Genomic DNA, 144,179 nt, shown 5'->3' with positions numbered 1-144,179 from the left:
ATAGAGGCCTTTGAAATATGGTACTACAGAAGAATGATGAAAATCAAATGGATCGACCGAGTTAGTAACGAGGAAGTCCTGAGAAGGGTGGGAGAGAAGAGAAGCCTCATGAAAACCTTAATAAGAAGACGGAACAACCTTATAGGCCACATCTTGAGACATGGTGGCCTGATGAAGACAATCGTCGAAGGACAGGTGGAAGGCAAGAATTGAAAAGGAAGACCTCGAACAAAATATATGGAACAAGTAAAGAGAGATGTGAAAGAGAAGAAATACATGGGAGTGAAAAGATTAGCTGATAGGAGAACTGAGTGGAGAGCTGCGTCAAACCAATCCTAGGATTGTTGACCAGTGATGATGATGATGATGAGAACGCATTTAGCACGAAACTCTAGTGAAGTAATATGTGAGAATAATGAAGGCTATTACGCTATTTTACTCAAATAAGACATCACATAATGACGCACAAAAAGGTAGGTTAACCAATAGCGATGATCGCTAAATGCGCACATTCCATTAAGGTGAAAATAAGTTTTCAAATCTGATAGCACAATCGAGACAACCGAAGATTGTGCGAAGTAAATGAATTACGAGAAATAATCAAGATCAATATTATCAAAATATATATATTTCTACTAATGAAACAAAATGTGTGACTCCTCGCGCCAATCTTTGAACTGTTCAAAAACGCTTACGCCGGGTTTTAATCCGCTCTTTACCACCGGCTGAGACTCTTTTTCGAATACCTTCCTTTTAAATGTAGCCAATCTCAAAAAGGATAAGGCCACACTAGCCCATAGCTTAATTTGTGTATGGCGCCTTACGCTAAAGAAAAGTATGTGATGCTGTTACAGGAAATTTAAAATGGCTTTTAATATATAAAAAAACACAAAACAAGTGGAGGACCTGAAAAAAATGACCATTAAATTCTACATTGGGGATTTAATCCGGCACACATCACAATCTCAGCCTCTCATTTACTCCACTAGGCCACCGTAAGTCTTTGCATAGAAGGCATTATAATGCGTAAAAAAGAAACCAACTGAAAACCGGGTCAAGTACGTAGTACATGCACACGAAATTATCATTAAATCCGGCATTAAACGAAACAGAATGATCAATTTTCATGTAAATATCGCTCTGAGAGCATGTTTCTCCACGCGCAAATGAAATATTTCCGTTGAGTTATCACAAAAAACAAAAAGAGTAAGGGAAACTAAAATTTCTCGAGAAGCAGAATTGTCACCACAACCTTTGTCCTAATACTTTTGAAAGTGATTGCATAATTTTCAGAACAAGTCTTTAAAGGAATCGGTAATTGTAGCCTTCTGTTCAAAATAAAGTTAAAAAAAGAGGTATTTTACGTTTAAAAATCAGATTATTTATTTTACATACTGAGATGACAGTGCCTTCACTGGATTTAATGGGCCATGCTTAGAACACCATATGTAATGTTGACTTCGAAATATTACTCGAGGTACTTTTCCAATGGTAGAAAAAGTATAAGAACATTGCATTGTAATCCAATTTTGAGCAATCCCGAAGATTTTAGCTCTTTAGATAATCAAGAATTGGTCTAAATTTGAGTTGCAAGGTTTTTCTCGGAAGGAAAAACATGTATGAGGGTATAATAAATTGTGGTAAAATTGGGAGCTCATTCAGAAAATAATAAGTAAAACATAATGTAAAATATTTAAAGGCAGTGCTTACCCACAATTAAGAAGTGAGCCAGAAAGTCAAAGGCTCTGTGTAACAGCTTGAAGTTCTTCACGAGTCCATCGTAGTGATCTACGTAGTGCCACAGATGGAGGGTCCAAGAAAAAGATGCCAGTGATGTCAGGATTCCTATGTAGGTCAAGAACCCTGGAAATGACACAAACGTCACACATTAACATCTTTGTATAACAGCGAAAAAGTCATTTTCACACAAGGCCTCCTCCTAAATTTAAAAATGATACTTAAATGATCGAATCACCCACACTAATGTTGCAAGTCACGTACCCTGCCAATAGGGGAAGCACATATGCTGGGCAATCGCACCTATATGGCAATAAATTAATCACGTTGAGAATCAGGGTACGGCAACGTAACTCCCATTCTTCAAAACTTAATTAAACCCATTATGTGACCCAGAATTTTAAAAAATAATGTACGCACATATTTAAATTTCTTTTGTTTACAGTTTTGAAGATAAAATCAAGTTGAAGACATCCCTCCTTCCCCGTAGATTGAGGAAACTGATACATGTCGTTTGCGACGACTCTTGTTAGCTTAGCATAGGTATTTCTGTCGATATCTACAAGGATTTCGGTCTTCAAAGCTCATCACGTCCTTGAATTGTTCTCATTAACATGGGATTCAAGATCGCCTGAGAGAGAAAGCACAAGGGGCCCAATCGGGAGAGCAGGCTTGTCCCTCCAAATTTTCTCTTATTTGGGTGAATGAGATGGTCTATGAAGTGTTTCCTCAAATCAGCAATCGATGCTCATTAGAGTGAGTCATAAAACCGTCTAGTAGCAACTGAATGTCCTCAAGTCCAATTCATATAGTCGTTGTAAAAAAACTCCTGCATCACTTTTACGTACCAATCTAATTATAAAATTTCAAACTGATAGCATATGGGAATATACACTTAGGTAACAGATTCATAGTTACAGAAAATTTGTAACCAAATATTACTGACATGTTGACGCCATGTTTCATATTTATAATTTCTGTTTTCCACTTATGTGTCGTGTTATCTCACGGTGAAGCATCCAGTTGGGTAAGTCTGTGACTTTAGACGAGGCGTTTTGGAGAAAGAGTTCTATTTCAAAGGTTCCTCCTGACACGAGTCTGTACCTGGGTAGCGCAAGCTGTTTCTCCTGACCGGATGAGAAAAACGTCATAGTATGAAAATTTTGAAGGGCGACTCTGATCTTTGGACGGCGGCCCTTGCCTTAATATTGAGAGCAAATAAAAACACTTGTAGAAACGATATTTCACTAAATATCTATCATTTAACCTGGTCAAAGATTTTGTATTTAGAGTACTTAATAATTTGTCTTGTTATATATACGTGGAGCTGGCAATTTCTTTCTTTTAAGGTTACATGGGCGCCTCTCAAATTTACCCTTTATTCAATTACGACGTATATTTTGTTTTATTGGTAACTCGTTTGCCTGATATGGAACCAGAATTGATTTGAAAAATGAAACAAAAGTGTTTGGAAACAATATTAAAATCTCTGGTCTCGAGGTTACTCTTCCAATGCTTTATAAAATTGTTGAATCCGGAATTCAATCGATCGTCGTAAGATGCGATTATTTTTATGCGATTGATATTATGCGAATTAGGTGACAGAAAATTTCACTCATAAGGAAAAGTATAAGATATCAAGGGTCTCAGTTTCATTTCCAAGCGATATTTTAAAAAAATGATTGCAAAATAAATTGAAAGCGTCATCAGAAACCACTCGAGAATATCAACCATTGAAACTTATTTCGCAAGCTCCATCTAATTCGTTTCTATTTATATCGAACACCCCAAACATAATTACAAACAAATTCCGAGGCGTGGAGATTGGACTGATGAACTAACTGTAATTATAAAACTATAGGTTGGACATTCTGCAGCGTGGAATTAGAAGGGATAGTACTACTACCGAATCCAAGTCATGCAATTACGTGAGCGGTGTGTCCCACAGCTATCAACCTAACTAGTGCTAATTCTTTATTTAAAAGGATAGAGAAAAAAGGCTAAAGTATGTGTATCCTATTAACCCAGATATTAAGAAAATTAGGCTGGGAGCTGCTGGAGACTCGGAGGCTACGCGCTAGGCTTAGATTGCTTGAACAATTGAAAATAGATATATTTAAGAACGACACGGAGAAAATAATATAAGAGCCCCACTATATTTCCAGGTTCGATAGAAGCGATAAATAAAAAGAGATATCTAGTCGAACAGATAAATATGGGAACTCGTTTTTTCCCCAAACCATAAAGGAATTTAATAAAAGCTTATTCGCGTTTCCTTTTATCTTTAAACGGCTGTTGTTCTAACACCCCCTGTTACACGCCTTTAAAGCGGCTTGTGGGGTATTATGTGGATGTAGATATACATAACTCCAGCAGTTAAGCTTCCATTGCTCATATTTTAGGGTACAGAACTACAGTTTAAATATGTTTTTCATATACTGCCAGTGAGTAGTCTTTCAGCCTGTGATGCTTATGATATTCTGTAGAAAGTGATCATTGGTCGGGAAAAAGTCGGTAAAATGTGGTTTGTGAAGGAAAATGAAAATTTTGTTTGGGTTATAAGTGAACAATTCCATTAACAGAAAAACATTATCCCTCTTTAACAATCCATCAAGGCTGAGTATAGTTTATCCACATCCTTCTGATCATTCTCGACCATTATTCTATATCATTGACCCTCTCCATGTCTTTAAATATATTTTTAACATCTAAATTATTTAAAAAAGATAATTTTTCCAAATAAATTCATTTATGCCACATTTATGTGTTCTCAGGTAGGAAATGGTATTTTTCCATTCAAATCAATCTCTATGTCAATTGACAGCAGCACAAACGACCTCACTATGTCCTATCAGTGGTAGCAATTTTTCCAACTGAATGCTATATTTATGTGTTATGAGGTAGCATATGGTATTCGTGCATTCAAAATAATGTTTCTAGGCACTTAGAAGAAGCAAATCCTATTTCACCATTTTTAAGACGTTGCTATTCGCCCTGCTGAATGAATAATTTGCCATGAAATTTTTGTTTGCAGATGAATGTGTTCAAAACAACCTTTATGGCACTTCACAGAAGCACATTCTAGTTTTAACCTAATTTTGCGTATGTATAAGAACATTACTTTTGTATTATGTAATCGTCTAATTCAGCGATGCTGAAAAAGTAGAACTTCGTGAAGGGTATAAAAAATCCAATGATTTTTATGCTCTATCTACCACTAATGCGTAAAATTATTTTACTGAATACAAGGCTTTTGATGAAATTTTCGAGGATTCAAATACATTTGGGAGCAAGTTGCCTCTGTGTAAAGTAGATTTTCCGGTGAAGGCGTTTATCCATTCTAAATAAATATTATTCTTCTCTGAGGTAAGGATATACTGTTGACATCATTTAAATATAAGTATATATGTTGTTATATGAGGGATATCGTCGCCGGATAAATGTCTGTTTACGTATCGTTTGGTTTTCGTACGCATTCCTCGCAAACTGGCGCTCAAAACAGCAGTCTTCGCATCTCCCTCCGTCCACCTACGATTCGTGACGTCACAACGGAGCGCTCAGGCTTTCTCTCTCGGTGGTCGTGGAAGGGGAGGGGTTTTCACGGCAACAATGTTGAGTGAGAAGAGCGTGGGGGAATAGCATATCTTTCATTTGGAAGGGGTGGTAATTGAACGACAGGAAAAAATTGAAATGGAATCTATGTGAATGGTTACTTGAAAATGCTTTCTTTCTTCATACTCATTTCAAAGCGTGCTTTAGGTTATATATCTTTCTTCATCCAACACAAAACGTCTCCATTGCAAATGTATTACGGTAGAATTTTTGGAATATTGATCTACGCTTATTTGCTTGGCGCAAAGAGGATCCCTTATTACTGCCGCGCAGGACGCGAAAAGGAGAGGGACCAGGGGGGGTGTGCTTGAATCGCTCGGGATTAATTCCGGCACGGAATAATCCCGATCTCTCATTCCGTGTCGGAATCTTTTTGCTCGGGATTTGGTGTGCTTGAAATTTTCTAGCCGATTGTCGGCTTCGAGTGTTGCTATCTAGATTCAACCCGAGCGATAGACGTGGCAACGTCGGGTTTAAGAAATACGGCCGTTCGCGTAAATACGGCCGTTGTTAACGCCGAGCCTACAAATCAAGAACCCTACATAAGGACGGTAATGTCCTATCTGAAAGATGTTATCAATGGCTGCGCAAGTAATTCAAGTTCCTACTTTGGCCGCTGTGGCGTCGCCAACCGCATTCGAGGCATGTAGCAGACGCTACAATAGGGAAACAATGTTATTTTTCAATTTTGTTTAACCAAATTACGGCGAACAATGATGAGTTTTACCAATTTTTCTGATAGGATGAGTTAGATAATACTCATATCTCTATTGGATGGGATGGAATAAACCCAGATGTCTGTGATAGTACAGCGAAGTGAAATTATATTCGCACCGGTGCCATCCGTAAGAAACTGTTTTAACTGTCTGAAAAGGTCGAAAATCCGCCAATGAATCTCAGGTGCACGATATAATCAAGGAAGGAAATCGATAAATGAATGAATATACAAGAAATTTGCAGCATGCAAGTCTGTTAGCCATCTATCTTGACAGTCTATTTCGAGAAAAGCTCAGGTGATAGTGCAGCCTACCGACACATTTGAAACATGGCGGATCTTTGTTTACAATTTTTCGGTACTAGCTGATGACTTTAAACCATTATCTCGGACGCTATACAGACATGGAAGCGCTCACATTTTAGGTTTGTACAGTAAATGATTGATTTAACCCTCGAAATATAATATTTACGCTGTGGGAGCAGTGATTAACTTTACTAATTGCTAATTTTACACTCACATTACACTACGTCATATGAATGCATTACGAATTTATATTTATTCCTTCATTTCACGATTGAAACAAATTGCTTCGATATCACTCATTAAAAAAGAGGTAAACACGGTCCATAGGTATCCACGATTGAATAAGTAAATGGTTCTGAAATCAAAGTATACTTAAACAACTGCTCCGCTATGCAAGATCGATGCATTAATGCCATTGTTGTTGACAAATTTTCATGCATTCAGTTCACTTTCTACGTAACTTCAATAATTGCTGTGACCGGCAGAACATAGAATTAAAACGACAAAACCTTAAACTTTCTTACCGTCATTGCACTAAAAATACCTTAGCGGGCATTCTTTCACGTACACAGACAGCATCGCCCATTGAAAATACAACACTCTCGCCCTCACTGATGCCGATATCGTGCGCACGGATTTTGTATCAAGCAATACTATTTCTTTCACCACAGGTACTAACCGAACACCTAAAACGACTTTAAAAGATTTTCTTCATTTTAAGATCACCGAATACGTACCTTGCATTCCAACGGAATAAACGGGCAATAAACAGAATGATTGCTCGAGACAAAAAGAAATTTAATGAATTACTCATCTTGAAACAGCATACATTGCAGTAGAACAAGGCAAAGTCTTCATACTTGCAGCGATATATCACAATTTTACCCTGATCCAGTCTATTCAGTAATTCATAGTCTTATCCTTGCAAAGGCAGTTGAAGTAACATACGAATAATATCAAAAGGCAAACATTTACACTTCAACAATCGTTTCTTACAACACTGAAATTATAATCAGCAGAGAATTGTATCACACGAACTCACAATCACAACACTCGATCATTTTTTCTCTACGAATTACCTTTTAATCGTCCCACATGTGATTTCAAGCAACAGAAATGTTATCTTACAACATAAAAACTTCTGCGGAAGTCGTAGATTCGTAGCGAACACTAAAGCAATCGATGTAAACAAGTCACGCTAAAAGATACACACCAACACAATAAAATCAATGCTGTCACTACTAACCACAAAATAAAATAATTATACGCCTAAATAATTAATTATGTGATGTCTTCAGGGCGAAAGTGTAGGTCACACATTTAAAAACACATTTGCAAACACGGTAAGTGCTAAAGCGCAATCCTTCCTTGGAATAGCCTTCATCCATTTCTCAAGCTCGGACTCCATCTGCAAAAGTATCGTAATACCCTTTTAAATTTCGGTATTTATTAAAATAATGAGAATAATGAGACTTAACGCACAAAATTAGGAGCAAAATGACTTCAAATTTTCATGCAACCGCAATGGCGGACGACAATGACTCACGCGTACTTACTTTGTCTTTAAACAACCTCCTGATCTTCACACTCTGAAGTTTATTATTCACATTCGCAGATGAATTTCCGCAAAAGAATCCTGGCTACCAAAAATTACGTAAACCCATTTCTTCCTGTGTAATCTTCGATTTTAGAAGAGACGCTCACTTATCTCCCATAAGAGGTAATGGCAAAATGGCTGTGACGCTGCCTCTAATTGTTGGTCGTCGCTGCCATCGGCGGGATTAGGAACCATATTAACTTGCGACACGAATTTTGGACAAATGACGATCGAAGCGCACGAAGACAATCGTCCTTATACAGGGTTCTTGCTACAAATATTTACAAAACAATCGACAGCAGAAATTCAGATACCGCTGATATAAATTAATACAACTAAACAGCATAAGGAAATACTTCTTCAATTTGTGAAGGTAAGTAACCTCATAAGTAAATGGAACCAATTTTGATTCTATTGTTTGTAATATATAATGTTTTTTATCGGTGTTTACTTTTCAGAAAGTGAAAGCATAAACAACGGAAAACTAAAAAAGTAATTTTACTGCCAAAGAAGGAGCAATGCATTGGCAGCAGGTGACGCTGAAACCAGCTGAAACTTAAAGAATGTATGAGGTTATGGAGGTGGTGGAGAAAGGAAATAATGAAAATTGAATGAATTTATATATCGCGAAGTAAATACTTATCATTTTCAACCACGAATCATCGACACGGCTTCTCACAATTTTGTAAGTGCTATGACTTTTTCGCCGCATAAATAATAAAATAGATTCGGTTAATGAAGCGTTACGCATATTTTTGTATGGCGATAATTTTAATAGCTATGAGTGGAACAATGTATCGGTATCATGAGTGATATATCTCTTTACAGTCTTCGCAAGATAAATATGCTCCCAAGGGCAAAGCAGCCGCCCTATCAAAAGATGTAATCCACACTGCGAGTGGGGCTCCAGTAGCTCAATATTACCAGAGGCGGGTGGCTGATATAATAAGTGGAAATGCAATTCTTGGCTATTTCAGTATTAATGATAGTCGGTGATTTTTTTTGATGAGGAGAGGTTTTTTTAAAGTTGTCCTTTGAATAATAATTCACTATACACAATGTTATTACTTTAATACTATTCTAAAATTGCTATTAATAGTGTAAAATCATATTATACTATGTAATTTATTAATTTAAATACTGTAAATATTAACTTTGTGAACTTAAAAACCCTAATTGCCCTTTTTAAAAATATTATATTATTTACAAAATATTTATTTCAGATACCAACACCAGTGTAGAGTAATTGAAAGAATTCCAGAGAAGCCACTGTTACTACAGGCAAAAGTATTCTACCCGAAGTGAAGCAATTAGAGGAAACAAAAAAAGTAAATGCAAAATTGCTTAGATTGGAAAGGGAGGAACTAAAACTAGTAAACATTGAGGCCAAGATCGACAAAATTAATTTTTAGTTGTCAAACTTTGTATTTGATTATTTGTGTTCAATATAATAATTGAATTCTACCATTGAAATATTACATATGAATACCTCTCCTATAACCAATAACTAAATTGATGAATTCTTCTCGGATTCTCAGCCAAGTTAATTCTTATGTATAAGCCGACGTTTTGAGAGACGACTTGTCTCCCATCTTCAAGGTCGTGTCTTTGAAAGTCCAATTTCACAAAATTTCACCTGGCTGAGATCCCGAGATGAATTCTTCAAAGAATCATCAATATCAAAAAATTCATCAATAGTATTCACCCGGAGAAATTAAAATCGTTTAATAACTAATTTGTTTGCCTCCATCCAAATTGCATTCTCATGATAATCATAAATATTAACCTTAGTATATAATGGAAGAGAAAGTTCTAACAAGGATGCTCCAATGTTTTGTCAGTATTAATAATTATTGTAAATAGGCAGTTAATGACGACTTAATTCTTTCTAATCTAACAACTGTGTGGCAAGTTGCCTACCTTCTGGCTAATCCTAACTGTGGCGGGGATGCCCAACGAACCAAAATCTGCACATACCTTAATTTTAATCAGTTTGAGAAAAAGTTATTAAAATGATAGGGTATGAACTCCCTTGATTGAGATTTCAAAGGAAAATATATTTTGTTCAGGTAAAAAGAAGTGTCTTCCAGAAAAGGTTAATAGTTTTAACCAGCTAACACCCCATATTTGAAAAGGAGAAACGTTTGGTACTGGAATTACTAACGTTAAATTTCCTGATAATTGGCCTTTAATGTGACGAGAAAAGTACTGAATGATCGATGCCGACTTGAAGTTTACAAATATTGTCTGGCATACTTTATTTATGTACCTCAGAATGGGTACACCAGTAATACACTGATCGTGTTCCAATTTTGTGAATGAACAATGTCTGCGATAGTCATTGTGACCTCAGTGCTTAGTCGACTGCCATGTTTTACCCAGGGTGACCAAATCGACCCTACTAACTTCCATCTCTTATTTTTCATTTGAAGGCAAATATTGTAAACAAGAACTTCCATGGGTAACTACTTTTCTCCCTTTCTTGCTAATGTTTTCATGACTCATTTTGAAAAAAACATTTAAAAGTAAATTCAATTTTTTCCCATCCATTTATTTAAGACACGTAGATGACATTTTTGCCATCTTCGACACCAATAAGTATGACCTACATCAATTTGTGTGTGATTTAAATAGCTTATTCCCCACCATTAAATTTACTCATGAGATTGAAAACAACAATCAACTTCCTTTTCTTGACTAGCTACTCACCAGAAAAGATGACAGACTTACTTTTGATATATACCGTAAACCTACTCACACTGACAATTATATTCATCGGGACTCTTTTGTTCTCTTTAGCACTAAATATTCATCTTTTAATGCCCTCGTCCACAGACTCATAAATATTCCTCTTGGGAGAACTAATTATTTAAAAGAACTAAACAACATAAAACGCATTGCAAAATTAAATGGACTTAAAGAATCCTTTATAGAAAATTTAGTTAAAAAACAATAATTAAAAAACTCCTAAATAATTCCACTACATTGGCAAGTGGCCAAACACCACGCTACATAAAACCTCCTTTCCACCCACAACTATCAAAAGGCCTAGAGAAGATTTTTAAAACGGTAAACACAAAAATCGCATTTAGTAACAATAACAACAAACTGAAACATTTACTGGGGAATACCAAGGACAAAATTGACACACAAAACAAATCTGGAATTTGTCAAATTTCTTGTTCTTCTTGTGAAAGCCTTTACATTGGTCAGACACGTAGAAATATTTAAGACCAGATTCAAAGAACACATGGCCCACTTCAGATACAACAGGCCAGAAAAATCTAGCATGGCTCAACATGTAATTGGTACTGGACATGTAACATCAGAAAACCATCTTAAATTACTCAAACAAACACCCAACCACTTACTAGACGCCTATGAAAGTCTATTTATATACAAAAACAAGAATAAAATCGTTAACAGCGACCATGGACCTATCCCTCACAGTTCCCTTTTTTTCATCTCTGAACATGACATTTTCAACAGTTAAAATTTAAAACTTTTTTCAAATTTGAATAATTGCCAATTCTCAACGACCGTTAAAAATTTCTCTCAAGTTCCTCACTCCCCCCCCCCTTCCCACAATTCAACACCCCCCCTCTCCCCACCCTCTCCTACGCCTCAACCCCTCCCCCCTCCTCCTTTACCACAGTACGCCACTAGCCAATCACTTCACTCCCCTCCCCCGTTCCCCTCTTACCCTTATTGCTATAGGTACCCATCTTCCGTTTAACACCCAATACTGTTTTCATCCTCCCCACTGGCCCCTCCATCTTCAACCCTCCCCCTTTCTTATTCTTAGTTATATTTTTTGGTTGTCCTCCCGTCCCCTTCACTTTCAGCGTAGTGTTGTTTGTGCATTTGGTTCTTCCTTCAGCACGCTGAAGAGGGCTACTTTGTAGCTGAAATACGTATACGTGTGTTTTCCTCGTCCCCTTGCCGAACCCCCCCGACGACGCTCTTTTGGATCAAAACCTTTTTTTCTTCCGGAATATCGAAGCCATCCACAGGTGAGTGAATGCTTATTGAGTGCAAGTGTTTCTACGGATCACTGGCTGTCTTTAACAGGTCCATCCTGTGAAGATTCCCGGTTTTTTGTGGAGCAAGAATCCTTAGCGGAGGTCCCTACAGCCCCAACAAAGGATCTTGTTGTGTATGTTTGTGTGAGTGAATGTGTGTGAGTGTGTGTTTGGGCTTTACGGTTGAGAGGCTGGTGTTTGGTCCCTGCGAGGAATTTCTCCCCCTTCATCTACATCTACATCTACAAATTACCCTGCGAGCCACCTCTAGGGTGTTTGGCAGGGGGTGATCAATCACCAGCATGCAGCATGCATTTGGACTCCCACATGCACACTACACCGTCCAAATAACGTCCCGTATAATAACAAACTATACTACTATATGCTGTTAGAAATAGAATAGAAATTCAGAAACATGCATTAAGTTTTATATAGGTTAGTAAGCTACACTACAAGTCATGCCATCTATTTACGAGTTCTATTGCTGCCGTTATAATCTCTTCCCGCGCACCAACGCAGTAACTTTTCTGATTTGCAAGGTGGACGAGCAATAAGAATTATACGTCCAATGGAGAAATTCCTTTCTTTTCTTTAATCCATCTCTTTGCCCATACCTCCGTCAGAAGCGTGTAATGAGCAATGACTCAATTGCAGCCGACCAATTATGCCCGCATACTCATACAGTTTTGCATCTCTCATTTACAGTTGGCAGATGTAGAAGAAGCAGAAAAAATAAGTCTTACGTAACCATTCCATTTCTAACTTTCCATTCTCCGTTTTCTGGGTGATTAGACTTTCTTTCAGAGAGTTTCTTTCTATTCCATCGACCAGAGCGAACCCTGATCATACATGCACATACACTCACCGACTGTCTCGCCGTTGCCAAGTTGCATAATCGCGATCACAAGTTGGAGGAGGAGCTGAGGGGCAGACTCATTTAGCGCCTCATTTAACTTCCAATTGAGCTGCCACCGTTCGTTTTCCACCATCGCAGCGAAGAAATGCGCTCTTATCAAGGATATTTCACCCCGTCTGTGAAAGAGGAACGAGAAAAAAAACTGTTATTCTGTTAAACATACACATTGAGGCCTCATGCCCACCTTCAGCAATTTATTTGACTCAAAGTCAAGTTCCTTACTACACGTCGAAAAATAATACCTTTTATCGGCTTTTTTTATCCAATCTTCTAACAAAAGCAATCCCTTAAACTAAATACAAGGTTGCTTGTTATAATGACAACACCTTGGGAATATTGTTTAATAATACAAAAGATGTTATTGAACCCACATTAAAATTTGGTATCTATGAATTAAAGGGTAATAATTGTGATTCATGTTATATCGGCGAAATGGGACCAAACTTCAAGACGAGGATGAAGAGACACAGACAAAAACAGAAAAAAATGGCAAGTCAGCTTTCGCCGGGCACCTCTTGGAAATGGGGCGCCATAGCAGTTCAGATACAAAAAAATCCATTTTACTGGTAAAGGAAGGATGGTGGTTGCGTTAGAAATTCGAAAGATAGCAACCGAAGAACACCTAGTTAATGACGTAATCCAATCCATTCCCCTTTCAATCCAATCTTTTCCCAATCCATTCCACTTATTACTCATCACCCTCCTAAATACTTCTTGACAGTAGTACCATATGGACACTCTGGCACATGACGTCACAGCATCGTATACCTTAAATTTCTTCCTCATTTAAATAGATAAATGTATGCTTTAAACGGTATAGCTGTTACATTTTATTATCGCTCAGATGAAAGGATTAAATTTCCTCAGACCCTTGAGGGTCCATTGCCAGGGTGCAAGGGTATCCCTATTTTACGGCATATCGTTTTGACTTCTATTACAGAAAATTTTCAACCTCCAAGCTAATAATAGAAACCATAATTTGTGTTGAAAATGTTGTGTTGTGCTGAAAATTCAATGATTAAGTCAATGTTTCGCCGTTATTTGTCGTCATCTACTAATAATGCCTAATGAAAAAAGAAAAGAAAGACGCTACAAAATGCTATAATTGTAATTGAAAGTGTTATAAAATTGAGATAAAAGTGCTATTTACACATATCTTTCGTTAATAGCAATGCTTCTAGTTCATCTTGAGGTTTGGTAAATATATTTTAACACCTTTTTCAACTTTTCGATGCGTGTTAGTCATCATCATTTACTTATAACGTCATAATTATAAGCACCCGAGTTTGAAGCAATTATGTTGTGTAATGGCTCGTCTAATTTTATTTTTTTTTCAATTATAATCCTCATCTAATATAAAAGAGACTTATATTTCCACAATTTAAGGCACAATAGGATGTATAGTTACGGATTCATGACCCCTGTGATACCCCATCCCCCTACATATATCACTGGGAAAAGTTGCAGAACTACGAAAGGACAGGAAAAAAAATGTCAGCTAGAATACCTAAAATAAAGAAGAAATGTGCTCTACCGTTTCGATATTTCGTGGAAGTGGTTGGAACATCATGTTATTTATGAGTGCCGCAAACGTTGAGATTGAACTTCTCGTTGATTATGAGTGAAATATACGGAATTTACGGGTTGAAAGGAAGAGCACTAAAATTTATTGCTATAATAATTAAAGAGATCACTTAATGCTTCTTCAAAAAAATAGTACAGGTAATTGAAGAAAGAATAGGAATTCTTAAATCTTATTGTTCATTATGATATTAATTTATTCTCATTCTTTGGTTTTGGAAGGATGGAAATTACACCCACTACAAAGACCGGCACCGCTTACACGATCACTACTTCATACCCTCACCTACACTGCAAGCTCCTACTACTCATTTGCAAGGGTTTATTTTCTTTTTCGTTATGAAATATATGATGATGCATCTAATTTATCAAACATCTAATATTTTATGTGTCCATTAATTCTGGCAGCGATTACTAAGGAGAAGATTCCAAGTTGTACTGGAGAAGTTCATCTTCCTCAAGAAGTAAGAGTTGAAGGAAGGGATGAAGTATCTGATGGAGAGGATTGGTACCCGATAGGGGGAGGGGTTGTTGACCCTAATTAATATTAATGGGGGAGAGAAAAATTTACTATCCTCGGATGCTCATGATGACTGACGAAGGAGCTTGTTTTTACAAATTAAATGGGGATGAAAAGTTTTATGCACGTAAATTTATAAAAAAAACATAAAACAGAATAGAAATCTATTGTTTCTTTGTTAATTATTTTACCTAGATCAATGACGATGAATTAGAAATTGAATTAGGAGGATGGAGATGACCTTTCGATTTTGAAAGGCAGCAAAAATGAAACACTAATTTGGAATATTAGAATATGGTATTAATGTTAGAGAACAAAAATGTTAACACAAAGCATGGTTTGTTTTATTAGCTTGAAGGATGAACATTTTCTGTTATAGAAGTTAACACGATATATCTTCAAACCCTTGCACCCTGGCAATGGACCCTCAAAGGTTTGAGGAAATTTAATTGTTTCATCCGAGAGATAGTAAAATGCTAACATCCATACCGTTTTAAGCATAAATATATCTATCGAAATGTGGAAGATATTTAAGGTGGTACAAAGTTGGTACACGACGTTTTGACGTCATGTACCAGCTTTAGCATGCACTTTTGGAGACTTACGTGTTGATTTCATAAAAAAATAATCAGCAATTCGTTTATAACGTTGAGGGATGAACACGTTTTGTAGAAAACTGTTAAAACGCTAACTTTACAAATAAGATACCCTTGTACCCTTACCATGGACGCTGAATAGGTATTAGAATATTTGATGGTTGTATTCGAAGGATAATAATATGCTGACATGTATGCCATCTATAGAAAAAAATGTATCAATTCAAATGTGTAACATATTTAAGGTAGATGATGCTGTGACGTCATGCGCCAGAGTCGCCATCAGCGACTTACGTGTTGAATTCATAAAAAGGAATCAGTGATTCTTGTCTAACGTTGAAGGATACACATCTTTTCTAAGAACTGTCAAAACGCTAGCTCTACAAATAAGATACCCTTGTACCTTTGCTATAGACGCTGAATGACTGTTAGAAAATTTGATGGTTGTATTCGAAGGATAATAAAATGCTAACATCTATGCCGTTTATTTGAAAAATGTATCTACTGAAACGTGGAAGATATTTAAGGTACATGATGCTGTGACGTCATGTGCCAGAGTCGCCATTCACTATCGGAGACATACGTGTTGAATTCATTAAAAATAATCAGTGATTCTTGTCTAACGTTGAAGGATGAACATTTTTTGCAATAACTGTCAAAACGCTAAATCTACAAATAAGAAACCCTTGTACCATTGCTATAGACGCTAAATGAGTATTAGAAAATGTTATGGATATATTCAAAGGATAATAAAATGCTAACATCTATGTCGTTTACTTGAAAAATGTATCTATTCAAACGAGGAAGATATTTAAGGTACGTGATGCTGTGACGTCATGTGCCAATAGTCGCCGTTAAGGTACTACTCCTTACAAACTTTGTTTCTCCCCTTCCCCTCCAAGATTTACCAATCCCAGCTCGGTACCAACCCCACGCTATCAACAAACATAGTGTATATTAAACTGTCCCCAACATATGTTTTATATTCTCTGTATTTGATAATTGCGTAATAGCTGAGAACGGTCATTAAATAGAAATAATATATTTTTTGTTAGTAGCGAAGTGTCTATTATTGATAGTATGGAGCCCTTGCACCACGTATGACCATCTAGTTTCGATTTAATTCGGCATAAAGTAGAACTAATTTACTTTCGAGTCAAAAGCTAAGCAAACGTTTCTATCGACCAGTACTCCTTTTGTCACTGATGGACAATAGTATCCTGTCAGCAATTCTTCAACACCTTCATCCTACAAGCCAGCCTTAAAGCCAGTTTTTAGAACATGATAGCAATAAGTTCTGGTTAGGGAACTTTTTCCCGGAGATAGTAGCAGCTCTTCGTCAATGGTGGTGCTCAAAGAAAGCATCAGTACTGGTGGAACATTGTGAAACAAATAGGAAACTTTCCGTGAAGGGGTTTTATCGATTTTGAACAAACTAGAAATTTAAGGCGAAACATAGTGACACGCAAGCAATCCAATTATTAGGTAAGATCGTTTTTCGAACACATTGTTAAGTAAGTATCTACGGAATTTTGAAATAGCAAAGGTATGAGACAGAATTAATGTGAAATTTTTTGTCAATCCACTGTATACAGAGACTCGCTGCGCTGCTCGCGCTCGTTAAGGGGCTAAGCCCCTTAAAAACCCCGGTTCCGGCTTCGCCGTCTACATTTGTGGTCGTTCGAAGAACTTTAGTTCGAATAATGTCACCTCAGCTTGGGGCCGGCTTCGCCGGCCAGGGGGTAGGGAAGGACCCTACTCATTCCTCGTAACGGCTTCGCCGTTCCTCGTTTAGAGGCGGCTTCGCCGCCAAGGGGATGAGTGTGCCCCCCCGGGCCTACCCCGCTTAACACTCGGAACGGCTTGGCCGTTCCTCGTCTGGGGTCGGCATAGCCGCCCAGAGGGTGAGGGCATTTCGGAACTTTTTCACCGTTATTCCTTTAAGGGGCGGCTTCGCCGCCTAGGGGTTGATGGAGCCCACAGCGGCTGCACCGCTTGAACATCGGGGCGGCTTCGCCGCCCGAGGGTTATTGAAGCCCCCCTCGCCTACGCCAGTTACTCCTCGGAACGGCTTCGCCGCCTTGGGGATGAAGTGCCCCCCCGCGGCTGCTCCGCTTAGTCCTCATAAATGGTCTTCTCCACTGAGAGGGGTGCCCAGGGGGATTCGGGGTTTTAATGTGTTATACATGCGGTCACCAATCTTCGGCAGTGATTATGGAGCGATGATTTTAAAGGGTAGTGCAAAGCGGCGTAATAGTGGCGGCAAGTACCCATAAAAAAAGGCTTAATGGCAAGTTTTTCATTTTTTGCGGGGGGTTCCAACGGAATACCGGGGGTTTTATACTTGTGTTAAACCAGTGGTCACAAATCGTTCTCATACATTCCGTGCTGTTAAGTCCTAGGGGTCCGAAATAGAGGCGGAATTCTGACGATTCTTTTACCCGGAGAGGCGATTTATTAGACATTTTTGGGAATTTTCATGGGGTAATCGGGGTTTTAATATGTAGTAGTGGCACCTGTTAAATTGTGACGAAAACTATTCGGAAAGGTAACTTTAAAAATTTAATTTTTTTCGGCGAGGTTCCAGGAGGAGATCGGGGGTTTTCTGGTATTTTTCCCGTATTTCCCGGTTTACGGTGGTCCGCCTTCACCAACCATTCTGGATATAGAGTTCAGAGGGGACGGGTTGTGCGGCGTAATGTTTGCGAGAAGTTCCCAAATAGGAGAGTTAATGGCACATTTTACATTTGGGGGGATATCAGGGGATACGGGGGGTTTATATTTGTGTACTCCTGGCGGTCACCATTTGTTCACATAAAGTCCGTGGGGATGAGTCGTTGGGGTAAGAACCAGCGGTGGAATAGTCACGAAAAGTACACAGAAAGTAGACTTATTTTTTGTGGGGTATATGTGGGTTTACCGGGGGTTTATAGGTTTGTACAGCCAGGGGTTATCAATCGTCCACACCAATTCCGTAGCGATGAGTGGTAAGGCTTGGGAATGCGGCGGAATTGTGACGAAAAGTACCCGAAAAGGCTACTTATATGCAAATTTTAATTTTTTAGGGGTTTTCAGGGGGTTTAAAGATGACGATGTTACATGGTCCCATCCATTTACTATCATATCCAAGAGAAAATGCCCCTATGACATCCATATTTCGAGAGTAATACAATAAAAAGTAAATCTCTCCCCGGAAAAAATTAGTAGTGCCATTTTTATTTTTTTGCGGTTATATCGATTAAATCATTTATTAAACATTTATGTTTTCTGAAAGGTAATGTATAGCTGTATGTAACTAAAAAGTTTGAAAGAAATGGAAAAGAAATCGGTGAGGTAAAAATTGACAAAATTCTATGTTAATCTTTTGGGAATCGTAATTTTCGGTGATTTTCGGAATATTTTAATTTTATTCTGAGTAACCAAGGACGACGAAAGAAAATTGTTACCTACATCTCGTAGACAATGTTATGAACATATATAATAATCATTTTCGTTGTCCGACTCACAAAATTAGGCCGACGGCAGTGGAAAATATTAAATTTTTTTCCGAAAAATTGAGTTTTGGAAGCCATTTTGAAAGCGTTTAACTTTAAAATTAAATTTCAAATATTACATAATTGAATGGCGACATTTATTGGCTTCCGTAATATAAAACAACGGTCCGTGTGACGGAAATGTATCGCCTGTATAACGATAAACAGTAAACGAACTCCCAGGAAAAAATGGGAAGTGTCCGTCATTTTTAATTTTTTCTGGTTTATCGATAGCACTATTGTAAAAATGTTTAAATTTTCTGAAACAAAATGCATATGTTTATGTAAATACTAAGTCTTAACGAAATCGGTCATGTAAAACTATACGTAATCTTGTGTTTATCTTTTGGAAATTGTACTTTTTGGTGATTTTTGGCATATTTTAATTTTTTTCTTGGCAACCAATGATGACAAAAAAAGTGTTGCCTAGATTAAATGAAGAATGATGAAAGCATATATAGGAATCATTTTTGTTTGTGCAACACTCAAAATTAGGTCGATGGAAGCGGAAAGTATGAAAATGTTTCCGAAAAATTATTTTTGGACGCCATTTTTGCGACGTAAAACTTAATAATTAACTTTAAAAAATACGTAAGTACGTGGAAACATTTATTAGCTTTCTAAATGTAGTACAACAATTCGTGTAGCATGCACCGTTCGCGCTCAGTAAAATAAAAACCGAAAGACCGTCCCCGAAAAAAACGCGATTTCGGCCATTTTGTCGTCATAGCGACGACACGTGGCGGAAACTTCCGGTTTTCGGATTTTTGTTCCAAATTATTTTGGGTTCCCCGCACGCGTGCCAAATTTCAGCTCTGCAGCATGTCTATAAGTGGTCTAGAATTTGTATCCATGAGTGAGGCACACATCCGGCTGTTCCGCCTCTATTTCGGACCCCTAGGACTTAACAGAACGGAATTTATGAGAACGATTTGTGACCACTGGTTTAACACAAGTATAAAACCCCCGGTATTCCGTTGGAACCCCCCGCAAAAAAATGAAAAACTTGCCATTTAGCCTTCTTTTATCGGTACTTGCCGCCACTATTACGCCGCTTTGCACTACCCTTTACAATCATCGCTGCAACATTTGTATAGGCTCATCTTGATGTGACATAAATTATGAAGCACTATCTTCAAATACTAATTTTAAAATTTTGTATTTTATCAATGCGTCGGACATTCTCTGCCAATAAGTTCCAATGTGGACTTACTCATGAGAACGGAGAATTTTAATAGTTATTATTTTAACAGTCGAACCCCTGGATCTCCATTCTCTTCCTTCAACCATAGGCTACGAAGTTCAAATTTACTCATTACCTGATTAAATTTTGCAATACCATAAAGTTACGAAACATAAAGCTTTCCTAGATAAATTAGTTGTAATAATTATTTAATAGCCTATTGAATAACCACATTAAATAGCGAAATATATTTCCATCATTAAAATTAACATGAATTATTCCTACGACTACGGTATTTACCTTGGGTTCTCCGACGATTCCACGGAAAGACCTCCACGTGCTCTATTCAGCTCTTCATAGAGCACGCAAAGGTCTTCTTGAAATTTTCCCCTCGAATTGATGGCGAATTTCACGCTCCTAAATGCTCTGAATGCAAAAGAAAGATATATAAGTACACTCACAACCAATTTATCATAACATCAGTTAGTCTAAGTGCATGTCACTAGCTTTTATTCAAATCAAATTTATTGTAAACAGGACGAAAATATCTTCTATAAATAGGCAAAAAATGATGCTACACTATTAAAAATATACAATTAAATGGTTAGAGGTGACCGGCGCATTCAATCTTCCATTCCTCTCCCATTAAACCGCGGGGCTTATAACTTTTACTCTCTCAACCCCCTTTGTTTCCTCTCTCCACCCTCCTCTTTCCCCTAATCTGTCTTTTCCTCTACTCGCTTCCACAACAGCGTTTTGTGCAATAGAAATTTTTCCAGAGAAAAATATCTGACGACGACACAAATTGTATTAAGCAGATGAAAAATTACCCATTATATTATTTACATATCAATATAACGGTTAAAAATCGTATTTTGAAATCCTACGCCAAAATGACCGGCAACCATCTCATTTACCTTGTTTCTTATAGTCATCGCTTACAGTTACTGATACTCAATAAAAATTGTTATAGACCCTCATCTGAGCCGATAAACTGAATCATATTTTTTTTTAAAACTATTTTCTAAGGGGTTGTGATTTGTATGGAAGTCAAAATGGTAATTATTGCATTATTTTGTTCATGGATATAGCATTTATCTTCTGTGGAGAATGTATGTATTGGGAAACTGAATTAATGTAAGGACTTTTCCTCTGTTTTCAAGCAAGTATACAATAACACAAATACTCGTGTTATATTTTAGTTAATTATGGTTTGTAGAAAGTAGGGAATTATTTGAGCAAAAGAATTTCGACTCAAAGTTTGTATATTTATGTACAGTCCACTTGAAGCTCAAATATGTGGTATTTTTAGTTTTCATTTATAGTCACAATTTTTTTTGCGAGAAACTGTGTCAGTGAGTAAACAAAGATTAGAAAAACTCATGAATAGACTTGAAAGGCTACCTTTAGGCTGCTTTCGTCGAACGTAAAATATATCAATAAAATAGTAATAGGTAGTAAATATTAGGGATGTGTGAGTAGCACTTTTTGATCTCGAGTCGAGTTGAAAACTACTCGCGGGTATCGAGTCGAGTATGGTACTTTCTGGACCAGGCAATACAACCATGCATGCTCTAATTTATTCTTATTTTTCTGATCCCATAAAGAGTTTTTTATTCTAAATGCTTAACTTTATGTAAAACGGAAATGATAATGAGGAACTTTGAGGGTAATTGTGCCAGAATTAGGAGATAAATGAACATTAATTTGTCTTAGAGTTCCATAGGCACAATTGAAATGAATTTACCTTTAAAAATGAAACATGTAATGTTTGAGCCTTTCAATTCTAACGCTGGAAAAACAAATTTTCTACTTGATCAGGCAGCAGATTTTGACGTCTCCATATTACTGCCTGCTGAAAATTGCTTTTCATGGCCAATTTCTGCCAGTAAAGGCAAGTAGAATTCAAGGCAAGGCCATTTCTGCACAAGTACATACTTATTATCCATAATTGTAAGATTCGGGAACATTGGAAATACCTTTGAAAAAATATATCAATGATTGTTATGGGTCTTGAATCTTCATGGAGTTTAAGTGGACGAGGTGAACGAACTGCAGAACTTAATTTTAAATTTGTAAGGCAAAAATATATGCATCTCTCACGTCGTAAAATCAACCTGAGTGACTCTTGTTTTTTAATTTCTTAGAAAAAAACTCGCAGCAAATGAATGAAAAGAAAATTAGTACTGGGCGTACGCAGTAATCAAAAAGGCTAAAAGCTTGTGACTTAAAACACCGGAAAAAACTGGCATTGTCCGATAAAATATTAAAGTTACATATTTCTTTCAGAAATCGTAATAACATTTTAAGCATTCTCTCGGCGTTTGAGTGAATGAAAATGGGTAGCGTACTGAGATATCGCAAAGGAAAGTATGAGCATATTGTTGGCGTAGGGACAGATGAGAGCCGGTAGCCAATATTCGTGTTACGCGTACAAATATGTTTGCAGAGCGCAACAATACAGCAATGCATTTTAAGTAAGATACAGCTGCAGCTAACTGTCGAATGGCTTTTCTCAGAAACGGAAAGTCTAAGGGAAAAAAGTATGATAATAATTTTGTAGATTATATTTTTATCTACAATTATTACGGGGCAATTGTTTTCATAAAACAAACGTTTTGGCCAAAAAATGCAATAAACCCATGTTGTGACCATTGACCTTGAATAAAATGTTTAGCACAAACGGGATCGATGTAGACTTTTCAGTATTTCATTAAAGTAGTATCCTTAAGGTTCATGCAAAATTTCAGCTTGAAGGGAACTTATGTAAGAGTACCCCTATGTTTTGGGCAAATTTGACCGGGCTATTTCTTTCAGAGATCTCAACAATTTATTACGAATTCTCTCTGCGTTTGATTGAAGAAAAATGGGTAGGTTACAAGGTATCGCAAAAGAAAGAATGAGCGATGCAGTGGTCCACTTCGATTACTCCGATCACGCCACCGGGTAGGAAGACGATCGGCCGCCGCGGATGACGAAAAGGAAATTTGAGCCCACGGCGACTACTGAAGTGTACATAGCAAGATTAAACTCCTGGGCCAAGGCATTAGGAATCATTATCGACTTTAAAAATTATAGTATTATTTAAGATTAATGATAGCGCTTCCTGTCGGCAGAGTTCCGGCCGTACTGGCATCGAAAGCTCTGTAACCGAAACTACTGGACTCGACATTCGCAATGCTACTGAAAACACTTGAGTTGAATACCAACTCCTCGGCTCGACTCGGATTTTCGAGTACTCGCGCATCCCTAGCCTATATGAATGAATGGCGGAAACTTTTTGCTAATCGTATGCATTATTTGCATTTCTTATTATTATTGTTAAGTTCTGTCGAAGAGTTTAAAGTTTTATCTCTGCATATTAAAGCTGGAATAATAAATGCTACACAATTTGTTTAACTAGTCAAAAATCAGCACATTTGCAATTATTAGTTCACTATGATTAGTCGTTACAATATAATTTTTAACAATGACTTCATAGGTAGCAGTTATTTAATTTTCAAGTGCATTATGTGGTTAATATAACCTTTTAAAAAATTTACCGTCGCAATGTGCTTGTTGCTGCGGGTCATGATACGGATATTGCTGTCTTGGAAACCGTGGAATTCCGACGCTGCCAGGTGCAATTCTCTGCCCAGAATACTGAAATGCACCCGTGCTATAGATCATTTGAGAATTACGACTTCCGGAGGAATTTCCATCACTTAATACACCGTTCAAAATACTGTATTGTAACTTGGTTGGAATACTCATGAATCTTAAGCCAGTGTCCCACGCTCAAAGGTGTATATAGATTTTTGTATCTAATTTTGATACAACACACGCGCACCGTCTCCCACATGTGTCATTAGAACCTGCCTCTTATATTGCTTACGCATTGCACACTTCCAAACTCGCCCAAATCCATGGCATTTATTCAAATGATGTTAATGACTAAATTGACAAACAGCAAAAGAATCATTATATAAAAAAGGCTTGTATTCTTACCGAGGTAGTAGTTTCAAAGATTCGAGATTAGAGAATACTGCCTTCCAGGTTTTCCAGACACCACGCCACTTCCTAAAAGAAGAAGGAGGTTTTGTGAGCCAAATTTAAGACTAATTGATTAAATACCATTGCAATAAGAGTAGAAATCATCTAGAAAAAGGTTAACTTAAGAAAACACAAAGATCGAATGAATAAAATGGTAAAAAAAACCCAAAAAAAAAGGATATTGAGTTGTTTTCATGGATTGTTATTCGTGGAAGTAGAAAAAATACGTCCCCAAATATGTTAAAGTCAATTTAATTGCCCACTCACACTCACTCATACGATGTTTTAATTCCAATTCTTGTATGAAGGCGCCACAGGCGCATAAAGACTAAAAATCATGGTAGGATTTAAAGGGCATGGTAGGGGGGCCATTATTAATAAAATTTCCCCAATTATTTATTATTTACAGAAGTTTAATGCTATATCCACGAACAACATCATGCCACTTTCATCATTTTAAATATTCATAGGTTTCAAAATTTGTCAAACTGAAATATTTTCATAAAAGGAATTCTCTGAGGTTTGGGGGAGGGTTTCATCTCCAATGTCATCTATAAAGTATCCCCCCTCGCTGCGCCACTGGTAGGCCCAGTATTACAAAACCTAGAATGAATGGCACCAAACTCGCGGGTCGACTGGTAGTGAGTATTACACGCAATCCAACTTGTAAGTGGTGCATATCAGTTGCGCTACCAGGACGCATAGGTTTACTATGTTTTTGGCAGGGAATTATGCTCAGAAAACTCCCTTTGCTTTGGCTCACAAGAGTAACTAAATGATGGCACTGGGACACCTCTCCACTTACCAAAATAAGTAATGGCAAAGGTTAGAAGAAAGAGAAAAATGTTTTTGCGACACGGACTTCACATAATTGAAACTAGGATTCTGTGTGAAAAAATGGAAAAGCATCTGACGCTGCTGTATCGCAGAAAAAGATTTCCACGCAGACAAAATTTAATTTTCTGTGAACATCATGGAAATAATTGTGAATAGTAGGCTTTTTTAAAAATGAAAAGTAGAACTCATTATTTATGCCATTCCTTCATGGTTGAGATCACTCCATTCTATCAGATGTTGGACGACTCTGCGAAAGAATGAGCCGACGCCATTTTCCCTTTTCCAGGGGATATAGAGGAGTTGTAAAGGTTATTCTACGATCGGTATGGAGTAAAGAACATCAAGTCAATTACCAATTAAGTCTTTCCTGCAGGCGCCTGCGATTGGAAGACGTTTTCCGTGGTACGAGTAGTATGAGAATATTTTAAACCTCTCTGTACGAAGGTGTTTCTTGGGGTAGAGTTACACTGGTATTTTCATCTCTAAGATTTGGGACGCAAGTAAATGGGACACTTGTACCTTACCCCGGCCACCAGACTACACCCTCTTACCCTCTTATAGCACCAATCGACGGTCAACTTAGTCCTTTAACAGTGTTTTTTCAAAGAAATATCGTTTAATTCATGTTCAGTAATTTACAGCTATCATAGAATTATTAACATGTTTTAAGCATTGTGGAATTTTAAACGTTTTTCAAGGGTTAATAACAACAAAGTTAATAATTACATGGTAAAAAGGCTTTAAGTGCGGAAGTTCGTTGATGTTAGCGCTAAAATTTCGTTTTAAAAATGCTTACGCACAGAACAAAATGAGGAAATCATATAAAAAGTATAAAAAATGTGATATGCAGCAATACATGACGTTAAAAAAAACTATTGACAATATAACCACTTCCCAATGGATTCCGGCGGTGAGGATGTCATAAATGCGTGCGAGGGTCAAGCTTAATTGCCGAGGAGTGGCCATAAGGACTCGCTAAGCTGGTTGTCAGGCCAACCCTAAATGCATCCGACAGTTGCTACCTCAGCAGCCACTTCCCATCCCTCCCACCGGCCTGAGCCGATGTCCGTTCGTTTGCGTTGAAAAATCCGCGACGGCCAAGCCCGACGTCAAGTCTTCTGCGTATGAAAATGCCCGTCGGTTCCATCCGACGTCCGCTCCGAAAGGGCTAAGGGTGATTACGGGGTAATAAAGACGTGCGCCCGATAATGGTATGCAAGACAATGCGAGTAGGAAAATAGCGGCCATCAGGCTCAGGCATCGGCCTCTGTGAACCAACCGTGGACGAGGAAGAAACGGTGGCTCTCTTATTTCGCCAACTTCCTCCTCATGCCCAAGACTTGTTGCGTGGGGCCGATATCTCATCGTTCGAAAGACTAATGTTATGTTTTTATGTTAGGGAAATTAGATCAGTCCCAGGGCCACAAAGGGAAACCAGACGAGAGAACCCCAAATGTGAACGCTGTTCTAACAGGGGCACGCAGTAGGTTCTGTCCGGTGGGACGCATGGAGAACGAGACTCGAGAGTGGCATAGTATCAGAGAGGTCCCTTTTAATGAAAGAAACAATGCCATGAACGGGGTAAATACCGTGAATGGGTGACAAGCTACACCTCCTTCCTTACTACCACCTCTACCTCCGTCGGGAAACGCGTGGAGTTTGGGCCAACCGATCTCCCCTGCCCAAACCTATTAAGCATAATAATGGAGGTCCCATTTTTTCTATCCGTCAAGTGGACGAGCCCTTAGCGACAGAACCTTCCCGGGATGGAGATCTTGAGTGTATGGTATTTCCCGAGGTTTGCATATCGACCGCTCCTAGCCATACAATAGTATCTCGAAAAATCGTTCCATATAGTCGTATCATAAATTTTCACTCCAGAAAATCGTATCTTTAAAATTTGAGCCATATAATCGTATCTGAAATTTCGTCCATAAAATCGTATCTTAGAATACCAGTCCACATAATCGTATCTCGGGAAATAATTCCATTTTAGATTCAAGGTCTACATTTTCACAATTTTGTTGGGAATTGTTAGGATCTTCTGAAAATATTTATAATTAATGTAATTTTCCAAATCTGTTTATTAGTTCATTTCATCAACAATAACAATAACAACCAAAATAAATATAACAATAGCAAGAACGAAAGAATTATCAAAACAACAGTATAATTACAACATTAAAATTAAATTTTAGTAAAATTCAAATCGAGGGGTCACAAATTTTCTCGTGTGTCATTTTCTTCGTCAGTCTCGTTCACAACTTTTTCTTTTAGAGATTCGTAATATTCATGGTACTTTTGGGGAATAGCTTTTTTGCGGCATAGTTCTAGTAGATCCAATTTTTTTGCACGTGAAATTCCAACGTCTGACGAATAGCATTTCTTCAAGTCATAGGCACTAATTCCCCTCTTTTTTCCAATGACAATGGTTTCTTGCTTTTCCTGACTGAGACAGACCCTATAGCGAATTGAAGTGCTACATCTTTTATCAAAAATAATTTCTTTTACTTCCGAAATAAGGAACTTCTTTCTCTCAATATTCTTGGTCCAGTTATAAGTTTGTGCTAGATTCTTGAAATCTTTAATCATGTTTGATGTTACCCTAGTTAGCATATAAGGTTTGCCGTGCTGTTTTGCCGTCTGAATTATTTCCTCCCAGTAGCATGGAGCAAAAATATTTTTATTTCGAGCAATTGTCTCAATCAAGGCATGCATTGAGTCACCCTCGTTTTGGGTATGTCCCTTCTCGAGAAAACGGTGGGTGATTTTTATGCGGAATTTTTCTGCAGCATACACGTACATACTGAATATGGTTTTGTTCCGATTTTGACCGGAGCAATTATCTGAGTAAAACCGGAAATCCCGAATACCTTGAGTCACCTTCTTTGAGATATAGTCAAAGACAAATGTAGCGATTTCATTTGAACCCCTTAAAGCCTCATTCTCTGTCCATAAATAACAACAGCCTTCAAGCTTCGATATATCGAAGATTGAAAAGTTATACACGTTAAGCTTTCTTTTATAATAGAAAGCATTTGTATCCCCTTTTGGTGTCTGGAGAACTTTCTGTAAATCATAGCAACAAACCGCGATTTTACCCGACTTTAGCCCTTCCTCTCTATCTTTTTCTTTCAATTGACGGAGGTATTTTTTGTTCAGCTGATGTGTCGTATACTTATCCTTCAGGTTCTCTTTTTCAGCATCGGTCGAGGAGGCGAATTCGTTGCAAAAATCACATTGATCTTTCTTGGCCCTGAAAAAGCCGATATTGAAGCACGTGTTGAAAATATCCCGATATTGTCTCAAACTTGCGGTCTCTTTCTCGGTTTTTCGGCGCTCTTTCATCCAATCCAGGTATAATTTGTGTAACTGAGTCACACTGGTGATTCCTTCTGCCAAAAAAAAACTCTTTCTTGGATGTAGCTCTAGTATAGTGAGCCGGTTGTCTTGGAAGTGCATTTATATGGTCTTTAGCAGTCTGAATTTTTTCTTTGCTCACAGGTTTTTTAAAACTGTGGTGCCCTCGTTGATCCATTATAGATTCTCTTGTGCGGTATTTAGTGAGGACAGTATTTACGGAAGTTTCACTGATGTCTAGTGTCGAGAGGAACATTTTCTTGCAGATTTTCAGAGCACAGCCATCGACTTCAAATGTGTATTCGCGATGAAATTTCTTGCGGGCATTGGGAGGGCACTGTAACGAGGTTTCTTGAACACGTTTGGATAAATATTTTAATTGTTCGGTATGATCTGCTAGACCCCAATACTTGTCAAAAATTGTCTGTCTCTGATCGTCCGTCACTTTTGTATCACATTTGAAACGGCACGTCGGTCCGCAAGACGGCTGAACTTGCCTTGCAGCAACTTTTTGGTTTGTTGTCCGGGATATGTACTCTTGACCGGAATTGCAGAGTTTTTTGACCTTATTTTTCTCCCAGTTGGAAGGTGTGCATAGCCTCTTTCTCGTCAATTTAGTCGGTGGATTATATGATCTCTTTCCATTTGTCTTCACTCTATGCTCCGCGACGAGCTCTTGCTCTTCACTTTTTTCGGAACATGTACTTGAACCAGAATAATCTGAACACTCTGAATCACTCACCTCAGTTTCTGTAAATTCATAGATTCTACTGTTTCTTGGAAGACTACTTTCCGGGGTGTCTGGATTCCTGGAACCGCTTATAACAGGACCTGTGTATGAACAAATTCCACTGACGTCGTTCTCCAAGCTCCTGGATCCGTCAAAATTGGTCCAAATTTTACATCGGTCAACACCAACAAGTTCAGGATCGAGGGTTTCCATCGAGGATTGAAGGAGTTCACTAAATATTCCAAATTCACTTTCTTGTGTGGCCTCGTAAGCTTTAAAGAATAAGAGGTCGAAAGGTTGAAAAATCGCTAAATATTAGAAAATTCTTGGGGTTCAGTTGTAATTTACTTACTGCTTGATAAATTCTCTCTAAAATTATCCATATTTAATCGGGTATTGAAAAAGATCAATTTTCACTGAACGTTGGACGGCAAAGACTGAGCTAATCTTACGAATTCTGGCTTACCCTTGGCTTACCAAATAATAGAAAATATTTGTTTATATTCAATATTTTTTTATAGGGACGATATTATTTACAATTCAGAGAAGTATTGTTGTCGTTTCTATGATGGACATAATAAGTCCAGGAAATGAAGCATTTTGGCTTGCAATTTTTTCAAACGGAATCGATTTTCTTGAAATTTTCACAATAAGTAGGGAATATACCAAGAATCAAAATCTATATTATGCCGTCAGGCGCTTTTTCCCTGGGGCTGGTTTCCACCCCATCTCGGGGGTGGAAAATGTTAATTATATTTTGACCACTGGAATCGATACAAAAATGAATTCTAAGAGTAAAATGTTCCTTTCATTTTTTTGCGTAAAATAAATACTTATTGAGTTATTTGCGATTGAAAGTAACAGTTTTTTGACGAAAAACTCAACGATTTTAATCGATTATAGGCAAATAACTTGAAAAGTATAAATTTTATTAGGAAATAGTTTGTTACAAAATTGTAGCTTGTAAAAAATTAAATAAAAATCTTATTTTATATTTCCTTTATGACCAATTCTGACCGAGCTACAACTTGTTGATGGTTATCTATTGTTTTTCATACGCTAAATTTGAGATTCAATACCAAATAGCGGGAAAAATGTATTTTTCGAGGAAAACTTATGCAATCTGTTTAAAAGTGTTTTTAAAAAACTTTCTCAAAATGAGAAAAAAAAATATTTTACCATGAAATTGAGCGAGTTATGATTAAAAATAAGATCAGTCCCTACTTTTTTCTACGAAAAAATCAGTGAAAACAACTCCTTATTACCACATTAGTCAAAATTGATCAATGCCCTTCAGAATTTCTCTTTATTTAAGTATTGTTTATTGATCCTAGAAGTTTGTTTAATTTATAATCCTAAATTTTGAAAACATTGGAGGAAAAAGTGAAAAGCCATTTTCTACAATTTCGTTAAAAATGCTCTTTTTTCAAAATAACTCCAAAAAAACTGGAGATAAGAAACAAATGCTAGAGTAATACATTGAAGCTACTTTATTTTTAAATATTTTGGTGTGTTTTAATTTTCTATACATTATTTGGTGAGATATTGATAATTAAAACCTCTATTTCCAAGGGAGCTCCACCTTATTTAAACCCTTAAATCCCTCCCCTTTCAAAATTAAGGACTCGAAAAAAATTTAATTCAAATGACCTTGTATTTAGTAAAAACCCTACAAAGTACAATTTAAATGAACTTTCTATCATCAAAAATAAAGGAGCTATGTTTGAAGTACCAATCAAATTTATTTTCGAAAAATTCGAAATCCACAATTCAGAGCATAACATTCATCATAATCAGTATATACTTTGTGTAATTTACGTTCGAAGCTAACGATACACTCAAATTTGCTATAAAATAAACACACATACCCATAAGATGTATATATACATACACATATGTATAGTGAGTATGTGTGCTCTCGCTCACAGTGACCTGTGTGCATGCATGTGGTGGGAAGACTGGAAGCCATACAGTCTCCGTTTGATAGTGTTTCATGTAATGTCTACATAAATGTACATTTATGTTTTTATGTTACCATGATGAAGTTTGTTCTGTTTATCCTATTGCTATATCTTTTCTGTGCTGTGATTAAAATCATGAGAGAAAAAAGTGAATACATAATAAAAGGAGTAAGAAAGTGAATAAGAAGATACAATGTGATAAATAATTTATATTTTTATGGTAAATAATATTTTTACATTAACCACCAATAAGGGTTGATTATTATGGGTTGATAAGCCTTAAAATTATTTCCCAAACAAAAAAATAATTATACAAATAATTTAAACTAAATTTTACCCGTATTTAGCTTTAAAATATAATTTTTTAAGTTTTAGCTTTTAGGGGTAGTTTCACCCCTATGGACTATATGATAATAATTGCCACGGGCGTTCAAAGCTAGAATCACGGACACCTGTTTACAGAAGCAAACACCAGGCTGGGCTCTCTAAAAGCTGACAATTATACATTTTAGAAATTCGCTTATTTTTTAAGTAAGGGAAATATCCAATTCTCGAAAAGAAAAAATAATTATTGCCGATATACTGCTATATGGAATGATTTCCCGAGATACGATTATGTGGACTGGTATTCTAAGATACGATTTTATGGACGAAATTTCAGATACGATTATATGGCTCAAATTTTAAAGATACGATTTTCTGGAGTGAAAATTTATGATACGACTATATGGAACGATTTTTCGAGATACCACAGTATGGCTAGGAGTGGTCGATATCATGCGCTGGGCAAACGACGACCTCTTTGATCGACTCAGGGAGCCTAATATCCATGATTTCCGAGGAAAAACTGAAGTCTATTCAGAGTCAAGGAATGAAGATACCCCCGCTTCCCATTAATCGAACCCGTATTACAGGATACGAGCAGCATAGGAGGTCGCCCGTAACGAAATTGTTAAACATTACTGTGGACTATATAATGTGCATGTAGAAATCCTTTTGCATGTCGTATGCTGGTGATTGATCACTCCTGCCAAACACCCTAGAGGAGGTTCGTAGGCTCGCATTGTGCAGATGTGGATGTGATCTGGGTGCCCGAGAATGTGACGTAGTGTGTTTGGCGATAAAGAAGTTGATATGCCTCATAATATTAGGAATTGATTTTTTGAAATCATTTAAAGCCATTATTTATGTACCACTAAATTCCATGCAATTATGATAGCATAGTAGTACAGGAAATTGAAGAGGGGGCGAAAAATGTATACGTGGGCTTACTAAGAACGAACAGTATTCCCTTGGATATGAGGATTAAGGAGTGTGTTTCACTTACGGGTTTCCGGGAAGAGGAACAAACGAGTTTGGAGAATCGTTTTGGTCTCGTTTCGCACTTTGTGTATACCATCATTAACCGATCCAAAAATATTTACATTCCGCATAAAGTTGAATTATGGATGCAACGATAACTTTTTCTATCCCTGTAGAGTATGAATAGGCCGCAACAGCAGAGATTGACAGGATGGTGCATCTAAGCATTATTCAGAAGGCCACAAGACCTTTCGTAAACCCCTTAGTAATCATTGTAAAAATTAGAAAACTGGTCAGGTGAGAATATGCCTAGATACAAGATAGCTCAACTCGAACGCAATTACGGAGAACGACCGTCCGCCAGGAGTTGAGGAATTTTTGAGTCCTTTTAACCGAGCTCTTTGGTTCCTTAATATGGACTTCACATCATCACTATTGGCAACTTAAATTTCACAGTATGACCAAAAGTACACTGCCTTCCTGCATAAATCCCAGGACCTACGTGTTTCGCAGAGTTCCATTTGGATTATAAAATAATTGGGCGACCTTGACACGGTGTGTAGACGAAAACCTTGGAAGCCACATGTAAAATTATGCCACAACTTATGCACATGATGTTTTGGTATACTCGTGATCCTTCAATTATCATTTTTCCCATTTAATAAAAGCCTTTGAACGTTTGCAAAATGCTAATTTAAGATAAAATTTATCAAAATGGCGTTTCTTTGAAAAACGAATCAATTTTATGGCTTATGTCACTATTGTCTATGGTACTTTTGCCAGCCCAGGTAAGATTGCAGCGATTGCACAATGCCAACAGCCATAAATCGTGAGGGATGTCTGTGGGGTTTCGAAAGTCTGTAATTATTATTCTAGTTTTTGTCGAGGCTATTCCGAGAGAATAGGCCCTATGCTTAACCTTCTAAAGAAAGTAAATAAACGGCAGCGGATGGAGGAACATGAAAAATCCTTCGGAGGCGAAAAATTATTTTTGAGGACAATTGATGATGCACAAATGATTTTATTCCATTTTCACGTAAGGAAATCTCTCTTTTCCCAGATGGAGGAAGGTACAGTTCTGGTCTTTATAATAAACTGCTTTACCGATCATAGAAATATAAATCGCTCGGTTGGCTTACAGATGTGCGCTTCGGTGGTTTAATTTTTATGTTGTGATTTGTTTCTCCTTCCTAGTCAATAAATAGTTCATTATAAATAACACTATTTGTTTGTCCCCCTATGAATCGACAAGCAATAATTTATATTTCTTAACGTATGGTTTTTAAAAACTTGATATACGACCCAGCCGTAAGTTTTCCAAATTTAAAACACACAACAGAAACATTTAAATCTTCAGCCCCCAGTTTCTTAAGTTTCATGCACACGCGGACCAAAATCATCTCCAGGTTCTTGCATGCCCAAAAAATGTAGGAAGCAGCTTTCCTGAATCAATAATAGCATACTTCGTTGTGTATGAATGTGTTACATTGCTCACGTTCCCAAGAGCCAATTAAAAAAATTCTCTCCCTTCTTAGAGAGCGTTCTCTGTGTATCACCCCTGTACGCACACCGATTCTGATATTTCGTATATATTACGAAATCCCTATTATATTTGGTGATTGAGCTTTTTGTTTGCTTCTGAAACGTCATTGTTGATTGCAGTATTTCTGCGATAGAAGTTCGTTATATTGTTTTGCGATATTGTTCACTTGTTGACACTTATATTGTTTTTTTTTTGCTTTTCACTATTTCATGTCTCTTCTTGAAAGATAGAACCCATGAAGCACTCGCGGTAGAATTCAAATCCTGGCGATATTTACGAAACGACGCTGATATTGCCCATTTTTGTAAATCCCAGGCCATCACCGGCTCATTCCTACTCCTGAATATTACGAATCGATCGCATACCCATCTGTAGATCATTTCAAGCCAGTCGAGTTTCGTTCCCCCTGATTTTAAATCTCTCTCTCATATTGCCAGCATTCCCTTATGTTTTAAATGTATTGAACCTAGGTTTCGGAGCGTGGCAATTCTTGGTAGTGATATGGGTAGACAGTTAAAAATCTACTTGCCTTAGGCACCTGGGAAGCTCTTCGAAGACTGTCTAAAATCGTTTTCTTTGGAAATGAGTTCCATATCACCACTATGGGGGAACAGGAGTGGGAGGGAGGTGAGATATCGCGCTGTGGAATCCTCTGTGGAGGATTTGGAGAAACTGGAGAAGGAGGGGGAGCAGAGAGATTGAGAAGAAGTGCAAGGTCAGTTTTATTGATTTGTAGAGGAGGACTGGCAGACGGAGGATTCGCGGTATATAGCGGTAAGGGTATTTCGTTTTTGGAAAAGAAATTGAAAAGGGAGATCAGTTTCTTCAGTGCTTTTTGACGCCTCAAAGTGAGGGAATGAAGAGCAGAAAGAAGACTTTTGTCGACAATAGATAGCGACTGTCAGCTGTAGAGGTTGATTATATTAAATAGAGATTCAATATGGGATTTGTATTGAGAAATCAGGGTATTGTATTCGAAAAGGACGCAATAGCGCATGTTGATTGATGGTTGGTATCTTAAAGAATGGAAAAAAGGGAAGAATTGGAGATATGCTGGATAGGAGAAGCTTAATGGTAAATCCTTTAGGAATTATTTCTAAGGAAAGGCAGGAAGATAATTTGCTCGTGACAAGTAAGGTAGGCAAGGTAGGCAAGGCTCGTGACAGAGGTAGGCAAGTATTCTAAGATTGAAACACTCATTGAAATCCAGATTGTGGGAAAAGAGAGTAAATGGAAATTTTATAATGGAGGAACAGCGGTAAAAGGAGGGATAGGACGACGAATATTTGCTGGCAGATGAAGACTCGGGAACTAGATGGCAATCACGTAGTCGTTGAGGCGCTCGAAATCGGAATTTCATAATGATTGAATGCGTATAGCAACATAATATATATGAAGCATTGAAGGACAGGGCCAAGAAATGAATAAAAAACAGATTTTATACCTCAAAATGCACGTTTTGCCTAATTTTTAGGCATTAGTAACAAAACAAATGTTAACCACAATTTTAGCAACAATTTTTCAATAGATTTATAAGAAGATAATTATTAAATGTGAATCATAAGAATCAAAGGTTTAATGAGTGTAAACAATTTTTTATCGGCTATTTAAAATTTTACTTATTAAACCGTTCAAAACTGTGATTGTCATTATACTTACCAATACATGTTCCCGATTAGATCAGCCAGCATAGGCCCAAATATAAACACGAGTGTTAGACCAAAGTATATGTAGTTGGCTTCGCTACAGTGTTTATAGGCCACGTAAATATCTGTTCCTATGTCCAGCAGGTAAAGGAAGGGGAACAGCATCAGCAGGAAAACCTAATGGAATAAAAACATCGAAACAATAGAAAGAGCTTTTATACTATGCACATGCAAGCTTATCCATGTCACACATCTATTTCATGCACGTGAGTACCTGGTTCAATATATTAGTGTGGCAGAGTCACAAACATTAAAAGATTAACGGAGTTTTCAACTACATTTTTTAAAAATTGAGTGAAATTGTAGATTATTAAAACATATCATCCTAGCCAGTAATAAGGAGTTTAAACTTCTTATAATAACTTCATTGTACATATATCACGTATGCATTAAAGTTAAAAGTTATACGAAAGATTTGACCACCAATTCTCAAGTTCACGGACGTGCCAATCATCGCAGCGGATATGTACTCAGGTTTTTATTAAATCCTCTTTCACATGGCAGCATCAACATAATACTCTTTGCCCCAATCATTAAAAATACCATTCAGAGGGTATCATTTGTGTTAAATTTTAAAGTTCTCCGTGAAAATAAACTCTTATAGAATTAGTGAGTTCCTTGAGGAATCATTCTTTCAGAGGATTGTTTCAATGCTTATATGCATTCAGTGTGTATTAAGCTGTACAATGCGAAGACCAGAGATGAATAATGATGTTATTGTCATAAGTATAATTATTAAATGTGAAAAAAATCATGGTTGAAAAATCAGTTGGTTTATTTGTTGGGGTCTGAGGAAAGAGCCGAAGGCGTGATGGCTGAATTGAAATTAATATCGCTAAGTATACTTTTGATGAAAAATTTCCCTGATAATGGAATAACTCCACTGACGCAAGATATTTTAACAAAAGAAAGCTGCATTCTTCAAAAGCTACTACGAGGGTAAAAAGAAGGCTGGGAGCCGCTATGTACTCGGAGGCTGCACGCTAGTCTAATATTGCTTAAAGAATAAGAACAGATATCATGCAGAGCGATACAGGGAATAAGCATCAGAATCCCACCAAATTTCCAGACACAAACAGAAATTATAAATAAAGAGAGATATTTTACGGGACGAATAGGTCTGGAAATTTATTTTTCCCTTGCTTTGAGTACTTAAAAAAGTTCTATGCGGAACTTCGTTTGCGCATTTACTTTTTATATGAAACCGAATGCATTCTTACCACCACAAACAAAGGGCTAACCTTGCTTATGACATATTATACCTACATCTGCGCATTAGATGTAGACGTGAAGCTTCCGGACAAAAGAAGAAATTATCGACTGAAAATTCAATTTGTCACTGAAATTTAATCGATAGCCATTCATTTTTCCCTTATTATGCCCTAATTTATTCTGCATCAAGAAAACATGCCAGTGAATTGGAAAATTGGATGAGCGAATGGACAGTGAGGCAAGGAAGCTTAATAAGCAAACTGATCCATTGCCATCTATCTAGGTAGCGCTATACTCAACCACAGTAAAAAAAACAAAAACATATCCTATACTGGGAACGACTAGAATCACATATAAAACAATATATGAAACAAACCGGATATCGATTCAATCAACGTAACAGAAAAATGCGAACATTGTTTATACTGCTGTTCCATTAAGCCAAAAGTATTTCTCATAGTTAATATCTGTAAAAAAAGCAATGCACCCGAATTTGAGGAATTCTAGTGTCTTAATGAAGCAATCCGAGCGCTCGGCAACGAAGCCAGTGGTGATGAGGAGTGGTATCCCGAGTCGAACGGAGATCGGTATGCTTGAGACGAAGTCGGCCGAGTGCGACATAGGTCGCTCGAGTGACACGAAGGGTGCGTGGCAACGTCGCAGAAACGAGCGCTTGAGAAGTAAACAACAGCTAATTTCAAATAGCAACAGCAAATTTCTGTGACAAATGAGACTCCGAAAACGCCATAGAATGCTCGGCAACCCGGGAAGAAGTTAAAAAGGGTTGATAACAGTTGTGTAAGATATTTACGATGTTTAATTACACTGCGGACTCAATTTCTTACTCCAGTTGGTGCGATGTGGTTCGTGTTTGGAGATTTTTCCGTTTTTCCATTAGATTTTTCCTAGCCTAAGTAAATAAGCGTTTTTATTCAAGAGTTCAACAGTCGTCGACGGAGGAATATCGCTAACTTTTGGTACTCAATATATCGGAATGTTAGAGTACAACTGTCTTGAAGAGGATTTTGTGTTATACCTACTTGTTTTCCTACGCCTACAATGAAATTTACCCTTGTGATTAGTAGTGACAAAATTATTTTTATTAATATTGTAACAATATGCGTCCATCTTCAGCCATGGCTTGTTTACATGGTTTGCCTCATTGTTCGCCGTAAGTCCACGACTTCCAAAAGGATAATTATTTCATTAGGGAACCTTTTTGTCGCTTGAAATCACATTTATGGTCATTTATAATACCTTCGTTGACGGAAGCGTATATTACGTGGATGCCATAGACGGAATCATCGCTAGTGTTGTGATTGTGAACTCGTGTGACATACTTTACGGTTTCTAATATGAATTTCTTGTTCGATGTTCATGGAAGTGTTAATGGTTGCATTTTGTTACCATTTGCATTTAACTTCAAACAACTTAGCGTTGATATGACTCGGACTAAATATACTGGATCAGTGTAAATTTGTCATATACCGCTGAAGGAATGAAGGTTTACCAGTGTTTAAATGAAATGTATGTAGCTTTATGATGAATAATTCATTAAATGTTTCCTTGTTTCGAGCAATCATTCTGTTTATGTACCACTTTCTTCCGTTGGAATACACGGTGCGTACTCAATGGTCTAAAATTAAGAAACCTATTTTTAAGCCCGGTAAGGTGTTTGGTTAGTATGATGAAGTAGATTCAGCATTGCTTGAAACGAAATTCGTGATCACCGTTACCGGCGTCAATGAGTGTGAGGATATTTGTGATGTCATTTGCATTCTTTTGAAATGTGGTAGAAAGATGCATTTTCAATTGCAGTGGTGCTGTCTGTGCCCACGAACGAATGCTCGCAAGGGCATTTACGAAGGTAGGAAAGGTACTTTCATTAGATTTTCTTTTTTATCTTTTCTTGACCTCTTTTTACTTTCATTATAAATCCCATTCTCTGCTGCTCACGAAGGGTATTGAAGTTAAGTAGAAAGTGATCAAAATGTCCATGAACATGTTTCAATAACAGTGCATCAATCCCACTTAGCATCCCATTCGCTTCTGTTGAAAATTTAATTATGTTATAATTTGATTTCGGAACCAAACTTCATGAGTCAACCGAAGATACCTATCGACCCTTGTAATAGGTAATTTAAAAGCGAAGCTATACGTTACATTCGGAAAAATGATGGAATATAGATAATGTACTATACCCAACACCATTTGAATGCATATCGTAATATTGGCAAAGATAGCACTGCTCCCACTACGTAAGTTTTACGTTTCAAGTATTTATTCAATCATTTAAACTATAAAGAACATACAACTAAGTGGCTCCAAAGTCTCTAGCGTCTTTGATTATAATTCAAAATTGTCAGTATGGTCCGAAAAGTTCTAAACATTGTCATATATTTCGTGAAAATATTCCTTAAAGGCATTGATTTATAGACTTTCGCTTCGCTGAATGAAATTCCCTCTGTCCTTTACTGTAGTTGAATTTAGATCAACTATTTCTCCATTTAAATGTAATCACTTCGCTCTGCCATAGAAATGCCATAAATCGTAGACTCAGGTCGAAAGTGACTCATCGTACCCAGCATTAAATTCAGTATTTTCGTGTTAGCATCACAAGTATACATAAGGATAAATATATGTTAAAATCAATCCACCAACAATAATCACTACTTGAACCGCACCCTTAAATTCGCGTTATGGCATGAGTCACTTCGGTAATGTATCTGCCAGCCGTAGATTGATGCATAGCAGTGTACTCATCCTGTCCAACGAATGACTGGTAAGGTCCTCCAGCATAAAAACGAAGCGCCGTAAAAACCTAAGGCGTTAAAATGCCTTGGAATTATGTTGACCAAAACTCAGAAATAGTGTTTTATCAATTAAATTATTTGCAGGAGAGTAAAATTATCACATCGAAGTCATAGCTAATGGCATGTAGACAATCTTTTCAATATATTACGAACACTCCTTTTGTTTCATACGTCAATGCCGAAGATCTTGGCGATTCCCGCACAAAACCTCGTAAGCCGTCAATTAAGTCCGCTGTAAGTTATTTGTTCAACCGGTATAAACGCAGGAATTACCTGTGTTCTAATTGAAATTTATTTTTCCAAAACGGAAATCTAACATCGTGGAATCCTAAGCACATAATTTTGCAACATCTAGCTCTCCAATTGCGAGCACATGCAGCAGTTATACATTCATTATGATGAGCTCACTCAGCACTCGAAGGGTAAGTGCCGACCACTCGACTGTCCGCGCTCGGCTGGAGTCGTGCCCGGGACAGTCGCATTCGTTTCCAAGGAGCTCGAGCAAACCAAATGGCCAGAGCGCTCGGCTCCGTACCACGTGACTCGCACACGACAATGAAGTCGTGCACGACTAAATTTTCTAGCATAGCCCCCCTGTATCAAGCGGTTAACACTTTGAGACCGAGTGTCATCTATAAATGACGCGCCGGACTCCGATCAGATCCGAGCGTCATCTATAGATGATGGCAGACTGCGGTCGGCAGCCTCATTCTTAAAAGCTCCGTTGTTCGCTTTCACTTTGCTTAGTGGTCTCGGATCTTCAATGACGTCGGCAGTAGGTTCTCAGGCATCTACGGTTCGTGTTTTATCTGGCTTTTAGCTATCCTCTGTCACTGGCGCCCTCCGAAAGTTCGCGCTGTGGTTTACGAAGTAATTTTCTCTTAATTGTGTTGTTAGTTTTGTAAATAATGTCTCTATTTTCTATTTTTTCAATATTTCTCCACTAATTCATTGTTAATCATCCTCTATTTCATTAGTAATTAATTTACCGATGATTTTATTTCATTCTTATTTTTTTGGTCTCTGGAAACTTGGAAAGGAATTCTTTGATATAAGTAAGTTCTATTATATTGAGCTTCAAATTTTTGCTCTAATATTTTTTTAATTGTTCACGAAGATTTTTAATTTTGACCTATTAGAAATAAAACTAACTTAAAATCACGCAATTGAAATTCAGGATTATTTAATTTTAGAAAGAAGTGCTTCCCCATCGCCGCAATCTTTCAACTACAGATGAAGGAAAGTATCTTCAGCATGTTTTCGGTAATACTTTTTCATTGAAAAGATGATAAACAAATATTTAATTGGGCAGAGCGCAATAAATCGTATTAAGATCGCCAGGATTGACATTTTACGCAGACTGCTTACTTTGAAATACGGCAAGAAACCTATCTCGTCACAGATTAGATTCACGGGGGCATTGACCGCATAGCATATTCTCCCTGTAATCATAAACCTTTAAAATGGTTCAGGAGATAAGAGATTCATGCAATGCATAAAAGGCTTTTGAATTTCTATCTCCCGGAACAGAAGCTTGGCACGAAAACACAGCTTTGACTCATTCTAATTGCGTATAATAATCACCTTTGCCAAAGGCCAAACCAGGAGAAATTAGCCTATATCACGGGGTCCTTCCTTATTATTAATGCCGAATGATTTCGAAGACAGGAGTAAGAGAACGTCCAAAAACTACCCAGACAGTGCTCAAAGATTGGGAATAAAACCCTTGTCACCACCTTCTGCACCGATTGTCCTGAAGAACCTGGCCTCAGCTTGGATTGTTGCTTCCGAGATCATTACCGGTGATCCCTTTCCATTGTCATCGTTAAATTGCACATATCGTAAAAGAGTTGTATTTATATTTATATCAATTTGTTATTTAAATTGTTAACATTTAAATTATTTTAAATATGGAAAATCATTAAGAATCTGCTGTTGATAAATATTGTAGAGCGTTTCATATTTTAATTTCACGTAATTAATAATTTGATTCGTTCATATTGTAAATGAATTTATAAGTCATGATGCTGTAAAGTATGCAATATACGTATTTAAAATATCTATTATGTATACTTGAGTTGTAATATAAGTAAATAGAGATAATATATTCTGTAAAATGCTTGGCTAAATTTTTTCCCTTGCTACACTCGCACCGATTTATTTCTTCTTCAATATACGCAAAAAACATTGAGAAACTACGTTGTGAAGCAGTGACAGCAATTTTGTTCTATTTTCTAAATTATTGAAAACCTTATCAAATGTATTACAGTATATTTTTGTTTACCGGGGTATACTTCGTCAGCCATGCAATCCTGAATGGAAGAGGAAATGTCCCTTGCTGGAAATATTGGGTTTTGTGTTTAGATGGCCTTGCACTTCATTTGCAAAGAATATGCTCCCGTCTTCAAAGCTCCAAATGGGTCCGTGATATTATCCTTGGGTCGTAGTCTTTTGAAAATAGTTCACCGACCTTGTTCCACAAGAAAGAAAGCCATTTTCGACGGCTTATATACGCAGCCAAATTCTCAAGTGCGCGTCGGGATACATGTGGATTAGGTTCTCTCTTCGAAAGGTATTGAATTGGTACAAATGGGACACATATTCATAACTAACTATATTTTTCCATTCCAAAATAAAATTTTGCGCGAAAATAGCGAGATCAGCGGCACCATAAGTTAGAAACCACTCATCCGAGTCACCGCTGACTTGACGCAAACACAGGGAGTTCCCTCTTTGTAAAATATATCAATTATTTACAAAAACTACTAAGAAAAACTGCATATTCTTCTACAGAAAATAGCAAAAAATTAAAGCTGATTTATCTCACCCGAGATTGGTAAAATTAATCATCGGATGCATAACATATATTGTAACCGTCGCCGTCTGGCCGGTGACATCACGGGTTGAATGGACGCTTTGAGAGAGGGAGAGCTTTACCTCATGGTCAAGCAGAGGTTTTTTTTATTGAATATGTGTGTGTGGATTGTTCCAGTGTGCGAGCAAACGATGTGAGCGTGATTCATTTCCCCCCACCTTCCATTCCCGCTTTCCCGAGTCCCCTTGTGAAACGAACGAAGACATCCCCCCTCTCCCCCATGGTACACGGAAAAAAAAGATTTGATTAAAACTATCAAACTGGTGCGATAGGGAGTATTTTTGTTAAATATACTTCAACTTTGATGTAAATTATGATGCACTTAATTTATTTTACCAAACGTGCTTGATATATTTCATCACACATTTTGATATTTCATAATTTGGTCAATTGTACGAAATAGTTCGGAAAAAATCACTGAACTAATTTAATACGAATCTGAGTTTGGTAACTTTCATCGAAGTTATGATTAATTTTACGAAGGTGATTGCTTGATTGGTAAAAATTATCAAACTCTACATTGTTATGCAAATTTGGATTGATAGAATTTACCAAGCGTTTCGTAATCTATCGAACGGTCTGTCGTTCCTCTTTTGTTTATACAAATACATATTTGCAATTGAAAGATTGTTAAACAGGCCTTACATAAAAGATAGGTTAGTATAAATGATTTTTTCATTATTTGCGATTGCGATAACGTTTTAATTTTGTTTACGTTCATTTTTCTGTTTGTTCCTGCTTTAATTTGCAATGTTGTCGTAAGCTGGTGCATCAAAGACAGTGATTGAATAGCGTATTATCATGGATATTAAAACTGTAAGGTAATGTTTGTGTATTTCGGCACATTAAAACTTTAATTAGAGGTATTCCTGAGGAAAAACTATTCGCGATCACGTTTAATAACATGTGATAAAAGCCCTGATACTAGACCCAATCCATGGCAAGGATATCACTCAGCACGTTAAAGTTATCTCTACATCGATGTAAAAAGACTGCAAATAACTTTTTCTTGCATATCTGCGCTAGATATTCATATAGAGTAACTACGTAATGCATCAAGTAAGCTTACAAAGGGAAACTGTAGTCACACTTTATTCACTTTTCAAAGCAAAGGTTGATTATTTACAATAATAATATATTATGGCGTTTGAGTAACTTATTATTATGGCAACTGATTTAGTTGTTCGAGTCCGTCGCTACCACGCGGGGAACCCAAGTTCAATGCTTCATGCAGGCTTATATTTTTCCACTTTTTGTTTGTATTTCTTTTGCAGAAACTTAAGTTAAACTCCTAATTTTATGATTTTCAATCAAAATAGTGTGTTCTGGGTTGAAAATCTTTCACATTTGCACGCTAAATCGGTTTTATTATCCTTTCGATTTTGATAGTTTTTATCGAACTGCTGTGGACATTTCGGTAACAATGACCAAATCAGTTTGATAGAATTTATCAAACTGGTTTGGTAATTATTACTGAATTTTTCAATGTGCCATATGAACCCAAAATTTTTGATAAATTTCATCAGAAATCGATAGTTCTAACTAAACTTTTTTTCCGTGTAGTATGACTCGAGAGAGCATCCATTTACGGACCCTCCCACTGCCCCCACCCCAGGTACACCGCTGCGATTTTGGCCGCCGGGAGGAGAATGAGTCGGGTCACGTGGTCACGCTGGGCGTAAGATTGCCAAACTAAAGGAAGATGTCGGCCTGGTTTTTTTAAGTGTTGCTGGCAATATACGCAGCCGGAGGAGGTTTATCGGGATGTGGCGTGGGTGGACAGGCTACATTGAAGCGCGACAGGAGAAAGGAGACTGACCGGTAATTTTCCGTCCCCAAAGGAAAGCCGTCCCGCGCTACTCCATCAAGGAGACACGGCGGAAGGAAACAGCCCTCACCTGGAGCCGCAAAGAAAAGCAGAAACTCAGCCCTCGGCGTTGACGTAACCCGGATCTTATAAGTACTATTTGCTCTGGCCCAAACCTCGAAATAAGACCTTAAAAATTGTTGTTCGTAACGACTTATTTCAATAATTTATGATAAAATATAACACTTTTAAGCCAAAGTTACGAAAACAAATTCGTATCTGAGCAAATTGTTTTCCTTTGGGCTTTAAGTGTGAGATTTATTTTGGAAGTTTAATGTGGCCTTACTGTAGGGATGTTATTTTCAGATGGTATATAATTTATTTTTAGTATCACTCCGCTATTTCCTTCATCTGATCTCAGGTAGGAGCGCACTTCTGATTTGAGAACTTTAATCCATGGGAGAGGTTAATTGGGGAGTCACATCACGTGTTTGTGTTTTGAAACCTTATTTCTCTTTATTGGCAGTCTTTTTGGGTATAATTATTTGCCTCCATGTCTAGAAATTTGGTCGATGATTCGATGTTGGCTATTAAGTCCTCAAGGGAAGCTTTTTTGGGAACTTCACCAAAGTTAAGACCGAGAGCTTTAATGAGATTTAAGAGCGATAGCTCTTCATCAGAGTACTTAGTGTTGGAGAGGAGGTGGAGAAATGGAAAGGAGTGCTACCACCAGTGGTAGAAGGTTCATTGGATGGTGATGGAGGGAAAATGTTTTTGTAAATACAAAATGCTTTTTCCAACGTTTGTGTTGGCTGAAGCGGTGTATTTTTCTGTCAAAATCCATCCAAAATTGAAACTCGAAGTCATTGATATTTTTGGTGAGTTTGAGATAGAGATTGTAAACTTCTTGTTAACTTGGCTCTCTATGAATAGATGTACTGAATTTCTTATTTATAAATATTGGTACTAGTTTTTTATTTTCGTCCTTTTCTTTAATGTGGTAGTTTTGTTAAGTGTAGGCTAAATTTTACAATTTTCTCCTTTTGACCTCACAATGTGGGTCCAAACCAAAAACTTGAATTTTTCTTATGGCGTTTAAATGTCAAAAAAATTGAGATTGAAAAAAAAATCTGAATTTCATTTACCAATATGTCAATTCTAAGGTTTTTGGACACAAAGAAAACGAAAAGAAGACTTTTATTTACGAAAATTCAACCATTGACTCAAGACATAATGGTGGAAAAAAGGGTAGCATAAAAATGAAGGTGGCCGTGGTGCCCTTGGCGCCTTTCGTTAAGAGCAGGCTAATGCCGACGCCGGGTTTCTATCCACCCTTCATCCTCAGTTCCTAATCCCAAACTGATCCATACCTGATTTAAATATTTAAAAAAAAACTTTTAAAAACATGTATTCCATAGTAGTAACGAACATAAGAATACAAACTTTAAAAGTTTAAACAATAAAAATCTTAAAAATTAACACAAAAAAAGTTCCGTGAGCGAGCATCGAACTAGGCCGTATCCACTGGGCTGTCGCCCACTTCGTTTTGTTATCGTTTAAAATGGGTTATATAGCGAAGCTTCATTTTTTACAATTTTTAATTTGTTTTTTTTTCTCGGAATTTTACGAGAAGTGCGTCTTCTCGCTTCGGCATATTACATTTGTACCCGTAAACTACCGATTCGCAAAATTTGAGCTCGATCGGCGACGCGAAGGTCGTATATTCCCCTTGTAAGAGAGAGATGAATTCTTTTGTGAAATTATCCTTTTTTAAAACTCTTCTATGTTAGAAGGGACTGAGAATAATCCAAAGAACCTAATATCATTAAAATCAGTGCAGCCGTTCTCGAGTTATAAGTGTTCTAACTAACATGATTTTCGACATTCTTTTATATATATATTGATCTAGACACCAGTCACGTTAACGCTTATAAAATTATTGATTCGGAATGAATAAACTCGTAGTTTAAAACCAGGGGCGGTCTGGGGTGAATTGCGGCCCTCGGCTAGAGCTCATGATGGGACCCCCTTAAACGGAGGATTCGCCCGCTCGAAAATTTTAGGATTTCGCATGCCCGGAAAGGGATTTTGACGCTAATCTGGCTCAGAAATACAAGATAGACTTTAAAAAAATAAAATTTGTAAAATATTACAAAGGACATTTTGAGGCCTAATGAAGACTTTTGGATGTTATGTATTAATTATGTCTAATGAATTTTTGCATAGCATATAGATGTAGTCAAAAGTACCTAGATTTTGTCCATACTAGATGGCTATAATTATTTTAAAGTGTAGATAAAATATTTGTGCAAAAATTGAGGTATTAATTTTGTAGAAAAATTAACAAACATATCTCAAACTATTTTCTCTAAGAGTTATGCGTAACAACTTGTTTCGACGATATAAATCAGCTAGCTAATTAAAATTGTTTAGTAGAGAAGAAAATAACAGGAAAAATATTGGGATGCATTTTTGCAAGTCCATTTACATATTATTATCTTCAAACTAGAGAAGCTGTATTTAAAAAATGTATTTTGTCAGTAACTGTAAAATATAATGGACCCAATCAATAATTCAATTATATTTTGTGATTTCCTTTCTAAGTGATTTTGGGTTCAGGGAGTCACAAAAATTGTACACGTTATAAATATATAAAATTGTAGTATTACAACCAAATTCAACACACTTACGATAAGAAATAAAACAATAGCAATTAAGGTCAATTCTACACTATTGACCTTCTTTAAATATTGCTGATATTTGACTCGATGCCGACCTTGAATTCAAAAGTCTATCCGAGAACTCCCATCAAGTGGCAGTTGTGTTAGGGTTTGGAATATCAACACGGAGAACATGCATACGTCAAAGGAACGGGAAGCAACGCGCCCGCAGAAAATCCAGAAGAATAGTTCAGGAGATCAATTTCCTAACTTTTTCGGATCATTTTATTGCAATGATAGATTTAAAATAGGTGGCAGAGGTTTTCGCGGAATCCGTCCTCTTGAAGCCCTCATTCCCTGCAAACTATCCGGGATTCGGGACTCGTCAAAAACTGCTGCTGGCGTACAGAAATAGTCACACGGATGTTGAATGAATTGAGTTGGGAGCCGCTAGAGACTCGGAGGCTGCACGCTAGACTTAGATTTATTGAGAAATTGAAAATGGATATCTTGAATAGTAAGAGCGGCACAAAGATCATCATATAAGAACCCCACTCCATTTCCAGGTACGACCAAAACGATAAAATAAGTGAGATATTAAGGCGAACGGATGGGTGCGGGATTTCGTTATCTCCCCTGAACGACAAAGGATTTAAATACATGATAGGTGTAATTTCTTTAGATCATTTCCTTTATTAATGGATACGGCGGGTGTCCTGACATCCCCCCCACACGCCTATTGAGGCAGCTTGCGGGGTAGTATGCAGATGTAGATGACCACCATAGAACTTTTACTAATGAATCGGCTTACTATGTGTGAATAGTAATCTTTATTTATCAAAGAATAAGCCAAAACCCGCCGTTTTTGTCTCCAAAATCCCGAATATCCTGTATACCCAAACCCCTTCGGCAGACCCCCTTCTAACAGGTTCCGGTTAACCGCCCTCCCCCCCTTGGTCCAAACTTAGATCCGCCTCTGGTATCAGGTATATCACGGCAGATATTGCATTTCTTTCCTTTGTTTGCGTTACGTATACTTATTGACAATAGAAACCAAGCGCACAAATAATTAAAATACATGTACAAAACGAACTAAAAAAGAAACGCAATTGTTAAGAGGAGAAATAACCCTACGGGAAGGTGACTAGAAGCGCCTCAATAGACTGTATTTTTCAAACTATTAAAATGAAAATACGAATATTCCAACGTACCTGAATCTGTATCTAAACTCTCATTGTGTAATTAACCGATTCAGGAACCACAGTTCTTGTTCAGCCAAGCACTGACATTTTTGAGATATTATTTACATAAATAAGTTTTTCTTCTTCTAATTTCTTTTCTGCGCACCGCGTTTGTTAACGCGTTTCATATTAACACTTCAATTGAGCATGAAACCCTCTTACTTGTCAAACCAGCATTCACCATATGCATTCACTGAACTACTAAAGATTCATAAGTATTTCGCGATCTATGTGAGCATTTTAGGGAAAAAAGAGAATATTTGAGCTGTGCGCGCGCAACTTTCCCCCTCCAATAACGCTTTCTTCCCTGCTTTCAGACCTGGGAGAACTACTTGGCGCTGATTTCCACGGTAATAGATACCCCTTAGCCAATAAATCAGACAAGTGAGATGTGTAACTATACACAGACAAATTATCTGATGTTTTTTCCTAGATAAATGATTTACGGTATCCTTTACCTGCGAGGATATCGGGTTCCTCGTTCGGGTTGTGGGGGGCCCCGAAGCTCGAACCCCGAATGGCCGAAACCTAAGTCCTCTGAATGGCAGTTCTTAACACAACTCCCTCAAAGCGTTATGAATGTTATGCACTATGTACTACGGAACTGAAATTTTGGGAAGAGTAGACGGGGGAAAAAATTGCATGTCATATGATCCGCAGCTGTCCCCAATATATACCGAAATATTCAACACTTGTGGTTGTCACCGTGGTCTCATCTCACAAGGGACATTTACCCGAACCTGTCGTCGAATTTGGCCGAAGTGTGGGACAGGAAAGAGAGAGAAGAGACACTATCAGCGCCCCAAAGCAAGGCGGCCGTTCCATGATATTCGAGAGCGTTGTGGGGGGCCCCGAAGCTCGAACCACGAAGGGCCGAAACCTAAGTCCTCTGAATGGCAGTTCTTAACACAACTCCCTCAAAGCGTTTTGAATGTTATGCACTATGTAGCCTATTATCGATATTCCAGAGGACTCTGGGGGTCCCCTGAGCTAGGGGCCCTAGGCGATCGCCGACCTGGCCAGACCGCCTCGGCTTAAAACGAAAAATTTCGAAAATGAGAATGTAGACACAAATTTAATTAAATTTATCCAAAGAAGGCTTAAGAAAATAAACGTAAAAATAATGTTAACCCCTCAAGCGCAGCGGGAATTTAATTAAATCCTATCCCAGTGGCCGGATGAGATTTAGATGACTTCGCCTTTTTGGCATGCTATCTTTCAATTGTTTATAATTTTCATGACACATGATCAGTATCGTTGAAAATTTTTGTAAACTTGCTTAATATAATGCGCTTATTAATTAAGTGCCCTACCGATTAAGGTAGGTTTCCATGGAGTACTTGAGGAGAATTCTGGGATCCTCCCTCCCCACTAACCACTTCCCTCTTCAATTCACAATAAGGCCTACTCCCTTTCATTCTATCTAAAAATTCTTTTTTTTCCTTCCTATCCCTCATTTACCTAACATTCTACCCAGTGGCGCCAACTCCATGGGGCCTTAGGGGGCCCGAGCCCCCTCAAAAATTTGTAATTGGTGTGAGGAAAAAATTTGTCCGGCTTGCAAATTTTCTCCGGAGTGTCCAGATATCGAGATTCGAGTTATCAGGGTTCTTATTTTGATCATATGACTCTTCTTAAATGCTAAAAAAAACTTTAAACTCACTACTTATAAAATTTCTTTGGGCATGATCCCCGGTTTGGCCCACATAATATTTTTTGTAAGTCAGCATCCCTGATTCTAACCTTTAACATTGTTTTCAACCCCCTTTTCCCCGCTAAGTACTCGCCCCATCCATACCTTCTGTCTCCTCCGTATCTTATCTACAATCTGCCTCTCCGCACCCACCATGTCCAGCACTTCATCGGCACTCTACGGCCACTTTACATTCTCCTTTATTCGTCACATCCACATCCTCCCACATGACTCTAGTCTTTTCTCGTCATCCTTCCCAAGTTTCCATATTATTTATAATACGCTACTCTATGATAAGTTCAAGCAATTTTAATAAATATTTATTGTTTTATGCATCTCGTTCTCTAAAGCTAAAATAGCTAACCAATCTTGACATTTCAAAAGCAGAATGGGCAGCAGTTTTCAAAATAGTACAGTTGAAGAAAGAAGTTGATTTTTAGGACAACTCGCTGGTTTGAAACGGAATATCATCAAAATTTAAAAAAAACCTGAAGGCATAAAATCACTATTAATATTTTATTGGAAAGAAATAAACATTTATTCAAAAATTAGAGTAATAAGTAACTTGCAAATCCAGAGATCTGAGTTCAAATCCCGGTCAGGGCGAATGATTTTTCCTCTCAGAAATTTCGCAAAAATCTGCAAACAGAGTTTTTCTAGAGGTTTCAAGCCCCTTTTAGAATGGACTGCATGAATAATGATCAGATGATCCAGTATGGACTTTTTGATTAAATGGACTTTTGGCTAGAAAAATAAGTCAAAGGAAATCCAATTGTAGTTATCTTTTAATTAGTAGCATCCTCAACACAATTTAGTGATATTATGTTAAATACTCTCACAAACCTCGGAAGGTATATCATACAGGAAGAGGTAAATAGTTATTTAAAATATCATCCATCTTTCTGCCGAGGTAATGTGCTCTGCGCTATTCGAAATGGGCATCGTTTTCCCCTAGCAAGCAAACTATAAGAAGGATTGCAAATGCCGCTGAGTGATACTTTACACATATGCGAGTATTATCCGAGATAATTTTGTCGTAGGAGTAAGCGCTAAAAGTTTCCTTTTTAGAAAATAATTCAGTTTTGCAGGATAAATTTTCCAAGTTTATTATCGCAGGAAAAAAGGAAAAGTAGACGGCCATTAATAATCCCAAACATGGCTCAGAAGTCACGCTCTTGCATTGAGAAATTGCCTTTTCGGCAAATATTCTTTTTTTATAGTTAGATAATTTATCTAGAAGTTATTGTTGAATTCAATTTAGAATGTTATACTTAAGAAAAAAGTAATGTTTACTTCATCTCAATAGAAGGACATAGTTTGAGGGATAAAGCTATATAAAATACCAATGCTAAACATATGTCTGTATTTCGAGACTTTCGAGAGTCTCCTGGAAGTGGTATCGTCTCGTCTCGTCAGACAGTGGGTCTCGTCTTGAGTCTTGTCTCGAATTCTACCCAATAGTCTCGTCTCGATTGTTGTCTCGAAAATGAGACGAGACGAGAAATTCTCGAGTCTCGCGGCAACACTAGTGTCGAACCATGGGTTTGAAAGGGAGCTCAAGTGATTGGCATTGTCCAAATACCCGTATTGTTCACTTATTTATAGTTGATTATTTATTTCTCTAATAATCCTTTAGCCCAGCTCTGTGTCCACAGTCTTTCACTGTCTTCTCTCTTCATAGACGGCCATAAGGATATGAAGTGTCACAAAGGACTGTCGTGGGCAAAAACTGTTTAAAGAAATGAATAATGAAGTACTGCGTGAAACTAAGCGGGAATGGGAGGCCTGTCGGAAAAGACAGTGAGAGGACATGGGAAATTTTTGAGAATGAAGGAGAGGTAGGCGCGTTTTATATATGTCCTTAGGGGGTTAGTAATTGACGAGTTGGATTTGTATTACTGAGATAGTTAGATTACTAAATATCGACCAAAATCCATTTAAAATATCCACGAAAAATTTGAGTTCCCGGGTATTTGGAAAGGTATACCATTTTGGAATTCATACCAGCAAAATCTAACCTTCTGTAATAAAGAACTAATGGCCACCGCCTACACCTTCAAGATTTTAATTATGTTCCGCACATTTCGTCTATAGTATCAACACCTGCCTTAGATAAATTATACATTGTCATCATTTCTGGCTTCAACATTTCCCCTGACCTGTTATAAATTTTTAAATCAAAATGTATTGACGAAACTTAACTTACATTTTTTTACATTTACTTTAATTACATTTTTATTCTTCTTTGGGGCAAAGGAAGCAAGAGTCATGTCTCCAATAAATTCAAAAGAGCTAATCTTTCCTGTTCTATTTTAAAATTCAGCTACTGCAAAGGTATCTCCTTTTCATGTTTTCTTAAAGCCCCAAAGAAGGTGGTTTTTTTAGAGCAGGCTACTTGAGTGCTGGAATACCAATTCCTGCAGTCGCATTCAATCCTGTACCTTTCATGTTTCTATCTTGACGCATTACAGGAGTATGTGGCTTATATGACATTTTAAATGGGCCGGTGGTTGAATCTCTATGTGTATTCCATAGTTCTAGTGTAAATATTTCTAGCTTCAGTAATTGCAAAACTTAAATACCATATTTAGCGGTCCTATTGGGAATGATCTGATGAAATGAACATTTACCTCGGAAATTTAGCAGCTGTTTGTCTATCGATTTGAATATTCCTGTCTGATAACTTTCCTCACAATTTTGAGCTAAAAACACAGAAGTCTCACGAAAAGGATTTAATTTGTCCAAATCCCGCCGTTGTTGCCTGCCATTTATATTATTACAGCGAATACACCGAAGCAAAAATAAAAATCTTTTAAGCTCATTATAGAATAAAATATATCACTGCCCATGCCATTTTGATATCAGAGATGTTGGAAATTGTCGTGCCCTGAGCGGACCTAAGATTAGCAACCCATCGAATGATTTCATTGAGCCCTCGCCGGTGAGTTAAGCATTGCGTTCTTTTCCAAATTACTGAGAAATTCGTGAAATGAATTGATTTTTTGACACTAATATTCTCCGTAAAATGTCTTTCATTGATAGCAAAAAGCACTCAATAGGAGACTTTGCACTTTTAGAGGAACCAAGTGATTCCTCAGAGCCTGTCATGAGATTAACTGAACGGGATCTTCCATTTCGTTGAGGTTTTTTCTTCCACAGCAACTTGCCATGCTTACTCGGTAAAATATTGAGGCAGTGATGATTGATTAGTGGCTGATGACTGCGGAGAACGAAGGAAAAAGCTTTCATCTGTTGAGTGACTTTGTCATATGCAGAGTCATTTTCAACAGAGAAAACACAGTTCCGTTCATTAGCAAATTAGATATTAACATGATAAATAAGGTAAAGTGAAAATATGGACCTTCAAAAAAAAACTTATGGTACAAAATAAATGTTGCGTTTTCGCAACTTTGGCAGAATCCGGTATCCATAGGCAGTTACGCAACCCGCATTACCATACTTTGCCGTCTCATAGGAATATGTCGTTTTTACTGCCGGATACAATCCTACCCCTTTTTATGCCACATATATAACAGATATCGTCATTGTGTAGTATTATAATTTAAAATTTTACTGACTGTGACCAAATATTACTAATTGTAGGTAAAAATGTGAACATAAATTATTTAAGCGTAAAATACAAATATTTTAACTAAAGAAACCGCAAATAAGAATTTTAGCGTATGGAAGTCATGTACAGAAAATGTAACGTTATTGGGCGCGGGGGTTCACTGTGACTCCCAGGACGTTGAAACTGTAAATGATATTGAAAATATCAATTACCTACCATTTCGTTTCCGCCCAATGGACGAGAAAAAAACCTGTGAACAGAGTGTCGAGCCTTTGTGATAAGACAAATGGGATTAAAAGGAATGTACTTTCTGGCATCGCCGAAATGAAAGCGATGAATCCAAGTCCGGAAAAATACAAAGGGGAAGGGAAAATAGGGGACTTCTCATAACACAAATGGGCACTTCGCTGTCAAACACATAGGAATTGGATAAGGTTCTCGCTGGCACATTTTACTATTATAATCCATTCACACTATCTTGCTCAAACTTTCTCACTTCACTAGTGCCGAAACTTTGGGTTGAGGGAGAGAGAGAGGGGGAAGATTATGAGGATGGGCGGTGTTACATAAGTTGGAATGGACCGAGACCGACAAAATATCGAACAACAAATAAAGTAGAAGACATATCACTTTAATAGAAGTGATAAATATTCATATAGTCTCCTGTGTCAAAGTTAAACAATTTCAAAAGATTATGAACATTTTTTACGTGCGATTAAATTTCAGGCCGATATTTCGGCGCATGGAGTATCTATGGGTTGATAATAATCAGACGTCCAAATGTGATGTAGCCTTAATGACGGATCCAAAAAGCAAATTCTTCGGTAATTTTCCCTCTTATAATTCTAATGAATTGGTATCATTTACCATGAAATGTAGGAAAACGCAGATGTAGACAATGCGAATGAGGTACGCATAAACTTACCTCAAATTTTCTAGCTTGAAGATCTTTTTTTTTACTTCTCATGTGGGCGTTGATGGCTCTTTCCAATACGTTGTTATCTGCATTAGGAGGGAGCATATCTGAGATCTCCACCTCTTCATCTCTCGGAACGATTAGAGCCACCCGGCTCATATTCTCCATTATAAGGTATTGTCCCATTTCCTTCAACATGTCTTTTTCTACATCGAACAAGAGTCCTTCAATGGACATCAGTCTCTTAAATTCCGCCTCGCCAAGCTGCAGTAATCTGTTTTCAGTCTTTTTCTGGAACATCCCGATGTAATCCCCGAAGGTGATATTGGCTTCCCTGGAAAGAAGTAGTATTTGTTTGATAAACCATTCCTTAGAAATCCACAGGTGCAATATGCTCTTTTAGCGTATCATCTGAAGCATTATATTAATAACCTCTGACTTGGAACATATAATGACTGGTATATGTCCCCATCCCTTTCTTTCCTTACCTGTGAATTTATTTGTATGCTTGCGCTTAAGGGGCCGTGTGAATGAGTGAAGTAGTATGTATATTCGGCTTGTGATGTTTTTCCAATGTTTCTGTGTGATATATTTTGTTTCCTTGCTGACAACAATGTTTCGAACAGAAAACTCATTTCATTAACTGTTTGATTGTCGAGGGGTTGACTTGGAGCATAGTAGAAATGGAAGACGATTTTCTCCTGATACCTTGTGCCTTCGCAATTAACATTGGAAATATTTTTTTTAATTTTCAAAGCTATGATTTACACGAAATGGTCAATTTTATTGTCTTGTTATGTGTTTAATTATGTCCAATTTCTCCCTTGATCTCTCATTATAATTTTGAGCTAGCCATGAAGTAATAATTTGCTGTCTTTGAATTCTTCCTTAATATCTTACACTTCTGTGAGTTATCGAAGTATGGATTTTTGCGCTCTTGAATCGTCTCAATTATTTCTCTTCTTAACAATTACACTAACGATAATGACAGGTTCTTTGACCAAATAGCTCAATATCGATGCCTTCTTTTTGATGCGAGTGCTCGAAATTCAGAATTATCTCCTGAATCTCTCTCCGCAGTTTTGCTCTATGTTCTGAAAAGAACTATGTTAATAAATCTTATCCGAATTCAAATTTGCCCTAAAGTTTCTCAAAGGAAAACTCTCCATTTTTCCTTCCCTCCTATTCTGTTTCACCAATTCTAGAAATAACGACTGCAGATACAAGAGCCATTTTGACGTTTTGACAAGCAGCAGAGCCTCTCCCAAGCTTTTGTTTTTCCATGTATTTTAAGTAACTGTCTCTAATAGTCTTCCACCTTTATAACGGTGTATTAGGTCAAAGAACCTATTTCAATAATGTCAGAGGTTCTTTGACCTAATATCTCAACATCAATGCCTTTTTCCTAGTGTAAATGCTCGAAAATCAGAATTATCTCCTGAATCTCTCTCCGTAGTATTTCTCTGATATCTCCTTTATGATGAAATACAAAAATACCAATTAGTCAACTCATGGAGGAATTATCTTTTCTGGGCATCTTGCTACATGAGAAACCTTTCGGTTACTAAGCTTTGCTTTTCGTACTTCATGCAATTATATAAGTGTGATACTTAAAGAAACACTAAAAGCGTTGTGTAGCCGTTTAGTGCCTTTGTTCACTACCCCCACCAAATCAAAAGACTTTGAAGAAGATTGATTTTGATTTTTCAGAGAGATGGAACATTTCAAATTGTGTGTGCCCCATGAACGGAAAATACGTAAGAATATTCTGCCCAATTCTATCTAATGACCCAGCGGATCTTTGTTTTTTAACTACAAGGAATACTTTTCTATTGTGTTGCTAGCCATGGTTGACGCTAGTTATAAATTTGTTGCCAGACAGGTCTGATCATGGAAAATAAGGGGACATGGGAATATTCTATAAATCAAATACTTCTATCTAGAAAAAATTTCCCGCCAGATTTCCCTTGTGTCATGAGCTTTTGCCCCATGCTATCATTGGAGATGAAGCGTGTAGATTACACAAATACATAATGAAGTCATATAGCAAAGTAACATCTCGGGCGGACAGAGCCAAGATTATATTCAAATACATGTTAACTCTTGCTCGTAGAGTAACGAAAAATGCATTTGGGATGCTAAGTCAAGTTTTTCTTGTGTTAAATCCACCAATATCGATAACCCCTTAAATATGCAAAACATTGATAATAATAGCATGCTCTCTGCATATCTTATTAGAGATTGTTGTTTAGGAAGCAACGGTGGCCACAAAATGAGTTCGATGCTAAAGTAAAAGCACCAGCAAACATTCTCCTTCGGGATAGTGAATGTGAACGAATAGTGTGCGAGTGAGTCAGTTAAAATGTGCGACTCAGCAGATAGAGCTGTGAGGCGAGAGAGTCTTATTGGGTGAGTCGTGACTCCCTCCCCTCCGCAAACCGCACACGACTCCCTCCCCGTATTGGAGTCATGAGCGGTAGAAGTCGGCTCGCCAGTGGAGGCACTGGCCGGGCGAACTGTTGACAGCGTGCGACACCAGGGCTTGGCGAGTGTACACCTGAACTAATGCTATGGTTTCGTAAGATAATTTTGATTAATAAAATTTATTACGTTAAAAATTATTTTATAACTTGTATAATGTCACTTAGTTGGTGTCTTTGATAACAAATGGGAAATATGGAATATGTGTGCTTCCTCTGTCTCACCCATTGACCAATCATGGATTTTTGCAATCGGCCAATGAAATTTTGTCTCCTCTTTTCGAAAGTTTTGATCGTTATGAAAACATCTACTTACTGTGGACCGATTAGATATAGTGCTCTCGCGATGTACGTTTTTAGGCGTTGTTTGTACATAGTTGTTGATTCTTTCTAGTTTGATTCCCTCTACATCAGGTTTTTAAGCCTGCGTGTGGTGTGTGGAGTGGTTGACAACGATATATTTTCGAAAATGTGATCATCTAGAGTAATCACGTACATTAAGCTCATTAATGCTTGTATAGTGATCTTGATTTTGCTTACGAATCTGTGTGTTTCAACAATCAATATTCAGTGCAGTGAAGTGGCCACTGGTGAAAGAATTTTATTTGTGGTGCTCCTATCCCGCAATCTGTGATGGCACTGAGGAATTATAGTTCACTGTGTGTGTGGGTGCGAGAACTTAGCGTACACAAGTGAGGCAGGGAGAGATATTAGTCAGGCTTTCGCCATCCTGTGTTTAGTGTTCATTTACTTACTAATTCAAATCATTGTACTTGGCAGCTGAGTAAATTTTTATGTTAATTTCAATAAAATGAATTGCATTTGCTTTGCACATTTTGTGATTTTATTTCAATGATATACTGCATAGTATCCTTACAGCATGCAACACGCAAAGCAAGATGAAAAGTGGAATGGGGACTGGAGGGGAAGTGAAAGGGGAGGGGAAACGGTTGGGGTGGGTGCTAGTTTACGGCAAACTTCCGCCGAATGCGCTGCAGTCGCCCCAGCCGCGTCGTCCGCTACGCTATCTACACTTTTCAACATTGAATGTCATAACTATGGTCGGCTTCATGCGCACGCGACTCCTTCCACAAATATTTTCCGTGTGAGGCTAATCACCCGTTTGGCGGGTCAAAGGGAGCACATGGCACTTTTCGAGGGTAGCCCACTGGTCACCTTTTCACGACGCCTGAAAGATTCTCCTGATTCATTTTCGGAGTATTTCTCTAAAGAATCTCATATCACCCTCATCGCAATTCTCCCTCCTGCATGTCTGTGCATCGCGAAAGAAAAAGGGTTGGAAGTTCTCATGTAAAAGCTTCGGCAACGGAAAATTTATGAAAATAATACGTGACAAAAATGAAAATGTGTTCTAACTCAAACAACAAAGATTAATCGAGGAAATTAATTATGAATTGTTAACATGATCATGTAGTTTCGGAGAGAATATTTTGTTACAACAGAATTTTATAAATCGTCGTCATCTCCAAGCACAGGGGACGGAATACATTTTCCATCTTTCATGAAAGATATCGGCAGAAATGGTTCCTCAGTTATATCACCTCTAAAACATTTTGACTATGCAATACGTGATTAATTTGAAATCAATTTTTCAAGTTGTGATCTTCGAAATGTTGCACTTTAAAAGTTCGTTCAGAAATCCCCCTTCACCATTTCCCCTCTTTCCCTTTCTTCGAATCCCTTCTTCCCCCCTCCCCTCAACCCAGAAACGCTTTGCTGAGTCGCACTGTGCGAGCGGCTCTCTGGAGTGGGCTGTGAGCGGTGAGGCAGCTCCACAAAAAGAGTCGCTCATGTCGCTTATGTTATCACTACTTCGGAAAGAACTGGGAGCTTCGCTGGATCAGAAGGTTATGAACTGACAGACATTTTAATGAAGTTTTTCAATGAAGAAGGAGCTTTAAATTGTCAGCAGGAACGTGTGTTTCGACTCATGAGCATTGACTGCCACCTTTTATGTGAACTAAGTAAGTAAATTATATGTGTGCCAATGATATTACCTTATTGATAAATATAAAAGAAAAAATATTTTTTCGCTTTTGCCCTAATGTCCTTGCAATCACGGTCAACTTATGCTACCTTATTGCGTAATATTTAAAATATTATCTTGGTGGCCGTAAAGAGGTGTATATTTCCTTACGTCAATCAGGCACTCGTCGTCTATAGCAGAAAATTTTGTAGCCATCGCTCAGATCAGCTCACGACCAACTCAACGATTGCCCGAAGCGACGCACAGTGGGCTGAAATCGAAAAAAGCTGGACAAAACCTCGAAGATGGTTTTTTTGAGTATGGAAGTTGAAACTTTGCACAGTTGTTGCCAACACATTATTGCATTTTTTGACGCAAAACATTTTTCATAGGTTAATTTTTTATATAAAATACATAGCCTCAAAGTTAACAAATTTGGCGCAAATTGCCCGCTTTGAATTTTTTTCGAAATTCAGCATGTTTAAACTAATGTCACACCTTTAGTAATAATTCAATAGCAACAACAATTTACAAAATTGTTAAACGGTTTGTAAGCATTGATTACCATTAAATTTCACTACTTAGTTGTTGTATTTGTGACCAATACGATACAAAATGGCGGACCCTGTTTTTCGTCGAATTTTTTTGTTTATGTAGGATTTTAAAACAAGGATCACCGAGTTACCTCGAGATATTTACACCACATATACTACAAAGTATATAGATTACAATAATCGGAAGTACAGCTGCGACCACCTGCGACGCCGAAATTAAGATCGATTTTTCGAACGTGCGGCACCGCCCGGAGCTGGCTGCTGGCCACGGGAATTGCCGTACTCGACGGATGTTGGATAGTGAATCATTTTAAGCAAATATATTGTATAAAAGCTATGATATGTAATTACTAAATTTATTTTCCTTTTTTTATAACCTGATTTCTTTACTGTCTTGTAATATTTATCGTCGATGCAGTGCAAAATGGCGGACGCTAATTTCAGTGACATTTTTGCCCGTGTGTGGCTGTATAAAAAGAAGGACACCGAGATGCTCTCTGATATTTACATCGTAATTGCATCAAGTCTTTTAAAGTCTCCATCTACAGAAATAATCTGCGACCATTCGCAACAAACAAAATAAAATCGATTTTTTTTCCGTGCCGCGCATTCCGCGGCTGCTCCCTGGGTGCATGGAATGTCGTGACGCAGCGTACATTATAAAGCGCTATGAAGTCTTTGCTGTGGTTATGTTTGATTCCAGCATAATTATTACTATTTCATTTCAAGTTTGCTTGTTGTCACTTTAGGTAAATGAATTCGCTCCTCTACCCATTTTTACTGACTAGTGTTTATTTACCAAATTCCCGAATGCATACCAGCTGACTTGAAACTCTGACAATTCCGCACGTGCATTGTACCCCTTCGATGGGTAAAACGGCTCTATTAGCCTGCTTCTAACCTCAAAGACGAAATAGATTTTAAAACCAGCCGACCAGCCCACAGCTGGTTGGTATTTGCCCGTCCACCCCCTACGGTAGTCGCGAAAATGGTATTTTTATGACCCCACGTTGCTCGTGTGCGGTCCTTTTTCCCTTTTTTTATTTACCATGAACACCTCAAGAATTGACCCTTTCTTTAATTTTCATGTATGTTACTTGTTATTGGTAACTTGTAGACCTGAAATAGAACCAGTGTTGTATTGAACAAGAAATTTGGAGCAATTATAAAAATATCTGGTCACGTGGTAACTCGTCTATTGCTTCATAAAACAAAGTTGTCAAATCCGGATGTAAATCCTTTGTTGAGAGATATGAATTTTTAATGAAATATCTGACGAAAAAATTTCAAGCGCAAGGTTATATTGAAGCTACAAAGAGCCTCAGTGACTGTCTTAAACGATATTTTTTGATTCTCTACCAAATTAAATGGGAATCCTGCTGTAGAAACAATGAAAGATTTTTGAGGAGAAATATTAAGTGGCTGAAAGCACCTATATATGTACCAGAAAACTTTCTAGAATTGACAAGAGCTTCTAATTCTTCGAATAAGTATATTCGATTAATAAGTGACCTGAATTGTTACATTATCTCAATGGATACAAGGGCGATTCTTTACTCATTTTGATCCCATTAAAAGCAGGTGAACACCTGGAAAAAAATTGACAAAGTTAGCGAAAGAACTAAGAGGAGGAAGACTGAAAGTCTTAGATCTTCCCCCGGATAGCGGCAACTTTATTATTCGCAGCATCGATGACATTAAGACTGGAGGGAGATGAGGCGACCTCCAAATTAGTGAAGGAAATTACAACGACCACTCCAACCAGAGCAAAAAGAAACAAAGGAAATAGCCAAGGCAGAAGAGATGCACCTTAAACAGCAAATAAAAAAATTGAGGCCGAATCATGTGGGAGATTACACCATCGGGTTCTCCATGCTTCTCACAATGGTTAATGGAAAGGTGAGCATAACTGCCATATAACTGAAACGAACTACTCTTTCATTCTTGATAGCATGAATTAATTACTTTAGATCTGCAATGCATTGACTGAGACGGGAAGCATGACATGCTTTGTTCGTGGTGCAAAAATAAAGAAAAGTAAAGAGATGAGAGAGGCTCGGAGGTCAGAGATTCCTCGCCAAGTGGAGAAAAGCGACCTCCAAAAGGGATTAATCCGAATATAAATAAGATTTCCCCACACCTACATTCTCCACAAAAGTATTTTGCAATATTCATCATGTGGACTTCAACGAAAACTGTTGCCTCAATAAGCTAGATAGTTATTAAAAAAATTAACACTTATTTTATCATCATAGTTGAGGGCCTATCACCATTTTCAATGAGCATATTAAAATCAGCTGATACAGGTGATAATAATAATAATAATAGGTGATCCCTCCAGCAGGTGATGATAGGTGATAATAATAATAATAATAGGTTAAACAATAATAGGTGACACAAGAGCACTTTTCACACGATTCACTAACGTTATATTCACTTGTTCACAATTGTTCCATCCATCCATTAATTCATCAATTCACCTTCCTCTGCTTTTTCCACATTTGAAGCGGAAAAATTGAGATTATTCCATCATAATACATGACAGCACAGCTGTAACTTCATAAACTACTTATACGCTTTCCTACACAATAAATACTAAAATTTAGGGAATCATAAAATATGAAGGTATCATTAAAAACGAAAAATCGAGTTCATTCAGTCAATCTATAGCAAACTTCCTCATAATATCTATCTTCCTTACTTTTTCAGTTCATCAAATGATTTTTTTAACAGGATCCACAACTTTTTGGTCCAACAAAAAGCTAATCTTGTATGCCATCTTCCTAGATTTGAAAGTAGCATTCGACCGGGTATAAACCCAGGGTTTCATCTGAAGCTTTCTCACCATAGCATTCTTGCCAGCAGGGTGCTATCTCCGAAAGTAATCCAATGAGGAACTTGCATGGGTCGTAGATTGCTCTAAAAACTATTTTGAATAAGTCAAATGGATACATTAGCTCGCAAAAATACCTTCAGTTTCTCCATTCAACATCAAAAGAAATTAAAAAAATGCATTTAAAATCGAGAAAAATTTCTCTGAGCCGACCACTGCGCGAAGACACCCGAGCGTTGCCGAGGCCAAGCGTGACGTCATAGGTGCCTAAACAACCGTAGGGAGTTGGAAAATACGCTGAGCGCATGGTGTAAAATTTGTTTTGAGGGAGTATTTAGCCGCTCATCGTCACTTTATTTTGTTCTTTTTTTTTTTGGGCAAGTTTTCCTATTGCTATTGTGCCTAGATTATTACTTGGGATATTAATAATGCGGCATCGGGATGATGAAGTACAAGCGTTTCACTTCGTATGTTTTAGTGATCAGAAAAATGGATGATAACGTTGCCACTCGTTCGAAGAGTACACCTGAAATTCATCTACATCTACATAATACCCCGCAAGCCGCCTAAAAGGCGTGTGGCATGGGGTGTTAGGACACCAAAAATTGATGCCACGACCCTCATGGAATTTGTTAAGACAAATTATTGCTATACGTCGGCGGCAAATCGAGTAGTAAAAGAAACTTTTAATACTGGTGGATAACGATCGTAAGCTGTGCTGTTGAATTTGGCAACACCGAATTAACGGAGAAGGTAGTCCTATCCGTCCTACGGTACGAATTCACAGCAAAACAGTCTGCACACAATCCACATGTGAGATCGCGATTCGGTTCCGCTGCCAACACACACACAAGCTATAACCTATTTCAATAATATAGGTAAATCCATAAACAATATACTAGCATATACCATAAAAATATAGTGGGAAATAGGCAAATACTCTTATCAAAAACTGGATGTCACAATCACATTCTTATATTCATCACGTACAACTTACAATAACAGAACTCGTTATGATGGAAACAACTATTTATTCACTGATATTAACCCTTAAATTAGCTCACACAAGTGACACCGGTGACTTTTATCACTACTATTCGTTGAAATAATGGAATAACAAACTTCACTCACAGTTTTTATTTCAATAGCGTGATCGTGAAATGTCATATCTACGGTGAACAACGGAGATTAGCACGCCACTGACAATTTTTACACTACTGTTAGACATTTATCGATAGCGTAATAGCACTTTTTACAATTCAATCACGATGGAACACTGATAACTCTTGGCCGATATTTTTCAACCTTGTCAAACTTTGTGCATTACAACCACTGGCACTGTGATTATTAGTAGTAGCTTAACGGGAGATGTCACGTTGAAAATAACACTATTTTGTCACAAAAAAGTTCCTAGATGTCTCCAATCAGCGAGCAAAAGTTGCATTGACTGGAATTCACCCCATAATACAAGCACAGACAGTCCTAAACGACGAATTCTCCGGTTCCTACGAATAAACGGATGAAGTTATGGTATATAAAAGCTAAGCGAACATTAGTAAACATCAAAATCGTTCTAATTACATACTTAAATGAATGATATGCCGTCGATAACATCAACTTACAATTAACGTATCCCCCTTCCAATGGCCGTGGCTCAGACTCCTACAACGATGTTATTTAGGTATTATAAAATTTTTGGTTTAACTGCTCCAGTTTTATATTTTATGCCCTTACTCAGACATTAATATTATAAATAATGCAAAATATGAGGGCTTCCAAGGCTCTATCGTCGGATATTTATCTTTAAATATAAAATAATGAACACGTCTAACAAACGAAGCTCTCACAACTGCTGGCAACTATTACAAACAATCACAACAATAGCTTCGCGTGATGTTTAGGCACCTTTGACGTCATCGAGGCTTCGTCGGCAGTGGCTTGGGGGGTGGGGGAGTTTTTCCCGCGCTTTAAAATTCGTTATATTTATCATTAAATATCTCGCGAAGGAAAACTCAGATTTACATGCGGTTTTCTTTGTTGTATTCAGAAAATAATTTTCTGTCCGCCTGTGAAATAAAAAAAATTCATGCAAGTTCCCCATTCTGTTTTTTTAGAAATTATACTTTTTGCTTGCAGAATCAATTTAGATTCTTCAAAATAATGCCCTTGTGTTTTATATATTTTTTCCAATGACTGTACCATTAGCGTTTCATGTCCCGGAGGGCTTCTTCGGGGAACTCTCGCAAGGTCCTCGTCGCGAATAATTGTATCTAATGATGATATGTATGGATAAAACCTAGGTTTATTTCAGGGGTGCCTTAATCCGAGTAACTAAAAGAAGTGTACTGGGGCAACTTCACGACAATTGGCGATTGGGACAGCATTTAACCCTTGTGTTTTGTTGTTTTTAAATATTTATTTCGCAAAATTACTGGATAAAAAATGCATGACCTCGATCCCTTACCGCTTAGAGGGGTAATATAAGACGAGGGGTCCGAGTACCTGCTCCCAGATTTCGAGGGTAAAGCCTAAGCCCCGCTGTGTTGGGTCCTGAAACAAAGACATTGCACACCCGCGGCCGTCATAAAAGATGGAGAGCTAGGATACGAATGTATTTAGCATTCGTTCACCTGCGTAGGAAAAATCTCCGACGAAAATTTGCGGCTTCCGTCAACCGGGTCAAGAACCATCCACAGGTATATTTACATCTTTATTAGGGAAAAGGCTAAAATTAAACACAGAAACGGCGTCCTCACGGTGGAAAAAACGCTTCCGGAGATTTTGAAGACATCGTCTTCTTTTTCAACGTACATAGGACTGCTTGAGCATGTGGGATGCAGGAACACGGGATATTTTGGACGACGGTTAAGGAGGGAGAGAAGGGGTGATGGGGGAGGAGGTTTGCAGGATACATTCAACCCGGGAGCACTACAAGCATTTAGGCTCAAAATTCTGGCTAATTTAAGGTTGTGGAGGTAAGGGCGGATTCAGAGGGAGGAGAGATGCAAAATCCGAAAACTTAAAACAAGCATTGGAAAGTATGAAATAGTAACTAAATCAGTGTACACCTGTACACGAAACAAAACCTACTAATGAGTGGATACTTACTGACATTGTGTGGCACGTTCAGCACCTTCTTCACTCTCGCTCGCCTGAACGTAGTCTTTAATGGACTTGTCCAGCGACCACCTCAGACGGAGCAATGAGCGATTAAGGGAAACAAGTTTGTTTATTTTCGAAATGATTTCCATGTCACCCATATCTGTAAACTTCTCCTCATCCAAGTATTCAATGCGAAACATTGAACATGTCTCGTCACCATCATTTGCATCCATTACACTTGGTTCGGTTCCAAGCCCGAGTATGCTTGTAGTTGTTTTCAGAGCTTTTATTATGATGGATTCCATATCCACATCTGCAGAATCATCTAGGAAGGGAAACGAAAAATTAGTCTTGTATCATGATAATTCAGTTTATACTTTGGTCTGGATACAGGGTCGTGACTCATGAAAATTGTTACGGGATTCATTTGCCCATTATTTTTTATTTCAAATTCTTATTTATATTAACCAGAATAAATTTTTTTTACAAAATCATGCATCTATACATGTATACAATTAATGTAAAGGCATAACATTTTTAAATTATAATGATAATTTTATGACTACATGCGTGATACAAATCAAATGAAATTTATATAATCACCATAGTAACATCAATACATCAGCACCAAAAATGAACCTAAAATTCCCATGTTATGTTCCATAATAATAGCATGAAACGTTAATTGGAAATTCACGTTAAAAGCACATTCTATTCGTATCTTAAATGATTATTAAATGTGCATCATTAATGCACCCTCCATGTGAATTTTATGCGTGCCTTCTAGGCATTATTACTTCATTATAGTGCATAATATAAACATTATCAATTCCTAACATGAAAAAAACCAGTGAAATTTTTTTTTCAGAAAAAATAGCTGTGTTTTGTGCAAAAATAATAAAACACGTTTTCAGGAATTTTTCTTCTTACAAGAATATCCTGTTTCCTTAAAAAGCGTTTTTTGGTGTTTTTGTTACGTTTATGAATGCGTGGTTAGGGCTGGCTAGCTCTATCCCAAACAATGACGCATCGCGCTTTGCACTTCCAGCCACGAGGAGCTATGAGCGTCCATTTTTCGATTCATTTGCCTTGAGGTCGTACGTGCTGTGTTTGCCTTGTGCCTTTTATGCCCTGCGCTTTGATTCAAATCCCACCATTTTATGAAATAAATTTGCGATACAAGTGTAACAATCGGAAAGAGTTCCATCGAAACAGAAATGAAAGCGTATCGTGGACCCGGTTGAAACATGTTCACAAAATTTTAAATTTTCGGTTATTATAACGTCGGTTTGTTGAGACGAACACGACAGATTCGCATGCCTCTGGCATCTCCAGGCCGAATATTTAGCGCGGTATTATTTATTCTTCGACCTGAAGAGGCTGGAATAAGTGCCGGCCAAACTGTCGTTTTCGCCACAACAAACCTACGCGGTGATATCAGGAAAAAAGTATTTCCTCGCATCCTGCGGATATCTCCGTTCTCACATACACGTGAGGTCTATAGCTGTGTTTTGGATTTAACGTACTTCTTCCCTTCTCTAGGATTTTTTTGTTTTATGTGCAGTTATTACGCAAATAAAACGTTATAAAATGGTATTTTTCGGGGCATGAAAAACCGATTTTAGCACTGAAGAAAATATTTTTGAGACTGCATAGAAACGTTGTAGATACCGGGGAAAGACTTATTCAGTGTCGAGAAAAAAACGATAATCGACAGAATTATGTACTGTTTCAGCATGCTTTTCGCCGTTTTTGAAACGCTTTTAAGAAACGGGATAAAATGCTGCAAAGCATTTTTGTTATGTCTGAGATTATGAATCTGCTAGCGTATGGGTAAATATCACCATCATTAGAAGTCAAAACGTTATGAGATTGCTTTTTACGCAATTTTCTATTCCTATCTGACAGCCATTTCAATTGTTTACATTAAGACATGAAATGAGGAAAGTGTCAAATATTTGGACTGGAAATCAAAGGTATTTATAAAAAATGAAAATGAAAGGTTGGCATGAGACAGGAATGTTAATTATAAATAATAGAAAGAGAAGTCGATATATCTCTTTCTCTCTAATGACTGCTATTTGATTGGAAAATTGCAGAGTTATATTTGTTTAGTGCGTTAAAAAAATGAGCATATAATTTCCAAAAGTACCCATAGAAAGTAAGTGATTGATTAGGCGAAGACCGTTAGATACATCTCCAGTTGGTGATAGTCAGAAAATTGTCACATGGAATTGTTGCCCTAGGTGTAACCTTGTTATCAAATGAACTTGATTATTGCAGCTTTTTATCACGGCCAGAGTTTAAATTGGTCAGATCAGATTGACGAGCTATAAAGAAAGTAGAATGAGTAATATTTTATTTGTATTTACCTCCATTACGGGATATCACTCGGCTGCTCACAATGTTTGCCCATTCCTGCTGCTCCGACAGCATCTCGCTGAGAGCCAAATGCAGCCACTGAAGAGACAAGAGCACAGTTGCAACTCAAAACACTGATGGTGAAATGAAGCAGGCAGACTACATTGAAATTTAGTCCATTTCAAGAACTTTCATAAAGTTTCTGAATTGAAGTTAACAATGAAATTGGTTTTTTAAATTTCAATGAAAGCCACATTGTAGCACTAATTGTATCACACAATGGTTATTTGAAGGATCCCTAAGAATCTGGTAAGGATTTAAGGAAACACTGTAGGCAGCAAATGATTGTGTATGCATTTACGTATACGGGTGAAAATGCAAGCCAAGGGTGAAATTTTCAATGAAAAAAATCAATCTCGACGTATTTTTCCCGATAAATAAACTTCGTGTGTTTATACTCTCGAATACAATACTGCAGTGAAATTTTTTATGGATGGAAAAAATACACTCCTTTTGTGTTCCCGTTGATAGCAGTATTTTTTCGGGAGAGATACGTACGAATACAGAATTACTATAGAGCAGCCCCATACGGGCTGATACTCGAAGCAAAAATGGAGTACAGTATTTTTTTTATTGACTTACAAGTATCACAGTAATCGATTTTTTGACTTAGCCTGGATTCAAACCCCAATCATCCGATTTCCGGCATCATCCAACTAGTTACATCACAAAGCCATCTTCATCGATAGCGAATCTTAGGCTGAGTTTACTGTACAAGGTGTTGATGTCTCATGTCCACAAACACACGTAACGAAATCGTTGCTCAGTTAGCCACACTGGGATTGAAAAGCCCTACATTTTTGCTTTTCGACAATGAACGTCTTTCAAAGCACCACATAAAACAAGCAATGTTTTAATACTGTATGCGCGCGAGTGTATATTTACATCAAGGATAATACGAAAAGTTATTTTGCTTATCTGGGATTTAAACCTAGAAATCCTAATTACAAATCGCTTTTGCGACCTATTATACCAACGAGTCATCATACCGAATCATAAATTGCGGACTTGGCTTCCAAAACAAAGCATTAGCGAGCAAAGCATCTCCTGAAAAGGGAGAAACAGCAAAGTATCAAATTATCTGTGCAACTCCGGTTACGGGAAATATTGGGTTTACTTGAGAGAGGTGATAAAATGAGATTCCATGCTGATGGCCGATGTGCTTACTGCCTATCTAAAAAAAATAGGAAAACAAAGACAGCGTGCAATGGGTGTAAAAACCTCATTTGCCGGGAGCACTGTGTTTTCAAGTGCATATCATGTTTCCAAAATGCTGATGGAGTGGATGACTGATTGCGAGTTGTAACTAGCAATGTTTTTCTTGTAATCAGAAAATTTTCTTTTATGTTCTCCCTGTTGATATCTTAAAATGCATATGAACCTTCTGTTAAACAGTTTTTCGACAGAACCTTTCTAATAAATGGTTTCTATAGTGCTTATTAGTGTTTATTTCTCCGTATGCAACCAGTCGGTCTTTTCCCCGCCCCGCGTGCTACCGCGTCACAATAAAAGCGCGTGCAACCGTGGGTTAATTCAGTTTTCTGTTCGTCCGAAAGCCCTTCAAAACAATACGTTTCCCCATGTAACGACCCGAAGCTTTACAACTGGCAACACGGCGAAATTCATTAGCTTGGGGTGCTCATGGCAACACCTAGTGGCACTATCTTTAACCTCCTATATAATGATTCTCAATGGCTGCATCGAAACAGCATATTTCTTCAGCAATGGGTAATTATAGAAAATGTGAGGATCATTTTAATGGAAGCCACCTCTGCTTCTCAAAGAAATTTAGTTTCCATTACTCCGTTGGTTGTCTATGACGAAATTATTTCGTGTGTGCTTAAATATATATGCAGTCGACGGGAAAGTTTTCCTTTTTAATTGCAAGTACGTCATTCTGCTTCAATTTAAGTTAGATTTAATGACAATTTCGTGTGCATTTACTGCAAATTCGCCCTTTCCACTCTTCCTTTCTACCTTGTGCATTAAAAGCCAACTACTGCAATGGAAAGTTTCCTCGACGCTGACCCAATGAAATGTCATATACTACAGTATAACGCAATATTTACTCAAATTTGTATTCCAGGAAATACTACTCTATGTATATGGTATTACTCACATAAAGCAGAAATAAGCACAATTGACGCGAGGAGGTACCGCCAGTTTGATAAATAGAAGCACGCATAGTAAATAATAAACACGGATAACTTAGCAACTCTAACTACTAAACAAAAAACCGGAGGTAAGTTCGTAGTGAATGAAAAGTAGCAAATAATTTGAACTATCATTAATCGAACCAGGATAAGTGTAAAATAAACAACGCAATTTGTGACACCTTCCCCAAGACTTTAAACTGTACGTAATTCCAAAATCTCGGGATTTTATCCACCATTTCCCACAGGGTGAACCACATTAGAAATTTCCTAAAATTTAGCAATACGGGTAAAGGAAGCCTAAACTCCTGCCCAATTTCTAATTTTAAAAAGCCGCATTAGAAAAAAAACATATATTGCAATGGCAGCGAAATTACGGTTGGAAAAATCTATAAATAAGTAAAAAAAGAGAAAACGAGCTGAAAATATTACAATAAACAGTGTCGATCCTTCAATTTTCACCTCCGCAGCACCAAAGGGAGGCCACCGCAGTCACATATATTACATTCAATGATAAGTATAATAGAAACTAAGGGTGAAAACCGGTGCAAGTATGCAGTAAATGCACACGAAATAATCATTTCATTCTACATAAATAGGAGCAGAGTGATAAATTTACAGTTGTAAAATAATTTACCTCTTTGAGTGCATATATATTCACAGGGATACATGCGAAGCGAAATCGAAAACTACGAAAGAAGTAAGTTATACTGAATTTTCCTGAGAAGCAGAAGTGGTGAAAAAACTTTGTCCTTTAACCTATAAAGATGACTAAATGAGTATATCAGACGAAAGTATAAGTGAACTTAAGGATACTTTGATATAAAAAAACAAAGTGAATGATTTACTCCTGATTTTGATGACACTTATCATTGTTATAGTACGAAACTGACTTAAAAATAACTAGAAACATAGGTGACCTTTGCTTATAAAATGCTGAGCAAACGAAATTTGAATACCATTGCTCAAAAAAGGAGAGAGCTCCAAATTTCCTCCCCTCAGAGGTCCATAAGCAGCTAGTGGGGGAAAGATATTGCAATGATTTGTTCTTTTATTTTATAATTTACATCTACAAATGCTAAGCTAAAAAAACTGTAGGAAGGAAAGTAATTCACGTAGGTATGTTCACAATTTAAAGTATCAAGGATATTGGCCGTGAATACTGTTCAAATCAAAATCGTCAACTTTTCATCTCGTAAAACTTTCACTTCAATGAAATTGTTCTTTTTGAGACAAAAAATTGACCAGTCTCTCTATTTATAACTTCAGTACATTTCTGAAATTAGCAAGAACAAAAATAGCATTGTGTTTCGAGATGACTATGGACTTTTTCCACGAACGCAGAATGTTTATGGCTTTCTCAAGCATTGCTCACGCGACATTCATGAGATTTACACGTCACGCGGCGTCTACCAATTGAAATACGTTTCGCATCGTGGGCGTGGCTGAGGCTCCTAGCGGACTTTTGAAGCTACTTATCTCTGGTAAAAATCGGATTTGAGGTCTGAAAATTGACCTGTGTATTTTTCATTCATATCGTTTTGGTTTTAAATATCGAAAACTAATTTTAAATTTTTAGTGTTCCCTCCTATTATGCCACGAAATGTGGGCAAGAAGGGAAGGGTGATTAAAAGCTTCACATACGCTTCAATCTATTGCTAGCGTAAGGCACTAAAGGGACCAGGCTTAACGTCCAATCCTACGGATGCTCTGCTGCATTTGAAGTGCCCCCTACTTGAGATACAGGGATCAGGCAGTCTCTGAAAAATCACTGTCACCGCCAAACGTGAACCCAGTCCCATTGGGTGGGAAACCAATAAACTAGCCATAGCACATTCTTGATCTCCAACCTTGATCTTCACAGATTATTCTCCAGACATAAAAAAGCAGGGACACCATGGACGTCCATCGAGTGAATATTCGGAAAATACGCTTGCAATCCAGCAATTCACATTTACTGAGCATTGAGGAGTAGGGAGAATTACTAAGCTGCCATGATATTTCTCTCCATATAATATTCATCAGAACGGGAACCTTTACCTATAATTTCCACATTAATCATTTGCATACATTTATCATTCTCCATTCCTGGTCTCAAATTAAGTTCAATATAGACAATGCTATTCTTTCCCGCTTGTATTGTTCCCTAACTTATCGCTTTTTTTTGCAATGATTGCTTACAGAGAATTAATCACGGTACAAATATATTAATATCTCGCATCCATCATCTGACAAAAATGAAACCAATTATTTACAAAGTATAGCATTTCAGGTTTAATGTGACGTAGATGTAGCGTTCAATAGAAACTAGATTTACTTGCAGTAAACAACAAAAGTTGATCTGACAATTTTTTTCTAAAAACAGAATATCAGATTACAATTTAGAACTTATGCTATATGTATTTAACATAAGTCACTGATAAAGGGATATTGTCAGGATATTATGGTACTCGCTACTGCCATTCAAATCCATCTGCTTATCTGGTATTACGACAATTATAACTGAGTGGGTAAGTAGTGTTTTACTTAAGATTATAAGTTTCACCGCACAATCGGCAGTCGGTACGCAATAGCGACTGTTCCGAACTTCACCTCATGTAAGTGATTTTATACTTTCCAATGTGCATTGACTTCAAAGTAATAAGTGTTTTCAGTGTGGGTTTGGTGAAGTCAGGCTTAATTTTCATCTGTTTTATTTTCATTTAATTTGCATTTGCACCACGGCCTGTCCAGAGAAGCCAGTGAGATTTTTAAAATATCCTCTTAAAACGATGGGGAACAGGCTTGATATTTTTTCCACATGCTAATGTCTCATTGAATAAAAACTTTTCTAAAGAGTCCAAAAAATAAGCCAAAACTGTCCTAGTATTCCATGAACGTCATCAATGATAATTGAAATTTCTCGAATATCGCTTGAAGTCACGCAACTTGGAACTACTTCTTACGTCATCGCACGGTACACCATCCATATTGCTAAGAGAGTGGAGCGGTAGAGCCTTGATTGCAAAAGATCGAAGTAAAAATCATGGTCGAGCTTTAAAGCAGGTTTTCTGAGCACAAAATGACAACCCATTTACGGCCAAAGGTGCCAAACCACACAATTTTTTAAAATTAGTTCATGAAAAAAATCTGCTCCGTTATTCAATAGTTTTTCCATGGTAAATTATTCAATAGATGATAAACTTATTTTTAAACCATTTTCTTTAAAAAAATTTGACGTGATAATTTAGTTATATTTTTTCAAGTTTACAAAATTTCTTTCCAATCGAGAGCTCTCAACTTAATATTTTTTACGAGTGCACTAAGAATATTCATGAATCCTAATACGAGTATTATAAATGTACCATCATTGCCTAATTGCTCAGATTTTCAAAATAAAGTAATGTATTTAGAGATGCACAATTTTGACACGTGTATAAAATGGTGCGTTTTCGCACTTTTGGCGTTTTGGGGGTATGGCAGATTAGGACTGAAGCACCCTACCGAGACACAAATTTAGCAAACCTCGGTCTTTAATATAGTGCGCCACCCTGTAATTATTCGGTGAATCAATTTAAGCACTGTTGGCTTTAAAATACCATAAAATGCATTTTCTTATCTCACTGGTCTCACAACTGTTGTCTTCTAAAATGTGGCATTTATTCATTGTGTACTGATGAGCAGCTTGATTCCCCGCCACAAAACCTTCGGCTTTTAACTGCGTATAATGTACAGTTTCTCAAACAGCCCCGGTCATTCTACAACGGATCACTGCTATGTAGACATCAATGGATCTTACCTTCCATTTCTAGAAGAAAGTTTCCCGAAGTTAGTCTCAGAAGTCTATACGCTTTCCTAAGGTACGACGTGTATAACCAGGTGATCCTAGAGCTTCAAGATCAACCTTTCAGGCAACGTAGGAGTGAAAAAAATTATCATTTTCGTTTAATCAAATTTTCCGAGACTATTGCAGATGTAGATTATTGTAGATTGTAGATAAAATAGGTGTATGTCCACCTAAGACATCTTGATCACTTTAGAGGAAACCCTGGATTCTGTGAATGACGCCACGGATGTTATCTGTATACCGCCAGAGGTTAAAAACTTGACTGAATAAGAAGATATCGTTGATAACATTTCAACTGCGAAGCAGATTAACAATGATATCGCGGTAACATTGGAAACGCATTGAGACGATGGCATAGTGGAGCACAGACTGAGTGCGCAAGAAGAAGAAGGAAAGCCATCAGTGTACCAAAATAAGGTGTCCAGTCGTCTGACAAAAGGGACTAATTTTACCAAATGGGAAAAGGATATTAATGATAAGTTTTTGTGTCGTCCAATATCTAAAGAGGAGGAGTATGACGAAAAACTAAGACGTAAATTTGGAGGTATGCCTCCACCTAACATTTTCCTCCCGTTTCTTGATGACGAGGTTTGGAAGAGAATGGTATATTTTAAAGAAAAGTATGCTACTGATAGCAATTGGCATCTGTTACATTTAGTACTGTAGACTTGAAATGTTCCTTGAGATTTTGATTCTCTCTGGATATCATGTGCTCCCGACTTGTACTTGTCTAAAGATATTGTAAAGATAAAGGGGTTGAATTAGTTCGTCAAACCATGAGTAGAAGGATAAAAAGGAAAATATCCACCTTTTTTCTCAACAAAACAGACAAATTTGCAAAGCTGAGACCAATGTTTACCTACTATGTTGAATGCTATTTTTTTACTATTTGAATTTTTTTCTCATAACCTATCTATGGATGAGCAAATTTATATTTAAATGCCACTAAGCAAAAATTTTGGTACAAAATAAACCGATTCGATCGGGGTTCAAATTATGGTGCCTTTTCTCTTCAGATGGTTACCTCATGCACTTTGTTATCGTATGGAGGGGCTTAATCAATCAAACCCTCATGGAGTGAAGGTAGGATTAGGAGCTATCGTTGTTTCACATTTCATGAAAATAATTCCCGATACTACTCAACATTGGTTTTTTTGCAACTTCTCTTATTCATGTTCCTTGTTTCAAACACTGAAGGAAAGGAGATCCTTTGCCACTTGAACCACTTGGGAAACTAGGACTGGAAAGTACCCGCTTGAAGAGTCTAAGGCTTTTGGAAAAACCTCGAGACTATATTGATTATGATTTTGACGAGGAATCTGAATTGTTTACGGTCAAATGGAATGAAAGCTCTTGCAATTGTGGCCAGAAACAAATAGCCAATTTACCATTTAAAAGAAAAGAAATAACTATTCCCCAGCTTCCGTCATTGGGGACTGCAATAAGCCCATAGGTGGAGTATATATCACGATAATACAAACGCGAATTATAGAATCAAAGTCAGAGGGAAATAGTGGTGGTGGTCATTGTTTACCACTTTGATGGATAGTGTGTTCATTTATATAAAGTCAATAGGAAGACTAGTGGGCTCAAAATATCTCCATTTTATTTCTCAAAGATCGTATGACGTGCTAACGTCAATCAAAGGTAGCCAATTCAGCTACGGCAATCACTAAGAAATAGATGCAAAAGGACCATCAAATCCGAAAAAAGAGAAGCCTTCTCGTAATTCTTTACTAGCAGACAGTAAAGAAGATAATGCAGGTCATATTATCGAGAAAAAGGTAACAAGGTGTAGGTAATGTAGTAGGCACAATGTATATTTTTGGGTAAATTGTAATGTGCCCTTATATTCAAATAATTTTCATTAATAAAAGGGATGTTTATAGTATGAAAGATTACTTAATAATTCTAAATACTAATTTATGCGTTTCTATGTTGTTATAAATAAAACAGTGGCAAAGAAAAAGATTTTTGTTTTCATGATATGTTAACTGAAGTACCCACATTCCGCCAAAGGTGCGAAAAAGCACGATTATTTTTCTGGCATAAATAAATTTTTTAGAGCCTAAAATGTTTCAACATTTCTTTTCTAGTATCTATTAAGACTAAATATGATGATAAATTTAAAATTTTCTACCGAATATTAACCTTGGCCGTTAATGTGTTAAGAGGGATTTAAGGAGGCACAATCCGACAGTTAACTTTTGGTCTACTCCCTTATGGCGGATGATTTTCTGAAAACAGTGATTGCTTCCTAACTACTGCGATTCGTGGAGTAGGAGCAAGCTGGTAAATAATTATGCGATCAATAAAAATTTTATTGCGAACTTATTTAAATACCTATTTATTTAATAGCAAGTAAGATTTAGTAGATCCATTGCTAGCTGAAAATTTGTCTTATGTGTTCCCTTTGTAACCAAGCAATCGGGACTTGCATAGTTTTCCCCAATCGGCCGGATTTGAGATCCAAATTATCGTTAAAAGGCAATAAAGAGTATTTGATAGACAAAAAAATAAATTTCAACTAAAATTCACGCTGTATTTACTCTTGTTGCTGTTTTTGAACAGAGACCCGCTGCAAAAATAAGTCGAAATTGAAGGCTTTGCGTTGACATGCAGCGAAAGTTAAGGGCATCACACGGAAAAAAAAGTTTGATAAGAACTATCGATTTCTGATGAAATTTATCAAACTTTTGGGTTCATATGGCACACTGAAAAATTCAGTAATAATTACCAAACCAGTTTGATAAATTCTATCAAACTGATTTGGTAATTGTTTCTGAAATGGTCACAGCAGTTTGATAAAAACCATCTAAATCGAAATGTTAATATAACCGACGAAGCGTGCACATGTGAAAGATTTTCAACCAGGGAAACACTATTCTGATAGAAAATCATAAGATTAAGAGCTTTACGTAAGTTCCTGCTAAAGAAATACAAACTAAAAATGGAAAAATAATACGCCTGCATGAATCATTGAACGTGGGTCCCCCGCGTGGTAGCAACGAACTCCAACAACTAGTCTGAATCGGTTGCCATAATAATTGATTACTCATACGCCATAATATATTGTTATTGTAAATAATCAATCTTTGTTTTATAAATGTGAATAAGGTGTGACTACAGCTTCCCTTTATAAGCTTAAGAGGAATCCTTGGTGCACGCAATTGCATTAAGTAGTTACTCCATATGAATATCTGGTGCAGAACAGCAAGTAAACTTTATTTGTAGGCTTTTTACATCGATATAGAGATGACTTAAACGTGCTGGGTCATATCCTTAGCATCGATTGTGTCTAGTAGGTTGACTTTTATCACATGTTATTAAACATGATCGCGAATGATTATACCTCAGGAATATCTATAATTGAAGTTTTAATGTGTCGAAATATACAAACATTTCCTTACAGCTTTAATATTCATGATAATACGCTATTCAATCATTGTCTTTGATGCACCGGCTTACGGATAACATTGCAATTTAAAGCAGGAACAAACAGAAAAATGAACGTAAACAAAATTAAAACGTTATCGCCATCACAAATAATGAAAACAAAATAATTTCTACCAACCTATCTTTTATGTGAGGCCGGTTTAAGAATCTTTCAACTGCAAATGTGCATTGGAATAAACAAAAGAGGGACGACAGACCGTTCGACAGATAAAAACGCTTATTAAATTTTATGGAACCAAATTTGCATAGCAATGTAGAGTTTCAAAGTTTTTACCAAACAAGCAATCTTCTTCGTAAAATTAATCATATCTTCGAAGAAAGTCACTAAACTCAGAATCGTATTAAATTAATTCAGTTATTTTTACCAAACTCTTTCGTACTATTGACCAGATTATGAAATATTAAAATGTTTGATGAATTATATCAAGAGATTTTGGTAAAATAAATCAAGTACCTAATAATTTACATTAAACTTTAGGTATATCTAGCAAAAATACTCCCTATCACACCAGTTTGATAGTTTTAATCAAATCTTTTTTTTCGTGCACACTTATAAATATTGAGTTAACTTTGCCAAAAGCATCATATTTCTCATACCATCCATATTTTTTACCCGTAATTTAATTTTAATACGTATTCACTCTCCTTAAAAGTCACCTACCTTTAATCTTTCAGTGGGCAGACTAATTGCTATATTTATAGGGTTGTTTACAAAGTTAAAAAATTGATACATCCAAAATTTTATGGCCATCCGAGAAAAACGGGTGATTCAATAAAACCCTATGGTAAGCCTGATTCAAGCACTTACGTTGAAAAATATCCCATTGACAATATAAATAAATTATTTAACTCCGTTCAATAGGTCACCAATCACATTCTTCTCTTATTTTTGTCCTTTGGGACACAAACAAAAACCCAGCGAGAAAATAGAGGTACTTGAGGGACGGGGCACTAAACACGATTTATATAGTTTTCACATACTAGTCTTTTTGAATATCCATGCTGCAATACACTTATTCCACTGAGCAAATGATGTAGGTGTGTAACGTAGATTAAAATATGCAATCAACTTACTTTAATTCAATCTTTCTAAACATACTTTCATTCAATTCAACCAAATCTCCGCAAACAATCCCCTTTATATGTTTCAACAGCACCTTGGCAACCCAAAACATTTACAGTTTGCAGTTTGACATTAAAACAGCAATTATTTTCGCCATATTTGCGTTTCATACCATGCATACACCGGTTTTCTATCCACTTCCTCAGTCTGCTATCAGTAAATACCGTCCCGTGACGTCATGTTACGGATCGGTATTTTTGGCCGTGTTTTCAAGCAGCCGGAGAATATTACATTTTAAAGACTCATAACTCAGTTAAAAACATAATTCACCTGCGAAATTTTCAGCCAGTACATTTGAGGTAGAGACCTTCTTAGTCTACTTATAAAAAATTGCGGATGTTCCCCATTGAAAAAGAAGAAAAAAATCTCGATAGATGCATGAAAATATTGGGGAAGCCTTGTATGCAGTTGAGTTTAGCCCAAGGAGCCAGAAATTTTGTTGCACTATGGAATGTGTACACCTTAGTCAGTAAAGGTCAAGAGAAATGGAAAAATGGAAGCGGCGACGAAGGGAATGGAGATTGCGTGAGTCACTCAAGATCAGCCTCGCACTCGCCTGCATAGAAAGTTTGATGGAGTACATGGAGCAGTGTGAATACGATTACATCGATATCATCGTCACTAAAAAGATTCGCGGCGCTTTTGTTTAGTATGACACATAATGGATAAATATCCGAATGTTATTTATTTACAAATGGCTCATTTTCGTGTTAGAGCAAAATTTTTACGTCAGAGACAAGTCCATCCTAATAAGTAAATGACGAGAGGGCGTGCAAACATTTTTAGCAAGAATATGTGTCCCGTCAGATAATAGAAAAGAGAAATTATTCACACCAAGTGGGTGACTAAAGTGTTTCAGTAAAATTCAAATATTCCTACAAAAGGCTAAGTTCTTTTGTGAATTCTTTCAGAATATCACAATTATTTGTCATTCATGTCAAATGTTCCCGCATTCATCGTTGTTTCGTCCATCCCCTTAAAAATGATAGATTTAAGCTCGGCAGAAGTAAAGAAAATGGTAAAAAAAAGGAAGGGGAATATGTGGATAGATGAAAAAAATACTTTTTCATTCCGCCAATTTTTCTTGCGTTTATTATGGGAAAGTGTGAATGTTACAGGCCAGCTTTCATGAATGGGGAACAACTTCCACTTAAAATAGTTGTTCAAAGAGAAGATTTCGTCGTGGTAAGGAATTGCTTTCATTAGAGCCAACAGTAATAAAGTACAGGAGGCCCATTTGTAAGGCCTATGAATGGCTGATAAGTGAGGAACCACTGGGATTGAATATTTGATGCGTTTTATTCACCAACTAAAACCTTGAGCCACGTGATTAATCATAACAAACAGCTCAAGAAGAAGGCGACCGATCAAAAAACGAATGAAAGTTTTTTTTTCTATTTTGCATAAGTACTACTCACAATCGGAAAAATTTTGAATGGGCACACTAGCAAACTAAATTGCATTCTGCCCTGTCAGACGTGATCTGATTACCCTAAAATAATGTAGTAATCTACGTCCGCAGAAGATTTTATCACCTGGTTGAGGCCAATGCTTTTTGCAGTTTATTTAAATTGCAATCTATAGGGAGGAATCTGTTTGTATTTCTCTAAAGGAATGAAAAATTCCCTGGTGAGTAGTGAAAGATGGGAATTGAAAATTCATTTGAACTACTTAGCGTAGATTGCGTTACTCATCTCTTTGATGTACCGTTGTGTTTCTCACAATCATTAACTTCTTTCCAAGACACTTCACTGGATTCCCTGATTGGTATCGAACTCTTTCAACCTAGTTTAAATTCCATGTCCTTTCTCTTGAGCTACAACTTTGTCGCGGTGGAAAGTCTTGCTAGTTTCTATGACCCCTAGAGCTGCACTGACGAGATTAATTCTAAATTATTCCCGGAAGGGCCACATAGGTCGAATGTTAGTAGTTAAACGAAAGGTAGTCCAGGTGATGGTGTTACGTAAAAGACACCGCACAGTGGTCCTAAATCGAAAAAATCTGGCCAAAGGTAGTTTTTTCGAATTCTTTCAAGGAATTTTTGGACCTTATATTCGGATTCTACAGGATGTAGTCTGCAAAATACACAAATAATTTGTACTTTTGTTCATCAGAGCGGCTGCAAGGATCCGTCACACATGGAGCATTCGCCGTAAAAATGATAGTTGCGTGAAATCGGTCGATTTTGAAGAAGTTCAGCGTCATGCAGGACGATCTTTACGGAATATATTGAGCCAAAAAATGTTTACCTAAACATGTAAACATTATCACATAGTGGGACATATTTTTTTCGTATTTATCTATGCTTACTATTTAATATACATTTGTTAACTTTTAGTGTTTTTTTACCCGAATTTTCAAATAAAAGGTACAATATCGTACAATAGATGTGAAGAGTACATGGATGATCTGTATGACGGAAGGAACAAGACTTAGAGATTGACGATTGAGGAAGAAAGTGAAGTGGAGGGGATAATCCTGGGCCGGAGATCTTAAATACGGAAATCGAGAGAGCACTTCGTGATGTGGGTGTTAGGAAAGCAGTGGACGTGGACAATACCTCTTGTGAGCACCTGAAGAATCTAGGGAAGGAGAGTACGAAAAGGTTATTACAATTAATTTTGAGTTATTCTGAGTTTAATGTACATGTGACAATTGATGGGAGAAAGGCACTGAAGCAAGCAGTAATGGACCGTAACACTTAAATGAATGAACTGATTTTGACAGCGCGGGACAGAATGGGGAATATGGTTGTAAAGGTTGCGGCGTGTGGGTTTGCGCGTCGGCGCTTCTGCTGTTTTCACCGAAGTATTTTTAAATTTTGTTAGAAATATGTGTGAAAATCATATTTTTGAGGAGTGAAGTTAATGGAGGGTATTAAAAACGAGGCAAGATTTTTTAAACTTGTACGCAGGATCTATGAGATAGGATATTAGCCGAAGGATTTCCTGTAGACAGTTCTAATTCCGCTACCGCATAAGAAAAAAGCTTTGGAATGCAGAGATTATAGGACTATTAGCCTAGCATCGCACGCGGCGAAAGAGGTACTGAAGATATTGGACAGACGAATGGAGGCGAGGGCAGACGAGTATTTGGGCGGAAATCAGTTGAGTTTTTGAAAAGAGAAGTCAACTCGTAACACAAAAGAAATAATGACGACCCTCGTGGAGAGGTACGAGGAATATGATCACAACGTGTATGCATGTTTCGTGGATTTTGAAAAAGCATTTGATGGGTGAAATGGGTAAATTTAATGCATTAACTCCAGGGAATAGGCAGATTGGAGGGATAGGCGACTCATTCGTAATCTGTATATGGCCCAGACTGCGCAAGAGAGATTCTGAATGGGAAAGCGATGGCCGAGGAATGAGACATGGTTCTTTATCATCGCTGCTTTTTAATGAATACTTTGTGAATGAGGTATGAAAGCGTAGGGTGAGTTGGAAGCTAGAATTAAAGTGGGAGGAATTGTGTTTAAATCGGTAAGATAAGCGGATGATCAGGCGTTGATTAGCCAGTCAGCGAGGAAACTGCAGGCTATAGTGGATGTTCTAGACGAGCGGTGCGAGAAGTATGGGATGAGGATTAATCGTAAGAAGACCAAGGTCATGCGGTGTTGTAAAGCATCGCAAGCGAGGAAGGTGAGACTCAAGATAAAAGTAGGTGGTGAAAAACTTGAGCTGACAGAGCAATTCAACTATTTAGGCAGCAAATTAGAGTTAATCTGCATTAATGCTTGCAACTTATTGTGAAAGACATCAGGAAGCGAACAGCATGAGCGAAGGAGGCGCTCATGAACAGGAAGGAGCTGATGGGAGTTTCGCTATGAAAGAATTTGAAGAAAAGGTTAGAGAAGTGTCTGGAGTGTAAGCTCTCAACGGTGCGGAAACGTCGACACTACTGTCGGCGTTAAAATGATGTGCCGCTGTACTTTGCAAATTTATATCTGGACTTCAGTGCATATCATAATAATAAATTATACGTCATTTGAAAGACGATTTTATTTCCAATTCTGATATATTTTTTGTTTATTGAAAAATTTTAAAATCAAGACACGCGAGTGTAAAGAATGACTCCGCGCACCATAAAATTAGCTGTTTTGTCAACTTCGTGAACTTTGTAGCTCAACCTAAGGAAAACTACTTTGTCTACAACATTCACCTTCCACAATAAGTTGCAAAAATTAATTCAAATTAATGAAATGGCTGTTGCGTATTTTTAGAACGCATATTTTGTTTTAAAATAACGAAAATGTTTAAACTCTATCTAGTCCTACATTTTACCCCGAAAGAAAAACAAAAATTGATAGAAACACTTCTTAATTAATTTGCAATGTTTCTATGATCTATATAATATAAAAATATTTATATTTTTGAATGTTAATAACTTTTATTAATGCCATGTTGCTAAAGGAGGCTGCGTGGGGCTAGTACCAGTGGTACCGGTTACCAGGAAGCAAAGTTTCGCGTGCAAGACGTGGCAACGCAGCATTCATCCTATCCGGCGTATTTTTAAGATGTCCATATATAATATGCACAACATAAAACTCATGTATTTTAGGATCATAGAAAAATTGAAAATAAATTAAAAAGTGATTCTATCAATTTTATTTTTTCTTTCGGGGTAAAATTTAGGACTAGATAGAGTTTTACCATTATCGTTATATTACAACAAAATATGAATTATAAAAATACGCAACAGCCATTTTAATAATCTGCATTAATGCTTGCAACTTATTGTGAAAGATGAATGTTGTAGAATTGATAGTTTTCCCTAGGTTGAGTTACAAAGTTCACGAAGTTGACAAAACGGCTATTTTTATGGTGCGCGGAGTCATTTATTGGATTTTTCATAAAACAAAAAATAATTGTGAATTGAGAATAATATTTCCTTTAAAATGACGTATCATTTACGTATTATTATGGCATGCACTAAGGTCTAGTTATAAGTTTATGAAGTACAGCGGCACATCATTTTGACGCCGGCAGTAAGGATGGAGGACGAGAGAAGACTAGAGTCATTCGAGATGTGGGTATGGAGAAGAATGGAGAAGGTGAAGTGGACAGTGAGGCGGATGAACGATTAAGTGATGGGAATGGTGGGTGAGGAGAGGTAGCTTCTAGATGTGATACGGAGGAGACAATAGGTATGGATTGAGGGGGTAGGGTGCCTTTACAGTTTGGTAAAGTTAGTTCAGTTATGGCAGGCTTAGGTACACAAGTATCCAGGATTAATCTTAGTGGGGGTGACAAATGCTATTGATTTTATTATTTGCTATTATTTTGAAGTATTAAGCTTAGATATTACGTATATTTCCAAAAATATGACTAATATTAATCATAAATTGGATCACAATCACTGAGGAGCTTAGATAAGCATAACACATACCCGTAAATGGTATCACAAGCTAAATACAGCGTTAGAGCTCCTAGTTGGTGTCTACGGTCGTTTAAATTCCAATTCATATCTAATAATTTTACCGCCATGATTTTCTCAGTTGAAGCCATTAAGATAATATGACTAGGATCATCTGTTTGAGCAATAGTTATCATAAATAAATATTCCTGATAACATTCCACGTTACTCATGTACACTGAGTGTGTGTAATTTGTTATTTTTTCATATATTCTAAGTAAGGAAATAAACTTAAGAGGTCATAATAATGCATGGGCAAGGGCTATCACTACATGCATGATTATCGACTTTATGGTTGCCACATTAACTCAAAAGCCATTTATAGTTAAGAAGAATAGTTTAGGAAATAAAATTGCGTGAAAATGCACAAAAAATCATAATTTTGTGCGTTTGGCTTGAAATCATTAGATGTTATGCTCTGGGGCTGATTTTTTGAAGCCGACGCTCTTTGCTTTTCATTTGTTTTCGTAACGCAGAGCTGTGAAGGGCAAAATTTGCTGGCGGGACGGGAGCTCTCGTAGCGTCGACGCAATGCAGAGATGTGAAGGTACCCTACTTAGCGGGGAGGGAATACTGAAAATGGTGTTAAAGGGTAGATTTTTATGTAAACGAGGGAGAGGAAGGGAATGAACTGGAATTTTAGATGGATTGATAGGGAGTAGCCCTTTAAAGTGAATTGAAGAAGGCAGTTCTGGAAGGAAAGGGCTCCTTCCAGCAGTGCCTTCTTGAAAGGCTCCCAGATTACTTCTGTAGTACTCCCTGGAAAAAAAACTTAATAGAATACTATATTCTAACTTTTATCTCATAACATCGTTACCTTGATACTAATATTAGAGGATGAATTGATGACGTTGGTCAATGTCTGGATGTCAGCTTCGCTGTTCCCTCTACAAAAGTGGACTGGATTTGAAACCCTTCCCTGGGCGTAGTGCTCAAGACTTGGCCACCGGACGACCATCTGCTCGATCGAGGATGACAGAAGGAGATAGTTCACAACCACCATTTTCCCACAAATGTCATATAAAAATTTCTCCATACGACCCACCCCCTCCTCAGTGATCCTGGAATTATGAAAAAAATACAAAAGCTTTAGTATGTAGAACAGACCTCCTCTCCATCACTCTTTACACTCATGGTTTTTAGTTCAATTAAGATTAGCTCAATTTAACTACAGCTCAAAGTCTTCCCTCCGGGAATAACTGCCAATGCGGCTTACTCAAATCATACAATACTTGATAAAACGTAAACTCACCACAAGGACACAAAAAAGTACTCTCGTTTCAGCCAAATTGACATCATTGTTTGCCTAATAAAAACATTACATTTCCTGTAAAGTTTGTCCTGCTATGGAGAACTAATACCCCAAATGGAAAATCCAAAAACCAGACGACTTTGAACACTTATATTTTTACATCAAAATCAGTAACAATAATTAGTACGAGCAAAGGGTCTAGCAGTAAGATAGAGAAAAGTTCCCCCAGATATTTTGAACAAAAAAAAACTTAAATATACATATAGTTTCCACTACCTTAAATTAAAATCTTAATTTTTTCACATTTTTAAAATTTTGGAACACGGTCAAAAGCACGAATAATTGCTTTGCGTCATTTAAATCCATGTATTCCAGGATAATATTTGATTTGATTGTATAGAGCAACGATTGTTTATCAGTTTCTAATATTTTTGATTAAGAATAAACATTAACATAAACAATGCCGATCACACTTTTATTAATCGTAATTACTGTTTATAACCATACTGTTAAAATTGAATTTCCAAATTACTGCGCGAATAGGACAGAAGCAGTGATAATAGGAATATCGTATTTTCGATTACACATAAAGGCCGTTTTACCCGAGGCAAATCATTGCGCAGGCTAGTATTGAAAACATTTGTTGAAATCGCGTAAAACCGTGCCAGCAATTAGAGCAGGGGCTATAATGTAATATCAAAACTGTGCATTCTCTCGTTCGTTGTAGCAATTCACCGCTTCACATTAAGCAATTTTGACTGCGCCTTCGTACACATGTAAGATTGCGCAATGATGTTCTCCGAGTAAAAATGCGTTAGTGTAACTAGTACAGCATTTACGGCACAAAATGTCATTTAACAAGACCATATGCTTAATTTCTTTCGAAATTACTTCATAAAGTAAGCTGTGTCAAGCAGCTTTTTGTACCCGATTATTTCCATACAAGGAATGCCAAGCTTTACAAATTGTATCTATATCCTGCCCCCTTGTAGACCTCATTGTCTATTAGAACAGATATATTGGCCATAATATAATGCTCTATCGATTAAGTTAAATACAGTCCACCATTGAAACACCAAGAAATAGAATGGGTATGCAATTTGAAAATGAAAATATATCTTACAGTAGCTATTCTTTATCGATAAATGATTTTTTTATATTACATTTTAAAAATAATTTTACACAATATCTCCATTATATAATACCATTCATCAAATAGGGGAATATTTTAATCGAAAAATCTCTCTATATATATCATTACTGTAAAAGCTTTATTATACAATCGTTAACATCACAGTCTCTAACCCTGTCAGTTGTTTACTATAGAAAATCATATATCTTCGCGTTCCTCAACTCGTAAATGGAACCCTCTATAACTCAACTTTGTGTGGCATAGGGGTGCTGCCAGGTTCCTTTGGAACACAATAATTGCACATTTCTCAAGTTCAAATGCCACCAACGCTCCTTCCTAATATGGTGTCTGTGGTACCTTTTCCGTAACGGCGAATATCAGGTGTCAACGGAAGATCCTTCAACTTCCCCACTTATTTCCGCTGAATTGGACAATCATTTACAATTTAAACGCATGTAGACTTTTATATACAGCGGAACATTGATGGAAATTATAATACTCATGGAAACCAGCCTCTCATTTAGCAATTTATCCGAATAATTTTCTCTCTCGGTGCTGCTCCGTAATATTCTTGACTATATTTCTGCGTTCTCCGAACATTATTGGACGCATAACACGTATATTGGTTACTAGCTCTCGCCTGTCCATCCGCCAACAATTTGGACAAAGGGTTTATAATTCTCCATAATACGCAAACGTTTCCTCGTCACCTATGTGGTAGTGCTCGAAGCGCGTTTTTAAGCGTAGTTTTCCCAGTAGTTCTTCCCCACGGTCTGTTTTACTCGTAAATCAACTTTATTGAGCTTCTTCTTATTTATTTCTTCTTCCAGCGTTATCTTCTTTTCTATATTCCCGTGAGTCTGTGTAAATTGTTGTAACAGCGATACATTATCAGTTTTGTCATTGATGACGGTATCTTCTTCTGTTGAAAGTTCAACGTGTGAACACGACTGGGCTTGACTAATAATTCATGCCGTTTAACTTAATACGACCACTTTTTGCAACTAAATTTTGAACCACACCCTTTCTTGCAGTTGCAAACAGTAGAACAAAGGCGTTAAGGAGACGGGCGTAGAGTATGAATTGGCTACGGTACATTGTGAATTAACTTCCAACCCCATTTTTTTGGATCCAGTTTACTGCCAATTCAAACTTGAACCTGGCCATACGATCGATAGAAATATCGACGAGCAGGAGCTGAGACAAGACAATAGCGGTTGAAAGAAGACAAGCCAATTGCATACGTTTTTATCACGTCATTGTTTAGCAAAGGATAAGTGCTGGTGATTTTTGCTGGAATTCCATATACTGAAAGAAGAAAGCGAATTCTGTGAGCGATTGGAGCATTAAAAATTTGTATGAGACGTTCTGAGGCAAACTGCCGATGAAAAAAACTGCAACATCCTATTGTAGCTGGGGCATGAAAGACCGAGGACTAATAGCAGTCATAACACCAGAACAAATGTTTGTACATACTGATTTTATGTTCTAAATTTAACCGTTTTTCTTTTAAAAATTTGCTCTAAACATGTGTCAATGACTACGGAATAATATTTTTTATATTTACAAATATGCGACCCGGTGGATGATAATGAGAACTACCGATGGCCAACGATTGAATATCATCTCGAATGATTGCTGCCGTAGCTTTCAGGGCCTAAAGTAACCCTTTTATTTTATTTAATTGATCATGAATATTTTCAATTAAGCATATAAATGTAACTTTTCTGGGTTTCTGAGTGATAATAACCTTATTACAATATTTAATATTAATCGCAGTTTAACACTTCTATTATCAAGAAATGAACTTCTGCAAATATTTTATAAGTCTTCCAGTGTAGTCGTACAGACGATATTACTCTCGATGTGGGCAAATATTTCTTCCATGGACAGATTCAATGCTTCATTTCGGGGACGACCAGTTTTACTTCCAGTGGGCGGTTTAAAAAAAAGAAATTGCAATCATGACGATAACTAGCCTCAGAAGCTACGAAATTATGTTTAAACCGTATGCGAGAGATAATTATTTTTAAATTATTTTCGGAACGAATTATTATGAGCTTCAAACAGAACCGATTCTTCGAATGAAAGTATAGTAACTTTACAAATTCTAAGCCCATATTTTTCAGCTCGTTTGCTCTCTTATCCTTATTCCGTTCATCGCCGCAAAACAAGGATTGATATTTAAAACAAAAAGCTGATTCATTTACGTGTGCTCTTGTACAAGGAGGACATACTTTCGATGTACTTCCTTCATTCTCTTCATGATGCCTTTCCACTGAAGCAATAGTACTACTTCAAGTGTAGTTTTTCAGACTTTGCACATGTTTTGCCACTGATTTTTTTTTTTTTTTTTTTTTTTGTAGTTAATAAATTCATAACTTCTCTTAGCACTTGCGTCAATCAACGTCTTTGAACCACGATCAACAGTAGCAATTTTGCATGCAGGCCAAGGTTATTTTACAGATGAAGCAATGTGCAAAATTTGCTAACGTCTAAATATAGCTCAAACTTGAAGTTGCAATTCTAGCAATGACCACATGTTTTTACTAAGAGGGAATATGTAAAACTTAACCCTCTGCCCTGATTGTTTGCGGATGAACAAGAGAGAGATAGTAACAAATATGCGTGTTACGCGTCCAATAATGTTCGGAGAGCGCAACAATATAGTCATGCATATTACGGAGAATACAGCTCCGGCAAACTTTCGAATGACTTTTTCTTAGAAACGGCAAATCTTAGTCAGATAAAAAATTACGATGATAATTTTGTAGATAATTTTCTGATGTACAATTTTTATGTGAGAAATTTTTATCATAACACTAACCGTCTGGCCAAAAAATGCAAAAAGCCCATTTTTATGACCTTTGACCTTGAATAATTTTTTTGCACTCACAGGATCGATGGAATATCCAGTGTTTCATTAGAATGGTATTCCTAACGTTCATGCAAATTTTCAGCTTATTGGGAATTTATGCAAGAGTACCGCTATATTTTGGGCTAATTTGATCGGGCTAATTGGGAAGTTGGCTCAAATGTAGGCGATAACTACATGATTAATTAGAGTCAGGAGATATGAAAAAAAATATTTTCGGCAGACGCTGTATTTCTCGAAGCTTGAAGGTGAACCTAACCTTTCGTCAGGCGCAATGTTGGAATTGCTGGATTCAGGCTCAATGTGCCTAATACGCACAGATGTAAAATAACTTAACGGGCCCTTAGTACGGCTTTCAATGGAGAAGGCATGATTATGAGAGGCAGACTACAAAGTGTTAAAAATGTGATTTGGTTACATAAAATCGCTTGCTATCCAGTGAGTTATGTATCATATTAGTTCCTATACTGTCATTAACACTTAATTATTTTTCATTATGAGAATCATCATCTCATGCTGAAGACGGCAGTGGCGCAGCGAGGGGGGTGTTTGGAGTTAAAACCCACCCCAGAGCTCAGAAAAATATTTAAGTTTTATCCATTTTACTTAATTGGATCGATATTACTAATAGAATAGTGTAAGGATTAATAAAACATCCCTCAGAAAGCCTTAAAACTCACCATTTTGAACCGGTTATCTTAAAATTCCGCAATTTAATAATCTCGCACGCACCGCTTATCCTAGTGGGTAATCCATACCACCACACACTATGGTATTGTTTGCACCTTAACCCCTCCTGCCTTAATTTCTGGCTGCGCCCCTGGGAGGAGGCATGACAAGCTCACACAAGGAAGGCACGATAAGATGTATTTGAAATGGTTTCCATAGATCTGTCACATTTCAATACTGCTTTAATTATCAAAAGACTACAGATTCTTGAATTAAAAATTGTGGTTCTGGATATAAGAAATTGATCGTTTGCATTATTTTAAATAAATCTTGAAGAAATAAAAAATATTGCAATTAAAAATAAATTTTATAAAGAACTTTAAACGGGACCTGAAGACTTGGAATACCGGAGAAACTGTCGTCACAAAGAAAATCCACGCGATGAAACCCAGAAACATGAAGACACAATCCGTTCCATGTTCATTAGATTCATGTTAATTACAGAGATTTCACATTTTTATTTGACTGGTTTTTGAGAATAATCCCTAAATTGAAATTCATGGCGCTAGTAACCCTTACTTCGAATTATTCATTCCATAGCCAAGATTTATCCACGCACGAGTGATAAAACTTTGGTACCAGCGTCCAAGCATTGAGTGAGTATATATTTATAGAGGGCTCACCGCACGTACAAAAATCGTATACAGTTTTGGTGTAGTTCTGGAACAATTAATCAGATGGCGAGATAGATTTGCCGGCAGACTGTCCTTAGTATTAAGTTGAAACTTGTAGGAAACGTATATTATACATGTTTTTCAATACTGGTAATCTGTAATTTGTTCATAACTTAGTTTCAACGTTGTTGTGTGTGTTCAAATAACAAAACTTTTGGAACAAAAATCTGAAATTTTGCTGAGTTAAAATCAATCGCCTGTTGACTTTCCTACCTTACAATATAGGTCCATTCATGCTGGTATAAAATTTTTATAAAACTATAAATTTGTTTTTAGTGAAAAAATTGTAACTTTATCTCGATTACAACGAAAGTTATGAATTTTTAATGGCTACACCTCGTCAGGCTTTCCTTACTGGCCTGAGTCTGCGCTGAGAGCTCCCAACTCCCAAGGAGACGGTTTTTCCAGTAAGGCCGCTTTACACGGTGAATGATCATTCGAAAGACCTTTCGAATGATCATTCGAATGACCACCATTCGCCGTGTATGACGGAAATTTACTGCATTCGAATGATCATTAGAATGTAATTTCAAGCCTGTTTTCATTTGCTTTGAAGAAATGTTCATGATTAATATTTGTCACCTGACCTAATTTTTTTTCTTCCCAGAAATTTTCTTGCCGTTAATGCATCCACTTTTTGCCAAGAGTCTCTTAAGGAGATATCCAGCGAAGTAAACGATGGATTCTTCCGACAAAAGAACACCGGCGATATTATGTCTCAAATTTGAAAATGTTCCAGTTCCGTATTGCAGAGGGCTGTAGTAATTCGTCAAAGGAATCATTCTGTCTCGCATACTATTACACTGCTAGATGTAAAACTCCTCTAACATTCCTCCATTCGATGTTCGAGCATATCTTCCCTCACAATAGGGAAGTGCACTAATTTTTTTTATTGCTGAATTTGAAAGTTTAGCCTAAAAAAGAAACATTAGTATAGTCACTGTTATTATCTGCATCTGGGTTATGCACTTTAAAACGTTTTGAAAGTCGGAAATTTTCATGTTGCGCTGAAACACAGTGCCTCCATCTTGATTGAGATGTGACGTCACAAGGCAGTAGTAACCAGTGGAGTATCGCTCTTAAGGAGAAAGAATAATTTTTAACTGAAATGAGAATATAAAATCTTAATCTTATATTTTTCGTGGAATAAGGAAGTATTACTTTTCCTTTTTAGCTGCGAAAGCTAAGAGAATTGCTGTCCAAGGATGAGCGGGCGAGGCATTGCGAGGGCCAGCGTAGTAAAGTGAATCTTCCGAGGTATTTCTACAAATTTTAATCATTGTTGCTGTTCTATGCAGCACAATATTTTTATTATTACTGCTGTTTCTTGTTTTTATATATATTTTTATCATTCGGTGGAGGAAGACGTGAAATGGGAGCTGGAAACTTTTTAAAATACGCGAAAATTTGCGAAAAAATGGCAAAATTGATAATTCTTAATGCGTTTTTACACAATTTTCGGAGACTTATTCCCCCCAAATCTACCTCCTTACCATATATATATTTTAGAATTTTGCACCCCTCAAAACCCTTAGAAAAAATTTAAATGCTAAAATAATCGTTTTAATTCCTCCAAATGACTGAAAAGTGATAAAAATTGGAGGGGGAAGCTCCCCCGAAAATGGTGGGTGGTGGGGAAAAACGGAGTTCATTTTCGGATTTAGGAGGCCATTTTACAGTAGAAGCGGCAGGAATGGTGTCAGGGCCGATAATCATGCCGTCCAGTGTTATTTTGTTAGTATTGTGATAACGTTGTAAGTAATATATGTTATGCATTACCAATAGCCAATACTTTTAATTCACCGCCTTGCTGGCTAAACAAGTCCCGCATTTAAAATACGCTCTCCCTCCGTGGCACACCCGCTATTCGTTGTTGCCCCTAGGTATCTGTATACCTCTTCATAACCAAGAAAAATCTTCCTCAACACATTTCAATTGATACAGCGGGATGCCTCGACGATACTTCCTACCACAGAGTTGTGCTCCTACTACGCCTATGCTATTGTCAGAACACTAACCTCGCTGCGTCGGCCATATTGTCAGCGCCTGCAGCGCCGCCATCGGTGATTTGAGTCTCGAATTCCGTCGCCTTTAGCGCGGCGAGAGTTTCCGGGAATCGGTGGAGTTTGCTTCCTAAAAATGTCGGCTATTACGGAAAACATGAATTAAAAAAAGAATTATAAATGATTTTTTGTTCCAAATTTCATCTCGACGTCGAAACAAAAGCCTGGAGAAGATATTCATTCCCGTGCCTTACGCACAAGCCATACGGAATAAATGGTTCAAGGCTGCTCCTGACTCTTACCTATCGATGATATTCTGTTTTAAAGATCATTTGAAGGTATTGTAAGATCAAATTGATATTTATATTAAAATAGTTTATTTAATAGGTACCTCAGTCACATCAGAAAATGTGTTGGGTCATCTTCCGCGTAGACCTACGTAATTTATAAATTGAAAGTAGTTTGGTTAAAGAATTATGGCGCGACTGTTATTTTACACGACCGGGCAAAATGCGTACTTTGCCCATGATATGTGCATATATGATAACAAACTATTTTTGTTAAATTTAATCTTTATTTGTTGGAAGTAGTGCATTTATAGGTGATACAGATATAAAGGTACACGGCAGGTCGCGCGGCGTAATTTATACTCCACTGGTGACGGGTTCATCTTGCTGATCTAAAAAATTAGCTACAATACCTCGAACTTCGAAAATTCGTAATATAGGCAGTCAAAGTACATTGTAGGAATACACGAGACCATTCTAGCCCAGAATGTACGTACAATGTTGAAATCCTTGGTTTTCAAAGATTTACGTATTTTATACGCCAGCGCGTCCGGTCCAGGGTTATCAACTTTTATTTCATCCTATTTGTTAATTGAAATTATACTTCGGAAGGGTTCTTTTAGCACTTCCCCTGAGGTAAACTGGTAGGTACTTAGTGCAAGGTACTGAGGTTGGTACTGAGTAAGTTAACTCCCTTTGGAGTAATGTGAATTACAAGTGTTCGAGACATATGGCATTTTATATTCGTTTTGTGTTCTTATTAATAATGTCTCTATGCATATTGTTGCTTGCCGCGAGCCTTTAATGGTATGTGCTCTTGCAAGAGTGGTTTTCATTTTTAATGTGGAGGTTGGTTAGTATAAGCAAAGAAAAAATTAACATTTTAGCGCACTCCAACCCTTGTAGTCGTATCTCCGCGTTTGTAATGACACTGCTAAAATACCTAATCGCCATTATGATGATAAAAAAATTGTCTCATGTCAATGATTGCTGCAATTAAAATTAATGATAAACTTGACGCTGTATGATCACAATGAAGGCAAAAAAATATAATGCCATGCCGAAGTCTTGATCCTAGATCCTCAGGGTGGGAATCGTACACACTACCACTACCCAAACAGACCCATCGGGATTACGAAGATATTTTGGATTTATATATATCACTTGTGAAAAGTACCGCATGAAAATTAATTTATTACAGCCTAACTAAGGCCATAATTGAAAAAGACGGAGCAAGGTACGTGGTCTCCCCTTGTTAGCCTTAACGCCTCGCATTTCTATGGAGCGTTGAACCTATCCTCCTTTTTCAAAGATTCAGTGCCCCGAAATACACCAAAGTTTGGTATACCAGTTCTAAATCGTTGGAATTTTCCTTCTCCCAACCAAGATGAACTTTTCTTGAACCCATCCTGGACAGCGAACCATTGCAACAACTAGCCAGAACGGAAATAAGGCTAACATCCCATGATTCTAGTTGCTAACGGCGAACGTTCCGGCCGGCGTGAATACATACGCAACGAATAAGTCTTGCAGCAAACGTCTGAAATAGGTTTATTAGTTTGACTCAGTTCTTACAAAAAAAGTTTTGGTATTATAAACGGCATTGTGCCAAAATATACCCAGCGAAAAATAAATACCATCATCTATTTATTAAAGATTCAATGCGCTATTCGCACCACTCTTTCCAAACTTTAAGTTGACACGTAAATGAATATTAATATATTACGCAATTTTGAAGTCATTTCCTCAAAAGAGAAGCAGCCACATATGTATTCTGAAGATATTTTATGACAGCAAAAAACGGATACCCTCAAATTCAGTAATTTTTCTATGCAATAGTAGTGGTAGAACTTAACGTCGTAGAAGCTGCCTTCTGCTACTGCCTTGTGACGTCACGGCCAATATTCAACATGGACACCCGTTTTAGCGGCCTTTGAATTTTTCCAAATTTCGGACGGTCATCTCGAATCAAGTATTCACTATTTGGGTTTAAACTGTGGTTTTACGACATTATGTTATTCTGAACTCTAATTTAAAAAATGTCTTTGGTGCATTTGAAACACTAGTGTTCTTCCCTATTTCATCAAAATCTGTGGTGGTCGAGTGAATACTTCTGTGACCCTATCTAACTGTAAGTCTATTGGCTTAGTTTGCGAATATATATTTAAAGAGCCCGGCCCTGCCTGAAAATTCCCCCTCTCTCCTGCTTGACTTTTGGACCGTAATCTTTGAAGTGCATGAGACAGTTTAAACACTTATTCACAGCTGCATGTTGTAAAACTGTTTTCAGTAGTAATGTGGAAAGCCAAGGAGAGAGAAGAGCAAAGGAATCGGGGAAGACGTAGTTCACCGGGCGAGAAAGAAATCTCTCCTATAGGACCCAGGCTATTTTACCGATTATGCTTGCTGGAAGGAGTGAGACTATTTGCTCAGCCCAATGTAAACATCGTCTTCCCTTCATTCGATGCTTGGGACACTAATGGAGAGTTAGGAAGAGGGGAGGGCGGGAAGGAAAGGTGAGACCCAAGGGACACGTTAAGACCTTGAACGCCGACTCTGTCGCCTCTTGCTCGCCACTCCGGTGCCATTTATCTGCTGTTTGAGAACTAAAGCTGACCATACGATTTCCTCCTATGCCGTGAGCCCTCTAGAACATACTTACTATATGGTCGAAGTAAATGGAACTCATTTTCAAGGCAAAATATTTTATACATACTGTCTTCAAAGAGTTTCCCTGGTTCCTATTGCGAGTAAATTTTTACCTATCTACGTATTACATCAATTGGAAGTATTCAAGCGCTAAAGGTCACCATTGCTCTTTTTACATTTGTTGCTGTCCAATAGTCTATTATTATTACAATGTTTTTCTTTAATTACTTTCGTGTCTGTCTATCCGTTTGTTACGGTGGAATTTTGTAACTCAATTTTAACACACTTAACGACTATCTAGAGCTTAGAAACTTTATATCTATCTCAGATCTAGTTGACAATGCATATTTATATGCTTTCTGTCGTGATTCTGGCTAGATTTAAAAAATATTTACATAATTAATTTTGTAAGGAAAATGAATTCCACATTTTTCCACCGGTGCTATGCAATCACATTTCAGCGAATTTGTTGTGTGACATGTTGAATGTTGTGCAACATATGAGCGCATTAAAAAAAACTTATAAAACAATTTAAAAATGTCAGTAAATTTTATTCACATTTTAAAATAAAACAGTGTCTATTGATTCAATAAAAACTATTTAATTGTATTATTAGTATATTTAAATTATTTTAGCTAAAACAATGGAAATAATATAAAACGTTGGGTGCATGTATCAATACATTTGTTTGTGGGTAGTAGAATTTTGGAAAGTAAGAAAGAGATTTTGTCCTTATCACCTGAATGGTTGATGGGCTACACGAATAGGACGAAGTTTTTTATTTAACACGTAATAACAAGGACAGGAGGTTGAATTTATGTCATTATTTTTTGTTGGAATGTTGAAATTCTCAAAAAAGTCACTTTTGATCACTCATTATCCCCTATTCCTCTTTCCCTCTGAGACCGATGGGTGAGTTAGGCTTTCTCCTCCTAACTCACCCTCCCCTCATTTTCAGTCTCCTTCTCTTAGCGTATTTAGGGGCCAAGAGCTTTCAAACAAGCCGTATAAACTGGGATACGACTTCTAGATACATGTGAACTTTATATTACCTGGACTATTCTACTAAACAAACTTAAATTTGGCTGATGGCCGATGCCATTATGATCGTATCACTTTTAGTTTCGTTTGACGGCTCGTCCCTTTCCTTTTATTCATTCACGGCCTCAATAGATTCCCTCTTTCCACTGCTTCCTTTGCTTTCCCCCACCACGATATCATTCGGTTTTTTCTTCCTTATTTAGACCTTATGCCCTCGAGAAATTGTTGTCGCACAAAGAATGATTTATTGAAAGAAATAGCTCCATAATCCAAGGCACAAAAAAAATAAAAATTTAATTATACTGAAATTGATTGTGCCTTCTCCAATGTTTTATTATTTGTTCATTATTTTGCCCTTTACATGAATTTTAACAATAATTGTCATTAAAACAAGAAAATAAAAAATTGAAAGAGCATGCAGATTTCATAAGGTTAATACCTGAACATTAACACTTGCGTTTTTTTTAGATTTTCAGGGAAACGTATTTCCCGTTAGTTTTAGAAACACTTCCATTCTCTGCTAACTTTGAGGCATACCACCCATGCATCAACATATCACTGAATTCTGGCGAAGATCCTTTAGAAATGCAGCCAATTGAATTGCAGGTCTCATTGCATTACTTATTTGGGAGCAATTTGAACATCCTCCGTGCAGGTCAGAAGATAGTAGGAGATCATCGCCTCGATGACGATCAAGCAGAGAGTTCTGCATTCAATATTTATGTTTTTACGCTTTCGTCGTCAAGAAATAAGCGAATAAATTTAGCAAACACTTAAATTCGATAGTAAAAACTTCGCAGGTACCTCAAAAATATTGGTTTTAATCTTTGGAAAGAGAGAAATTCATACAACTTGCTCAAAAAGTGCAAAATGGTGGGCGATAAAAATTAAAGGAACTTGAAGCAAGAGGAAATTACGCTGTGCAACGCTAAAAAAAGAAATCCATGCGCAATGCACTGTATAATTTCAAGAAAAAAGTGCTCGGTGTATAATTCGAAGACAATCCGAAATATTTTTGGTCACATGCGAGAGGGCCCTGGGGATAACCTTCAACAGTAGACTTGCTATTTGATAAAGATGATAAACTTGCCACCAAAACTGTGGACATAGCTAACACGTTTAACTTTTTGAAAGTGTTTACTGTGTCGGCAACGGTTTCCAGCATTTTTTTGTTTTTCTAAATTATTTCAAGGTTCTTTTCCGTTTACAAGATATTCTGAATTTCCTCTCTCGTGTGTTTGTTTTGTTATTTTAAATTTATCTGTTATTTTTGTAATATGTCAAATTCGATGTGTTTTGAGTTATCATTTTTTGAGTGATTCGAAAGAGCGCGGTGACCACGCGATGAAGTGAAGTGAAAAAGGTGACGCTGAAGTATTACGGTGCAAAACAAAATATGTGGCGCTGAAGTAGTGAATCACGTGTTTCTCTTCCCCCTTCCTACGCCGGAGAGAGGCTGGTAGAAGCTGGAAGGATTCTTGGTGAAGCTGAGACGCCGTTGACTTTAGGAGGCGTGGAGTCAAATCAAGAAAGACGGGTCATGTTGCACGGTCACCCAGCACATGGCTAAGTCATTTTCGTTCTTACACGAGCCTAATACTTGGGTTCCATTGAGAAGCGCTGAAGGATGGTAGGCCAAACTATCGGCCTACCAGCTCCACTGCCATACAGCCCACGCTCGAAAGCCGGACGATGCCCATGAGTTTAACTTATCTTTGACGCGGCCGGCGGCAAACCAGTGCATCTTCGACGCGACCCACAATCACATCTTTGCCTGCGGCACCGATCCGTGAAGTAAGAACGGATGTTTTACTTCCAGCCAACGATTCCCCGAGTCCCCCCTCATTTTCTATCAGCGATCTACTTTGACAAGTCAAAAAGGAAAGACTGAACTCCCGTTTCGCCACGCTTTTGAGAGAATGGGGAACTTGCATGAATTTTTTTTATTTCACAGGCGGACAGAAAATTATTTTCTGAGTACAACAAAGAAAACCGCATGTAAATCTGAGTTTTCCTTCGCGAGATATTTAATGATAAATATAACGAATTTTAAAGCGCGGGAAAAACTCCCTCACCCCCCAAGCCACTGCCGACGAAGCCTCGATGACGTCAAAGGTGCCTAAACATCACGCGAAGCTATTGTTGTGATTGTTTGTAATAGTTGCCAGCAGTTGTGAGAGCTTCGTTTGTTAGACGTGTTCATTATTTTATATTTAAAGATAAATATCCGACGATAGAGCCTTGGAAGCCCTCATATTTTGCATTATTTATAATATTAATGTCTGAGTAAGGGCATAGGAGTAGTTAAACCAAATATTTTATAATGGATACCTATATAACATCGTTTATGAGTCTGAGCCACGGCCATTGGAAGGGGGTACGTTAATTGTAATTTGATGTTATCGACGGCATATCATTCATTTAAGTATGTAATTAGAACGATTTTGATGTTTACTAATGTCCGCTTAGCTTTTATATACAATAACTTCATCCGTTTATTTGTAGGTACCGGAGAATTCGTCGTTTAGGACTGTCTGTGCTTGTATTATGGGGTGAATTCCAGTCAATGCAACTTTTGCTCGCTGATTGGAGACATCTAGGAACATTTTTGTGCCAAAATAGTGTTATTTTCAACGTGACATCTCCCGTTAAGCTACTGCTAATAATCACAGTGCCTGTGGTTGTAATGCACAAAGTTTGACAAGGTTGAAAAATATCGGCCAAGAGTTATCTGTGTTCCATCGTGAGTGAATTGTAAAAAGTGCTATTACGCTATCGATACATGTCTAACAGTAGTGTAAAATTGTCAGTGGCGTGCTAATCTCCGTTGCTCACCGTAGATATGACATTTCACGATCACGCTATTGAAATAAAAACTGCGTGTGAAGTTTGTTATTCCATTATTTCAACGAATAGTAGTGAGAAAAGTCACTTGTGTGGGATAATTTAAGGGTTTAAATCAGTGAATAAATAGTTGTTTTAATCATAACGAGTTCTGTTATTGTAAGTTGTACATGATGAATATAAGAATGTGACAGTGACTTCCAGTTTTCGATAAGAGTATTTGCATATTTCCCACTATATTTTTATTGTATATGCTAGTATATTGTTTATGGATTTACCTATATTATTGAAATAAGTTTTAGCTTGTGTGTGTGTTGGCAGCGGCACCGATTCGCGATCTCACATGTGGATTGTGTGCAGACTGTTTTGCTGTGAATTCGTACCGTAGGACGGATAGGACTTCCTTCTCCGCTAATTCGGCGTTGCCAAATTCAACAGCACAGCTTACTCTAATATCAACAGCACAGCTTACGATCGTTATCCTCCAGTATTACAAGTTTCTTTTACGTATCGATTTGCCGCCGGCGAATAGCAATAATTTCTCTTAACAAATTCCATGAGGGTCGTGACATCAATTTTGGAGGGTCGTGACATCAATTTTGGTGTCCTAAAAAAAGGCTGGTGTCCTAACACAACATGCCACATGCCTTTTAGGCGGCTTGCGTGGTATTATGTAGATGTAGATGAATTTCAGGTGTACTATTCGGACGAGTGGAAACGTTATCATCCATTTTTCTGATAACTAAAACATACGAAGTGAAACGCTTGTACTTCATCATCCCGATACCGCATTATTAATATCCCAAGTAATAATCTAGGCACAATAGCAATAGGAAAACTTGCCCAAGAATAACAGAACAAAATAAAGTGATGATGAGCGGCTAAATACTCCCTCAAAACAAATTTTACACCATGCGCTCAGCGTATTTCCCTACTCCCTACGGTTGTTTAGGCACCTATGACGTCACGCCAGGCCTCGGCAACGCTCGGGTGTCTTCGCGCAGTGGTCGGCTCAGAGAAATTTTTCTCGATTTTAAATGCAATTTTTTTATTTCTTTTGATGTTGAATGGAGAAACTGAAGGTATTTTTGCGAGCTAATGTATCCATTTGACTTATTCAAAATAGTTTTTAGAGCAATCTACGACCCATGCAAGTTCCTCATTATCGCAATAATTTGACAATATTTCATTAATTTGCTTAAAAAAAGACTGGTACCTTAATCTTTCAGTTGATTATATTTGTTGAACAGCGGACTTTCATGTATTTGAGAAGTTGTTTTTTTCTTTAATATGGTCACGGATTAAATTTGTGCTCACTTTTTGACGGTAAATATAAGTGCCCTACTTACCGTTTATCGAAATAATCCTTGCTTGTTGGATTGTAAATGTGCTTTGAAATTTGAATTTACGAATAGAGGTTTCCTTGTTCCCTACCACCGATTTGTGAATCCGAATAAACCCGCTTACTTTCTACATCGCCCCACCCCTAAATAACATGATAAAAGCCGACTGTCACACTACACTACATGCAATGCTGCTTGTATTTTAGACATCCCTCTAACTGAGGAACTGATGAAAGGAATCACTATTCAACGCGATGGGATAGCAATAAGGCTAGAACTGATAGGAAATCTCCGGGTGCAGAGGAAATATCCGCGCGTGTCCTCGAGGAGTTAGCTCCACTGATCGCACCAGTTTTAGAGATAGTATTCAAGAAGTCATAGTCTGAAGGAAAGATACTTATAAAATGTAAATGAAAGACGTTACACCGAATTTCAAAAAGGGAAACAAACATGGCCCTAGGGAACTGTCGACCAATTTCTTTAACTTCGGTTATGGGTAAGATAGTCAAACTTATCGATATTAACAATATACAATGACTTATATCGACATTAACAATGGCTTTCCTAAATAGTCGTAGCATCCTCCAAAGCTGTCATTACGGCTTTCAGAAAGGAGTTCATGTGAAACACACCTTGCGCTCTTTCTTCACGACGTTCTTAAATTAAGTTCATCTATAAGACAAATCGACGCATATTTTTTTAAAATTAAGCCTGCGATTCAGTACTTCAGAGCAAATTTTTATAAAAATTACAGTCGTTCGGGCTAAACAAAATGGTTGTAAACTGTATAGGCGATTTTTTGAGTGATAGTAACCAAAACGTATCTTTTGGCGGAATAAGCTACGATGCAGTTAAATCTACATCAGGTGTCCCACAAGAAAGCGTAATCGGCCACCTTCTCTTCATTTGTACACAAAGGAACACTTTTGTTTATTTATCACTGAAATCCATTTATTTGATGACGACGCCTTCTTGGGAGTCCTTCCGAGTGGTTTCTTGGAAGTCCATTCTCCCTCGCGTTGCCATCCATGATGGACTGCGAGGGCCGAACCCCTAGTACCATTAGCCTCGGTATAATTGCCATGGGAATTAAAGAACCTGGATTGCGTAGTGGTCTGCACAGTGGCCCGGAAAGCCGACTAGCGAGCGGACGTCTTATCGGAGCTCTGTTGTGAGTCAGCGACTGCGGGTTTTCTTGCCCCGGCGACCGCGCACCCCTGTACCAGAGGTACGCGGTCTGTTAGCGTTTTCGTGTCGGTGAACGCAGTGTGAGTCGACGCAAAATGCCGGTGGAAAGGAAGAACACTCTGCGTGTAAATATCGAGAGTGTTAGTGAAATGCCTTCTGTCCTGGAGGTCTACCAACTAATTGGTGGAGACCTCGGGCTGAAAACTGAAGAAATTTATGGCATCCAGCTGGGTCCAGGAAGGAAGTCATTCCTTGTGAAAGTCAGGCAGGAATCTACCTTTGAAAGAATTATGATGAAAGTAGGTGAAAAGTTTCAGTTCCCGGCCAAAGGCACCAAAAAGTTCTCATGGTGGTGTGAATCAATATCCGAAAGATATACTTTTATTAAAGTGTGTCAGTTACCTTTCGAGGTAACATGTGAGGAAGTCGAAGCAGCGCTGAGCAAGTACGGCAAAGTCTGTGGATATTCAGAGAATAAGTGGAGCGGCGATGGTGTACACCAGGGCACGATGACGGGCACTAGAACCGTCAAGATGTCACTTACGTAAAATATATCTCGTGTAATAAGTGTTGGCGGTGAACACGCAGTTATCCACTATGATGGGCAAAAGCTGACGTGCTCAAGGTGCGGAATTAAGGATCATTTAAGGCTGCAGTGCTCAGAAACTAGATCGGGGCCATCATACGCTAGTGCTCTAAAAATTCTGGGAGGGTGGAAGAAGACGAGGAGGGGATGGATATCCCGGCGGAAGACGGAGTCAAATTGGCGGAGGAGACACAAAAATCAGATGAAAGTGGGGACAAAGTATTGAAAATAACAACGTGAGTCATGTGAGTACATCAGATGGGGGATAGAGAAGAAGTCGGAAAGGAGAAATAGAACAGACAGAAAAAAGTTCCAAAGGCGATCACAATGATAAGGAAGGGTCTTCTTCTACCTCTGAGACGGACAAGGAAGAAGCCGTAGTGACGGGGGGAGAGCCCAACGATGAAATTGACAAAAATACCGGTGTGGATGAGGGGACAAATGATTTCATAAATGCCTCAGGCAATGTGGGGTCTACAGAAAACATGGAAGTGAGGAAGGGAGTGAGTGCCTCGAACAATGTGGGGTCTCATGTAATCAAGGAAGTGAGGGAGGGAGTGAGTATGTCAGGCAGTGTGGAGTCTATTAAAATCATGGACGTGAGGGAGGGAGTGAGCGATGACCAAAATGAAGTGCTGGGAGAAAAGTAAATGTTCCTGGAGGTTGGGGGATGCTGGAAGGAGTGTTTCCTCTTTCTTCTTTCCTTACCCTACCAGGTACAAGCAGATTGTGGTCTGAGTGAGGGGAGGAGGATGAGGCGGCCTCCAGCGGCAGCGCGCACATCAACCTCACCGAGGATGAGGCCAAGAGCAGAGCCGTAGCTGCGGAACTGAAAAAGCTATTCGGAAAGGACCTCTCACCTACCAAAAAGAAGAGGTGGAACGAACAGCTTAGGAACCGGGGCATCAGAATCCAGGAGGGTGAGCGCAAAGGGCACAGAAAAAATCAAGTAAAAAAGGAAAATGCTTTAAACTAAACTTTGCTTTAAAGTTTAGTTTAAAGCATTAAATTAAATTAAAACTAAATGCTTTAAAGTTTTTGTAAAGTTAATGTTAAATAATTTGAATAGCACTTATCTTGCTTCAGTTATAACCATGAATATAAAATGTCTACTAATCCTTGCCTTATGTTAAGAATACGGAGGTATTAAACTCAGAGTTGGTGTATATGACCGATGTCGAGGGCCGGACTCTATTTCCGAACCTCGCCATTTAAATTTAACTTTTTTCTCCATTTGGACACCCTTTTTAAGATACGAACTTCGCATGCAAACGCCCTTCGTTTGTTTCAACAACGTAACAGAGAAAATTTTAATTCCTTCCAAAAAAAACCAACATTGAGTACCTCTTCAAATAAGCTAGATATAACGGTAGCGTCACTGAATGTGGCCGGAATCACGAATGCCTTAAAAATCAATGTCATTAAAATTTTGTGTACAATGATTTAAAAGCAGATGTCATCTTAATTCAAGAATACAAAATACCTGTTTGGCAGAGCAAAAATTACCGCATATTTGGCAATACTGATGACTCCTCTTTAGGTACACCAATTTTAACAAAAAAGTTTTTAAATGTTAAGAATGTTCGGCGTCATGCCTCCGGGAGAATAACATTGCAAATCGGAGACACACACTTTATTAAGTATATGCCCCTTCAGTAGGGGCTTTGTCTAACTCGTTAACGAATTGTTGTTAACGGGTTATTAACGAAAGTCCTCTCTTGCAACGACACCCTCTTATCGAAAGTGTGTTTCTGTATCTCACCTTAACGACAGCTCGTCTTTGCTAAACAAGACCACGGCTCGTCGATAGCAAACAATACACCGTCGGCGCCTGCGAGTGAGGCTAGAATTTTCAACCGATCACAATGCCTAGATTTATTTGTTCGGTAGCATCAAGAAGCAGTGCCTAACTACGGTAACTAATAAACGATAAATAGTCACCATAAATAAACAAGAAGCTGCTAAAGAACGCACTAGTAGATTCGGAAAAGAATAATAGGTGTTGGAGAAAACTAATGAGTATTATTTAAGTCGTGGATTCATTTACTGTTTTTATGATGTGTCGTAATATATTTCCATGAAGAACGATCCCTAATATAAAATAAAATAAGGGGGAAATAAGTGTAAATAAGCGTGTATATTCAAGGATTACACAGTCGTCGATGGAAGAATATCGGCAACTTTTGGTGCCTTAGGTATCGTAATTTTCAAGTATGATTTTCTTGAAGAGGACTTTGTCTGCTACTTACTCGTTCACCTACGCCTATAGTAATTTTACTCTCGTGATTAGTAGTGACAAAATTATTTTTATTAGTATTGTAACAATGTAAATTTCGGAGTGCTTCTTCAGCCACGGCTTGTTTACATCGTTTGCCTTATTTTCGCTATAAGTCCACAACGTCCACAGTGGTAGTTATTCAATCAGAAAAACTTATTGACGCTTTCATCATATTTTGGGATGTTTGAAATAAATTCGTTGATAAAAAAATATCGAGATAACGCGGATGTCATGGAAGGAATCATCGCGAGTGTTGTGATTGTGAACTCGTGTCACATAGGTACTTAACGCTTTTTAGTTTCAATTTCTTGAGCAAAGATTACGGAAGTGTTAATGTTGTTGGTGTTGTTGTTAATTATAATTGCATTCTACTCAAAGAGAAGATAAGCACAATAAAGTAAACATAGAAAAAAATGTGCATTTAAGGAAGTAATATAAATATTTTCATAGTCACCCACCATGTTGAGGCATCGAATTACTGATTAAACTCACACAAAAGCAAAACGTAGCAAAAGTTAATTGTTGGTAGCCACAATTGGGCATAGAAAATCACTGCAATTAGCAACTTCAAATGATACTAAAATAAGTGCATGCATGTACCCATCAAAACACAGGCATAGTTTTCGTTGGGACTAAGTTTAACAGCATTGCAAAAGCTAAAAGTGACGACTAATGAATCCTTAGTAGAAAAGGAAAGCAGTTATTTTTTTGTGAACGGTGGCATTAGCCAGCCAAAAAAAAAGGCGTCAAAGATCCGTCAGTGTTAGGGCCAAATCGGGGGTTATTCAAAAGGCTGTTCCGAATTAAAAATCCTTCAAAAATTAGGATTCTGAGTATTCCTAAGTCGTCTTCTCTACACTAGATGCTTAATTACATATGCTCTTTCCTCAAGAGTGAATAGCTCCCGACCTAAAAAGTGAAGTCCCATCAATAGAGCCGTAAGAAACTACTGACTAAAAATTATCGGAGCACCATAATTAGAATGTGTAAATATTATTTTCACACCAATTATCAACTTCAAACAGCATATTAACTCCCCCGAAAAAACTAATGTATCTATTGCCACTTTATAATATCATTGATTACTGCAAAATGTTTTCATGCTATTCACCTCCTCCGGAAAAGTGTTCCTATAACTTTTCAAGTAAAACTAACTTTATAGCTTTGTTGTAGCAAAATTAAAACTTTGAAACCGATATCGAAAAACACTATGGCGGGCGTCGATAAGCTTAAGACGTGCTCTCAAGCACCCGGATAAGCTATCGACATTTTTCGTTAGTGCAACCGAGAAAATATTGCTAAGCAAGCGTAGAGAAAACCAATTGTCGTTAGTTAAGATTTTCGATAAGCTAACGACGTAGCAACGTCGATAAGACTTGCTATCGAGTTAGATAAAGCCCCTACAGGACATGAAAAAAGCGAAGAAAGGCGAGAGTTCCTGACTAGCGAAATTCAACCTTACGCCTGCCTTTTCAAGGACAAGGCGATAATGGGGGGAGATTTTAACGCTATATACAGAAGGGAGGACAGCGGGGCAAATAATACCAAAATAAGATACCGAATAAACAAGACACTGAAAACCTTAGTTAGCAATATAGACGCAATAGATACCGGGAAAAATACAGTACAAAACAGAATACAATTTACAAGAATAGGAACACACTCTCAAAACAGAATTGATTATATTTTTACATCAAAGAAACTAAAAAACGAATTCATAAAATACAGTAGACCACTATAGCTCTTTTGGATCACTACACCATTCATATCAAAATTAAAATGGACTTTGAGGCACGGAATGTAAACAATAAGGAGAAAAAAAATTGGCGTTTATATACTAACCTATTAAAAGACGTAACAATGTGTAAAAATATTGAAACCGAAATGTTACGACTCTCAAATCACGCTCTCAGCGAGAATGACACTTTACTTTGGTGGGGAAAAAATCTTTAAAACAGGTATCATAAATAAATTTAAAAAAACTAACAAGCGAATATTAATTATTCGTTGACGATATTACGAGCTGTGCACTTACTAACGCATGCGGAATTCTCCTCTTTGCAGACGACTGCAAAATATTCAAAAGAGTTGAGAATACTTCTGACTCTCAGTCTTTGCAGTCTTCCCTTCATTCCCTCGAGGCTTGGTGCCTTCAGTGGCAACTCAAAATTAATACAAGCAAATCAAAATACATACCTTTTTCTTTAAAACGCACCCCCACTCCTCATAAATATACTATTTTTAATGAAATTGTTCCGATTGCTTCCTCCATCAATGACCTGGGTGTTACTTTCGACCCCAAACTAACTTTTCTTCCGCACCTTAACAAAATGAAATCCAAGGCCATGTCAGTTGTAGGAGTTCTTTATCGACTCACTTCTGTTACCGATCCAATCGCCATGAGAGCTATTTTCACCGGTTGCGTTCTCCCAATCCTCGAGTACTGCTCCGTCATTTACTCCACTGCCAGCCCCTCCAACCTTAAAATTCTTGAACGCCCAGTTAATTTCTTTATTTCAGTAGTCCGACACCGTGTTCCTCACCTCCGTAATTCTTCTCGCTCTGAAGTAATGTCTGCCCTATCATTGGTCCCACTATCCTCCCGTAGGAATTTCCGCGATATTTCCTTCATTTACAATGCCTTAAATGGCAAGTTCCGATCCTCAGATATGCTGCCTTTCTTTTCACTCCACATTCCCTCTCGGTCCTTCCGTAATAACCACCTACTACACCAACCTAAATTCCGTCTTTCTCTCTCTCAGAGATCACTCTTTTACAGACTCCCTACCTCTTTCAATGCCATTTCGAGTACTCACCCTTCCCTGGATCTTTCAATGCCCATCAGGTCATTCAAGAGGCAGCTTCGAAAAGCCATCTACTGAATCCATTTTTTTTCTTTTTTATATCCTTTGTATATTTTTTTTATAGTTTACATTTGTTAAAGCTGCAGATTTTATGTTTTGTATTCAATGTAAAGGCCATTTTGGCTGTGTTTGAATAATTTAATAAATAAATAAAATAGGGAGAAAAACGAAACAATAGCTTTCTATCGTGAGGTGCTCCAACACCTAATAGACACAGAGAACAGGTCGCCCAGAGTAAATGCTGAAATAAAAGAACTCAAAAAAGAAATTTTCCAACGGGAGGTGGAGGAGCTTGCCCCAAGGGAATGGGAGCGAGGTCATGACAAAAGTGAATCCGAAGCCCTGACAGTAGAACAATTGCGGAAGACGATAAAATATGCGAGCGGAGGTGAAATAGGAGATCTAGACGAACCCAAAAAGCGGCTTGAGGAGGCGACGAGATTATATAGCCGGCTCTATCACCAGTACGGGGAATGGGAAGAAGGGGACGGACCGGCTATCTCTCTTCTCCTCAAACTCAACCCCGAAGAAACACAGCGCTTCGAGACAAACATCACGGAACAGGAAATAGACGCTACAAAACTAAATCTTAAAAAACAAAAGGCTCCCGGGGAGGACGGCCTGCCAAATGAGTTTTATTTGACATTCTGGGAACAAATGAAACCCACTCTCTGCGTGGTTTTCAATAGCATCACGCAAAAAGGGGAAATGAGTGCGCGAATGAAAAACGCAATAATAACGCTAATACCGAAAAAGAGAAACGCAAAACATATAACGGAATTTAGACCATTCTCTTCCCTAGATACCAGTTATAAAATATTAGCTCACATAGTAGTCCAAAAAATGACGATGATAATGGATGGCGCAGGCCAGGAAAATCATTTTGGAGAGGGAGAAGGGAAATCTTCAGTAGAAGTTAGAATTTAGTCAGGGACATCATACATAGTAGTATGCCAAAGGAGGAAAATTCTTTAACCATTTTAGTTATCGACTTGGAAAAAGCCTTTGACAATATTAGAACAGAATGGATTCTAAAATGTTAAGAGAAATACATTTTGCAGAAGGGTTTATAAGGATGATCCAAACACTTTACCATGTTATCACATCTCAAATAAAAATAAGAAACAAAATATCCGATCAATTTATAATCAAAAACTCGGTCCGACAGGGGTGCCCGTTGTCGATGTTGCTCTTCTCTTAGGAGATGGAACCTCTGGTCATGGACCTTGAACACAGCACTGGAATCAGGAGGTGCGGAAAATCGTACATATCGTGCATGTATGCCGATGACATCACCGTTTTTTGTGAAAGACGCATCGGAACTCGAGAAAATAAGCGATATCATGAAAAAATGCACCTCGATTGGCGTGAAAATCAACATGACCAAGTTTACTCTTATACATGTAAAAGGAATGGAATTATCTGACACAAAAGGCTGGAATAAAGTCAGTGGCCAAAACATCCTAGGGCTATGGTGGGAGAAAGACCTTGCCGCCACTATTAATAAAAACTGGGATAGAGCAACGGGAAAAATCCGTAAAATTCTACTTGGATATGCGGAATACAAAACGTAAATCACGTCTAAAATCAAACAACTTAATCAGATACTGTTCCCAAACTTATAGTATGTGGCACACGTCTGGCCAATGCCTGAAAAAGCAAGCGCAAACATAATTAAAATGACGAATAATTTTATATGGAAAGGCTATCATCAAAAAGTCTAAAGAAAAAGACTTCGCGCCCCCAAAATATGATGGCCTAAACCTTATTGAAACTTAAATCAAGGCACGCATTATAACAGTGAAAAATATCGCTAAGATTTTACACTCAAATATCAACCAAAGAAAAATGTTATTAGTAAATTCCATGGAGAAAGCAAGGGGACTGAGGTACTTTAACAAAATTTTACACGAATCAAATATTTTCAAAAGCAAATACGCACATAACGACAGCCTGCAAACTACTAAGCAGATATATGAGAGCGTGCTCAAGGACGAGCTGAAAGCGACTCCACACATTAGGGTAAACAAAACTATTCCAGGGGCCTAAGTCCGTAACTTGAATTCTCCTTTCTCCGGAGAAAGTGTACTCTCCCGTAGTTTCCTCCCGACTGTAGTCCGTAACTCGGCGGAGAAAACATCAGTTCCTGGCCGCTACCGGAGAAAACTCTAATTCTCGGTATCGGATAGGAAGAGCAGATAGGTATGAAAAATATTGAATCCGAAGCCGGCGATACCGTGAAGAACCAATAGAAAAGCTTTGTTTCAAATAAAAAAACGAGAGGGAAATCAAACGATTCTCACCTGTAATAAGGGCTACTCGTTCATCATTAAAGTTAAACTTTCAAATAAAAGAAATTGATGCATCGAAATTATAATTGATAGTGGATAAATCGATTTAAATCCATCGCAGATATATTTCTTCATTAGTACACACAAAAGAGTATATTATACCATTGAAAAAGGAGAGACTAATGCGTAACACCAAAGCATTTTTATGTTTTAGATGGAGGTAATCTTGTATACAAACGGCCGCTGTATTCATTGATGATATATATGGCATATTTTTTTGCACTTCGGATGCTTACTTTCATTGGTGAATGCATGATGAGTATGGAAAAACATAACTATCAACGTCAGTATTACATGCATTTATCCTCAAAAAGCTGAAATACACAATGTGGGAGTGGAAAAAGAAAATTGAAAAACTTCCCTAGTAGAAAAAAGTGTGTTCATTCAGTGTTCTTTTTATGTTCATTTAATGTTCAAATTGTGTTCCTTCTATGTTCACCGAATGTTCACTTTATGTACTTTTTATGTGTTTTGTGACAGAAAGAACATAAAAAGAACACAAAATGAACACTCGTCTGTGAACATAAAAAGAACATAATTTGAACACAAAATGAACACTTTTTTGAACATCAGAAGAACACTAAATGAACATAAAAAGAACATTTTGTTGAACAACAAAGAAAAAGCTTTCACGGAAGTCCCATCATTACCATGAACACTTTCACATCCTCGTGAATCAGATGTCAGTGTTTGGATAAGGTTCAAATCATTTTATTTCCAGCTTCTTTTATGAGAAACTAAAAGCCATATGCTCAGGCCTTATCCCTGTTTAGTATGCAATAAGGTACATATTGAGAGTGTTTTCAGGTGTTCCTTGATTGCATTCTCGGATCGTTCAATGTCCATTTTTTGATTATATGCCTTCATTTTGGGATAATTTTCCCGGAAATTCATTATTTTAAATTTCTAGAAATATTATGGAAAACTGCTAAAAAATACAATTTTGTGGATTTCAAGATGGCGAAATTCAAACTCATTTTTGGTAGACAAAGTCTCCAAAATCATCTGTATTACTTGTTTTATGTAAAGCTACTTGTCATGACACATGAACTGCAGTTATCCACAATCACCTCCAAGGAATGAGAATATTTATACTATGGTTTATTTTAAAGAACAACAAAGAAAAATGTTCATTTTGTGTTCAACATAGTGAACATAAAATGAACATATAAAAAAATGTTCAATTTGTGTTCACCATGGTGAACATAAAATGAACACAAAGTGAACATAAAATGAACGCATAAAAAAATGTTCATATTGTGTTCACCATGGTGAACATAAAATGAACTCAAAGGGAACACAAAATGAACATAAAGAAAAATGTTCATTTTGTGTTCACTGAGATGAACATAAAAAGAACATAAATTGAGCATCAAAAGAACACACCAAGAAATTGGTGAACATAAAAGAACACCAAAAGAACATCAAAAGAACACTTGAACACTGAATGAACATATAAAGAACACCAAAAGAACACAATTTTTTCTACTAGGGAATTTACTATGCAGAAAAGAATCGTAAAGAAAATAACGTTAAGATAAATGTGTGAATGGTACATAGTTATTCTTGCAAATACCTACGTGCCAGCAATTAGTAGCATATGTTACAATCTCCCAAAATGTTATAGTTTAGGAAACACAACAACCTGCCTCGCTACTTTTAAAAATTTCAAATACTGACAGCGTAGAATAGCGAAAGCATGGGGAAAATGGTTTACCAGAGGTATATATAGAGAAAACAAAGCAAAATTACCCTTACTTGTACATATTTATTGCTCATCATATCACATACAGCACTACAACGCACACATTTCTATCTTTTTAATACTTATAATCATTATATTCGGAATCAACTGTTTCAATAAATATCTTGGCTCACAATAAATATAAAACACTATTATGTAACACTAATAAAACATGATAATCGGTTTTCCAATCACTTTGCACACACTAAAAGAATTTGCACTCCTTGAAGTTCGAAAGGATTCTTTACACCTCACTTCCTACTCATCACTAACGACTTAGAATCAGATTACGTTATGTCACATTAACATTGCGAAGACAATTAAATGAATAGGTTGAAACAAATTGCTAAACCAGTTATTGTGACACCAACAAACTTCGAATTTCACTATCACTCTCACCGTAACATGACCAAAACAAAAACAAACAACAACACAACGAAATGCGTGAAATGTAAACATTGCCAAAACCTCACATCTCACAACGGGAATTGGAAATAGATGCAATACGTAATAAAATCAAACAGAACTTAGAAGCGAACAAACGAATGAAAATTAACAGGCGTTCGATGTATCCCTAAAGTAAGACTAGTTCAAATATGAAACATATCCCCTTCGCAATACATAGTTAGATACCTTTCATCGTAATGTATACAGTTTATTCGTAGCCTAAATTATATACGTGCGAAATAATTTCGTCGAAGATGTTACATTCACAACACACTTCACTCTTTACTTCATCGTCTATGTGAAATCAATTCACTAAGGGGTACACTAAGGACACAAATTTTGTTCACTTATACTAGAGGCACAATGAAAGTTCACTGCACGTAGTTTCCTTGCAAATGCAGCCATACAAAAATTTCTATTCTTGTCACAAATTACACTACATAAGTTGCCTGCCTAACTTGAAGAATGCATTTTCGTGTTCTATTTTGTCACAAATACGTAAAAAACCATATTAGAATACAATTAGAACTGCAGTACGATCGCCCACAACGGTCCGCCATTGGTATTTTCCTCGTTTCTCCTATGGAGAAAATGAATCGCCGGGTCCCGGGCGGGTGACTCCCAAGCTCCCGTCCAGGGCGCGTCAGAGTCTCCAAATCGCGTTACGGACTTCAGTCGGGAGAAAGATACTCTCCAGGAGAGTCAGAGTCTCCGTTACTGGGAGAAAGTTTTCTCCGTTACCGTTACAGACTTCAGTTGGATGAAACTGGAGCTTCACGAGTCTCTTGTCTCCCAACTCGGGAGAAAACGAAGTTACAGACTTAGGCCCCAGGCTGGGGAGTAGTGCGAAGGAGGCAGACGTTATGTTCGTCTTATGTTCGGAATGCCTCGTGACTAATACAATGAGAAGGAAACTGGGTCTACGAACAGAGGACGAGTGCTCGGGGTCTGGGAGGCATGAGAACATGACGCACACAGTTCTGGGTTGCAAACATGTCGTATTTTGGGAAACCATAATAAACATTTTTAAAGAATTTGACACCTTCGGATCGGGAAGTGTTAACGATAAGGATCTACTGAAATTAAATTTCCAACTCTTCCCAAGCACGAAGGCACACATTTTATCAGAACTGATAAGCACATATGTTTTTAACAAAATGAATAGAGGAGAAATCAGATCTAATTTAATTACAAAAATTATATATTTGAACAAAAAATCAATACAACGAAAGAGCAGAAATAATGGCTGTTGAATGTTTTTTAATACGGAAATGACATCTGCATGGGAAATATTTTCCCGTATTGTATTCTCTCGAATTTTATGTAAAATAATCCTTTGTATATAATGTTTACTTATGTTTACATTCCATTTTATACATATGCATAAAAATGTCTGCATAAATATATACTAAAAAATCTGTGCTGAGGTGGAAATGGACGTATGAACAGGTCCCATACGCAGGGTTGGCCTCTGTGCCGAGGATCAGACGTTCGTTACCGAGCCCCGCCGGTCATTTTTACCTATCATGTTTTTTTGGAATATTTGATAAAAGAATAATAATCTGTTGTTTATTTTCCTTGATTATGTTTACCTCCAAATTTTTATTTGAATGAGAATGTCTAAGATACGCATAGAAATGCTTATTCAAATGATTGAGATCAAAGTTTTAAATGTTTATGATGTTGTACTTTTATATACTTCTATGTGATACCAATACGTTTGAAATTGTTCCCATTAGATTTATTATATATCTGTTTGTACCAAAAATTAAGCAATAAAAGCTTATTTAATCGAAAGCCATAGGTCCATGCTTCGATTCTCGGCCTAGGGGAATTTTTTCTCGTGGAAATTCTTGTATATTTCACCGCCGTTCACGCGGCAGGGCTAGAAATATTACACATTCCTGCACGAGCTTATATGAGAGGTGGTATGCTGGCAAGACTATCGCGACGACTCTTCATATATCTAGAGGCTCTTCCCTGCGCACCTTCTAACTCTGTTTTTAATCCTATTTCATGAGGGTCCAAATACTGGCTGCGTATTCTAAATGAGGTCTAACGAGGGAGAAGTAGTTTATTTCTCTCACTTTGTCGTCGCAGTCTCCCAATATTGTCATTTTTAGGGCCAGTTTTATGTGTAGGAATAACATTTTCTATTTATATATGCCATAGTGGGAACAGCAATTTAAAAGGAGGGCAATGGGAACTGAGAGAGACTGAGCGCAGTTGCGAACGAATACTGGACTGAGGCCATCAGGACCTTATCCTTACTATATCCATAAAGATATATACTATATCCACAATATTCATAGAAATTTGGTGTCTACTAGGACAGTCTCGATTCGGAGCACAGAAAACTGAGGTTAGATAAGTTATTGATGCATTTTCTACACTTAAATAACACAAAAAAGGGTCAACTTACCAAAAAAATAAATAAATTCATGTTTATCTGCACAATATAAGGGTAAAAAAGCGTCCGAAAGTGGCGATTTATATATTTCCTATCGTTTACAGTGACAAGGATCGATGAATAAATTCTATATAGCTCCAGGCGTATCGGGTATTATGAAAGAGGACTTGATGGGGTAGTATACCTGCCTAAATTATTTTATTTTTTGTTCGTGAAATGATATTACAATAAAAATAAATAAGGATTAACGCGGAAAGCAAAATGAATTTCTCTGTACAAATTATTACACCTTGCCAATAGACGAACCGGAATGGAACACGAGAGAGAGCATTCCTTGACCAACTTATTTAAGCAGCAGATAAATTTCAAGCAAGTTTAATTTGGCTTCTTAATTTTATTCTCTAAGCGTGAACTTGCGGCGTATTAGTACTTCCACATGATCCTTAAATTCCTTATTAAGGCAGCCTGTAATATCTCGAGGAGAAGTACGTCTTGGTACTCGAAAACGAGAGGTGGTGTCTTTTTCCGCAGTTCCATGGCTATTTGCTACTCTCATGTATATTTATTTGGCTTAAAGTATTTTTTTATTGTAGCCATTTTACTTACATTACATTCTAGCATGTATGAAGTGTATTAAAGAAGCGATACGAGAGTATTTACCTCGTGAGGACTGAAATCTGACTATACCATAGACCTTAAAGCTTCGTTTCATGGTTATTTAAACACTAAATTTCCAATTATTTATCTGTCTTTTCACATAAAATTGATTATGGGATTAGTTAAAAAATGGCCACCAAAATCCAATGGCGGCGCGCCAATCATGTAAACAAACAATTATAGCAACGTATTGGTTCATGCAAACAACAGAAGCTAAATTGGAAAAGAAGATAGGGGAATTAAAACGAAAAAAATGATGAAGATGAGGTAGGAAATTTAGAAAGTAATATTTGAAAATTCGATTTCTTTATGACTTGTTTCTATAGAAACAATATTTGTTTACATCAAAGCGTATTCAATTAAAAAACGGAGAAACATAAGGTAGGAAACTACTCATTGTTTTTGATAAATTACATTATGCACATGAAATTTCGGTTTTATCAGAATCGGAAGTGTGGTTATGATTAATTCCATAGTTAACAAGTGCACATAATGCCATTTTTAAAGACAATACATGATGTTGACTGTAGTTCATGTCTAGTAGCCGATACACGATTTCAGTCGAAATACTTCTAAACAAACCTTCCATGAAAGATAGGTGGGTAATAATTATTTTATTTTCATTGATTGCTTTAGGGATAACGTTTTTTCTGTTCTTTTTCCCGTTAATTTCCTTTTTAATGTGCAATTTTATCTTCTCATATTCTACTCACCAGAAGATTTTATTGCAATATATATTGGACATTAAAGCTGTTTGGAGATGTTTTTGTACCCTGCTTTCTTACAACTTTAAAGAGAGGTATTCCTGAAGTGGTATCACTGGCGATCAACATAAATAATCCTTTGTTAAAATTCGTCACACTAGCCCCTGTTCATCCAAAGGACCTCCAATTTTCGCCTTAGCACTAGATATTGGTAGTCAGTTTTACCTAATTATATTGTGTGTACCATTCTCTCTTAACCCGGCGGTAGTCGCGCCCATTTTCCCAACGTGAGTGGTCGCGTGGGGTGTCCCTGACACCCCAAATGATTTTTGTCTATTTTTTTCGTAAAAATGCATATTTTTCATAAGTTAACATTTATTTTGCGTATTTGATAATTGATATAATCAGTATTTAAAATCATTAACTTAAATTTTAATTTTTTATGTCAATAATTCTGAACACCCGAAGTTGGCTGTTCGAATTCCTCCATGAAATACCAAAATTTAGTTTTTCGTCGTTAGCCTAGGAATACAAACAAATATATTGAGATTAGCAGACATGGCATGTAATTTTATAAAATCTATCACTGTTTCTCATTATATATGGCATTATTCTTTTATTAAAAAAAATTTATCATTGACTTCTATTTGCCATGGGTAAACACTACTTACCAATAATTAATCGATTTCCCTACATGTATTCTTGAGGCCAAAAATTTACAATGAGTATACGATTGCTTTTAGCTATTAAATTACTCCTTTCAGAATTGCCATGCAACATTGGAAGGGTTAACTAATTTATTCTACAATCTTCAACAACAGTCAAATTTCATGCTACTGAAAAGTTTTATTGAATTGAAAGATACATAGTTGGAAATTATTCATGTACACTATTTATTTACTTTAAGCAGTCACTGCAAATTTTCAACAAATGCTTACCACACATTAATTTCTTACATAATTCACAACAAATTTTTGTTTTTATATCTTTACTTCTAGGGCAAAGAACGCATCTTCCAACTTTTTTCTTCACTTCCTCCTCTTTCTTTTCCTCACAATCAGACTCATTTTGCGCATATTTCTCTACTTTTCTTCTCAGCCCTCTGGGAATCGTGCTTATTTTTGGTCTCATTTTTATGTATGGTAAAGTTAAGGATCGAGCTATCTCACGAAGAAAACTTCTCCTCCGCAATTTTGAATTAGGATTGATATCCCTAAACATAATGAATGCATTGATGCCAGCAGTGTTTAGCAAATGAAAGAAAACAGTCATTGGCCATCTCCTGGTGTTTCTGTTGGTACAATAGGTGCTGCACATTTCATCTACTGTGTCTACCCCTCCTTTAGTTGAATTGTAAAAGGTCAATATTTCCGGCTTCCTTTTATTTCCCGTGGATTCGTCGATAGAAATTCTGCTGTGCATTGTTGATAATAAAATGACATTTTTTGATTTTTTTGGGACGTACGAAACCAAAGCTATATTCTTCCTAAAGCAGAATAAGCTGCTATTTTCTTCTCTCTCTCTTACATTCACTATATCCGGTGGTAATTCCCTTTTATTCTTGCGCACTGTTCCCACAAGCGTCAAATTATTGCTTATCATTTCCTCTGCTAACGGAATACTAGTGAACCAATTATCTACTGTGATGTTTCTCCCACTTCCGATTATAGGAGAAACCATTCGCTTTACCACCTCTTTCGGACTGTTATCGACAAAAAACGGACCCTCTGGTTGCCGTCCTGCGTAAATCTCTAAGTTCAAAGTGTAGAATACACTCGAATCTACCAGGGCAAAAATTTTGATGCCGTATTTTGCGGGCTTGGAGGGTAAATATTGTCTAAATGAACACCTTCCCCGAAAAGGAACAAATTGCTCATCAACTGTGGCAAATAGTCCAATTCTGTAATGCTGTTGTATATTAGCAACAAATATCTGAATTATATCCCTAATTGGTGCTAAATTGTCTGCCTTTATTCTCTCCATTCTAGTATTGAGGTCGTCAAAACGAAGACACCGAAGGAAAAAGAGAAATCTGTGATGGCTCATTGAAGAATAGCATAGTTCCACCCCTAATCCACTGCGATCCCACAAATCCAATAAATTCTGTCTCCCAGATTTATTTGCCCCGGCGAAAAGTAAAATGCCAATCAGGCATTCAATTTCTTCCATGTCTGTTTTGCTAGAATCTCTTTCACGAGAATAATTTTTAGCTACTTTTTGTATCTGAATATTGGTGCAACTTACAATACGCTCTATCATTCGTTCATCAAACATTGCACGAAAACAGTCTATTGGTGTTCTGAACCCATTTTTGTTGCCAATAATCCCACTCCTCTGAGTAACAATGTTACTTCTTGATGTTCTGACATTTGGTCTTGGTGCCTGCGTATTCCATTTAGTTACCCCATCCTTACCGACATACACATGGTCACTTCTCTTTTCTGAAAGTTCAACGTCACTGCACTGTTTTTCACTATCAATGTCATGCTCCGACATAGAACACCCGTCTTCTTCCTCATCCGAAGTTCCTCCAGAATCAATGACTTCCTCATCCGATGATTCATTCAAAAGACGAAGTATTTCGGTTCTTTCTTTTTCACGGGATACAGCTGACATCTATTATAGATTGGAAACGATGAATGTAAGTATTAGAAGGCCTATTGTCAACGGCAAATGAATGATAACACATAAATGATAATTTACGTGAATAAGTACTGCGCTTACCTTATTGAACGAAGTATTCAAGAAATCACCGCAAAAACTTCGCAATTTGCTGCGAAGGCAGAATGTAATAAGTCCTCCTCCAACTATTCAATCTAAAGTCGAGGTATCTCTGTCTTTTTTTCAAGAGAGGCTGCAGACATCTATAATGTATTGAATGCAAATATCATAAGTATTGCAAAATCTGTCTTTCATGTTACCGAAAAACTAGAAAAATGATTTCTATATCGATTTAAAAAAATTCTCTTACCTCATTGACGGTCGTCGGCAATTATCAAAGTCAGTGTTTCTCCAGAATGTAATAATTGGATGACGAATCCATGGAGATGATTATCACAGCTCTAAATATCTCACGTCTGTCTTCACAGGCCAACCATTCAACAAGACAAAGCAAACTGAAGTCACAGCCCTGTATATATACCCACCCCTGTCCTACTCCGATTAATCCCCAGCATTGAGCAATCATCCACGAGTGGTAATTGTTTTCAGACTAGATCAACTTACACGAGAAGTATCTCTATCACTTGCAAAGCATAGAGACTACCAGCTGTGTTCTCCTGTAATTCTTACCCAAAATTGAGCAATCATCCACCATTGGTATTTGTTTTCAAACTAGATCAACTTACATGAGAAGTATCTCTATTACTTGCAAAGCATCGAGACTACCAGCTGTGTTCTAGTGTGATTCATACCCAAAATTGAGCAATCATCCATCATTGGTATTTGTTTTCAAACTAGATCAACTTACATGAGATGTATCGATTTCACTTGCAAAGCATCGAGACTACCAGCTGTGTTCTCCTGCGATGCTTACCCAGCATTGAGCAATGGTCCGACTGCGGTATTTATTTTCCGAAGAAATCAAATTATGTGGAGAATATCTATGCCTCTTGCAAATAATTGAGGCTAACAACCTTGTTCCCGTGCTTTTTTAACACATTTTACATGCTTCCACCAGTGGTCATAGGAAAAATTGATTCCATTTGCTTACAGTATAACTGCGTGAAATAAATTCATTTCAAAAATTGAATGCGAAAAGGTAGTAAGCTTATGCATGTATGCATATTTCTCCAAAGCTAAAAATGTAATCGTAAATAAAGAGGACTAGCAATGTACAAATAACTTACAGAAAAATAGAAATTGAGAAACTGGATGAAACTAACATTGAATTTGTTTATGCGAATATAGCCACTAAAATCTACCCATGCGTAAATATTTATTCGTGTAAACATAGAAAGACAACTTTCATTGTGAGTTCCAGAAATAGTAACAATCAAATGAAATTCAAATGGCTGAAAACATTTAGGTGACAAAAAAACTTATGAGGAAAACCGTAACGAGAAAGGTCGCGTGGGGTGTCTAACGCACCCCACTCTGCAGAGCTTTGACGAAAGTAGTTTTGTTTAAAAACTTGTGGTGATATTATAATCATATTTCACAGGTGTCTTCAGAAAGCTTAAAAACTCAGCTAGAGGAAGGTACAGATCAATGCAGTCAAAACGGCAAGAAAAAATCGCGCTTTTATAAGGCTGGGGTGTCTGGGACACCCCACGCGACCACTGCCGGGTTAATAGAATAATAAAAAATAAAACTACTTTGTTTTTTCTCCACAATTTATTTTAAATAGCACGACCCGGGTTTCAGCATCTAATGCTATCATCGGGATGATAGTATCAGATGATAAAAACTGATGATAGATGACGAAACCTGAACCTGATGATAGCATTAGATGCTGAAACCCGGTTAGTGTTTTTTAAAATAAAGTTTGGAATAAAAACAAAATAATTTTAATTTATTTTATTCTATGATGAAGCAATTCCACAAAGTAACGCCAGACACCCTGTCCTATATCCTCTCTTAAGCTTATGAAGGGAAATTTCAGTCTCCACTTATTCATGTTTCAAGGAATTGGTCGAGTAATTTGAAAAATAATTAAGAAATGTTTTTGTAATATTTTTCACAGCAACCGATTTGTTTGGTCAATTGAGTCTGTTATTACGCGTGGGTGGCCCGTGTTCAATACCCTATGCAGGCACATGGTTTTCTGTGTGGAAAATCTTTCATTTGCTCAAGCTGCTTCGGATTTTTTTATGCGTTTTCTCTTAGCAGTTTTATCTATCTGATGAGTGCCATGTTGATAGTTCTTATCGAACTACATTTATTTCACTTGTTTGGTAACAGTAACAGAAATATTCAATGCTCCATATGAATCCCAATTGCGGTGAGTTCAGCCAGAAACTGATATTTCTAAGTATGATTTTGGCAGTGTTAACTTGCTGTATGTAATGCTTTACCAAATGAAATGTGGCTAACTTTAGTTCATTATATTTCGTAAATTCGTTGTGTTATGATATGAAGTAAACTTTAAGTGTTGCAGCGGAACATGCTCTCAAAGTTTTTTATAATTGCATTAAATATTACAGGGATTATGTCTAACTCGTAGAAATGTATTTTATGCTTTAAGTCCCTGAGAAACACGTTTGTCATCTAAAAAGGTTATTTTCATATTGTAACCTACGTACCATGCGCTTGTTTTACTCGAAAGTGGAATAATTGCTTATGGGCAATTCCATTTTTATTAGAATTACTATTAGAGAGAACTATGACATAGGATATTTTTGATAAATTTGATAAAATTGTTAAATAATAAAGTGTCAAATTCTAACTAAGCATGATCAAAAACAGTTATGAATGTCATTTTAATACACAGAAACAAAATAAATTATCGAAATACCTTCTTAATACGCCCAAAATTACCATGTGACGGAATTCCTGCCAGGCCAACATCCTAAGGGTAATATTTCAAATTTCTTCAAAACTCTATGAATGGAAATGTAATTAGAAAATTTTTAATAAGGCTCTGAATAATTTTCAAATACAATAAAATCATATAGCTTTAGATTTATCAAGATCATATACCTACAGCCTAAATAATAATGTGAGAGATAAAGTTGACATTTTCACGGAAACGGCCCAATATTTAATCTAACCAACTGAAAAATAAACAAATCTCAAGTAACAAATGGCAGAAAAAAAGTAAATGACCGCATATAGTGAACATAAAGAAGCCGCAGGCCTGTTCAGGGGGGTGTGGGTGGGTTCTGCCCCCCTCAGTGAGCAAAAGCGAGTAAAATATTCAAAAATTAGATGACAATGATCACTGTGTGCTTCAATTTCTCTACTAAAATAGTCCTAATTCGCCGGAGTCTTAATAAAAATGGGTACAGCTTTCCAAAGTAGTGATGACTGTTCTGGTGCTCCTCTGCCTCAATTCTTCCATTGTGTCCAATGTTTCAATGAACCAGTCTATTTCCATCCTCGGTGATAAATCCCATGACACCTATCCGTTTAACTCGTTGAAGCATTGGAAATAACTGAAAAATTGTCTCAATAGAGCACATGAAACACCCTTCAAAACCGGTATATCGATGGCTAAGTTCTAAGAACACGTATCTCAAATTCGGCCGGTTTGAAACCGGTACCTGAAACAACGTGTAATGAAATTAAAAAATAGAATACCAACAAAACAAAGCTCTTTGCTTGGAAATGAATGCTTCTTTTTCAGTTTTATGAACATTTAGTTTTTAATTACAGTGTAAAAGCAAAAAATATTAATCATTTTGTTGCTCTCCTGAAAAGTTGCTATTTTTGAGATACGTGTTGTTAGAAGTTAGCCATCAATATACTGTGAAATATTGCAAAACAATTTCACTTTTCAAGGGTAAAAGCTTTTTTGGTGTGAAGCATTGAAATTTTTCATGTAGACCGAACATTTCACATGCCAAAATCTTAAACTAAACCTATAAATTCTTGATTTAACCCTGACTCGATTCTGTCATAATCCATTATATTAGAATAAAAACAGTTCCGTTAATTTACAGATACTGTACTACACGCATTTTTTCGTTGCATCAGTCTCATAAACTGGTCAGCTAGATGTTACTGATGCATGGAAAGTGGTTTCATGTGAAATGGTGTGTGAAAAAATCGATTTAATTTTTAGTCAGCCCTTCAGAAACATTTTTCATGATTTCTAAGACTTGAATTTATGTAGTTTTTTGTTACTAGTATGTCCATAATATTTGGAATAAATTTTAAAGCAGTTGATGGGTGAATGGTTGTACGTATAATTTTACATTCGGCAGCATTTTTACTTTAAAATTATTAGAGCTTGATTTTCCTTTTCACCCATCTTTAGGACAACCAAGAATTCCGGAATGGTGAGCCCAAAATCAACCACCTTCTGAAAGTGATAATTTGAGCTAATTGGAGTTAATTTTGAAAAAATTCTTTCGATGTCAAATAATGTTTTCAGGCTTCAGCACTAGAATTAGAACTGCCGTTCCAAAATTTTGGTGTTTCTTTTTTAACATTTAATGCATCCTTTACTGATAGTGTTACTTTAATTCTTGGAAATGCATGGGCAATGAACCTAAGGATATATCTTCACCTTTCCGTCCGATTTCATAATCAAAAACACTCCTCGCATACGGTTTATAGGAGATTCGATTCTCTGTAAACATGACACCAGGAAATAATTCTTAACTTCCATATTTTAAAATGGTCTCTTTTAACCCAAATTCGATTGGTGCAAAGACCCCGAGGAACCCATACCATGTGTTAACAGAGGCATGAGTGTATCGCGACGCACACTACATTTGAAATATTATTTGTATTCTGGAGTGTGCGAAAGGAAATGACCTGCTTTTGGTCCCTTGAGCTGGCGAGGGAGCTTGGGTGGGGACAGTGAAGGAGTTGTTTAATATCCAAATGGAAACGGAAGTGAAATGACCACCTTTTAAAGCCTCGGACTACAATATTCATCCAATTTTTATTTTCTCTTTTTGCTTAATCGTATAAAAACTTAACATCATTACGTAAGACTGAGATATTTGTATGATTTTTTCCGCCTCGACTGCATTGGAGTAAACAACATGTCAGCAACCTAATACCATAAGGAATTGTAGCCTCCACGGGAGTTAGGCAAATGAAAATCACTGTACGTGCTACATTTTTTAATTGCTAAAACGGACTTAAAAATACATATCAATTACTGCTGAAAATCCTACCTTTCTCTGTATTCATCAAGGTGATTGAATCTCCATATGCTATTGCCCCGTATCTTTTGAAGAGACAAAACAAAATCATGGGATAACCTGTAAAATACAAAGAAATCAAATTAATACTTTAAGCACTTTGCTATCTAAATCTTTTGTGTCTGTCACTTAATTGTTTTAGTTAGGTGATGTGTTGGTTGAACTGGAAAAAAAAGAATAATACAAAGTAAAATATGTAATAAATGGATGTGTATGTGTTTAAAGAAATAGTACGGTACCTACACTGCGTACACGCTCAACAATCGCCCACCGAAACAAATCCGCTCATCTGGTAGCCCAACGAGGCGAATCTTCTCAGCTGGCAGTGGCCGAAGCATAAACACTCACCTACATTTCTCCAAGTAGCGGAGGTGAGCGTTTGTGCTTCGTCTATGACCAGCTGACCATATGTGTTTCGTTAGGGTCCTAGATGAGTGAATTGGATTCGGTGGGCGATTGTTGAGCGCTTGTGCAGTGAAAGTATGTACCGTCCAAGTATTAGTGATAAAGCAAAAGTTGACTAATCTGAACAGGAAATTGGGGTCGAGGATGGGGTCCACAAAGATTCATTAAACTTAACAGCTAATCAAATATTTTTCAGCATCATTAAACCTTTTTACGAATCGAAGGTGCCATGTTCAACTTATATTACGGTGCAAAAACATTTTCACGTTCAATATGCTCCTTCGGACAGGCAAATGGATTTGTTCCTTGTAATTGTTGGATTAAATACTGTGGAGTCGCTGTATATAAACTTATATTATGTGTATATATAACTTCTATAGATATGGTCTTGAAGAAAACGCTTCTTGCGATAACGCACAAGTTGAATAAATAAACAAATACAAACTACACATAGAGACTACTGCAAAAAGAGGACGCTCACAAAATGCTTTGCAGACGCTTCGGAGGGGTGACACTATTCTCAACGAGTAGAGAAGAACTGTGGAAATCTTCTGTGTAGATGAAGGGGGGGGGGTTTGGAGGGGTAAGCGGAAGTGAGGGAGTAAGAAGAGGGATTGGCTAGTGCGCTAAATTAAGTCCGGGTTATTTGAAAGCCTTTTCCACCTAGATGTGCGCCCATTCTCGAGTTCTCACCTCAATGCAGTCGGAATTTTCAGGTAAAACTTCAATGAGGGAGAGGAAGAAGCGCTTGTCGAGGGAACTATTGTGGAAGACGGTATGTTGAGGAACAGGCTTAACAAATGGAGGGGTCTCGGTGGAGTGGCGGTGGTTGTTCATGCGGATAGAGACTGGCGTGGTGAATTCGCCAATGTAGTAGGCAAGGCAAAAATTTCAGGATAGTCGGTATACGGCATTGAAGGACGGGCAGCAGGGAGAGGAGGAAGTTTTGTTGATAACTGGTGGGGAGTTGGAGCGGAATAAGAAGCAGCACTTGCTTCTTGGGCGGTTGCATGGTGAGGAGGGAGAAGTGGGGGGCATTGCGGGGGAGAGAGGGGCGGGTGGATGTGAATATGTTGCGCAGGTTGGGTGCCTTTCTGTATGTGATAGACAGGCAGGAAGAGAGGAGACTGGTAGTACTCTGGTTTGTGCTGATGATAGATTAGTGGTCTCTCAGTATATTTTTTATTTTGTGGTTGCCAGGAAAAAATGTGGTCTCGAGGTTCAGTCGCTTGGATTGATTAGTTTCGGTGCGCGGAGTGTATCTGTGAGACGTCGGCAGACTTTTCTTTTTCAGAAGAGGCTCCGGATAGTAATAATGTTTATTGTTCCACACAAATACACATTTCAAGAATTACATGGGTACAGGAACACAGGAACCCCTTTGGAGTTTTTACTCTTTTTCTGAGATACCAGGAGTGGTTGCAAATTAGTCAAGTATGCTCCGCACCAACATAAAATTTCGTATTGTATGTTGGTTTTTGTAGAAAGTGTTGAATAAAACGAAGTTATTTGATTTTAATCTGAAAGGAAGCAATTCCACAAAACAACGCCTGAGACTGTCTTCTAATGAATATATTAGCCATCATAGTCACAGCAGAGTTTTGTAAATCAGGTTTTAATGAATAAATGTAGGAAAAAGGTCCATGGGCGAGAGAAGATTGGGAGGGTATTAAATGCTAAGATGATGTTCACGCTTAATCGCGGTTGCGTGCATAGTAAGATTGTGATTTGGCACTTGATCTGTCAAAAAATATAAAACCGTGCCACAAGTGAAATTATATGATTATGGAAATATTCGAAATCAAAACCACAAACGAGGGATTTAAAGATAAACGTCATCTTGGTAAAATCCTCAGGTGCCTTAATCAGCTACTTGCCGATACTAACGTGTAACCTTAAAAGGTATCTCCTAAAAAATGTGGGAGGTTTAAAAAGTAGCATGCGTAACCAAATGCATATAGATTTTGTGGCAACATCAAAAGAAGGGAATTGAATGTATAAAAGAATGTTACAAGTTTCAACAAGAAACAGGTTTATTTTTACATAAAAAGAAAACAATTTGTTTATCGAGAACTTTCTCACATTACAATAATTACATCACACAACAGCCACAATGGCAAGTATCTCAGGAGAACAGCATATTCATTCCATAAAGAATGGAGAGGAATAACCGAGCGTTCCATAATATAATTTCCAATGATTGCTAAAACGCTAAACTGCTTTTCCAACTACATGGTCTACATGTGTTGCCCACTATAGGCACTCTTTTAATTTAAGTTACAAAAACTTGAATTGTGTGTTTGTTTAAAGTTACCTGTGGAATACTTATGGGTGGTTGCATTTGGCAATGAAATAGCAGTAAGTTTTTTAAATTTTAACTCAATGACAGATTGTTTCCAATAAACAACATGTATTTAAAAAATTATGCCAGTTATTATTTTTGGACCAACCTCATAGATACAAACTAGCTGCGGCCAAACCCAAGATGAGGGAATTTTTTATGAAAATGTGAAGGTAATAAATTAATTTTGATTTTCACATAAGCTTGAAAAAGTATATGCTTACCTCTTTGTCATTACTAACTCCAACAACTTCTGAACGATATTTCCGACCTGATTCGTGGAAGATGGTCCTTCCTCTGGTCTCCTGGGGAAATAAGAAAATGCAGTTTCTTTGACGGTTCACCATAGTGTAGAAGAAAGAAAAAAATACATGAAAGAAAGACATAAATCATAATCCATTTACGATCACGAGCCCAAACGCTCGCAAACCCAGAATACAAATTTCCTTATTTTTCAATACTCCAATGGTCATGTAACATTTTTGAAACTAATAAGTCAATGAAATCAACATTCTTATAACATATTTACATACTTCTTAAGACGTATTTCTTTACAATGAACCCATACAAAAGCAATACCCTATTGACTTAATGTCAGAGGCACAAAAGAGGTTCAATATGGTTCAATTTTAACTGAAACGTCAAACAAAAGGTCGTTGACAGATCATATAAAAATATACGCTTAATTTAACCTGCTGACTTAATAATAATACAAAAAGAAACTTACAAACACCGAATTCCTCATGAAAAATCATACGGAATATTCCCCCGTCAATGACACAGTCTCTCATCTAATCAACAACAGCAAATGCCATTCACTGAGTTCTCAATAATTCACTGCACTTTTCCTTTCACAGGAGCATGATTTACTGTTAAAATGGAGGCGTTCGAGTTCATTGGCATTAATTTCTTGTACTTTCTATGCAAATGTTGATAAATTTTTTAAATACCTCACAGAGCAAAAAAAGTCCCTACAATTTCACCAAACCGTAAAGGTTAATGACAAAAAGCTGTAATTCGTGATGAAACTAAGCATTGAAATGCTTCGGGAACAACAATTTTTTCATGAAATTAAAAAGTCCAAATGTAAAAACTCTGAATAATATAACACTACTTCCTGACAAATACTCAGACTTCTGGTTTAGCATCACATGATTCATGCTAAAACAAAGCCACACGAGTTCATTAAGTGTGCATGACACACATAGATGGACACTCTATCGAGGAGAAGTGCACACTCACCTCATGGTCATTGTTGCTCTCCGGAGTTGAGAGAGAATCACAAAGATGTAGATGCGCAATAAGACCCTGCAAGCACAAAAGGAACGCCAAAAAAAAAGAAATTAGTACGATATTATAGTAACATTTTAAAGAGATATTTCACATTGAATGAGGGTAATATGCAGTTAACTTTAAATTATGTATAAACAGAAAGAAAACCAATTCTAATAATAGGGATGTGCACTAATTTTTTTGTTGCCGAATTTGAAAGTTTAGCCTAAAAAAGAAATATAAGTATAGTCGCTTTTATTTCCTGCATCTAGGGTATGCACTTTAAAACGTTTTGAAAGTCGGAAAATTTCATGTTGCACTGAAACACAGTGCCTCCATCTTGATTGAGATGTGACGTCACAAGGCAGTGCACGCAGTGAAGTATCGCTGTATTCCGTCGCCTTCTTTAGCGTGGCGAGAGTTTCCGGGAATCGGTGGAGTTTGCCTCCTAAAATGTCGGCTTGTACGAAAAACATGAATTCAAAAATGAATTATAAATGATTTTTGTTCCAAATAGCATCTCGACGTCGAAAGGAAATACTGAATAAGATATTCATTCCCGTGCGTAAAGCACAAGCCATACGGATTAAATGGTTCAAGGCTGCTCCTGACTCTTACCTATCGATGACATTCTGTTTTGAAGATCATTTTAAGGTCTTGTTGAATCTAATTGATATTTATATTTTAATAATTTACTTAATAGGTAACTTATTCATATCAGAAAGTGTGTTGAGTCAAAATATAGCATCTTCCGTGTAGACCTATGTAATGTGTAATCTGAAAGTAGTTTGGTTAAAGAATTATGCCCTTCTGGAATTTTCTGGCATATTTGTGCAAAAAACTTAATTCCAAAATCCGTTGTATTTCAAATTATTTTATTTGTTTTCGTCTGCATATAGAAGAAGACTTCGACAATTTTATGCAATACAAATTGATAGAAGGTTACATTTAGCTCAGGTCCAAAGTTGGTACTATTCTTAGGATATTTGACTGCCAAAGTGACAGGAAGAGAGATAGTAAAACTCCAACCAAAGTCGTCTATAGAGAACGCCACATAAAAATGGTGATAAAGGATCTGATCCTCGAGGAAATTGTTGATGAAAATGTCCCTTCGGATTTGTGCGTAACCCAACGCATTGTCACCTTAGGATTCTCTTGTATTGCAGTAAACATACATAAGAGTGGGTTTAACTTTTCATGAACCTATCTTGGACAGCAAACCGCGGCAACAACCAGCCAGCACGGAAATACGGCTAACATCCCATGATTCTATTTGCGAAGGGCGAACGTTCCGGCCGGCGTGAATACATACACAACGAAATAGTCTTACAGTAAACGTCTGAAATAGGTCTATTAGTTTGAATCAGTTCTTACAAAAAATGCTATGGCATGATAAATGGCATTGAACCAAAATATACCCAGCGAAAATTAAATACAGTCATCTATTTATTAAAGATTCAATGCGCTAATCGCACTACCCTTTCCAAACTTTAAGTTGACACGTAAATGAATATTAATATATCACGCAATGATGAAGTCGAGAAGCAGCCACGCATGTATTCTAAAGATATTTCATGACAGCAAAAAAACGGATATCCTCAAATTCAGTAATTTTCCCATGCAAGAATAGTGGTAGAACTAAACGGCGTAGAAGCTGCCTTCTGCTACTGCCTTGTGACGTCACGGCCAATATTAAACATGGACACCCGTTAAAGTGACCTTTGAACTTTTCCATATTTCGGACGGTCATCTCGAATCAAGTATACACAAGTAGTATATAAACTGTGTTTTTACGACATTTTGTTATTCTGAACTCTAATTTTAAAAATGTGTTTGGTGCATTTGAAACGCTAGTGTACTTCCTTATTGTAGACTTAAGAATACAACGTTAAAAAATATTGAAGAATTACTTTTTATCCTTTTGATTTTTAAAGTAAATTAGTTTTATTTCTTTAAAGTTAGATGGTTAATAATAATTTGCACGGAGATGAAATAAAATTTATAGCAAATATTTTTCAAATAATTTTGACATTAGTAATTTCGATAATTCACTCAGTCTATCATTTCTTCCATTCCCTAAAAATAGAATATTTATGAATATTGAAAGTACATACTGGTGTTTTAAAGATGATAACAAAACAATCACAGAATAAATTATCAAGATTCATTTTTGCGACAATATATCTCATTGCTGAATTGGGACAACGATAACGAAAAATGACGTCTGGTATTTCAACTATTACATTTAGAGCACTAACCTACCTCTCTAAAAGATGCATTCCGTCCAACAGCTCCTCCAGATGTTTCACTTTCTCCTCAGGAATCAGATCCTGATCCATAGTGCTGAAATAAACAAAGAACAGCACATTGTCTTCATCGCCAACACTGACTTTCACGTAGAAGATCACTGAATTTCACCCACAATATCATAAAATCCCAAAGGATTGCAATATCGCAAACAGCACAGCTTATTCTATCGTTCAAGAAGATATCAACAAGCAACAACCAATAACAAAATATTCTAATGCTTGATAACGTGTAGGCCTTTACATACATTGCAACCCTCAAACACCAACTTAAACATTAAAATCAATGTTTAAATAACTTGTAGTGCACGAAAATCAATGTCCATTACAACAAAAGAACTGATACAGCATGTTTTTTATTGCAATTCTAGTTTTCCAGCTGGTTTGAAGAGTGTACCTGGTCCACTCAAAATATTTTCTATTGATATCTGTTTAAAATCCATCTTTACCTTCACAGTCACTGTAAAACTTACCAACTCTTATTATCTGGTCTGTATACCTTTTACAAAAAAACAATATGTTATTAAATAAGTTCAAAGGATATTTCCTTAAACCCAAAAGGTTTATAATGGTCGCTTTTACTCAAGTTGGCGCATTTACCCCCTGGTAATCTTATAAAAACACTACCACACACAAATTAAAATTTATATTTCTCTCGTCATGGATGTATCTCTTCTGATTATTTCAATACGTATTAACAACCGGTGTTGACAATAAACGACTACCTTCTCCTAGGCTCACGTCCTAACATGTATTTTTAATTATTATTCAATATTTTTTTTCTTTGTGCTGTGTGGATCTCGCCATGTTCATGTTCTGTATTTTTTCTCTACGCATCAATAACGGATGATGATAGTAAAGATAACATTGTCCTGGGCTTACACCCAAACGTATATTTAATATGAGTCTCATTAGTGGCACAGTGAGGAGTTGGACGGTATGATAACAGATACTTGCTCACTAGAAAACAAGAACCTTACCCTGCCTGCATCACAATCCGTAACAGGCTGTTTAAAGCTTCCTTGAAGGTTATAACACAATTATTTCATCTCCGTTATTGAATGGTGGTACCTAGGTAACTGACATCCTGAGTACAATTCCATTGGTCTCACAGAAGTTTTAAAACTAAAGGGATGTAAACAGACAGCCATCAGTGATTATAACATTAGAGAATACAAAACGGGTGAAGCATTCTCTTTTAGCTTTCCAAACTTTCATTGTGAATTTGCTTTAGTAATTTCATAAATCTCAGGTCATTTTGAGAAAGCATCAATAATTATAAAGAACATTTTTCCCTTAAAATGTCCCGGAAAATCCATGTGAATACGATCAAATGCGTGTTTAGCATTATCAAACTCGACAGAAACTGATATTTCCAGAGCCCTGGTATTACTTCAACAAGGACGACAGCTTCTAACATAACTTTGATTAAATGCATCGAGCCCTGGCCACCTAAGGTACTGGAGGACAAGCATTTTCATTTTAACCATTCTATAGTTTGCCCCATGAATTCCATCTGAAAGCTTCTTTCGGGATTTGGTTGCAATTATTATCCTGTTACCCCACATTAGGAGAACACAGTGAAGTACAATCTCATTTGAAAGCATAAATAATGTATTTAAAACTTCAGCTACAGTTCTTTGCACCCATCTCTATAGTAAAGGACCACCTTGCCCAATATTTTATCTCTTCTTATTACAATTCTTGTCTTCGTTGAGGTTAAGGGATATTTAATTTCAATTAAAAAATGAAAATAATTTTTAAATAACATTTTAAGGCAGTCGTGATTAACCATAAGCTGCCGATTTCATTTTCCCTTTAGTCCACTGGGAGCTACACTCAAACCCACATATTTGAAGCCTTTCTTCAGCCATCTTCGTGCACGCACGCGAACAACCTCTAGGGTATTTGGCAGGGAGTGACCAATCACCAACATGCAGCATGCAAGAGGACCGCCACATGCACACCGCAGGGTAATAAAAATATTACGCAGATGAGCAAAATATCCATGCATGTTCTAGCAAAGAAAAAATTTGCCAATGGTTAGTATTTCCCATAGAAATTCCATGCAGCTATGGAGAAAACATGCGATGCGATTGAAAGTCGTTCGAGCGAGTGACGAGAATACATTAAAAAAATGGCAAAAAGAAGTTGCCCAAGTGGGTCACCACAGATGGTGATCAAACTACGCAGTATTATGGAAAATGAAATTTAAAGAGATAAGTGATTTTAATCAAGAATGCAACGGGCGTTAGTGTTTTGGATAGTTTAGGCAAGCTAAATTTAAATCTGTCACTTATTCAGAAAACTTAAGTACACGAAAGACAATGATGTTCTTTTAAAACTATGCAACGCTTAATTCCATGCAAGAATGTTACAAAGCATAATGTCCTGTGGAGTACCCCATCGCCTTGAGAAATATTTCATATCTCCTTGCGAAAACCAATTATTGGAGTTAATGTTTTGTAAAAATGCGATGGACGTAGCACATAACATAAATGCTTCAAGTTACAACCACTAAGCATAGACATACAAAAAGGAACACTCACACAGGAAAATAAAACTTGAAGCTTTCGAAGGAGTGACTTCTTCCTCAGCCTGAGCCAGAATGGGGAGGAAAGAAGAATATATAAAACTCAAACACCGATCGATAAGAACGGATCACAAAATTGACAATAAAAAACATAGACACGCATGCAAAATTGACACTCACAATAACGGACAGACGTTTCAGCGGGATGACCTGCTATCTACGGTGCCGAAGTTGAAGCAAACCTTACAGGGTTTTTGCAATAAACATTTATTACTTAGTTTCAGAGATTTTGATAGATAACTCTCAAGGGTCTTACAGAGTTAGAATAGAGTATATTTCTTATAATTTTTAGTTTTTATCAATTATGCAAAATTTTCTCTGATTTGATATTCAGTAAGGAATTTACCTTATAACCCTTTCTTACCTAGGACTGCTATCAGGAGAAATGCAATTTCAAGATTTTTCATTCTGAAAATTTTTAAACTTTGCAGTCAATAATAATTACCGTGGCAGCTAATAAATTCCTCAGTAGACCATACACCACAAAATAATACGTAGTTTAGATATTTCCTCAAAGGAGCTGAACATATATAATTTTTTTATGTTGCTTTGAAAAAATAGGGTTATAATAGCTTAAATTGTATGTATTGTATTCATATAAAAATTTAATTGAAAGTACTATAGTTTTTATCTTCAAAATTCCCACACTATCGGTAATATTTATATTAAACATACAATGAATTACTGCACATCGTTTTTTTATGTGTATTGTATTTATTATATTTATTACATATTTGATTTAACATGGGAAATAGAGCATTTTTTTAAAGTTATGATTATTATGAGAAATCATTCATCGTTACTTTAAGCAACATCTTATGAAAAAGTTATGCACATTCATTATGAAATGATCTTTTTAATATTTCAACATGAATGAGTTCTAATTATGAAGCGCGGGATAGCCATGGGGTTAAAATACTAGGATGACCATTGAGGGATCCCTGGTGAAACCTCACTTATCCAAGCAACGATTTGCATTACATCACTAAGAGTGTGAGTCGCCACATACATATCTCTCATTCTTTGTGATGAAAAGTATACGTAATTTAAAGTGCTTACCTTGGATTTTTTACACCTTGTTCTAGCTTATCTAACAACTTGCATAAGAACATCAATACTTCTCTCGGCTCCCTGTGAGAAGAAAAGTCCATGCATTATTATATTGACGTTGTTCATAATTGATTATTTAAATAAATATTCCACATGTAGTATGGTCTGTTCATTAATTACTCGTTCATTATTTTTCATTGTGATAGTGTTTAAAAATTAAAGTGGCCAATATTTTTTTCTATTTTATGCATTTCCCGACTTTCGCCATATTTTTGCTAAAATCTATATGCTTTTCACATTTTTCATAGAAGCTAATGCCCGTAATGACTCAATGTGGTGTGCTTCTAAAAATTATTGCATTTTTAAATCCTTAAACCATATTCTTTCCATTTCTATCGTAAATATTAACTTTTACAACGAGGCATTAAGACGTATTCGAAGTGAAAATTAAAATCCTTGTGAATAAGTGATATTGATATATCCTTCATATGGTTATAAAGTTGAAATAAGGACACCTTTCGTATTGAAAAAAATTGTAACTCTTCAAATTAGGCCAATGGAAAACCGTGGCTCTGAACCTCCGGTTGTCTACAACATTTTAATGAATACATTCAAAGTATAATTAAATTCAAACGTTTTCACTGGTTACAGCGTATTTTTAACTCCATGATAATAAAGAACAAATGGTAAAATTCCACACTATTATATTTAAATGAACACCAACCCGGTTTCGCACGAAGTGTCATTATCAAGGTACACATTGGCCTTCCTCTTCTATATATACCGTCAAGCAAAAGAAGGTTGGGGTGGGGGATAGCAAGGGAAGGGGAAGACAGTTTGACTAAAAAGGTGGGTATAAGGGAAGGCCATTGAAGGAGGGGGGATTAGAGACGACGTAAAGGCAGTGAATAGGGGAGATTCGATGAGAATTCATAGCAACAAGGATAAGAGCAGGTGGTGGTGAAGGTAAAAAAATTAGAAAAAACATCTGTGTATTCACAGAGCGGGAGGAATGTTCATGGTTGAAAGAGGCGATTGGGAAGAGTACACTTCATCGATATAAATATTATGCTGGCTGTTAACAATTTCATATTTTTCATAAAAGTCCAGTTTTAGCCCTGTGTCAATGCAATGTAATATATCAGATTCAAAGTTACTAAAATAGTTACAAGAATTCAAATGTTTAGCAAAACAATTTTTAGTCATTATTGATAAAACTGTAAGATTTAACACTTTCCCGGCGAACAACATGTAAAAACTCTTCTCGGGATACCGTGCGGGTTAGATAATATGAGAGCGCCAACGTTTCGGATACCGACTCGCTATCCATTCTCGCGGCTACTACTACGGCTACTCTCCCTAGCAGAGTTTTTACATTGACAAAACTGTTCCTGTGTTCGATCACTCGATCTTAAAACCTCATCCCAGTCTGTCCTACATAATGAATATTACAGTCATTGCACTTTAGTGAGTATACACCACCTTTATTTTTCCTAGTTATGCGTGTTCTTAGAAGCACACAATCGTTTCTCCAACGTAACCGGCGTGTAGAAGACTGCTCTAGCTTTGTATTTGGGAATTGTTTTCTTCAAATTGTATGGTAAATTACCTACTAATGGCAGTTTTACCCAACGGGAGGGTTTTAAATTTATTGCTCTTAAATGACCGAGAGGTTAGTGTGTGTATGGCTTTGACATCATCCCTAATCCACCCCTCCTTTAATGACCTTCCCTATTTACCACCTTTTTTGTCATTTAGTCAAACTGTCTTCCACCCTCTCTCGCTATCCTCCCCACCCCACCCTTCTCTTGCTTGGTGGTAAGTGTTTTAACCGGCCAAGTGGCGACGGTTACATCTGCCTCCCCTCTAAAAAAGGAATACGGGGCACGTATTTACGACAAAAACTTATGCACATGCTGCACAAAAAATGTGACTCGCGGAAACGTCCTACACCTTTCCATACCATAAAAAGCAATGAAGCGGAAAATAATGTATCGCTTAGGATTAAAATTTAACAAACTACAAATTTAAAACTTCACAAACGTACGAAACGAAAAATCTCTGGCGGGGGCTAAAGACGGCATAAATAACGCGCTATATTACTTAATTAATTGAGTCACCTGGTCCCTTTCATCTCCTACCAAGCCTTCGCGCCCTATGTACTTACCAAATTCCTGTACAAAAACACGTTAGTCTGGAAATTTAAAAATAACTACATTCTTTTTTTTTAATGCCAATAACAGTTTGCAGTCTTCTTTAGAAAGCTATCCCTAAAATTACTGGGCAAATTCATTTTTTAACAACCAAGCATACTAAGTCAAACATATTATTGCCAATCGCAAGAGTTATCGACACCTGTTGGGTTATCCGAGCTGATTTCCGCTGGTCGGCCCCAATTATAAAATGTTTCCCAAGGGGTAGAGTGGGCAATTTTATTCCAAAACCTTTTAATTCTTTAACCTTATCCTCAGAAATCACCGAGACCTGGCTACCCATGTCTACGAGAGCATACGTCGAATGGCTCCCGCAGAGCACTTCTATCTGTGGGCACATATGAGGCGTCCCCTCCTCCTCATACTCGAGACCGGAGTCGAGTACGGACAGAAGATATAATGGGGACTTATACTTTTATACTCAGCGAGTTTGGTTGGAGGAAGTCGTTTGACCCAAACTCTGAGATTTGACCGACTGTGGGGGTGGAAATGAAAAATTCATTAAAAGTTGGAGCACATTACTCTCGTCACGGCTCCCTGCATTCGCACCTCTCTCATCTCCCCCCCCCCCCCCCCCCCCCCCCCCGTTCTCCTGGTCTGCTTCTATCCTCTGCCTCTATCTTCTCCGCGATTCCACCGACTAAACCCACGGCGCACAGTGGGGCCAAACCCCACTTTAGACGGACAAATTCAAAAACTTTTAATAAAAACCCTACAAAATGCATATATATGTTTTAGAGACCGCTTTAATGAAATCCAATATTAAGTTTTCAATATTTTGATTTTTTAATTTAAAAAAAAACTTTTACTTTTAGAATTCTGAAAGTAACCTGATTAGTTGTAAAAATAGATTATACAAAAAAATTGAAATAATAAAGATAAAAAAGTTCACGTCAATAATCCAAGTGGGCAGAAAAAATCTGAAATAAAATTTACAAAATATTTTTATCAATATCTTTGAAATATCCTACATGCTAAATAGAAAAAAACTGTTTGCTCTTTATGAAAGATACAGTGTCAGGCAGTGCTATAATAATCTGAATTTGTTCTAAAGCTTGCCTTTACCATTTTCCAATACTCAAAGAAAGAAAATACTGCCATGAAGAGGTAGTTTTAACTTTCAAAAATAAAATACAATAGAATATGGTTTATTGCGCGTAGAAAATGAAAAAGTACTAAATTGGCATTCCGAAATCGAATACGTACACCGAAATCGAACGGAAATAACCCTTTCGAGCACTTCATTCACGACAAGGTTAGAGCCTCGGGAATAGCCTCTCCGCATTTCAAAAATCTCAGCCCTTGTGTAGAAAACTTCACCACTTGTATCTATGAGTAGACAAAATATATAATGCATGCAAAGTTGATTTTTTACAAATTAATAATACCTTAATGGACACGGTTTATATTATAGTGTACCCGTTGCTGTGCGGCCATAGCGGCCGGATGGATTCCCTTTCGGCTTGACATGCATGGCTAATATTTTATCATAAAACTATTTTTGCAACTCGATAGGAGTTGATTTCTTTTACGTTATTTAGCTCATTCTTCAATAAATAATTGGTCTAAAAATCACGTGAAGATTCCGTCCGATTATATAAATTTTCTCTAATTAAATAAAACTTTAATCGTGAAAAATCAACGACGTTCCATTCATGATAATTAATTTCTCCACGGCTATTTTCTTCAAAATATAAATAGTATAAGCAACTTTATATTTTCTATACTTATTACAATTGATTTATAGTTAAAAAATAAAATTAAGATGGCTTGTGTACTGTAATCATGGTTTATAATCGACCGTCCATTTAGACGTCTGCGACTCCGGGACCAATGCTTCGCTTTTCTCTCACTTTGACACTTATTTCTACGCGAAGGTGCGCACATACCAACCCGTGAAATACACTTTTATGCAGTTCAAACATCCTATTACCCAACCTTATATTTAAAAAATCCTATTTCACAGTTTCATTTTTGGACTTTTGTCCACTCAAAGTGGGATTTGGCCCCACTGTGCGGCGTGTCTGGTTTCGAATTGCATTGACATTCGGGTGTGTCTCACCTGGCCCTCCTACAGGCACATGGGATTGCTAAAAACGTCCGGGCATTATTATGAGTATTTCATACGTAGCAACCTCAGCACTTTGGACCAAATCCTGGGCGTATGGTGGGAAATATCGTAGTAATAACGCCGCTATCTCCTCCTCATTCTCTGGCTGCTCGCAAAGTCTTAGGGCGGCCATTTTTCGAGTCATGTTTTCCTGCATACTACTTCCCGGCGCACTTCGATATATTCCTGGCATGACTTTCATCTTAAATTAATACGGTTATCCTTACTCCAGTACCGCACATAAAATATCGGTTTAAACTCTTACATATCCTCTGGGAAAGGAAAACTTGTATTGGCACATCCCTTCCCACGTTCAACTAGCATTTGATAGAAAAATCGCGTTCTATTCCCAAGATAGATGGCGTGAACTGAATAGTATTTTTCAGCCCCTCTCACGAATTCGACGGGGTGTCCATGCGGCCTTCCACGGAATTGCAAGTTCGACGGGGGACATGGATAGCTTGTCAGGGAAGCCGCACCACCTGCCTTCATTTGACGGATTCCCGCCACCTCCCTTGCGTGATCTTTAATCCTCCTGCACGTCTTTGGATATCACTACCACTTGTTCCTCCACAATTCCAGCCTCCTCATTCACTTCCGTTTTCACCTTCTTAATCCGTTCGTCCATTTTAACCATAATACCCTCTAATTTCCCATCTTCGTGTACTTCGAGTTTCTCTTAAAGTTTCTGCCTCTCCTACAGCTCATTCGAAAAACACTCCCTCATTTCCTTCATCATTCTTTCAAATCTCTTGTCATTCTGTTTTCGATCGTCTTTCCTACTCTCCTCAAGTTTTTGAGTATCCTCCTATCTATTCTCATCCAGTTCTTCAAATTTCTCGTCTAACTTTTAATTATCCTACCTTCTACTCTCCTCCATTCTCCTCTCCTCCATTCTACTCATAAATTTAAATAACTCATTAAGGCTTGTGCTATCGGGAAGATCACCCTTGTCTTTGACCTCAGAATTAAAATTTTCATTTACTGGTTCATCCTCCCAAATTTCATTAATTTTTACCTCACTATCTACGTCAGACGCGTCCTCGTCATATTTCGGTGGCTCACGGTACTCTTTGAAACGCTTTATTATTCATATTTAGGAATTATACCCTGTTCCAATTGTACCAGTAGTTCAAATAACAACTTCACTACTCGTCTAGGCTCTTCCTTGTGTAAAGAAAACTCCGTGCATTATTATATTGACGTTCTTCATAATTGATTATTTACATAAATACTCTATATGTAGTATGGTCTGTTCATTATTTTTCATTGTGATAATTTTTCAAAATAAAAACGGCCAATATTCCTTCTATTTTATGCATTTCCCGACTTTCGCCATATTTTTGCTAAAAACTATATCCTTTTCACATTAATCTATATTATATACAATGCTTTTCTTATATGCCTATCTTTGGATTTTTTTAAAACCAACTTATAATCGTTGTAGGAATAAGTCCTTAACGTATGAGATACTAGATTTTTTGTTTGATTTTTTGATGTGGTCGCCTTTGCAATTTCTTGTTTAAATGTATTTTTTTTAACAATTTAAAATTTCCAATGCTTTTCTTATGGGCTCACTTTGGGAATTTTTTTGACCAATTTGCAATAATCGTAGGACCAATTCAATTTTATGCAAGATACTAGATTTTTTTCTTAATTTTATGGCTATCCTTTGATATCCACATGTTAATCGAACTTCGAGTAATTAACGATTATGTATTTCCATTGAATTTGCGACTCCTACAACGTTTGGTAACTTACAACACATCCGCCGTGAAGTTTGCATTCCCTCAACACACGATTTTAAATTTTTCGGAATTTTTTTTCGCCACTTCCCGACGACGTACGGACACAAAATTAACGTGAGTGACGTCTTTTTCGTGCCTTTACGTGCCGCTACCCGAAGAACGCAGAATATTTAATTTAAACGGGTGACACCGTCGAAAAACCATGCTTGCGCTAGAGCTAAAGAGCCGAAATTTTTATCGAAGGTAAACGATGCCGCGTTATACGGGACAAGCACAAAAAGTCCCCCGATAACCCCCTGGGACCCCCCCAAAAAAATAAAAATTATTTAATAAGTGGTATATTTCGTGTACCATTCATCCGAGTTGTATCGTTTTTATTTATTCGGACTGGGATTTGTGTCGGCTATATTTACGCGTCATGTCCAATTATCCTGCCCCATTTACACACCCGCAATAAAACTTCAAATTTTTAAATGTACATTCCTTGACAACATAGTAGATGCATTTTAAGGACTCCAGGACATGGACACCTAAAAGCGATTTTTTTTAACCACTTCCCCATTAGGTACGGCTACGCAATTCACACGAATTATGCCTTATTACAGCGCCTATGCACCGCTATGTGGAGAACACAGAATTGGTAATATAAATGTGAGTAATACGGGAAAATTCATTGTTCCCCTAAAGCTAGATCGCTGGAATTTTAACTGTAGGTAAACAAAGACCTTTTATGCAAGAAAAACCCTCGAAATTTCACGTGGCTTCCTATAAGACCGGGAAAAAAAATTCTTTTCTTCTGTAAATAGCATGCTCTTCGGTGCTTTCGCATATTTTAGCAGTAATTCCCTTCTCCTGTGACTCATCGATAATGAATTTATTTGGATGATTGTGACCGTTGTCAGTACACTCATAAAAACCCTGGAAACCCCCCGGACCGCCTTCGAAACATCATCATAAGCTAAAATGCCACAATCACGGCTAGCATGCGTCTACATTCTGCCATATTATCCCCCGGCAGCGTTTGTAAACGATGGGGGGTAGCTGGCAGTACGCATTGCTCTGTGAGGAGTGAAAGCCCTGGCGGCGAAGTTGCCCCCGCCCTAGGAACGACGGAGCCATTCGGAGGAGTCAGAGGCGCGGAAAACTTCCGAGAACCCTCGGGCGGCAAATCCGCTCCAACACGTGGAGCAGCCGAATGGGTGTCTTACGAGAGGGGAGGGCGCCGATAACCCTTGGGCGGCGAAGCCGCCAACAGACGAGGAACGGCGAAGCCGTTCCGAGGAGTCGACGTCACCGGGGGACACATGTAAACCTTGGGCGGCGAAGCCGCCCCATCACGAGGAAACTTACGGGGGGAGGGCGCCGATAACCCTTGGGCGGCGAAGCCGCCCACAGGCGAGGAACGGCGAAGCCGCCCACAGGCGAGGAACGGCGAAGCCGTTCCGAGGAGTCGATGGCTCGGGGGTAAACACAGTAAAGTAAAGAGGAGTCGACTTCCCGGGGGGACACATGTAAACCTTGGGCGGCGAAGCCGCCCCATCACGAGGAGGCTTACGGGGGGAGGGCGCCGATAACCCTTGGGCGGCGAAGCCGCCCACAGACGAGGAACGGCGAAGCCGTTCCGAGGAGTCGACGGCTCGGGGGACACAGTAAACCTCGGGCGGCGAAGCCGCCCCATCACGAGGAAGGGCGATGCCGTTCCCAGGAGTCGACGCCTCGGGGGGACTCGGGTAACCCTTGGGCGGCGAAGCCGCCCTTCCACGATGAACGGCGAAACCGTTCCGAGGAACTAGCGGGTCTCCGTCACAGGGCTACCTCGATATCTGGGCGGCGAAGCCGACCCCTGACGAGGAACGGCGAAGCCGTTCCGAGGTGTCGCGGGTGGGACGGCGAAGCCGTCCGGTGGGGGCAGCCGGCGAAGCCGGATGCGGGGGGGTTTTAGGGGGCGTAGCCCCCTAACGAGCGCGCGCAGCGCGGCGAGTCTATATTATATACAACCCGATGTGTGACAGATACCTCACTGACTGACTGATTCACTGACTGATTCACGTATACAAATTCCCGACCACTTCCGGACGTGCTGGGAAGACGAAATTTTTACAGGTCGTGGAGAAAAAATATTCATCGGGGGGAAAAGTCCGAAAACTCGAGAAAGTCGATCGGTTTTCGAGATATATCGATTCGAATTAGCATTGGAGCCTTATGGGACTAAAACTTTTTCCGTTCCTTGTCTTCTTTCGAAAGTCACGGGAAGGTGTAATTTCACTGACGGAAACTAGATTTTTTGGCCGATTTTTTGATGCGAAAAAGTTTGCCGTATTTTGTTTGTAAGTATTTTTTATATTTTTTTTAAATTTCCAATGCTTTTCTTATGGGCCTATCTTTGGATTTTTTTAAAACCAACTTATAATCGTTGTAGGAATAAGTCCTTGGCGTATGAGATACTAGATTTTTTAGTTGATTTTTTGGTGCGGTCGCCTTTGCAATTTCTTGTTTATAAGTATTTTTTTAACAATTTAAAATTTCCAATGCTTTTCTTATGGGCTCACTTTGGGAATTTTTTTGACCAATTTGCAATAATCGTAGGACCAATTCAATTTAACGCAAGATACTAGATTTTTTTCTTAATTTTTTGGCTATCCTTTGATATTCTCATGTTAATCGAACTTCGAGTAATTAACGATTATGTATTTTCATTGAATTTGCGACTCCTACAACGTTTGGTAACTTACAACACATCCGCCGTGAAGTTTGCATTTCCTCAACACACGATTTTAAAATTTTCGGAATTTTTTTTCGCCACTTCCCGACAACGTACGGACACCAAATTCACGTGAGTGACGTCTTTTTTGTGTCCCTACGTGCCGCTACCCGGAGAACGCAGAATATTTAATTTAAACGGGTGACACCGTCGAAAAACCATGCTTGCACTACAGCTAAAGAGCCGAAATTTTTATCGAAGGTAAACGATGCCGCGTTATACGGGACAAGCACAAAAAATCCCCCGAAAACCCCTGGGACCCCCCAAAAAAAATAAAAATTATTTAATAAGTGGTGTATTTCGTGTACCATTCATACGAGTTTTATCGCTTTTATTTTTTCGGACTGGGAATTGTGTCGGCTATATTTACGCGTCATGTTCAATTATCCTGCCCCATTTACACACCCGCAATAAAACTTCAAATTTTTAAATGTACATTCCTTGACAACATAGTAGATGTATTTTAAGGACTCCAGGACATGGACACCTAAAAGCGACTTTTTTTAACCACTTCCCCATTAGGTACGGCTACGAAATTCACACGAATTATGCGTTATTACAGCGCCTATGCACCGCTATGTGGAGAACACAGAATTGGTAATATAAAGGTATAATAATATAAATTGTGAGTAAAAGGGAAAAATTCATTGTTCCCCTAAAGCTAGATCGCTGGAATTTTTATTGTAGGTAAACAAAGACCTTCTATGCAAGAAAACCCCTCGAAATTTCACGTGGCTTCATATAAGACCGGGGAAAAAATTATTTTTTTTCTGTAAATATCATGTTCTTCGGTGTTTTCGCATATTTTACCAGTAATTCCCTTCTCCTATGACTCATCGCTAAGGAATTTTTTTGGATGATTGTGACCGTTGTCACTACACTCATAAAAAAAACCCTGGAAACCCCCCGGACCACCTTCAAAACATCGTCATAAGCTAAAATGCCACAATCACGGCTAGCATGCGTCTAGATTCTGCCTCATTATCCCCCGGTAGCCTTTGTAAACGATGGGGGATAGCTGGTAGTACGCATTGCTCTGTGAGGAGTGAAAACCCTGGCGGCGAGGCTGCCCCCGCCCCAGGAACGACGGAGCCAATCCGAGGAGTCAGAGGCGCGGAAAACCTCCGAGAACTCTCGGGCGGAAAATCCGCTCCAACACGTGGAGCAGCCGAATGGGTGTCTTACGAGGGGGAGGGCGCCGATAACACTTGGGCGGCGAAGCCGCCCACAGTCGAGGAACGGCGAAGCCGTTCCGAGGGGTCGACGTCCCGGGGGGACACTGACAAGCCTTGGGCGGCGAAGCCGCCCACAGGCGAGGAACGGCGAAGCCGTTCCGAGGAGTCGATGGCTCGGGGGTAAACACAGTAAAGTAAAGAGGAGTCGACTTCCCGGGGGGACACATGTAAACCTTGGGCGGCGAAGCCGCCCCATCACGAGGAGGCTTACAGGGGGAGGGCGCCGATAACCCTTGGGCGGCGAAGCCGCCCACAGACGAGGAACGGCGAAGCCGTTCCGAGGAGTCGACGGCTCGGGGGACACAGTAAACCTCGGGCGGCGAAGCCGCCGCATCTAGAGGAA

The 144,179-nt window shown here is 37.5% G+C and overlaps 1 protein-coding gene and 1 long non-coding RNA gene across 2 annotated transcripts; one reads left to right on the top strand and one right to left on the bottom strand.

Annotated features, from left to right (window-relative positions):
- Positions 1 to 8,269: 8,269 nt before the first annotated feature.
- Positions 8,270 to 8,972, top strand: LOC124170098. Its single transcript, XR_006867307.1, has 3 exons — positions 8,270 to 8,340; positions 8,426 to 8,652; positions 8,796 to 8,972. It is a non-coding gene; the product is annotated as an uncharacterized LOC124170098 (long non-coding RNA).
- A 25,641-nt stretch (positions 8,973 to 34,613) lies between these two features.
- LOC124170031 lies at positions 34,614 to 130,159 on the bottom strand. Its single transcript, XM_046548716.1, has 10 exons — positions 130,083 to 130,159; positions 127,791 to 127,856; positions 126,773 to 126,853; positions 123,776 to 123,862; positions 84,745 to 84,988; positions 67,906 to 67,993; positions 65,540 to 65,858; positions 54,587 to 54,911; positions 35,743 to 35,906; positions 34,614 to 34,755 (listed from the first exon to the last, which is right to left on the bottom strand). The coding sequence occupies exons 1-10, from the start codon at positions 130,157 to 130,159 to the stop codon at positions 34,614 to 34,616; spliced, it is 1,593 nt and encodes a 530-aa protein (XP_046404672.1).
- Positions 130,160 to 144,179: the final 14,020 nt, after the last annotated feature.

Source organism: Ischnura elegans, chromosome 13 (genome assembly GCF_921293095.1).
Source record: "Ischnura elegans chromosome 13, ioIscEleg1.1, whole genome shotgun sequence".
NCBI classification, from domain to species: Eukaryota; Metazoa; Arthropoda; class Insecta; order Odonata; family Coenagrionidae; genus Ischnura; species Ischnura elegans.
This window is presented reverse-complemented; position numbering and strand designations above follow the sequence as displayed.

Coding starts and splice junctions, on each gene's coding strand:
- LOC124170031 (XM_046548716.1), bottom strand. CDS start 130,159: ATGGATCAGGATCTGATTCCTGAGGAGAAAGTGAAACATCTGGAGGAG. Junction 84,989..123,775: donor CTTGATGAATACAGAGAAAG/GTAGGATTTTCA, acceptor TCATAATTCCAG/GATCACTGAGGAGGGGGTGG. Junction 35,907..54,586: donor TTCAAGCTAGAAAATTTGAG/GTAAGTTTATGC, acceptor TTATTCCATTAG/GTTTTCCTGCTGATGCTGTT.